Genomic DNA, 136,485 nt, shown 5'->3' with positions numbered 1-136,485 from the left:
GATACGAGTTTTGCTTACAAATACAATGAATACGTACCCGCAAGGGAGGTAACTGTCAAATGAAAATGGCTGTCGTGACGCTTTGCCAAATCGGTTCTAATTTTGGATCATATTTAGATGCACTCTGCACTCCAATAGGATGATTGTGTCTGAAGTATTATTTTAGAACGAACTCATTGATTATGGTATCTAAAGCCAACAAATAAGATCTTAATGTATATTATAACGTATTTACGATGTACGTAGTTAATCGCCTTGAACGTTGGTGTGTACTTTTGATCCTAACATTGCCAGAAACGTTTGTATCAAGTCGATCGAATGGCGCATTTTACTTGTTTCGGGGCGTTTTGAAGGGAACGAATTTACGGCCAAGATAAGCAAGATAAAAATTTTGATACTTGTATATATTTCACACAACAGGGAGACAACACAAGTGTTTGAGACTATCTGATGATTTATGTAAATTTAATGAGGATGGATCGGTGACAGACGGGGTCGAGACTAAAAGGCAACTCAAACTAGGATCTGATACAGTGGTATAGGTGTTGGTGCTTTGTAGATAGAAAATTGAAGCTAACTTTCTTTTTTAACCTCGTAGACAAAGTCGACTACAGATAGACTGTGTCAGCTTGGATATGAATTATAGAAAGAATAGTGCGTGTCATCTGTAAGGCAATGTGGCATATAGAGTGACATACTTTCGAACGAGTTCGCTACTTCTGGGATACGCGAGGGTTCCGATAGCAATTGTTGTCCGTCGTGGGTTAAGGTCAGTGGTAGAATGCCCCTCAGCCTTTGTCAAGTACTGGTCCATAGGTTTGATAAATGAAACTAGAAAGCCGTGTATCATGGTTTTAAGGACATCCTCGATAATCCAGTTGTAACTATCACTGTTGTTATATCCATTTAGGCAGTGAGAGTAGCCCATTCAATATCAGACAATGATGAACATCAATATTCTACCACCCAGACGAACACCAATATTCTACCATCCAGACGAACACCAATATTCTACCATCCAGACGAACACCAATATTCTACCACCTAGGCGATTGCAAATATTCTACAATCCCGATGAACACCAATATTCTACAATCCAGACGAACATCAATATTCTACCACCAAGACGAATATCAATATTCTACCACCCAGACGAACACCAATATTCTACCATCCAGACGAACACCAATATTCTACCATCCAGACGAACACCAATATTCTACCATCCAGACGAACACCAATATTCTACCATCCAGACGAACACCAATATTCTACCATCCAGACGAACACCAATATTCTATCACCTAGGCGATTGCAAATATTCTACAATCCCGATGAACACAAATATTCTACAATCCAGACGAACACCAATATTCTACCACCAAGACGAATATCAATATTCTACCACCCAGACGAACACCAATATTCTACCATCCAGACGAACACCAATATTCTACCATCCAGACGAACACCAATATTCTACCATCCAGACGAACACCAATATTCTACCATCCAGACGAACACCAATATTCTACCATCCAGACGAACACCAATATTCTATCACCTAGGCGATTGCAAATATTCTACAATCCAGACGAACACCAATATTCTACCACCCAGACGAACACCAATATTCTACCACCCAGACGAACACCAATATTCTACCACCCAGACGAACACCAATATTCTACCACCCAGACGAACACCAATATTCTACCACCCAGATGATTGCAAATATTCTACAATCCAGACGAACATCAATATTCTACCACCAAGACGAACACCAATATTCTACCACCCAGACGAACACCAATATTCTACCATCCAGACGAACACAAATATTCTACAATCCTGATGAACACCAATATTCTATCACCCAGACGAACATAAATATTCTACCATCCAGACGAACACTAATATTCTTCCATCCAGACGAACACCGATATTTTACCACCCAGACGAACACCAATATTCTACCACCCAGATGAACACCAATACTCTACCACCAAGACGAACACCAATATTCTACCATCCAGACGAACACCAATATTCTACCACCCAGACGAACACCAATATTCTACCACCCAGACGAACACCAATATTCTACCACCCAGATGAACACCAATATTCTATCAATGAGACGAACAACAAATATTCTTTTTCACAAACCATAGCCAATATACCAAATCCCGTACGAAAGCCAAATTCAGAAAATATTCCATCTTCTGGATCTTTCAAATCCAATATGATTTATTTATTATTAATAACCAACCGAAAGCCAATATTTTATCATGGAACTGCTGTTAACTAGTACCAGACAATAGTATGTTGATTCTGTGACATATGTTACCGGATCTGTCAGGATCTGAAAACAGTGTATACTACTCTCGGGTTAACTTCTTCAGGTTTGTCTGACATAATATTTACGTTACGTAATAACAATGGCACTGTGAACTGGCTGTGTAAATATTTAACATTGTGGTCCACGACAACAGGTCGCTGGTGTTTGTCATCATGTCAAACAGGTACTTGACACCGCAGACAGACAGACATTTTTCAGCCAAACAAAACAACTACATATGTATTTCCTGTTTCCTCCCGTTTCTGCTCTTGTTTCGATCACATGGTGTCGATTATTTGCACGAATTTCCAATCGTCTGGTTATCTCTTGCAATAGGTAAAAGCTTGATTTTACCTCTCAATAATTATTTATTTCGGTATTATACTATACATATATATATAGTGATCATAAATCAATTCGTGAACGCGATATTTTTATAGAATATCATTTGCCATTATATAAAAAGATCGTTTAAAATGCATTTGATTTTTTCTATGACGGATGGTGCGTGGACACCGGAACCCATCGTACAAACCAGGCTACGTTATTTACGCTCGTGGAAACGTTTTCTACGCTTTGGTGAAACACTCTGGTATTCTTGTATATTTTGATTCTTGGTCGTGAGTTTAACGCCGATCAAATATTTATCACGTTCGCTCCACCAGACGACATTTTTCTATGTAAGAAGCGATTCCACGAGCGTAAATAGCGTAGCCCGATGTGTACGATTAGCACCAGTGATTTATAACTGTTTGTTTTGCCTCCCCATACTGTAGAAATCAGGGTATTGGGTTTCCATAAGAATATATTTATGTAATGACATTGCCCGGTCTTTTACTTTTCACAATAAGAGGTGACAACTGAAGCCAAACTTCTCCTTCGATAAATAAGACAATTCCGTAATTGGAAACTGGAAGAAACTCCCACTTGAAAAAATTATAATGGCATAAAAACTATTACTATCTGTCGTGAAAGAAAAGAAGGAAGTGATTTTTTGTAATGTTTTCATTGGTATACAGTGTATGTAAATATTTGTGACGTTGTGTAGTATTTAAGTGACCAAATACACAGACAGTGACGAATAGCTGATAAAAACATGTGATGTCCTCACACTACTAACACAGGAAGTAGTATTGTGTTGTCGGGACACAACTAATTATCGACTCGCACATGGATCCGGTTCGAGTTTCAAAGCAGGCCGAAGTATCGGCGTGTAAACAGAGCATGGCTGGGTAGATCTGATAGCGCCCCGGACACTATGGAAGCTTGATTAATGTATTCCGTCCATGCAATATGCGCATTTGGATACAATAGGAAAGGGGTGTCCAATAACATCAAACAGGAGTCTAACGTTCCCAATGATCCGGGAAACAATAGGCACACACCGCACATGGATGACGGGTACAAAAAGGGTCTGACCCCAGATCTACTCGGCGTGATGTATGGGCTGACGTATACATATATCTTAACACTAATTGGGTGTGCCGCCAATTGTCTCAGGTTCAAATTCTGGTCTGTGCATACACAATGATCTAAGCTGGACGTCGTAAACTAAGGAATTCCACAAGGACAAACTGCATAAATGATTTCTCCCGGGGATTCTGTTTCGCTATTTTCTTTTCAAGTTTGCGGAATTCTATTTTCGCAGATTAATACATTTCAATCGAATGTGGAAGATATGATTCCCGAAATTAAACTTTCGAGTATTTTTTGTCATGGAATTTGGGCACACAAGTATGATATGCAATGATGTTTAAAAAAAGAAAACATCAGGAAATTTATATAACAGATGTTCTTACAACTGGCTATTGTCTTATTCAAAGGGACATTTATTGCAATATAGTTTAATAACTCTGCATAAGCTTTAATGTTGTACGGGTTTATAGGTCCGTGTGGAACATCTCATCAGTAATATTAACTCATAACCTACAATATCGACATTGTGTGCTAATAGTTATATATGATATCATAACTCGGTTTAAACATATGATCTTAGTTAATGATAAGGATTTCTCGTAGAATTAACTAAAATATACATTTCTGAGATACCCAGGGGTTATAAATCCCTCGAGAATTTGCAGAAAATTTACTGTCTTACCAGAGAAATTTAATATGAATCACCACGACCCGAGGTAAAGAGCTAACGACTTATTTTACATAAGAAAACATCTATAAAACTGAAAGGTCGACAAAACTTAATTACGGCCTGCCAAGTTAACATTTATTACCCAAAAACTTGGCCATAAATTTCACCAGTTCCCAGCCGTCCAGGAGAAAACACCTGAGCGTACACTAAGATATGATATCAAAACTAATCCCGTTATATTATTATTACCCACTTAATTCCACATGAAACATAAACTCGTCTACATAGTGTTGAGATCATAATCCCCGTAATTCCCAGTAACATGTGTGCATATTTGAGTGGATGATTTAGATTTGGCCTGGATTACAAGAGAACCTGTTTACTAACTCCCCTCTCCCAACAAACAGATTCTTCGTTATCTGAATAAAGGAACGCGCATTAAAATGAATTTAAAACGATGATTTTGCATATTTTCCAATTACTTATTCAAGGCTGCTAAAGGTCTTGATTTACAGACTAAATACCGACCTATTTTATCGATAGTTTCAATCTTCTTTGAGTTGGTTTTATAATACTTCACGTTCATAAAGGTCAAGGTTAAGTTAAGGTCATTAAGGACAACGTCTCGTGCATGCTGTTGGTTGCATTGTTTTCGTTTCTTTCTTTCTGGTTTTATTACTGCAATGCGTTCGCGCTGTGTCGCAATGTTAAAGTGATATATCTCTGAAACATATTTACACGGATACCAAACAGCACGGCGGTGACCGCCTTATGTGCCTACGGCCCAATAGTCCGAAAGCCCGTTAGTCCGAAGGCCCGATAGTCCGACAACAGATAATGTGACTTGAATTTATATGCGAACAGTACCCGAAATGAAAAAACAACATTATTATATTGTTCGATACAAAAGACCCTCTTTGTGACTCTTTATATTTGACACTGAAAATGATAATAAAGAACGAAATGCAGAGCAATCTTGATGTTAAAATATATACATATTTTATAGGTACACTACATTCCTGCTAACATTTCCCCTAACAAATATCACTATGCGAACAATATCCATCATTTAAGGGGAGAATAGGTCAAAGAAAAAGGAGAAGGAAATCGAAAGGTAAAATCGTTAAGTACATAGGTTCGGGAAGCTAGCACTTTTATTGTCCCCCTTGACACAACTATTTCCCTCGGCTTCGCCTCGGGAAATAGTTTATGTCTCGGGGGACAATAAAAGTGCTAGTTCCCTCATACCCATTCAATAACTGTATAATATTTACTGATTTTCGGACTAACGTACTTTCGGACTAACGGGCCTTCGGACTATCAAACCTTCGGACTATTGGGCCTAAGGACTATTGGACCTTGGACTAACCCTTCGGACTAACGGGCCTTCGGACTAACGGGCTGTAGGAATATAATGGTGTCAGCACACCCCACCCAGTCACACTTTACATACAAATCTGTTGTCACAATACTATAGAAAATGCAGAAACTCGTACCATTATCTGCAAACTACGATGTGCCGTTTCTTCCTAACTATTCTTTGACAACGCCTCGATTTTTTTGCACATATTTGCGAAATACATGGGTTTATAGTTCATATTAAGTATCTAATCCTTAGCACAGTTTACATTTGTCCGTTTCCATTGCCCCGTCTCCATGTTCAGACGGAGTTGTTCGGAAAAAACGACAAAAAAAACCATAAAGCCAAATTTAATCGCCTTTCACGATTTCAGCGATGCGACAAAATAAAAAACCTTTAGTTGAATTTTAAAATCGAGGATACATTTATGTGAAATATTGTTACCATATCGCCACTTTCTTCAATGACCACTCTCATCCGTAACAAATTCAACCACTTCCAACATCAATAACACATTTACAAACTCATCTTTATAGATTCTCCCTTAAACCTCCATATTCAGTTTTTGGGCGAGTTCCTGTATGTACTATACTGTAAAGTACTTATAAATCTTATCTATAACCGAAAATGCCTGTGTCGCCATCGTGTCGTGTACAGTTGGGGAGTACCATGGGTATGGACGGTACCACGTGGTTCGGGGTGTGGGATAGTCGAGTCGGCGTCGCCATATCGAATCACGTGATTATCAGATCGCGCGAGGTTACACAACATACGAGATTTCTAAGATTATGAGGATGCAAAAGACAAATTATTTTTCACGATCTTATCAAAATAAACACTGGTATCACAAGGTGTATTACAGTGATCCATCCGGAAGTGGGTTGGTACACATATATCTGGGGCGAGTCATCTCTAACATATACCTCCTAAATTCTTTAACATCGAAAAAAAATCCACGCTCAGTGCGGCACTGGAGGCGTGCATGTAACCAATCAGCACCGTTTCATATTTCATGTTAATTATTTGGTGGTAATTATCGGAAACAATTTAAAAAACTGGCTTTTGTTATAAGGTCAAGGCAAAAATTCTTCAAACTTCAAACTTTATTAGTCTCCTTACAAAATACATTGTGTAGAGAAACATATTTACAACAGTCAAGAACTTTAATATAGAAGGAGGACAAATTATATTACTTTTTTAAACATAACTTTGATAAATTTCTTTTTATTTGTATATTCTTTGAGTTCAGAAGCTGTGAAATTTTTTTAATATTTGGTCTGGTGTAATAATACTCATTAACATATAATTTCCTTTCTAAGGTCAACGGACACTTTGATAAATAATGGAATTCATCACCAATATCATTGGTATCACAATAAGTACAAATTCTATCTTGATAATTCATATTAATCCATCTACCAGACTCCACAACGAATTTATGATTACTTGTTCTAAATTTACACATTAAAATTCTTTCGTTATTATTAAATATATCAAAATATTTTTCAAAATTACATTCGTTTTTGTATATTCTATAGCAAATTGACTTTGACGAACAAAAAATGTCATTATTCCATTTTTGTAAAAATTGGTCACATAATATTTGATTAACCTGAGCTTTAACCCATTTTGGATTCAAATAGTGTTGGAACTGAGAGTGCCATATATACATCAGACCACATTCGTTTAAAATCTTTTGTACAAAAATTAAGTATGGAACTACTCTGTTTTCATTTACAAAAACATGATATAACATACTATACACTACAACATATAATTTATTTTCTTTAGATAGATTCATATTTGACCAATAATTAATCATCTTTATTTTAATGTCAATTATAAGTGGTCTAGTACACAGTTCGCCATATACCATGTAACTTGGTGTACTGTTTTCAAACCCAATCGCAGTTTACAAAATTTTAAATAAAAGCGTTTGTACATTTAAAAACCCAAGATTCTGACTCTTTGCATCATTAACTAAAGATGTCTTTGAAAATACTGTTCCTAAATAGTTGAATTTATTAACACATTCCATTACGTTATTATCAAATCTGAAAACATGTCTATTAACAAATCTTCCTTTTGAAAACACCATACATTTGTTTTTATCACTATTTACTCTTAATTTCAAGAGAATACTGTATTCACTAAATATATTTAGCTGATTTTGAAGATCAGTAAGACTATCAGAAAATAAAATTGTGTCATCTGCATACAATAGAGTAAAAAGCTTTATATACATACGAAGATCCATTTCAAATTTATTGCTTAGACATTCAATGTCTTTAATATTGTGTTTTGATAAAAAAATCATCTGTCATTAAAATAGGAACTAAATAAAAAGGGGGATAAATTTCCCCCTTGTCTCAATCCAATATCGTATGGGGAAAATCCTGATTGACGACCATTGAAGTTAATTTTAGATTTAATTCCTTGATACCTATTATATATGACCGTGCACATTTTACCATTCACATTATTAATTAAGTAAATTAATAATTTTAATAAATTAAATCATAAGTGTTACATATATAGGCCGAGTCTATAATAACGTATATACGCTTATTTCGGTTATTTCTCGGTTACCGATACTCGCTGGTCACTTCGGCCCGCTGGACCGAGTCAACAATAAACCAGATCTACATATAGTCTATATCTTAGATTCCTAAAGACCTTATAACATGAACATCTGAGAACAATCGCCCTTTTTTCACGATTGTTCCACTTAAAGAAGAAGATCCTATTACAGTATCGTTCAAGTGTCTGTACGTGCTTAAAGGCGAGATAATCAACTTTGGAATGTTAAGCAAAGATCTATTTTGCGTAAATTTTCGCTTATTTCATCCTAGATTGAGTTGAGATTTTTTGAGACGGAAGCTAAATTGTCATAAAGAAGGCGTTAAATTCAAAATATGATTTATATATATAAAAAAATCACTCTGAATCAGGGAACATCCAAAAAGTTATTTTTTTCTAAAGACTTATTTCAATTATTTGAATTAACCCTTTATTCAGACACTTGCGTGAATTTTTTGTATGTGCATGTTTCAGGTATCAATCCAATTTGCACGTTTTATGACATATTTGATAGAGAATGACAATGTTTGTCAAACTGATCGCGATAAACTTCAATAAGATTGACCATTCCACCCCCGTCCGGAACCGAGAGTGGCAATGACCGGGCACCCGACATGACTTTCTGTCAGAACGTCCCTAATACGGCACTTATCGCGCGCTAATCAACCCATTACTACGTAGTGATCAGGTAACTCGACACGATTACGAAATTCCCCTCTGGCCTTTTCCGTCTACATAATTGATATGTCACAGCTTCAAAAGAATTAATGTCAAATAGCTGGGATAATCAACGAGAAAGGGATAATCAAGAGGTGAATATAAAAATATAATAAAACGTCAAATGATCGGATATTATCGCATCATTATATCAATGTTGCTCTTTCTTTAAATAATTCATAAACTGTCTGTACCTTTCTTTATACAAGCAACATAATCATCGAATTGATAACTTGTCATTTTGCAGGTAAAAAAAAACTTGGATGTAAGGTTAACCCATGTTTTAGTTGTCCGTAAAATGGCTCGTAGTTGTTTGTAAAACTATGGTGGAATATAATAGCCACCTGGTATTGACGCTTTGGGGTATTCAGCAACAAGATGTCAGGAAGCCACAGCAACAGTATTCCAATACGCCAAAGGAAAAAACATCACACCTAAGCAGAACAAGAGGCCCAAAGGGCCTTAACGGTCATCTGAATACCTTGGCAATAGTAAAATTAATTACATGTATATATGGTGTCACTTTGTAAGGACCTTGTCAGGATCATTTTCAATTTCTTTCAACAAATTTTATTTCAAACAAGAGGCCCAAGGGCCTTAACATATAGAAAATTAATTAGATATAGTGTCGTGGTAGCCATCTTCGATTTAGGATCAACCAGAGATGTAACAATACTTTGTCGGGACCATGTCAGGATCATTTCATGCAAGTTTCAGCAAAATTGCACTGGTAAAACTTGCGAAGAAGTTCAAAATGTGTTTTCAAGATGGCGGCTGTGGCGGCCATTTTGGATTTCGGATCGACCCGAAAAATAACAACACTTTGTCGGGACCATGTCAGGATCATTTCATGCAAGTTTCAGCCAAAGCGCACCAGTAGAACTTGAGAAGAAGTTCAAAATGTGTTTTCAAGATGGCGGCTGTGGCGACCATCTTGGATTTCGGATCGACCCGAAAAATAACAACACTTTGTCGGGACCATGTCAGGATCATTTCATGCAAGTTTCAGCCAAATCGCACCGGTAGAACTTGAGAAGAAGTTCAAAATGTGTTTTCAAGATGGCGGCTGTGACGACCATCTTGGATTTTGGATCGACCCGAAAAATAACAACACTTTGTCTGGACCATGTCAGGATCATTTCATGCAAGTTTCAGACAAATTGCATCGGTAAAACTTGAGAAGAAGTTCAAAATGTGTTTTCAAGATGGCGGCTGTGGCGACCATCTTGGATTTCGGATCGACCCGAAAAATAACAAGACTTTGTCTGGACCATGTCAGGATCATTTCATGCAAGTTTCAGACAAATTGCACGGTAAAACTTGAGAAGAAGTTCAAAATGTGTTTTCAAGATGGCGGCTGTGGCGGCCATCTTGGATTTCGGATCGACCCGAAAAAACACAACACTTTGTCGGGACCATGTCAGGATCATTTCATGCAAGTTTCAGCCAAATCGCACGTCGGACGGCGGACGCCGCACGGCGTACGGCGGACGACGACGGACGAAACATGACGACTATAGGTCATCCTTCGGGTCAGATGACCTAAAAAAACTAAAAAGCAACAAAAGCTTCAACACACAAAAGTGACAAAACTATAACAAACCAAAGCATGATGTGTAATCGAAGTGACAATACGCCAACACATCAAAGTGACAATACGCCAACACATCAAAGTGACAATACGCCAACACATCAATGTGACAATACGCCAACACATCAAAGTGACAATACGCCAACACATCAAAGTGACAATACGCCAACACATCAAAGTGACAATACGCCAACACATCAATGTGACAATACGCCAACACATCAAAGTGACAATACGCCAACACATCAAAGTGACAATACGCCAACACATCAAAGTGACAATACGCCAACACATCAAAGTGACAATACGCCAACACATCAAAGTGACAATACGCCAACACATCAAAGTGACAATACGCCAACACATCAAAGTAGCAAAACGCCAACACATCAAAGTAGCAAAACGCCAACACATCAAAGTGACAATACGCCAACACATCAAAGTGACAATACGCCAACACATCAAAGTGACAATACGCCAACACATCAAAGTGACAATACGCCAACACATCAAAGTGACAATACGCCAACACATCAAAGTGACAATACGCCAACACATCAAAGTGACAATACGCCAACACATCAAAGTGACAATACGCCAACACATCAAAGTGACAATACGCCAACACATCAAAGTGACAATACGCCAACACATCAAAGTGACAATACGCCAACACATCAAAGTGACAATACGCCAACACATCAAAGTAGCAATACGCCAACACATCAAAGTGACAATACGCCAACACATCAAAGTGACAATACGCCAACACATCAAAGAGTGACAATACGCCAACACATCAAAGTGACAATACGCCAACACATCAAAGTGACAATACGCCAACACATCAAAGTGACAATACGCCAACACATCAAAGTGACAATACGCCAACACATCAAAGTGACAATACGCCAACACATCAAAGTGACAATACGCCAACACATCAAAGTGACAATACGCCAACACATCAAAGTGACAATACGCCAACACATCAAAGTGACAATACGCCAACACATCAAAGTGACAATACGCCAACACATCAAAGTGACAATACGCCAACACATCAAAGTGACAATACGCCAACACATCAAAGTGACAATACGCCAACACATCAAAGTGACAATACGCCAACACATCAATGTGACAATACGCCAACACATCAAAGTGACAATACGCCAACACATCAAAGAGACAATACGCCAACACATCAAAGTGACAATACGCCGACACATCAAAGTGACAATACGCCAACACATCAAAGTGACAATACGCCAACACATCAAAGTGACAATACGCCAACACATCAAAGTGACAATACGCCAACACATCAAAGTGACAATACGCCAACACATCAAAGTGACAATACGCCAACACATCAAAGTAGCAAAACGCCAACACATCAAAGTGACAATACGCCAACACATCAAAGTGACAATACGCCAACACATCAAAGTGACAATACGCCAACACATCAAAGTGACAATACGCCAACACATCAAAGTGACAATACGCCAACACATCAATGTGACAATACGCCAACACATCAAAGTGACAATACGCCAACACATCAAAGTGACAATACGCCAACACATCAAAGTGACAATACGCAACACATCAAAGTGACAATACGCCACGCCAACACATCAAAGTGACAATACGCCAACACATCAAAGTGACAATACGCCAACACATCAAAGTGACAATACGCCAACACATCAAAGTGACAATACGCCAACACATCAAAGTGACAATACGCCAACACATCAAAGTGACAATACGCCAACACATCAAAGTGACAATACGCCAACACATCAAAGTGACAATACGCCAACACATCAAAGTGACAATACGCCAACACATCAAAGTGACAATACGCCAACACATCAATGTGACAAACGCCAACACATCAAAGTAGCACAATACGCCAACACATCAAAGTGACAATACGCCAACACATCAATGTGACAATACGCCAACACATCAAAGTGACAATACGCCAACACATCACAAAGTGACAATACGCCAACACATCAAAGTGACAATACGCCAACACATCAAAGTGACAAACCCCACGCCAACACATCAAAACACATCAATGTGACAATACGCCAACACATCAAAGTGACAATACGCCAACACATCAATGTGACAATACGCCAACACATCAAAGTGACAATACGCCAACACATCAAAGTGACAATACGCCAACACATCAAAGTAGCAAAACGCCAACACATCAAAGTAGCAAAAAAACGCCAACACATCAAAGTGACAATACGCCAACACATCAAAGTGACAATACGCCAACACATCAAAGTGACAATACGCCAACACATCAATGTGACAATACGCCAACACATCAAAGTGACAATACGCCAACACATCAAAGTGACAATACGCCAACACATCAAAGTGACAATACGCCAACACATCAATGTGACAATACGCCAACACATCAATGTGACAATACGCCAACACATCAATGTGACAATACGCAACAATTCAATGTGACAATACGCCAACACATCAAAGTGACAAATACGCCAACACATCAAAGTGACAATACGCCAACACATCAATGTGACAATACGCCAACACATCAAAGTGACAATACGCCAACACATCAAAGTGACAATACGCCAACACATCAAAGTGACAATACGCCAACACATCAAAGTGACAATACGCCAACACATCAAAGTGACAATACGCCAACACATCAAAGTGACAATACGCCAACACATCAAAGTGACAATACGCCAACACATCAAAGTGACAATACGCCAACACATCAAAGTGACAATACGCCAACACATCAAAGTGACAATACGCCAACACATCAAAGTGACAATACGCCAACACATCAAAGTGACAATACGCCAACACATCAAAGTGACAATACGCCAACAATCAAGTGACAATACGCCAACACATCAAAGTAGACAATACGCCAACAATACAATACGCCAACACATCAAAGTGACAATACGCCAACACATCAATGTGACAATACGCCAACACATCAAAGTGACAATACGCCAACACATCAAAGTGACAATACGCCAACAACATCAAAGTGACAATACGCCAACACATCAAAGTGACAATACGCCAACACATCAATGTGACAATACGCCAACACATCAAAGTGACAATACGCCAACACATCAAAGTGACAATACGCCAACACATCAAAGTGACAATACGCCAACACATCAAAGTGACAATACGCCAACACATCAAAGTGACAATACGCCAACACATCAATGTGACAATACGCCAACACATCAAAGTGACAATACGCCAACACATCAAAGTGACAATACGCCAACACATCAAAGTGACAATACGCCAACACATCAAAGTGACAATACGCCAACACATCAATGTGACAATACGCCAACACATCAAAGTGACAATACGCCAACACATCAATGTGACAATACGCCAACACATCAAAGTGACAATACGCCAACACATCATCAATGTGACAATACGCCAACACATCAAAGTGACAATACGCCAACACATCAAAGTGACAATACGCCAACACATCAATGTGACAATACGCCAACACATCAAAGTGACAATACGCCAACACATCAATGTGACAATACGCCAACACATCAAAGTGACAATACGCCAACACATCAATGTGACAATACGCCAACACATCAAAGTGACAATACGCCAACACATCAAAGTGACAATACGCCAACACATCAAAGTGACAATACGCCAACACATCAAAGTGACAATACGCCAACACATCAAAGAGACAATACGCCAACACATCAAAGTGACAATACGCCAACACATCAATGTGACAATACGCCAACACATCAAAGTGACAATACGCCAACACATCAAAGTGACAATACGCCAACACATCAATGTAACAATACGCCAACACATCAATGTGACAATACGCCAACACATCAAAGTGACAATACGCCAACACATCAAAGTGACAATACGCCAACATCAAAGTGACAATACGCCAACACATCAAAGTGACAAACGCCAACACATCAAAGTGACAATACGCCAACACATCAAAGACAATACGCCAAACATCAAGTGACAAACGCCAACACATCAAAGTGACAATACGCCAACACATCAAAGTGACAATACCCAACATACAATGACAAACCCAACACATCAAAGTGACAATACGCCAACACATCAAAGTGACAATACGCCAACAATGCATCAACTCAAGTGACAATAGCCAACACATCAAGTGACAATACGCCAACACATCAAAGTGACAATACGCCAACACATCAAAGTGACAATACGCCAACACATCAAAGTGACAATACGCCAACATCAAACATCAAGTGACAATACGCCAACACATCAAAGTGACAATACGCCAACACATCAAAGTGACAATACGCCAACCACATCAAGTGACAATACGCCAACACATCAAAGTGACAATACGCCAACACATCAAAGTGACAATACGCCAACACATCAAAGTGACAATACCCAACACATCAAAGTGACAATACGCCAACACATCAAAGTGACAATACGCCAACACATCAAAGTGACAATACGCCAACACATCAAAGTGACAATACGCCAACACATCAAAGTGACAATACGCCAACACATCAAAGTGACAATACGCCAACACATCAAAGTGACAATACGCCAACACATCAAAGTAGCAAAACGCCAACACATCAAAGTGACAATACGCCAACACATCAAAGTGACAATACGCCAACACATCAAAGTGACAATACGCCAACACATCAAAGTGACAATACGCCAACACATCAGTGACAATACGCAACACATCAATGTGACAATACGCCAACACATCAAAGGGACAATACGCTTACATACCAAGTACCAGAAACATCAAGTTATCAAAACAGCAGAAATCCAACACGCCAAAGCAACACGACTACTCTTATATGACAACTTCCGGAAACATAGCACAATCTGTTAAATTCTTTTTTAAACAGTATATTGCAATTATTTGCACTCTGTCGAGTGTCGGAGTTATACAGGCCCTTTCGGCCTTTACACAACCAAGGTTACTTGGTGTACATATGACGGTCATTTCAAGGCAGATTCGGAATAAACAAGTATGCATGGTTTAGTTGTTTTCCGCCACATTTAGCAGGAATCGCCATTCACCGACTTTCCGGACGTGGTTCACCTTGCCCGATGTTTACAGTTTCTGCCAATTACTACGATTCCATCGCGTGTACCACTTATTCGGTTCGGACGTGGATTTGATGCATGGAGATAATAAAGTTGTTGTTTTATTTGGACGACCTTGGCCCTGGTTAAATGTGGGGCCAGAAAAACGGCACTTTGTGTAGAGACATATTGTAAACAAACAAAATACTGCCCCCGCCAATTGTGTTCAGGCGATACGAAAAATCATCCTGCATTCCAGATGGTGCTTTTACTATACATTTCCCTACGTCCTTTTGAAGTAGAAACTATTTGTTCATTAAACCATGAATATTGTCTGACAAACATGATGAAGTTAAGAAACAGGAGCTAAACCCTAATGAGATATGACTCCTATCTCCATTACAGAGTATGTTGAACACCCCGTCAACCATTCACCGTCCTGCTCGGATTTCCAGTATAAGTCCACACAGAGGCGTCGGGGAGAGGCGTTCACAATCTTGTTAACAAGTTGAAATCCTTTCAGAGAACTTTTGGATGTTTTTTTGTGTCTCCAGTCAGTCATCGGGCCATCTATATACGGCACAGTTACAACTAATTGACATTAAGATTAACGGCTAATTAGAGCTGAATTGTAATCCATTACATAATCGGATATCCTAGCTAACACCAAACATCGTACAACTTCGTCATGCTTATAATGCACATTGCAAATAATACAGACTTGGAGAGTACGATTACCAATACACAGTACAGACTTGGAGAGTACGATTACCAATACACAGTACAGACTTGGAGAGTACGATTACCAATACACAGTACAGACTTGGAGAGTACGATTACCAATACACAGTACAGACTTGGAGAGTACGATTACCAATACACAGTACAGACTTGGAGAGTACGATTACCAATACACAGTACAGACTTGGAGAGTACGATTACCAATACACAGTACAGACTTGGAGAGTACGATTACCAATACACAGTACAGACTTGGAGAGTACGATTACCAATACACAGTACAGACTTGGAGAGTACGATTACCAATACACAGTACAGACTTGGAGAGTACGATTACCAATACACAGTACAGACTTGGAGAGTACGATTACCAATACACAGTACAGACTTGGAGAGTACGATTACCAATACACAGTACAGACTTGGAGAGTACGATTACCAATACACAGTACAGACTTGGAGAGTACGATTACCAATACACAGTACAGACTTGGAGAGTACGATTACCAATACACAGTACAGACTTGGAGAGTACGATTACCAATACACAGTACAGACTTGGAGAGTACGATTACCAATACACAGTACAGACTTGGAGAGTACGATTACCAATACACAATACAGACTTGGAAAGTACGATTACCAATACACAGTTCAGACTTGGAGAGTACGATTACCAATACACAGTACAGACTTGGAGAGTACGATTACCAATACACAGTACAGACTTGGAGAGCACGATTACCAATACACAGTACAGACTTGGAGATTACACATTTAAACGTTATGATTTTATTCGTAATGGGTTCAAACAAAGACACAAATAGATTTCTCCCTCCCAAACTGAAATGCTGATTTTCCATACTACAGAGTTTCGTGCCAAAACAGGTATGCATGTATGATGATGTCATTATTTCGAGAGCAAATATGACGTTGTACTAAACACAACCCCGGTCTTTATATTTCAAAAGACAGATCGAGCCCCCCTGATGAAATAAGGAACAAATGGCTCATTCTGTCAACTAGCGTCAACCTTTTCAATGTTGATATAAACGTCGAAATTACAGATATTATGGTAAACTTATGTATTGAAGGAAGAGAAGAAAACTGGAGTCACTATCCCTCAGCCACTGATGATAGAACTTTTATGATAGTAAAGCTATATACACAGATAAGTTCACAACGTATGCCTTCGAATAAACATTATGGTGATAATTTTGTAGTTTGATTCCAATCATTGACCACTAATCCATGATAAGAAATAAACGAAAGCATTAAATGTGACCGAATGGGCTGTGTTTAGGTAAGTAGCACGTCAACACTGATGTGAAATACCACTTTTATACCGCAGTCTCCCGAATTTGATAACAGAACAAGCCGCCGAAGCTGTCTTTATAATGTCCAATAGTATATTTGTTTTCATCATCGCCAATGATGTAACTTTATTCAGGGGACTGATCGATTACAACTGCCTATAGTATCAATAACAATGCACCAGCTGCTCATACATAGCAACGGAAACTTGCACCATGATAGAACTTAGTTGGTATTTCCGTTTACTGACTTCCGGTTTGTTCTGATATAAGTAAACATCATACGTTACTTATATTTGTGCAGGTGACAACACTGCCGAATCACACTGAGTGAGACTTCCTCTCATACTGGGGTCCAGAATTGATCTGTTACCACCCTTCATTACAGTGACTAACCACAAATTCACACCTGACACATTGTACCAAAACCACAATAGCAAGAGCATTAAATACAACATTATGCATCAGACACCGATTATTTTCTTTCTCTAGTGTTTCCTAACAAGTCACAGGTAACTTCCTCGTCCCACCCCATCCCGTGACCTCAAATGACCTTGTGGTTAGACCCGTCATAATCAACATGGTATTCAACTGAACGCATTGATATACCCCATTGTACTTATACCGTATACTTTACTATCTTTTCGGAGTTTTGAGTTTCATGCAGTATAGAGAATTATTTTAAACATTAAGCGAAGACATTATTGGCTGTGTAAGTAACACGTGCACTTGCTGTCCCCGTAGTCACGAGAGCGACGAGAGCGCTTGTAAAGTCACGGGAGCGTTTGTATATTTACTTGAAGGGTATCTGATGTCAACAAAAATACTTCAAATTGAAACAACAAATCGTCTATTTAGTGAGTTAATTAAAAAATCGTACGCCGCAGTATTAATGTTTGTGTGTGTGGTATCGGTCACAAAGCAATCGGTGTTGTGTCAGATCGGCGATCCCCCACTAAGTGTACACCTGCCCCACACAACCAAGACTTTCGTGCACCCAGATTATTCATGGAGGTCTCACTAACTCTTTCATCTTACGTTGTTAGATCGCAATGAACGTAGGCGCCTTTGCACTATCGCGCCTGTCGGGGAAGATAGTACAGCCCTACTTCCGGTTCCGATTCACAGCCCTTCTTTGGAGTGGGGTTAGGAGCAATACGTCCCAAACAATCCAGTCACGCATCTCTCAGAACCTTACTGAAGAAGAACTTCTTAATTTATCTTTTTTGTCAAACGTTACTTCAATGCATCTAATTAGTTTGTCGGTGCGTTCATGGTCGCGCGCGTGCGCGCGACTGTGGCCGAACTCGTACGGAGCTATTTGACTGGTTACTTGATACAGAAAATAACAAATAAATATAAATAAAATTCAATCAGCTATGGTTGACTGCCTTCGATATTTTAAACACTGTAAGTCATACCCCAACAAATAGCATCGATCTACATCTCGAATCTGGACAAAACACACATAAGAATGCGATACATGTCCATGTCGTCGAGCAATGGAGCGATATATATGAAATGATTTTAAGATATTGTGGTCCGGAGTCGTGGACAACGTATACCAATCCTGTCACAAAAATGATGCCAGTTCTGCCTCGTGTAGCGTGTTTATTTCATTTGGTGATTATTGTATGATTCAAGTATCTTCCTGGTGGTTCTATTGAGAATAAATTTAAACAGGGTATTCGATATTTGGTATGGACTTTTGATTACTGAGAAGGCTTTTTTTCCAAATGCCTTTGTTACCTTGAGCATATGAAATGTAATTTATTACATCACAGCCCACTTCTCGCGTAAATCATGAAATTAAGTAACACGGAGAAATGAAATATTGAAGAATACTAAAGAATCAATTTGATTTTTTATGAAATTTCTGTTGGTGGTCAAGGCACTTAGTAATAGTTGCATTGTAGGCAGGTCACAAAAAGTCTATAAGATTATGACGCGACACGTGCAGTTTCCAGCTAGCGTGCGACGGACCTCGTCTTACTAATTACCCGATTGCATGCTGTATTTTGAATTTCCAGCGTCCCGACATCCCTACGTAGACGAAATCTGATCGACAGCGCCTTCACCCAATACCCCAGTAACCGATACCCCCCTACCCGTGTAAGCGAACAAACAGTATATACTTCATAGATGCTTATCTTTTCCCAAAATGTTCTGAAAACTAAAATATTGGATGGTGCACAGGTTCACGACGCGAAAAAAAAAAAAAAAAATGCTGAAAATATTTTTAGTATTTTTCTATTTTTTTTTTCGCGTCGTAAACATGTGGATGGTGGTTTGAAACTGGAAACAACGTTTGTTTACATACACGTATAACGTTTTACATCGAATGTGGGGGTGAGTCGCTAATATATATAAGACTGCAACTTCCTCGTCCGTTACACACGCCGACTCTCAAACTACGTATTCTTCAATTTCTCTAATATTCATGGCTCTGCTATCCCGTCAAGAATTCTGTTCTTCTAATTTTGGCTGTTTCTTTACATTGAGCTGTATACGTTCTTAATTGAGTTCTTCAGATTGTTTTTCTTGGCTTTCTTTCTTCCAAAGTCTCTGGCCTTCTTTTCACATCCATTATCATGTTCCGTTCATCAAGCCTTTGCCCTAACTTTGTTCTTCCTATACCCTTATCATTACTATCTGGACCCTGTCTTCACCATACATTTCCACACCTACTATAACCCGTCCTATTCGTATATGCACTATTCTTTCCATCCTTTCTAGGTCTTCCCAGACATTTCAAAACCAAGTTTGTTGTTATCCATTTCTCTGGTCCTGTTCATTTTAACCTCTTTACGACTTCCTTCTTACTCATTCTAAGATCGTCCCAATGCAGGAGTGACTTATACCTATTTACCAGTGTATAAGGAGCCAGTAAATGTGGTACATGTTTGGTGTTACACAGACTCAATAAATGTGGTACATGTTTGGTGTTACACAGACTCAGTAAATGTGGTACATGTTTGGTGTTACACAGACTCAGTAAATGTGGTACATGTTTGGTGTTACACAGACTCAGTAAATGTGGTACATGTTTGGTGTTAACAAACTCAGTAAATGTGGTACATGTTTGGTGTTACACAGACTCAGTAAATGTGGTACATGTTTGGTGTTACACAGACTCAGTAAATGTGGTACATGTTTGGTGTTACACAGACCAGTAAATGTGGTACATGTTTGGTGTTACACAGACTCAGTAAATGTGGTACATGTTTGGTGTTACACAGACTCAGTAAATGTGGTACATGTTTGGTGTTACACAGACTCAGTAAATGTGGTACATGTTTGGTGTTACACAGACTCAGTAATGTGTACATGTTTGGTGTTACAAGACTCAGTAAATGTGGTACATGTTTGGTGTTACACAGACTCAGTAAATGTGGTATATGTTTGGTGTTACACAGACTCAGTAAATGTGGTACATGTTTGGTGTTACACAGACTCAGTAAATGTGGTACATGTTTGGTGTTACACAGACTCAGTAAATGTGGTACATGTTGTGTTACAGACCAGTAAATGTTTGGTGTTACACAGACTCAGTAAATGTGGTACATGTTTGGTGTTACACAGACTCAGTAAATGTGGTACATGTTTGGTGTTACACAGACTCAGTAAATGTGGTACATGTTTGGTGTTACACAGACTCAGTAAATGTGGTACATGTTTGGTGTTACACAGACACAGTAAATGTGGTACATGTTTGGTGTTACACAGACTCAGTAAATGTGGTACATGTTTGGTGTTACACAGACTCAGTAAATGTGGTACATGTTTGGTGTTACACAGACTCAGTAAATGTGGTACATGTTTGGTGTTACACAGACTCAGTAAATGTGGTACATGTTTGGTGTTACACAGACTCAGTAAATGTGGTACATGTTTGGTGTTACACAGACTCAGTAAATGTGGTACATGTTTGGTGTTACACAGACTCAGTAAATGTGGTACATGTTTGGTGTTACACAGACTCAGTAAATGTGGTACATGTTTGGTGTTACACAGACTCAGTAAATGTGGTACATGTTTGGTGTTACACAGACTCAGTAAATGTGGTACATGTTTGGTGTTACACAGACTCAGTAAATGTGGTACATGTTTGGTGTTACACAGACACAGTAAATGTGGTACATGTTTGGTGTTACACAGACTCAGTAAATGTGGTACATGTTTGGTGTTACACAGACTCAGTAAATGTGGTACATGTTTGGTGTTACACAGACTCAGTAAATGTGGTACATGTTTAGTGTTACACAGACACAGTAAATGTGGTACATGTTTGGTGTTACACAGACTCAGTAAATGTGGTACATGTTTGGTGTTACACAGACTCAGTAAATGTGGTACATGTTTGGTGTTACACAGACTCAGTAAATGTGGTACATGTTTGGTGTTACACAGACTCAGTAAATGTGGTACATGTTTGGTGTTACACAGACTCAGTAAATGTGGTACATGTTTGGTGTTACACAGACTCAGTAAATGTGGTACATGTTTGGTGTTACACAGACTCAGTAAATGTGGTACATGTTTGGTGTTACACAGACTCAGTAAATGTGGTACATGTTTGGTGTTACACAGACCAGTAAATGTGGTACATGTTTGGTGTTACACAGACTCAGTAAATGTGGTACATGTTTGGTGTTACACAGACTCAGTAAATGTGGTACATGTTTGGTGTTACACAGACTCAGTAAATGTGGTACATGTTTGGTGTTACACAGACTCAGTAAATGTGGTACATGTTTGGTGTTACACAGACTCAGTAAATGTGGTACATGTTTGGTGTTACACAGACTCAGTAAATGTGGTACATGTTTGGTGTTACACAGACTCAGTAAATGTGGTACATGTTTGGTGTTACACAGACTCAGTAAATGTGGTACATGTTTGGTGTTACACAGACTCAGTAAATGTGGTACATGTTTGGTGTTACACAGACTCAGTAAATGTGGTACATGTTTAGTGTTACACAGACTCAGTAAATGTGGTACATGTTTGGTGTTACACAGACTCAGTAAATGTGGTACATGTTTGGTGTTACACAGACTCAGTAAATGTGGTACATGTTTGGTGTTACACAGACTCAGTAAATGTGGTACATGTTTGGTGTTACACAGACTCAGTAAATGTGGTACATGTTTGGTGTTACACAGACTCAGTAAATGTGGTACATGTTTGGTGTTACACAGACTCAGTAAATGTGGTACATGTTTGGTGTTACACAGACTCAGTAAATGTGGTACATGTTTGGTGTTACACAGACTCAGTAAATGTGGTACATGTTTGGTGTTACACAGACTCAGTAAATGTGGTACATGTTTGGTGTTACACAGACACAGTAAATGTGGTACATGTTTGGTGTTACACAGACTCATATGTTGTGACGACCATAATGTTTACATGTTTGGTGTTACACAGACTCAGTAAATGTGGTACATGTTTGGTGTTACACAGACTCAGTAAATGTGGTACATGTTTGGTGTTACACAGACACAGTAAATGTGGTACATGTTTGGTGTTACACAGACTCAGTAAATGTGGTACATGTTTGGTGTTACACAGACACAGTAAATGTGGTACATGTTTGGTGTTACACAGACTCAGTAAATGTGGTACATGTTTGGTGTTACACAGACTCAGTAAATGTGGTACATGTTTGGTGTTACACAGACACAGTAAATGTGGTACATGTTTGGTGTTACACAGACACAGTAAATGTGGTACATGTTTGGTGTTACACAGACTCAGTAAATGTGGTACATGTTTGGTGTTACACAGACTCAGTAAATGTGGTACATGTTTGGTGTTACACAGACTCAGTAAATGTGGTACATGTTTGGTGTTACACAGACACAGTAAATGTGGTACATGTTTGGTGTTACACAGACTCAGTAAATGTGGTACATGTTTGGTGTTACACAGACTCAGTAAATGTGGTACATATTTGGTGTTACACAGACTCAGTAAATGTGGTACATGTTTGGTGTTACACAGACTCAGTAAATGTGGTACATGTTTGGTGTTACACAGACTCAGTAAATGTGGTACATGTTTTGGTGTTACCACAGACTCAGTAAATGTGGTACATGTTTGGTGTTACACAGACACAGTAAATGTGGTACATGTTTGGTGTTACACAGACTCAGTAAATGTGGTACATGTTTGGTGTTACACAGACTCAGTAAATGTGGTACATGTTTGGTGTTACACAGACTCAGTAAATGTGGTACATGTTTGGTGTTACACAGACTCAGTAAATGTGGTACATGTTTGGTGTTACACAGACTCAGTAAATGTGGTACATGTTTGGTGTTACACAGACTCAGTAAATGTGGTACATGTTTGGTGTTACACAGACACAGTAAATGTGGTACATGTTTGGTGTTACACAGACACAGTAAATGTGGTACATGTTTGGTGTTACACAGACACAGTAAATGTGGTACATGTTTGGTGTTACACAGACACAGTAAATGTGGTACATGTTTGGTGTTACACAGACTCAGTAAATGTGGTACATGTTTGGTGTTACACAGACTCAGTAAATGTGGTACATGTTTGGTGTTACACAGACACAGTAAATGTGGTACATGTTTGGTGTTACACAGACTCAGTAAATGTGGTACATGTTTGGTGTTACACAGACTCAGTAAATGTGGTACATGTTTGGTGTTACACAGACTCAGTAAATGTGGTACATGTTTGGTGTTACACAGACTCAGTAAATGTGGTACATGTTTGGTGTTACACAGACTCAGTAAATGTGGTACATGTTTGGTGTTACACAGACTCAGTAAATGTGGTACATGTTTGGTGTTACACAGACTCAGTAAATGTGGTACATGTTTGGTGTTACACAGACTCAGTAAATGTGGTACATGTTTGGTGTTACACAGACACAGTAAATGTGGTACATGTTTGGTGTTACACAGACTCAGTAAATGTGGTACATGTTTGGTGTTACACAGACTCAGTAAATGTGGTACATGTTTGGTGTTACACAGACTCAGTAAATGTGGTACATGTTTGGTGTTACACAGACTCAGTAAATGTGGTACATGTTTGGTGTTACACAGACTCAGTAAATGTGGTACATGTTTGGTGTTACACAGACTCAGTAAATGTGGTATATGTTTGGTGTTACACAGACACAGTAAATGTGGTACATGTTTGGTGTTACACAGACTCAGTAAATGTGGTACATGTTTGGTGTTACACAGACTCAGTAAATGTGGTACATGTTTGGTGTTACACAGACTCAGTAAATGTGGTACATGTTTGGTGTTACACAGACTCAGTAAATGTGGTACATGTTTGGTGTTACACAGACACAGTAAATGTGGTACATGTTTGGTGTTACACAGACTCAGTAAATGTGGTACATGTTTGGTGTTACACAGACACAGTAAATGTGGTACATGTTTGGTGTTACACAGACTCAGTAAATGTGGTACATGTTTTGTGTTACACAGACTCAGTAAATGTGGTACATGTTTGGTGTTACACAGACTCAGTAAATGTGGTACATGTTTGGTGTTACACAGACACAGTAAATGTGGTACATGTTTGGTGTTACACAGACTCAGTAAATGTGGTACATGTTTAGTGTTACACAGACACAGTAAATGTGGTACATGTTTGGTGTTACACAGACACAGTAAATGTGGTACATGTTTGGTGTTACACAGACTCAGTAAATGTGGTACATGTTTGGTGTTACACAGACTCAGTAAATGTGGTACATGTTTGGTGTTACACAGACTCAGTAAATGTGGTACATGTTTGGTGTTACACAGACTCAGTAAATGTGGTACATGTTTGGTGTTACACAGACTCAGTAAATGTGGTACATGTTTTTGGTGTTACACAGACTCAGTAAATGTGGTACATGTTTGGTGTTACACAGACTCAGTAAATGTGGTACATGTTTGGTGTTACACAGACACAGTAAATGTGGTACATGTTTAGTGTTACACAGACTCAGTAAATGTGGTACATGTTTGGTGTTACACAGACTCAGTAAATGTGGTACATGTTTGGTGTTACACAGACTCAGTAAATGTGGTACATGTTTGGTGTTACACAGACACAGACTCAGTAAATGTGGTACATGTTTGGTGTTACACAGACTCAGTAAATGTGGTACATGTTTGGTGTTACACAGACACAGTAAATGTGGTACATGTTTGGTGTTACACAGACACAGTAAATGTGGTACATGTTTAGTGTTACACAGACTCAGTAAATGTGGTACATGTTTGGTGTTACACAGACACAGTAAATGTGGTACATGTTTGGTGTTACACAGACTCAGTAAATGTGGTACATGTTTGGTGTTACACAGACTCAGTAAATGTGGTACATGTTTGGTGTTACACAGACTCAGTAAATGTGGTACATGTTTGGTGTTACACAGACTCAGTAAATGTGGTACATGTTTGGTGTTACACAGACTCAGTAAATGTGGTACATGTTTGGTGTTACACAGACACAGTAAATGTGGTACATGTTTGTGTTACACAGACTCAGTAAATGTGGTACATGTTTGGTGTTACACAGACTCAGTAAATGTGGTACATGTTTGGTGTTACACAGACTCAGTAAATGTGGTACATGTTTGGTGTTACACAGACTCAGTAAATGTGGTACATGTTTGGTGTTACACAGACTCAGTAAATGTGGTACATGTTTGGTGTTACACAGACACAGTAAATGTGGTACATGTTTGGTGTTACACAGACTCAGTAAATGTGGTACATGTTTGGTGTTACACAGACACAGTAAATGTGGTACATGTTTGGTGTTACACAGACTCAGTAAATGTGGTACATGTTTGGTGTTACACAGACACAGTAAATGTGGTACATGTTTGGTGTTACACAGACTCAGTAAATGTGGTACATGTTTGGTGTTACACAGACTCAGATACACAGACACAGTAAATGTGGTACATGTTTGGTGTTACACAGACTCAGTAAATGTGGTACATGTTTGGTGTTACACAGACTCAGTAAATGTGGTACATGTTTGGTGTTACACAGACTCAGTAAATGTGGTACATGTTTAGTGTTACACAGACTCAGTAAATGTGGTACATGTTTGGTGTTACACAGACTCAGTAAATGTGGTACATGTTTGGTGTTACACAGACACAGTAAATGTGGTACATGTTTGGTGTTACACAGACTCAGTAAATGTGGTACATGTTTGGTGTTACACAGACACAGTAAATGTGGTACAGTAAATGTGGTACATGTTTGGTGTTACACAGACACAGTAAATGTGGTACATGTTTGGTGTTACACAGACACAGTAAATGTGGTACATGTTTGGTGTTACACAGACACAGTAAATGTGGTACATGTTTGGTGTTACACAGACTCAGTAAATGTGGTACATGTTTGGTGTTACACAGACTCAGTAAATGTGGTACATGTTTGGTGTTACACAGACTCAGTAAATGTGGTACATGTTTGGTGTTACACAGACACAGTAAATGTGGTACATGTTTGGTGTTACACAGACTCAGTAAATGTGGTACATGTTTGGTGTTACACAGACACAGTAAATGTGGTACATGTTTGGTGTTACACAGACACAGTAAATGTGGTACATGTTTGGTGTTTACACAGACACAGTAAATGTGGTACATGTTTAGGTGTTACACAGACTCAGTAAATGTGGTACATGTTTGGTGTTACACAGACTCAGTAAATGTGGTACATGTTTGGTGTTACACAGACTCAGTAAATGTGGTACATGTTTGGTGTTACACAGACTCAGTAAATGTGGTACATGTTTGGTGTTACACAGACTCAGTAAAATGTGTGGTACATGTTTTGGTGTTACACAGACTCAGTAAATGTGGTACATGTTTGGTGTTACACAGACTCAGTAAATGTGGTACATGTTTGGTGTTACACAGACACAGTAAATGTGGTACATGTTTGGTGTTACACAGACTCAGTAAATGTGGTACATGTTTGGTGTTACACAGACACAGTAAAATGTGGTACATGTTTGGTGTTACACAGACTCAGTAAATGTGGTACATGTTTGGTTACACAGACTCAGTAAATGTGGTACATGTTTGGTGTTACACAGACTCAGTAAATGTGGTACATGTTTGGTGTTACACAGACTCAGTAAATGTGGTACATGTTTGGTGTTACACAGACTCAGTAAATGTGGTACATGTTTGGTGTTACACAGACACAGTAAATGTGGTACATGTTTGGTGTTACACAGACTCAGTAAATGTGGTACATGTTTGGTGTTACACAGACTCAGTAAATGTGGTACATGTTTGGTGTTACACAGACTCAGTAAATGTGGTACATGTTTGGTGTTACACAGACACAGTAAATGTGGTACATGTTTGGTGTTACACAGACACAGTAAATGTGGTACATGTTTGGTGTTACACAGACTCAGTAAATGTGGTACATGTTTGGTGTTACACAGACACAGTAAATGTGGTACATGTTTGGTGTTACACAGACTCAGTAAATGTGGTACATGTTTGGTGTTACACAGACTCAGTAAATGTGGTACATGTTTGGTGTTACACAGACTCAGTAAATGTGGTACATGTTTGTGTTACACAGACTCAGTAAATGTGGTACATGTTTGGTGTTACACAGACTCAGTAAATGTGGTACATGTTTGGTGTTACACAGACACAGTAAATGTGGTACATGTTTGGTGTTACACAGACTCAGTAAATGTGGTACATGTTTGGTGTTACACAGACTCAGTAAATGTGGTACATGTTTGGTGTTACACAGACTCAGTAAATGTGGTACATGTTTGGTGTTACACAGACTCAGTAAATGTGGTACATGTTTGGTGTTACACAGACTCAGTAAATGTGGTACATGTTTGGTGTTACACAGACACAGTAAATGTGGTACATGTTTTGTGTTACACAGACTCAGTAAATGTGGTACATGTTTGGTGTTACACAGACTCAGTAAATGTGGTACATGTTTAGTGTTACACAGACTCAGTAAATGTGGTATATGTTTTTGGTGTTACACAGACTCAGTAAATGTGGTACATGTTTGGTGTTACACAGACACAGTAAATGTGGTACATGTTTGGTGTTACACAGACTCAGTAAATGTGGTACATGTTTGGTGTTACACAGACTCAGTAAATGTGGTACATGTTTGGTGTTACACAGACTCAGTAAATGTGGTACATGTTTGGTGTTACACAGACACAGTAAATGTGGTACATGTTTGGTGTTACACAGACTCAGTAAATGTGGTACATGTTTAGTGTTACACAGACTCAGTAAATGTGGTACATGTTTGGTGTTACACAGACTCAGTAAATGTGGTACATGTTTGGTGTTACACAGACACAGTAAATGTGGTACATGTTTGTGTTACACAGACTCAGTAAATGTGGTACATGTTTGGTGTTACACAGACTCAGTAAATGTGGTACATGTTTGGTGTTACACAGACTCAGTAAATGTGGTACATGTTTAGTGTTACACAGACACAGTAAATGTGGTACATGTTTGGTGTTACACAGACACAGTAAATGTGGTACATGTTTGGTGTTACACAGACTCAGTAAATGTGGTACATGTTTGGTGTTACACAGACTCAGTAAATGTGGTACATGTTTGGTGTTACACAGACTCAGTAAATGTGGTACATGTTTAGTGTTACACAGACTCAGTAAATGTGGTACATGTTTGGTGTTACACAGACTCAGTAAATGTGGTACATGTTTGGTGTTACACAGACTCAGTAAATGTGGTACATGTTTGGTGTTACACAGACTCAGTAAATGTGGTACATGTTTGGTGTTACACAGACTCAGTAAATGTGGTACATGTTTGGTGTTACACAGACTCAGTAAATGTGGTACATGTTTGGTGTTACACAGACTCAGTAAATGTGGTACATGTTTAGGTGTTACACAGACTCAGTAAATGTGGTACATGTTTGGTGTTACACAGACACAGTAAATGTGGTACATGTTTGGTGTTACACAGACACAGTAAATGTGGTACATGTTTGGTGTTACACAGACTCAGTAAATGTGGTACATGTTTGGTGTTACACAGACACAGTAAATGTGGTACATGTTTGGTGTTACACAGACTCAGTAAATGTGGTACATGTTTGGTGTTACACAGACTCAGTAAATGTGGTACATGTTTGGTGTTACACAGACTCAGTAAATGTGGTACATGTTTGGTGTTACACAGACTCAGTAAATGTGGTACATGTTTGGTGTTACACAGACACAGTAAATGTGGTACATGTTTGGTGTTACACAGACTCAGTAAATGTGGTACATGTTTGGTGTTACACAGACACAGTAAATGTGGTACATGTTTAGTGTTACACAGACTCAGTAAATGTGGTACATATTTGGTGTTACACAGACACAGTAAATGTGGTACATGTTTAGTGTTACACAGACTCAGTAAATGTGGTACATGTTTGGTGTTACACAGACTCAGTAAATGTGGTACATGTTTAGTGTTACACAGACACAGTAAATGTGGTACATGTTTAGTGTTACACAGACTCAGTAAATGTGGTACATGTTTGGTGTTACACAGACACAGTAAATGTGGTACATGTTTGGTGTTACACAGACTCAGTAAATGTGGTACATGTTTGGTGTTACACAGACACAGTAAATGTGGTACATGTTTGGTGTTACACAGACTCAGTAAATGTGGTACATGTTTGGTGTTACACAGACTCAGTAAATGTGGTACATGTTTGGTGTTACACAGACTCAGTAAATGTGGTACATGTTTGGTGTTACACAGACTCAGTAAATGTGGTACATGTTTGGTGTTACACAGACTCAGTAAATGTGGTACATGTTTGGTGTTACACAGACTCAGTAAATGTGGTACATGTTTGGTGTTACACAGACTCAGTAAATGTGGTACATGTTTGGTGTTACACAGACACAGTAAATGTGGTACATGTTTGGTGTTACACAGACTCAGTAAATGTGGTACATGTTTGGTGTTACACAGACACAGTAAATGTGGTACATGTTTGGTGTTACACAGACACAGTAAATGTGGTACATGTTTGGTGTTACACAGACTCAGTAAATGTGGTACATGTTTGGTGTTACACAGACACAGTAAATGTGGTACATGTTTGGTGTTACACACAGACTCAGTAAATGTGGTACATGTTTGGTGTTACACAGACTCAGTAAATGTGGTACATGTTTGGTGTTACACAGACTCAGTAAATGTGGTACATGTTTGGTGTTACACAGACTCAGTAAATGTGGTACATGTTTGGTGTTACACAGACTCAGTAAATGTGGTACATGTTTGGTGTTACACAGACTCAGTAAATGTGGTACATGTTTGGTGTTACACAGACTCAGTAAATGTGGTACATGTTTGATGTTACACAGACTCAGTAAATGTGGTACATGTTTGGTGTTACACAGACTCAGTAAATGTGGTACATGTTTGGTGTTACACAGACTCAGTAAATGTGGTACATGTTTGGTGTTACACAGACTCAGTAAATGTGGTACATGTTTGGTGTTACACAGACTCAGTAAATGTGGTACATGTTTGGTGTTACACAGACTCAGTAAATGTGGTACATGTTTGGTGTTACACAGACACAGTAAATGTGGTACATGTTTGGTGTTACACAGACTCAGTAAATGTGGTACATGTTTGGTGTTACACAGACTCAGTAAATGTGGTACATGTTTGGTGTTACACAGACTCAGTAAATGTGGTACATGTTTGGTGTTACACAGACACAGTAAATGTGGTACATGTTTGGTGTTACACAGACACAGTAAATGTGGTACATGTTTGGTGTTACACAGACTCAGTAAATGTGGTACATGTTTGGTGTTACACAGACTCAGTAAATGTGGTTACATGTTTGGTGTTACACAGACTCAGTAAATGTGGTACATGTTTGGTGTTACACAGACTCAGTAAATGTGGTACATGTTTGGTTGTTACACAGACTCAGTAAATGTGGTACATGTTTGGTGTTACACAGACTCAGTAAATGTGGTACATGTTTGGTGTTACACAGACTCAGTAAATGTGGTACATGTTTGGTGTTACACAGACTCAGTAAATGTGGTACATGTTTAGTGTTACACAGACTCAGTAAATGTGGTACATGTTTGGTGTTACACAGACTCAGTAAATGTGGTACATGTTTGGTGTTACACAGACACAGTAAATGTGGTACATGTTTGGTGTTACACAGACTCAGTAAATGTGGTACATATTTGGTGTTACACAGACTCAGTAAATGTGGTACATGTTTGGTGTTACACAGACTCAGTAAATGTGGTACATGTTTGGTGTTACACAGACTCAGTAAATGTGGTACATGTTTGGTGTTACACAGACTCAATAAATGTGGTACATGTTTAGTGTTACACAGACTCAGTAAATGTGGTACATGTTTGGTGTTACACAGACTCAGTAAATGTGGTACATGTTTGGTGTTACACAGACACAGTAAATGTGGTACATGTTTGGTGTTACACAGACTCAGTAAATGTGGTACATGTTTGGTGTTACACAAATTCAGTAAATCGCTTTGTCCTATTCAACAGTGAGTAACTTTGACAATAAATCTCTACTCTCACATTCAATATATCATTAGTTCATTTTTTTTATTTCTGATTTCAAACCATATTTTTTATTCTAATTGCTAGCGATATTATGTGATGCTTTTGGTGGTTCTCTCAATGCATTTACATGACAGATTGCAGCGTTTGCCTTTTAATGTGTTTAAGCACAGGTTTACCACGCGCAAAAAAAAAAAAGTACTAAAAAGTTTCTTTTTTGTGTGCGTCGTAAACCGGTGGTTTAAGTGTCTACCTTACCACCAAGCAATGTCATTTGTGATAGTACTGTCAATGTCATTAGTCGTATAACAAATCGTAATATATATAAAATAATAGAACTTTCAATTACCAAATATAGTTTTTTAAAAGACGAGCGTTCCGTTACACAATATTGCTCTTTTTGTTGTCATTGCTTCCGAACCTCCCATTGCAATGCGTTGTAATATGTTCTAGAGTAACCATTTCTAAGTTGTTGTTACATGAAATACATACCGATTATGGACCAGGAATCAAGTTTCTTAACACCACCAGTGTATCGTTGGAGCAAGGGGTTCGACATCCTCGATACTCCAGGGGTTCCGATCACTTACGATCTCTACAACCCCTGGACTATCTCGTAATAAAAAACTGGAGCAACATAATATAACAGTTAATTTAGTCCTTTGATGTACATCAAAAGATCCGTATAACGGTACACTGTGGTGGTTGAATGTGTGGCTTTGATGTTAAGTGTCGCTCTCTCTGTAGTCTTTCAAAGGAAAACTTTGCTAGCCTGTGATTGGTCAGATGTTTTCCGCTGAGTTACCTTCAATTTCACTATGAGATAGTCCAGGGGTGTAGAGATCGTAGTGATCGGAACCCCTGGAATATCGAGGATGGGGGTTCGAATGGGATGAACATTAACAGACAAGTTTTAGTCCATAACTATACTTATCAGTGTCATTTATGTCTCGACGGCTAGTTTTTTTGAAAACGTCATTTCCATCACGAATCATTGGTGTTTACTGAGTATCGACTGAAGAACATTAAGTGACCTTGACCGTGAAATCACCATCTAGGTCCTCTATCTGCCGTCTCTGTAGTTCAGTTTTATCGCTAAGACCGATATGGCTAGTTTTCGCCAACAGAACAATCAAAATGGCACACTAGCCAATAACGAATTGTATTTTGTCAGTAAATAGATGTAGAGAAGTATGGGAATGTGTGATCAAGACGATACATAAAATATGAGAGAGTAAAATTATTGGGAAATAATATCATGTAATCACACATGTATCATTAGTAAGGTGGAGATGTGTATAAAAAATAAATATAAAGTTTTTTTTTTTTTTTTTTTTTTTTACATTGATTGAGAAACAAGTTATACAACTTATATAAATCACTCTCGATGACTCGGATGTAAGCGCGCGAGGGGTCTTTGTGTGGGAGGAAACCGAAGAGTCCGGAGAAAACCCACGTGATTGGGCAGGTGACCCCTGACCTTTTCACGTACTTGCCGTGGATCGAACCCTGGCCGGCTAGGTGAAAGGCGAGCGGCTTATCCACTACACCACCCGATCACCCTTGTGTGTATTACTGTAACACATAAATTCATTTGCCTTTATAAGAAATTGGAATTCCACTCGACGGGATGGCATCGGCATGGCATTGATAACACCATATAAATACTCTTATTTGATTGCAAGACATAGGCATGACTTTTCTAACGCGTCGTCACGTCTCTGTAACGAGCTTTGGTGGAAGTGATAAGGTTAAAATAAAAAGCAATGCTAGTCACACACATTCAAGGAGGGATTGGTTCAATGCAATACATCGGATTATGTTATACGATCATTTAGAGAAGTGTGGGAGGGCTTTAGTCATCAACAAACTTTGGGATGGAATTGCTTACTGGCATTAAAATTGGTCTGCAAGGTTATTTTAGCACTTGGTAATCTACACAATATATATATATATATATAAAGCTATTAACACGTTCTATACAAAGTTTATATGTTTTAACAGCAAATCCATAGACGCCGCCGTCATATCTGACCCTGTCGCCGATCCACGTCGGAATTTGCACACGCGCGCACGCGCTCATTAACAATACATCATTTTTAATGAAGGATTCGGTGCAGATTACAATCTAAAAGTCATGCTTATGTGAAATAAATCATGGATGAAGAGCCGATTTTCTAAACGGATATGCAGATCAAACTTTGATGCGAAAATAACAAAAATGTACTTTATAATCACTGGGTACAGACCGATAAATCAAATTCCGCGTAATACCGTGGTCCATCTTTGATCAGGGATGATTTCTACACAAACGAAATTTCAAATATAGTAAATTTGCATTAAAGAACGACCAACAGAGGCGTTCCCCGACGCCTCGCGGGCAGATGTAGGTAGTTGATTAGATACGCCCCTCACGTGTAAACCGCAGGTACCTCCACAGGAATCTTAATTGAAATTGTCATAATTATATATATATATGTCTGCATCTATTAAATGTACTTAAGGTTGTTGAAATATATATGTTGTACGAATTAGAACATGTACTTCTTGGGAATAAGTACAGTTTGATATAGAACTGAACATGTTTGAAACAAACAAAAGCATTATTTGGGGCAATGCTGGGAAAGGTCAAGCACCTCCCTTAATATCAAAGAGTGAGCGTACATTTTAGCCCACGAACTCATGAACTTGAATATAGCAGAGTGAAGACAATGAAATACCCATCAGTTATGATTGATCAATATAAAGAAAAGATACGTTATTTTCAATTGTATGCGGTTCGTGCACCCACTTCGTTCTTGCCAGTATTTCTGAGACATTGCCCTATGACCTAGATAATTATTTGAAGTTAATTCTAAAGGAACATTCGCCACGTGTTCAGAAGGGCAGTTCGTGATAGAATCTTTTTCTCGCTGACCCCATATATGCTAGACGGTTTTTTTTTCTAGTGAGACGACTGGCCAATGATGGTGCTAAACTTTTTTCTTGGTGTACATCTGTCGTCGAAAATACAATGAAGAACACTTAATCTTGCTATTTTAACCCCAACACCACAAAATGCAATACGCAAAATTACATACACGCAATGCCTACCACTTTATCCAGGAAATTCGCAATGGAGGAAATCCCTATATTCTAAAGCTGTAAATAAATGTGTCCTTTAATTTGTAATGTTCTGATATTCGAGCAACAAAATTGATGGTAAACATGATATGTTGTCACCAACAGCGACCGCACAGCTAGAACTAGGAGCCCACCATTCATCTAAAGTCATCGCCATCATCTATCATCGGACAGTGTACATACGCCGGAGAGAAACTATGTACTAATTACCGGAAAGTCGAGAGAAAATATTTATGTTTGTCTGTTTTGTCACGATGTCAGATTTCTAAAGTTATTCTTACACTATAGGTACCCTGGTTCAGATAGAGATATCAATCTCGTTACCCTCTAACACCGTGTGTTATCGACACTTATCGTCTTACCGTCATCATCATCTATCATCGCACCCTCCACTACACTCGTTGACGATGAGTCGAGTTTAAATCGGTACGCGTCTGAGAAAACAACCGTACACCATTCTTTCCTTTGTTCTGGAGATAATAATACTCCAATGTCACAAAGGCATGCCTGAGAAAAAAACCAAACACCCAATCCTATGAATGTTTCGTGTGAAAATAGAAATATGTTCATGTGTAATTCATTCCGCGACTGTTTACCCCCTCGACATACTCTAAACGATTGGGTATAGTATGGTAGCATTGATATGTAATTTCATGTTAAATATACAGTAACAGGCCGTTCATGTGTCCATATGTCGTGTAATTTGCATCCCCTGCCTGCGCGCGAGCGCGTGCTTTGCCTGATACAGACAGGAGGATATGGGGTTACCAAGGGTCTGTGGTCGGAAAAATGGAGGATACATTTGTCGTAAGAACCGTGGTGTGTTTCTGGTTACACTAACGAGAAGTTGGTTCGGGTCGGGGATCAAACATTGGGTGTCTTCTAGGCGTGATAGACGAATTAACTATGGAAGAAATGGAGCAAATCGACGGAGTGATCCTAATATGTTTGACTTTCCAAATGTTAATCTCTTATTCATGAACATTTCACCAGAAAAAAACCCTATAAAAATACAGTTTTCGTAGATATCTTAATTTTCCGTTAAAGTCAAAATTCATGACATTTCTTTTAGCATTGGCAAATTGGTCAATCTGCAATAACGAATGAGACATCTTCCATAACGACTCTTATATAAATAATCTCGATCTTCAGGAAGACTCCTAGAAATAATCTCGATCAACTTTATAACAAAAGTTTGCATTTGCATATTTCTTCCCATTTTATTATTGTGCTTCAAGTATACGGTAGTTTTTATTACAAGATATTACGGCATTATATATACCGAACTGTGCAGTAGAACTCCAAGTATGTAATCTACGTATGTCCCCTTCTTGTTTCAAACGTTTTTTTCTTTTTCTGTACAGGGTTCGCAATCTCAAGAAAGGCAGTATCAGTTACAATTGAGACAAAGTTGATGTAATTGATTTCTGGCTGACATGATTGTCTATTTCTGATTGAAATAGGTTAACAATTACGAGGAAACATTATGATTTTAACGTGAACATTCGGATTCCTAGTGGAGTATGTCGTGTTCAGTGGTACCCCGGTAACGCCACGAATGTGTAGTCATTGATAAACCTCCTACAATTCCCTCCAAGAATGCCAAGACTGCATGGTATGACTGATCCCTAAAGCTTACAAAATATAAAGGGCATCGTATATGAAAAAAATCTACATTGAGCTGATATTTGTATGATAGCACAACATAATGCTTAATAGGTCAACTATATTTCAAGTAATGACATTTTGACCACACCGTTCTCTCCCAATGCATTATATGCATTAACAAACATTGTTGTACGCCATCTCGATTTAACCTTGCTATGGAACACAAACAATGTTGTCCTTTGCTCATTTTATCAATTTCTGAGATAGAAATTTGATTTTGTTTACACATTAGTATTTTTTTCCTTTTAAGTTTCTGACAAGGAAGTGTCGGGTTTGACAAAAAATACGACACCTTATAAAAATTGCAGTTTCTTCAAAAAAAGCTTGCGCGACTTCTGACAATGACGATCTAACGGATACACCAATATCAGCATACCGTACTCACGAGATTACGTTTGAAAGAGTCTAAGCTATGTGATATCTGTGCTGTATACGGCGATAAAATCATTCATATTTGAAGGTGATTCGAGGTTTCGATAAAGCTAAACTCTCAACAAACCATGCTTCAGAACTCACTGGAAAAGAGAACTATTCAAACAGGTTGGGAAGCAATTTTTGGGTGTTTGGTGTTCTTTGTTGATCACCAAAACTAGTGGTCATTGTAAATGTGTGTTATGGGACCCATTGCTCATTAGATAGACACCTGCCATGCGTTAAACATTTACCAATTAGTTTTGAAGCTTTCCTTAAATATATGTACTGGATACGACAGCGGAAGTTGAACAAGACTGAAAAGGATGCAGATACGCACAATGACCCTTTAGTAAAGGAACGAATAGTTACAGAAGACTGGTGTCAGTTGTGACTATCTATTTATCTCTATGTCCACAGATATGCACCTCATCATACGACACACCTGTCCAAATTGTCTGGTCAAGTGAGAGGAGGGTCAGACTGAGAGAGGCTGTCAGCAAGGTACGAAATGATGCACGCTATCTTTATCGGACCGACACGTGCATTGTGGGGGTTAAATTGGCGATAAAGATGTCGAGACGACAATCACGGTTGGTTAGCGGGAAGATGGCGTTGTATTGTGATCCAAGACTAGAGAGGATGTTTGAAGTCTTGTTATCGTCTGTGGGAGAGAGACATTTCCTATCTAGATGTGATGACCCTCTACTCACAGGAGCCTACCCCGTGTCCAATTCCGAGATACCACTGATAGTATTGACTCTTTATTTCCGCACGAAGGTGCAATTTATTGCACATATTCCAACAAAATGAGAGTCAAGTTTCTGAATTCTAACAGCTGTTAAAATGACATTTTTCAAATATACGCATTTACTCGAAAACGTATTTCGGATTATATTTGCGACACGTTTACGAGCGATACCACGACACCTGTGTCGCCTTTATGACATACATGGGGTAGATCCAGAAATTGTGCGAGAAAACGCTATTTACATCGCAAAATAATGACTGTATTTTAATTAAAGTAAATAATCAGTATGGAAAGATACCATTCAACAGATACCGATAGGTAATTAGAAGCGTTTGGAAGGAGCTGGTGCGAATACGCAATTAAATTTATGAAAGAAGAGCAAGAGTTGTTTGTGCACTCAGCACGTGTTGATCAAAAGACGCAGATAGGGTATTTAGCCTGTGACTTCTATTCGTGGGTGATACAAACACGATTTATCTGTCCACGCCACGGTCTCTAAGTAAAAACGAACATCTCCATATGGCGCATTTCCGTAACTGTTTACGGAATATCTTTCTTGGGGGCAGTGTTACAGATAGTGTTTACATAGTCGTATTTTTTATGTCCTGTTTTTGGCAAAAGCGCTAAACGACAGCGGAGACCATGGAGTAACGTACTGGTCGTTAGGTGTGTTTTAGGGACTGAATATAAAGAGCCAAGGAATCGTATGTTGTGTTTGTAGACTTAGTCTAAACAAAACCCAAATTCTACATGTACAGTATATCGGATAGGTACGGTAGAAAAGTTCATTCACTACGAAGCATTAGTACTTTTCCGATATTTAAGGTTGTTACAATCACTATTTTTTTTTCTAAACTCATCTAAATGTGGGTTCCATGCAGCCCATTTGCGCCCAACTTTTGCTATAAAACAAAATAAACAAATAATTACTTGTATTTTTTCAAATTATCATCAGCTTTGCTATAATATCGAGTTTGTAAAGTAACTTGCAACATTTGGTTTGATTTGACTAACAGCCAGAATCATTTAAGGACGAACTTCCAGATGTCTTGTGTTTTGGGAGGCTGTGGTACATACACATCAGTTAGTGGGTTGGTTAAGTTCAAGTGGGAATCATTCTGAGAAAGAGAGATATTTTTTATATTCTTGTACCTAGCTTCGAGTGACATGTACTCGATACATTTAGTATCAACGCAAAGTTCACAAAGTCATATCTCATATTTATATTTATAAACCAACTTCGGCTGACTTATCAATAGACGATGCCGTTGCTCTTCGCGTACAGGCGACTGTGCACATGTCACTGAGTTCAGTACATCTATTGATACCCATTGAGCCAGCTATAATATAACTTGTTTCCTGTACTTTTAAGATAAATAAACAATCACCAAGCACTAGAAAATCTTCGTTGCCTACCGTGAAACATTGGGATTGTATTGGGTAAACCGACCCTGATCAGTCAGCGAGGCTTGTAATTCAATTAGGTGATCATCGCCTGGAATCTCTTCTCTCCGATAAACTGTCCTTGGCCCCCGTAATTTGGCTGGTAATATTTGTAAGGATTGCAAAGCGTAATATCAATTTTGTTAATGACTGCAAACTTTTTAACAACGGATGTATACGACAACTATAATGCTATCTAGTTGAACAAATGCTTTGCATCATCTCTGACCTATTAAATTAATCCGGTATCGTTTGGTTTATCCCTGATATAAACATATTCTGTCAGTACTGGGGTAGAATCCATTAACAAATGTATATATTTACATTGCGCCATCTTCATCAAGGCTGTTGTTTCTCGACTAAACCGTTATCCTCCTTCGGCTATCGTAGATACATCTATAAATCCCTGTCGGATTAGCGGGGTAGGGGGTTTAGGGAAAAACGCGCGCGTGACCTTAGCTGGTGTGATCAGAACCACCTGTCACCCTGCACCGATCCGACCAATAGCAGATGGGTGGGCGGGGTCAAAGGTCGATTGTACTCTTGTTCAACCTGCTTTGATGATATCGTTCTTAATTTGTTTTCAATATATTTTAATTTTAGTAAAGCTTACAAGTACATTAACATCAAGTTGGGACCGACATCAAAAACGCACGTTCTTACAAAACACAGTCTGTGTTATCAACTATGAACAGGCTAAATTACGCAAAAATCAAAACAAGATGTGTGAATTGGTGTGAGAAAACGAAGATTCATTGAAATACATATGCTTGAATATTACATAAGACGGTAGCTCTTCTAATGATCCAGATTTTCTGATTCCAACGTGTACTTTACAAAGAACGGTAAGGTATGATGATAAGACAGCGATACCTTTGGTATCTGTGGCGTATCTGTGATGCTTATAACAGTCATTGACCTATATGATGTATTGAATTTCAAAAAACTCGGTCAGTTCTCTTATTTGCGTAAACTTACGAAATATCCATCTACCGGACTTCCATATTGACAGATTGCGGTGTTATTTCCGCAATAAACTGTGCAACGACAGCAACACGGGGTTAGCTTCTGTACGTGTATGAAGAAAAGTCTTAGAAAGACAAAACTACATTTTTCGTAGATAACCATGGTAATATGGCATTATATACTGAAAGACATTGAAATATATTGTTATATCCATATTACTATTTCAACGATAGCATTCGTGGCTGTTGTACCTGTCCAGGGGCCGCGGTAGCCGAGGGGTTAAGATGGCTCGACATATTACCACAAGCCGTCAACCTCTGGGATGCGTGTTCGAATCCCATGTGGGGCAGTTGCCAGGTACTGACTGCTGGTCGGTGGTTTTTCTTCGGGTACACCGGCTTTCCTTCACCAACAAACTTGGCATGTCCTTTCATGACCCTGGCTGTTAATATAAACTAATACCTGGTTAAAATGAAATGGCTGTCTTTTTGGTTTATATATAAAACCATATGACAAAGGTCAATGTGCTGGTACACACCTGTAGTGGACACCAAATTCACACATAGTGCACTCCGCGTCTACCCGTAGTCTAAATCTTGTGCACTCCGTGTCTACTTGTAGCTATTTAAACCTCGTGCACTTCGCATTCACTCGTAGTTCACACCCTGTGTACAATGTGTAATCTTTAGTCTACTACCAACTGTAACTACAGACCTAATTATGTAAGATAACTGAACACAATTGATAGCCTTTGATTCATTTCAGCATATTACAGATTTTATGCACTTTTATGCCATTTAGTTATGGACAAGAAATCAGATGTCTGATCCCCATGACTTTGAGATCACAGGTACAGTATTCAGTCTCTGAGCTCACACTTCGAACCCATGAAATGGCTCAGTTTTTTTGGCAGTTGAGCTTGAAATTGTTACAACACAGACAATCGTCACAGATTAACAGATGCATACATATACAATTCAATCAACACAAATAGTTTGAATACATTTTTATTTTTTAGCTTTAAAAGCAGCACCTTATGATGGTGTCAGACATGTTTATATGGTGTATAGTTACACTAACGATGAAGCACCTGTCACACTCCTTGTGTGGAGTATATAAACAGACAGACAGTGATATGTACTAATGTACACAGCTTAAACAAATCCCAATCATCCCTCATATTACACACACACTATCAACCTTAAAGGCCACTTTCTTTCCTCTCTTATTTCTCCTAGTTTAGTTTAAACTCACTTCACCACATCTCATTAACTCTTTCTATATCTTGAATAGCCCCCATTTCTCTACAAGAAGTCTCTCAAATCCTGTAATTGTACTGTCTTTATGTCCAGACAAAAAGTATCTCCCATTATTACTGTAACTCTCCCATTATTACTGTCACTTTCCCATTATTACTGTAACTCTCCCATTATTACTGTAACTCTCCCATTATTACTGTAACTCTCCCATTATTTCTTTAACTCGTCCATTATTACTGTCACTCTCCCATTTTTACTGTAATTCTCCGAAAATTACTGTAACTCTCCCATCAATAATGTAAACGTTCTTGGCTCAATCAAATTTCAGCGCAAAACTGATTTAGAACAAGATAAGGCAAAGATAAAGTGGTACATTAGCAATCAAAGACTTGTAAAATATGTAATTAGTACAATTATATTTTAGCGTAAAATTTCCTATGTTAAAATATGATTGTCACTAATATACGTACATTTACTGTTTTCTCTGTTCCCCTACACTGACTGGCTCTCGCTTACTGTCCTATAATAAACTGTATTGCCTTCTACAGGGAGTCCTTCACCCTGGTTCTTACTGAAATAGTGTTCATACTTCAATAAGATATATAGCTGACTTTCACTCACTACCCTGAAAAGTCTCATTCAACAAGTCTTTAGTCTTTCTTCTCAAGGTCTTTTTTCATTCCTCTGTATTAATAAAAGTCCCTATATATAGACCCTCTAGTTCACCTCTTATTACAATCTGTCAACTTTCCTCCCTATCATTCAACATTTCAAAACTTGTTAGCTTCAGGTTTTACCTCCTTTTTAGGATTTAACCTTTATTTTGACCATTAGTCAAGAGTAAATGTTATTGATATTCTTTACTTTCTCCAATGGGAGTATAAACTCCAGTTTAACACTTCAACTCTTTGCGTTTTATCAAGGTCTTTTGTCCCCATGAAGCATCAATCCTCCTGAGTTTCACCCTGCACCCATTTAGGTGCATTCAGCGTCTTTTTATCAAATTTGTTAGCAGTTGTTTTATCAACTTCCATTTGATTGTAGCGTTGCTGGACTTCCAACCATTTCTGTCGTCGATGTAGATCCCCGACTGCCTCCACTGACCCTTCCCCAGCACCGCCTGCTCCCAGACCCGCGGATTTGTTGGCACGAAACTTGACAGAGATCTGCAACGGAAATGCAACACATAAACACAAAGACACATGTCAAAGATTGCCTTTCTGTTCACTTTACTATCATTACTTATTATATAATAAAACTAAAGCATTACTAGGCAGTATTGGCAGCCATTCCTAGACTTGCCTTGTATTTAGTGATGTTACATCATCATTACAACTACCCAGACTAGTCATACTTAGGTGTTTATCTCTCATCTGATGTCATTACCCAGAATTACATACAAATTATACCAAACACATCAATACACACACATACATCTAATAATTGCCATTATGATTAAGTGTCAGGCCTCAGCTTCCTATGCTCTACATCTAATTTTCATAACCAATGAATCGAGATGTGGAGCACATTTATAGCAACCGTTATGTGTATGTGCCAGACAGAGAAAAGATGTCTCTGCCAAAATCTCAAACCTCAACATAACCTGCAGGTATCTGCAGCCAAAATCTATTATATATAGAGTACACGGCTGGGCATAGAATCAATGACAACCAAGTAGATAGAGCTGTAGCACATACTTGGGAATCAATCTTATAAACTACATACAGTTGTACATTATGTATATACATTATACCATATCTTATATTACTTCAATACAGATCTAACAATAACCAGCAACTGGACATGTTCAGATGTCCTTTGCATTAGCCAATCAAATTGCTGCTTACTTTTGAATATTGAACATCTGCATTTCCATCACATTATATCCGAATTACCATTTAAAACACATCTTCCAATGGGAAATCATCAGATATATCTCGAGCAAGACAATTTAAAGTGCAGCAATATGAGCAATACTTTTGTTTTTTTATGTGGATTAAAGGTAATAATGTAGGTCACGGTGATCTAATTTTTGTATGTCACATTGAACTACTTTGTCTAGATAACCATTGGCTCAAGTATAAAATTCCACAATGCTGTAGAGCTGTATCCAGGCAATAATAATTTGTAATAGATGGATAACAAAACTAAACTACATCGGCACCCATTATCCCCACCTCATCCAATCTTCTCCTTGGTTTGTCCAAGGTGAGGCTTATTGTAAACTACAAAGTTTTTCCAATCTTAACTGTGTTCCACCCTCATGAAAATATTGGCCATAAAGAGGAGAGAGAGTGTTGATGAATTTTGACCATTGCCCAATTCTCATTGTCTTTTAACATCTGTTTGTAAAATTTTGATATTGTATGTATGAGTGTGTGGGGAGGGAAGGAGGGGGTAATAACGACTGCAGTATATATTAAGGTCCAATATGAATAGTACATAATAATTGGAACATAAAGATTCATGCAAATAAGTCAATTTCAAATAAATGACAAGAATAGCATTAAGTACTTCAATGATCAAACAAAATATCACCATTCACCATACATTAATCATTACTAGCTGCCTTTTAACATGTTTAATTACAAAAAACAATCTACTACCTGTAAATTTTTATATGTGTGATCAATCATAGGTAATACATTGGTTCAGGTCTTGATCAGATTATAGACTGAATCATCACTGCCATCAAATCAATCACAAACTTATCAAATTCAATGTTTTGTTATCAAGAAAATAACATCTTAATGAGCAAAAATCATAAAATCATTCAAAGCATGAATTCATGAACTCATATATATCTTGGTCATTAAAATTTGAAATAAAATAAAACTATTCATTCACCCAAACACATATCCCTATCAGAGAAGAGAGAACAAGAGGAGATACCACATTGTCCTATACTTAATCACCCCAACACATATCCATATCAGAGAACAGAGAACAAGAGGAGATACCACATTGTCCTATACTCATTCACCCCAACACATATCCCTATAAGAGAAGAGAGAACAAGAGGAGATACCACATTGTCCTATACTCATTCACCCAAACACATATCCCTATCAGAGAACAGAGAACAAGAGGAGATACCACATTGTCCTATACTCATTCACCCAAACACATATCCATATCAGAGAACAGAGAACAAGAGGAGATACCACATTGTCCTATACTCATTCACCCAAACACATATCCATATAAGAGAAGAGAGAACAAGAGGAGATACCACATTGTCCTATACTCATTCACCCCAACACATATCCATATAAGAGAAGAGAGAACAAGAGGAGATACCACATTGTCCTATACTCATTCACCCAAACACATATCCATATAAGAGAAGAGAGAACAAGAGGAGATACCACATTGTCCTATACTCATTCACCCAAACACATATCCATATCAGAGAACAGAGAACAAGAGGAGATACCACATTGTCCTATACTCATTCACCCAACACATATCCATATCAGAGAAGAGAGAACAAGAGGAGATACCACATTGTCCTATACTCAGTCACCCAACACATATCCTATCAGAGAACAGAGAACAAGAGGAGATACCACATTGTCCTATACTCAGTCACCCAAACACATATCCCTATCAGAGAACAGAGAACAAGAGGAGATACCACATTGTCCTATACTCATTCACCCAAACACATATCCCTATCAGAGAACAGAGAACAAGAGGATACCACATTGTCCTATACTCATTCACCCAAACACATATCCCTATCAGAGAACAGAGAACAAGAGGAGATACCACATTGTCCTATACTCATTCACCCAAACACATATCCCTATCAGAGAACAGAGAACAAGAGGAGATACCACATTGTCCTATACTCATTCACCCAAACACATATCCCTATCAGAGAACAGAGAACAAGAGGAGATACCACATTGTCCTATACTCATTCACCCAAACACATATCCATATCAGAGAACAGAGAACAAGAGGAGATACCACATTGTCCTATACTCATTCACCCAAAACACATATCCCTATCAGAGAACAGAGAACAAGAGGAGATACCACATTGTCCTATACTCATTCACCCAAACACATATCCCTATCAGAGAAACGAGAACAAGAGGAGATACCACATTGTCCTATACTCATTCACCCCAACACATATCCCTATCAGAGAACAGAGAACAAGAGGAGATACCACATTGTCCTATACTCATTCACCCAAACACATATCCCTATCAGAGAACAGAGAACAAGAGGAGATACCACATTGTCCTATACTCATTCACCCAAACACATATCCCTATCAGAGAACAGAGAACAAGAGGAGATACCACATTGTCCTATACTCATTCACCCAAACACATATCCCTATCAGAGAACAGAGAACAAGAGGAGATACCACATTGTCCTATACTCATTCACCCAAACACATATCCCTATCAGAGAACAGAGAACAAGAGGAGATACCACATTGTCCTATACTCATTCACCCCAACACATATCCCTATCAGAGAACAGAGAACAAGAGGAGATACCACATTGTCCTATATTCATTCACCCAAACACATATATCCCTATCAGAGAACAGAGAACAAGAGGAGATACCACATTGTCCTATACTCATTCACCCAAACACATATCCCTATCAGAGAACAGAGAACAAGAGGAGATACCATATTGTCCTATACTCATTCACCCAAACACATATCCCTATCAGAGAACAGAGAACAAGAGGAGATACCACATTGTCCTATACTCATTCACCCAAACACATATCCCTATCAGAGAACAGAGAACAAGAGGAGATACCACATTGTCCTATACTTAATCACCCAAACACATATCCTATCAGAGAACAGAGAGACAAGAGGATATACCACATTGTCCCTATACAGAGAACATACACCCTAACTTCACCCATATATCCCTATCAGAGAACAGAGAACAAGAGGAGATACCACATTGTCCTATACTCATTCACCCCAACACATATCCCTATCAGAGAACAGAGAACAAGAGGAGATACCACATTGTCCTATACTCATTCACCCAAACACATATCCCTATCAGAGAACAGAGAACAAGAGGAGATACCACATTGTCCTATACTCATTCACCCCAACACATATCCCTATCAGAGAACAGAGAACAAGAGGAGATACCACATTGTCCTCCTATACTCATAATCACCCAAACACATATCCCTATCAGAGAACAGAGAACAAGAGGAGATACCACATTGTCCTATACTCATTCACCCAACCATATCCATACATATCCTATCAGAGAAAGAGAACAAGAGGAGATACCACATTGTCCTATACTCATTCACCCAAACACATATCCCTATCAGAGAACAGAGAACAAGAGGAGATACCACATTGTCCTATACTCATTCACCCAAACACATATCCCTATCAGAGAACAGAGAACAAGAGGAGATACCACATTGTCCTATACTCATTCACCCCAACACATATCCCTATCAGAGAACAGAGAACAAGAGGAGATACCACATTGTCCTATACTCAGTCACCCTAACACATATCCCTATCAGAGAACAGAGAACAAGAGGAGATACCACATTGTCCTATACTCATCACCCAACACATATCCCTATCAGAGAACAGAGAACAAGAGGAGATACCACATTGTCCTATACTCATTCACCCAAACACATATCCCTATCAGAGAACAGAGAACAAGAGGAGATACCACATTGTCCTATACTCATTCACCCCAACACATATCCCTATCAGAGAACAGAGAACAAGAGGAGATACCACATTGTCCTATACTCATTCACCCCAACACATATCCCTATCAGAGAACAGAGAACAAGAGGAGATACCACATTGTCCTATACTTAATCACCCCAACACATATCCCTATCAGAGAACAGAGAACAAGAGGAGATACCACATTGTCCTATACTCAGTCACCCTAACACATATCCCTATCAGAGAACAGAGAACAAGAGGAGATACCACATTGTCCTATACTCAGTCACCCAAACACATATCCCTATCAGAGAAGAGAGAACAAGAGGAGATACCACATTGTCCTATACTCATTCACCCTAACACATATCCCTATCAGAGAACAGAGAACAAGAGGAGATACCACATTGTCCTATACTCAATCACCCAAACACATATCCCTATCAGAGAACAGAGAACAAGAGGAGATACCACATTGTCCTATACTCATTCACCCCAACACATATCCCTATCAGAGAACAGAGAACAAGAGGAGATACCACATTGTCCTATACTCAGTCACCCTAACACATATCCCTATCAGAGAACAGAGAACAAGAGGAGATACCACATTGTCCTATACTCATTCACCCCAACACATATCCCTATCAGAGAACAGAGAACAAGAGGAGATACCACATTGTCCTATACTCAGTCACCCAAACACATATCCCTATCAGAGAACAGAGAACAAGAGGAGATACCACATTGTCCTATACTCATCACCCAACACATATCCCTATCAGAGAACAGAGAACAAGAGGAGATACCACATTGTCCTATACTCATCACCCAAACACATATCCACTATCAGAGAACAGAGAACAAGAGGAGATACCACATTGTCCTATACTCAGTCACCCAAACACATATCCCTATCAGAGAACAGAGAACAAGAGGAGATACCACATTGTCCTATACTCATCACCCAAACACATATCCCTATCAGAGAACAGAGAACAAGAGGAGATACCACATTGTCCTATACTCATCACCCAAACACATATCCCTATCAGAGAACAGAGAACAAGAGGAGATACCACATTGTCCTATACTTAATCACCTGAACACATATCCCTATCAGAGAAGAGAGAACAAGAGGAGATACCACATTGTCCTATACTCAGTCACCCTAACACATATCCCTATCAGAGAACAAGAGGAGATACCACAATGTCCTATACTCAGTCACCCTAACACATATCCCTATCAGAGAACAGTGAACAAGAGGAGATACCACATTGTCCTATACTCATCACCCAACACATATCCTATCAGAGAAAGAGAACAAGAGGAGATACCACAATGTCCTATACTCAGTCACCCTAACACATATCCCTATCAGAGAACAGAGAACAAGAGGAGATACCACATTGTCCTATACTCAGTCACCCAAACACATATCCATATCAGAGAAGAGAGAACAAGAGGAGATACCACATTGTCCTATACTCAGTCACCCAAACACATATCCCTATCAGAGAACAGAGAACAAGAGGAGATACCACAATGTCCTATACTCAGTCACCCAAACACATATCCCTATCAGAGAACAGAGAACAAGAGGAGATACCACATTGTCCTATACTTAATCACCCCAACACATATCCCTATCAGAGAACAGAGAACAAGAGGAGATACCACATTGTCCTATACTTAATCACCTGAAACACATATCCCTATCACAGAACAAGAGAAGATACCACATTGTCCTATACTTAATCACCCAACACATATCCCTATCAGAGAACAGAGAACAAGAGGAGATACCACATTGTCCTATACTTAATCACCTGAACACATATCCCTATCAGAGAACAGAGAACAAGAAGAGATACCACATGTCCTATACTCATCACCCAACACATATCCCTATCAGAGAAGAGAACAAGAGGAGATACCACATTGTCCTATACTCAGTCACCCTAACACATATCCCTATCAGAGAACAGAGAACAAGAGGAGATACCACATTGTCCTATACTTATCAGACACCCAACACATATCCCTATCAGAGAACAGAGAACAAGAGGAGATACCACAATGTCCTATACTCAGTCACCCTAACACAAGGCCACTAGGTTCTATCTCTATCAATAACTCACTTGATCTATGTGCCAATAAAACACACATTAATTATATCATTAAAGCATTATATGACAGAAACATCAATATTCATACCTACTGTCATTCTTTAGTACTGTATTAGATTGCCCTGACTTTTGTCGATACAATTTGTGAAGGTCCCTTGCCTTTCCTTAACGTTATAAACCAGCATATCTGATATATATATATCTACTCTACATAGCTACAGTAAATTCAATTTTCGATGAAGTGACATCTACTTCCTTGATTTTTATAAAACAAAATTTTTAAAGTGCATGAATTCATTAGATGTTGAGTTCATTGGTGAATTATGCAGTCAAAGAGATTTTGATCGCGTCGCTGTCTGGTAATTAAAGTGTAAATTTGATGATTACCTGCATTGTAAATACGGTTTTCCGATGAAACAACACCTATTAAGATGTGTTAAGTGCAAAAAGGTCATGTTTAATGCATTAACACATTTTTAAAATATATGATTAGTTGTTTTAAATCTTTTTATCAATTTTTAAGTACATTAGAACGTTAGCAAGGTTTTACCTTACACAATAACATGTTCAGTAACACCTCATTCTAACACATTATTAACATCTATTTCAGAAAGATGACCACACATGTATCAACTTCAAACCAGGAAACACAAAAACATATCAACATTTCAAGATATGAAATTAAATCTCTCGCTGAATTTTCTCTTTGATCACCCAATTCCTCAGACAAGTTTTTCTCTTCTCTTTTTTCTATATTATTTTTAAAAACTTTGATTTCAGAAGAACATTCTTGAGTCATATCACCACTACCAATTCAGTCAATATCTGTATAAAGCCAGTTTTTCTAAATTCCTTCTGTAGTTTTTCAATATTCTGATTCAACCCTGTCACCAATAGGGGTCAATGTCGAGCCTGGCAGATCCTTCCACTCATCGTGGGGAGGGTGAAAAGTCAGAAACTGACTTACAACAGTAAGCTTCTCACAAGATACTCAGTCAACACCTCGCATACCTCAGGTCAAACTTACACAATCTTAACCCTCCACCTCACACTCTCTCACAATCAACTTTCTATGGGGTAGGACGGTAGTTTTGTCCCCAAGTATTAGAGGATTGTGTGTCTGTTGTAATGACAGACATAGAGAAACTTCAAAGATATCAGGTGATAATGCTGCCTTTGTATACTAACCATTTCTGTCAATAACATATCGATTGTACACAGCTTAAAATAACTCCATAATTCTTTCAGTAAATCACTTTTTATTATCTTTTTGTTGTAGCACACTAGTTAATATTATAGCTTTCACAAAACAGGAACAGATAATTATTATCTTGGACCACATAACTATTGTTTAGCTTTAACAGTTTAAAACTTCAAGGGAATTTTTTTTACTTTTCTCCAATGTGAAAACAGATACATAAATGACAAATGGTTCATGAAAGGAGGAAAAAGATTCTTTTCGACTACAGGAAACTTCAATGTTATAGAGCCTATGTTATTCTGTCTTCCAATTTTGAAGAATTTCTATAATAATACTGAATTACAATGGTGATAGCACCTGTCTAGAATAATGAAATAATTAATATCTTTGATGCAATTTTAACTAATACATCTCTATAAGAGCTGATCTTCAAACTTTCCTCTCAGTATGTGTATGAATAATGTAAATGTAATAAATTAAAGATGTTCCACTGTCAACAGAGCATAAACGACTTTCATCATTCGAACAATAATTGGTGTTTACTCATGTAAATGTATATCTAATTAGCACAAAAAATTATATACAATAATTGACTTTGCTTTTACTGGATGCCCAATCAGTACTTCATTCCATATAAGGCAAAAGGCCATGGACTTTTTTTTTAAAAGTTATCATTTTTAATATATTTTTTCTTGAAGTAAAATAAAAAGCTCATACTAATACTTATCCATCTTCTCCTGTGTTAGATAGAGAAAAATACCATTCGCCAGCGCTGTAGCATCTTAAAGCTTTGAAAATGTCAACTGAAATAATTTTGCACTTGTAAATATTTAAGCTCATAATTTGCATGTCAAAATTTGAATTCTGAGAGACTTAATCAAAGGAGAACCAGTGGAAATTTCCATGCTGCAAACAATTCCACCTTTACATTACATTATGACTATCTTTTTTCTTACTTGTGATTTTGTTTACAGTTAATCATGTAGAAATATCATTGTAAATTATGCAAATTTACAATAAACAACCTATAACTAGCACGATTTAATACCATCTCAATATAATAGGACTATATAGAATGTGTATCGACTATTGTGCACTATGTGCACCTGGTCACCACAGAGGGAGTGATATTTACATCTAATAGTCACATCCAGACACCCCACCAAGACAAGTGCAGCTCTTCATGTTAAACCCTCAGTGCAGAAAGGTCACCATGTACTTATAAAACTCTTTAAGAATTTAATTAAACTGTTATGTGAAGATATGAAGTTCATAATCAATCTATCATTGGTGCAACATGATCAATACCGACATCTGATTGTCGTCGTAAACCTGTTAGGATTTCTCCTGGGGATGGTAACCAAATTGTTGGTCTGGCATGCATTACTCTAACCTTTGGGGATAGTACTGATAGTACTCTTATTAAACACAATCTAATTATACCCATTCATTGTATCTACATGTATTGGACATTAAATGATGTATCCCCATCGTCTCTAACACTACTAAATAAATTACTAACTGTCTTTTACAACATCTCCTCTTTAATGCTAAGTGATTTTATCGGGAATAAATAAAAGCTATTTTGAAGTGTTTCATATAAAACGAGTTGAGATACTGAGAAAAAAGGGATTGTCTCTAATAATTCAAAATTTTATCTTTTCAAGCTGGAACATAAACTAACTACAAATAAGCCTTGCATTACCTCCAACTGCTATGCCTATGTACCTGAAATTTGTTTTATAATAGTACAGTCAAAAATTACATTGGCCTAGCAGTTATAAATCATATTCCTTCATAAAAAGAAATCATTTAGATTTTGGCAAGATAAATGCACTGCAGAACACATTCTTTTTCGCTGATATACTCGCAAATAATTCATATTTAATAATGAATTGTTTCATTTTTGTCTGGTTTTTTTAATATGTAATGAAATCCCAACAAGTCTACTATACTGAGATTTACAACGCCGTAATACAGTTTCAGGATATGAAATTGTTTACAACAATTCATCATCATTAGGTAATTATAAAAGAACATCCCAGCCTTGCATGAGTTTTGTTTTCAATTTTTGAGTCAGATAAATTAAATTATTAAGACTTTTTTTTTCCTTTTCAATATTATTTTTCATTAGAGGACAAAATGGAAAAAAAAAACCCAAAAAATACCAACAAAAACCAAGGAGCCACAAAGCGTGGCACTATCCCCCACGCCACGCAGCTAGAATTAAAAAACCCAAATACATCAAAGTAACAATAATTCAAGTATAACTTCAAATGTATGCGAGTATTGTAAAACTGAAAAACAGAAAAATTCCAAAAATTGAAGGTCAGCAACAGCAAAAGACACAACTAGTGTACTTGTCTGATATACAGAGGAACTCGCTTAATACGAACTGGAAGGGACGTACAAGATAAAACTTTGAGTTATCCGAGTGTTCAAATAAAACATGTTCTCAAGTCTAGTGACGATCTCTAACTAAACTTGTTCTGTGTCGTAAAATGATGTGAGCAAGAACTATGGCAAAATTGTTGATGGTAGTTGCAAAATTACCGCAATAAAACCTATATATATCTTCATCAATTGCAGTCACAACAAATTTTTCATGCATATTTAATTAACAGTTATAACTTACATAACTGGGACATGTGTTTGTAGGAAGTGATACAGAAAGTAATTCTGCGCATGTCAACTCAAGGCTAGTGAAGAGCGTAAAGTCTATTTTGCCGAGTACAAAGTTCAGAGCACTAACATGTTCACACCTTAATAATTGTAATCCCTGTATAAAGACAGTGATCATGTAACACAGTACCTAGTGGCTAGAGATTAGTTCTGCTTAAGTGATAACACCATGCAAGTGACAGGTTGCCGATCCAAGAGCACCTGTTTTGTATCGATCATGTCGCCATGATGTTTATATAAGTAATGTACATGGTACTACAGCTTTACAACTGATGATCGCTGATGATTGTTGATAGAATGTAACTTAGGTTAATTACTAAACATTAAACAGTTTTCCACATGTTTTTGTACTTGGAAACGGCTTTTGAAATGCAGTTCTATGGGAGATTTATGAGAAAAAAAAGGTCTTTTCGGCGATCTCGTTGACCAAAAAATATCATTTCAAGTTATAAGAACATTATATGTGTGATTTTTGTCATTCAGACCAAAAATTTACTTTGTATTATCCAAGTTTTTCAAGTTTTCCAAATTTGAATTTTCCAGGTCTCTTAAACAAAGATAAAGAGGAAATTTGGCTGGGACCTACAAAGTACTTCTTATTAAGCCGTATTGTTGAATATAATCCGAGTTTGTATCAACCAAGTTTCACTGTATACAGAAAGTTTCATGGAGCTGCGTTGAATGCGTTTGGAGTTATAGTCCAGAAACAAAAAGAAACAGTAATTTGGTATTTTTGACTAAGTTTCGATGGTAACAGAAAAAACCACCTAACATGTAAGGTCAGCAATAGCAATATGCACAACTAGGGCATTGTCTGATGTATGCAGAAAGTTTCAAGGAGCTAGGTTGAACAGTTTTGGAGTTATAACAAGAGATCCCTGAGGGATCTTGGCACCCACCAAAGAATGATCTATGTCTAATAATGGAAAGAGGGATCTTTTCTCTGCTTTACAAACTTTTACTACATATAACTACACATGACATTTGAGAAAGATCCCTTCAGTACTTTCTGAGATATATAACACTAACAAAGTTCAATTATCAAAATCCAAGACAGCTACCTGTCGGTCACCTTGTTGATCGATCGGTTAATGCAATATGCACAAACTAAAGTCCTAGGGGAACTTACAAATAAAACTTGAGAAAGATCCCTTCAGCCCTTTCTGAGAGATAGCAATAACAAACTTCAATTAACAAAATCAAAGATGGTGGCCTGTCGGCCATCTTGTTAACCGGTCGGTCCCAAAATGTAATATGAAAACTAGGGCCCTAGGGCAACCTACACAATAAATTTGAGAGAGATCCCTTCAGTACTTTCTGAGAAATAGTGGTAACAAACTTTAACTATCAAAATCCAAGATGGTGGCCTGGCGGCCATCTTGTCAACGTATCGGTCCAAAAATGCAATATGCACAACTAGGGCCCTGGGGGAACCTACATATGAAATTTGAGAAAGATCCCTTCAGCCCTTTCTGAGAAAAAGCGGTAACAAACTTTAACTATCAAAATCCAAGATGGCAGCCTGGCGGCCATCTTGTCAACCGATTGGTCCCAAAATTTAAGATGCACAACTAGGGCCCTAGGGCAACCTATACAATACATTTGAGAGAGAGATCACTTCAGTACTTTCTGAGAAATAGCGGTAACAATCTTTAACTATCAAAATCCAAGATGGCCACCATCTTGTCAACGTATCGGTCCCAAAATGCAATATGCACAACTAAGGTTCTGGGGGAACCTATATATGAAATTTGAGAAAGATCCCTTCAGCCCTTTCTGAGAAATAGCTGTAACAAGAAATGTTAACGGACGGAAGGACGGACGGACCACAGACCACGGCCCACGGACGAAAAGCGATTTGAAAAGCCTACCATCTGATGATGGTAGGCTAAAAAACGGAAAGATGAGGAAACGGTAATTTATTTTTTTTTGAAATTTTTTCCCCATGGCAACAGAAAAAATTCCCAAAATGGAGTGTCAGCAATAGCAAAAGGCACAACTAGGGCATTTGTCTAATGTATACAGAAAGGTTCAAGGAGTCGTGTTGAACGTTTTTTGAGTTATAGCCCGCAAAAAGATCTCGGACGGATGGACGGACAGACGGACAGATGGGGCCTAAAACAATATCCCCCACAAACGTGTTTCTCGGAGGATATCTAAACAGTTGATCAACCAAAAGACTTGCATTCCCAACTCAAACAGTTTAGATTGCAAATGTTCCTGACTTCCAGATTATGTCTACTTTGTCAATAATGTTATTTGTTCCCAGACTTTTCTGTCCAGATTGTGTGTTTTCTGGACTATGGGTATTAAAATTAGTGAATGTCCACTGTAACAAGAGATCCCAGAGGGATCTTGGCGCCCACCAAAGAATGATCTATATCTGACAAAGGAAAGATGGATCTTTTCTCTACTTTTTAAACTTTTTCAAACATACTACATATAAAATTTGAGACAGATCGCTTCAGTAACTTCTGAGAAATAGCAGTAACAAACTTCAACTATCAAAATCCAAGATGACTCCTTGGCGGCCATCTAGTTGATCAATCGGTCCCAAATCAAAATATGCACATTAAGGGCCCTAGGGGAACCGACATATTAAATTTGAAAAAGATCCCTTCATCACTTTTTGAGAAATGGGGATATCAAACCTTAACTATCAAAATCCAAGATGGCCGCCTGGCGGCCATCTTGTTTTTCCTTTCAGCCTCAAAATCTGTATGGCACAACTAGGGACCAAGGGTAACCTCCATGTGAAGTTTGAACAAAATCCCTTCAGCAGTTCTCAAGAAATATCGATAACAAACTTCAATTGCCAAAATCAAAGATGGCTGCCTGGTGGCCATCTTGTTTTTCCGATCTGCCTCAAAATCTGTATGGCACAACTAGGGACCAAGGGTAACCTCCATGTGAAGTTTGAACAAAATCCCTTCAGTAGTTCTCAAGAAATATCGATAACAAACTTCAAATGCCAAAATCAAAGATGGCTGCCTGGCGGCCATCTTGTTTTTCCGATCAGCCTCAAAATCTGTATGGCACAACTAGGGACCAAGGGTAACCTCCATGTGAAGTTTGAACAAAATCCCTTCAGTAGTTCTCAAGAAATATCGATAACAAACTTCAACTGCCAAAATCAAAGATGGCTGCCTGGCGGCCATCTTGTTTTTCGATCAGCCTCAAAATCTGTATGGCACAACTAGGGACCAAGGGTAACCTCCATGTGAAGTTTGAACAAAATCCCTGCAGCAGTTTTTAAGAAATAGTGATAACAAGCATTGTTTACGGACGGACGACGGACCACGGACGCAGGGCGATTTGAATAGCCCACCATCTGATGATGGTGGTCTAAAAATATGTTTAAAAACTATATTACATTTTTGACATAATTGATAATATGATAGTTTTATAAGCATTTCTGTAAACAAAATTTTTACCATATCAAAAATATGTTGATATCGTTTTTTGTCTAATATCAATCTATTAACAAAGTAAGTATGACGTCAATGTATGACTGGATCACCTGACATCTGATACCAAGGCACAGATATATAACTTAATTAATTTGTATATGTGTATATGTAGTAATGGATATGTCCTGAAAATAATAGGTAAAGGAAATAGAAATTAAAAAGGTGTCAGCAATTAATTTAACTGAAAGTACAACATGAAGATATAGTTATATAATATATTTTTTGACAAGTTTCTATTCTTGAAACTAACAATTATAATTGACTGTCAAAGTTGAAAAATTGAAATAAGTGTGTGGGAGTCAATGAAGTATTTTCATTTTCAGACAGTTTGATTGTGTCTGTGACCATGATTTGGATTGATTGATTTATCATCTTATTAACAGCCAAGGTCATTAAAGGACATGCCAAGGTGAGGAAAACAGTTTCCAGAGAAACACAACTGACCAGTGGTCAGTACCTCAAGGTCATTAAAGGACATGCCAAGGTGAGGAAAACAGTTTCCAGAGAAACACAACTGACCAGTGGTCAGTACCTCAAGGTCATTAAAGGACATGCCAAGGTGAGGAAAACAGTTCCAGAGAAACACAACTGACCAGTGGTCAGTACCTCGAGGTCATTAAAGGACATGCCAAGGTTAGGAAAACTGTTTCCGGAGAAACACAACTGACCAGTGGTCAGTACCTCGAGGTCATTAAAGGACATGCCAAGGTAGGAAAACTGTTTCCGGAGAAACACAACTGACCAGTGGTCAGTACCTCGAGGTCATTAAAGGACATGCCAAGGTTAGGAAAACTGTTTCCGGAGAAACACAACTGACCAGTGGTCAGTACCTCGAGGTCATTAAAGGACATGCCAAGGTTAGGAAAACTGTTTCCGGAGAAACACAACTGACCAGTGGTCAGTACCTCTAGGTCATTAAAGGACATGCCAAGGTGAGGAAAACAGTTTCCGGAGAAAAACAACTGACCAGTGATCAGTACGTCGTAACCTGGTAACTGCCCCATATGTTATTCAAACTTGCAACCCAGAGGTGGAGGGCTTGTAGTATTGTTGTCACAGCTTAACCACTCAGCCACCGCCGTCAGAGACCATGAACCCAAAGTTGAAGTCACATTAGTGGCTATTACTATCAATATCCTATTCACACTCGAGATTCTATTATTCCAAAGGTATGTAAAATTTGAACATCATAATATTCATGAGTGTGATATTGATTACCAGGTACATTTTTTTTTATTATTCTAAAAGGAATGCACTATACATAGATAGTACAATGTTAGCCATACCATCTAAATGCATACCTATTCAAAGTAAGAGCAAACATGGTAGCATACCCAATACAAAACGCAAAGTCATATGCGGTTTGATTGACAACTGGCGAACCATCCATTCTACCACTAGCCCTCCATCATTGAGCTGAGAACACACATGGGATAGTACACACAATATTTTTCTCTGGATACTCACACTTCCTCAACCTTCATAACCTCTCACATCCTTAGATGACCCTTTATCTGACCCTGGCTGTTATGATAAAAGGATGTCAAATAAAATTAAACACTCTTCATTATTAATCTCTGACATTGAAAAGCTTACACAGGGAGAAAATGGTTTTATGTATTTGATGGATTATGATTCAGAAATCCCAGACTTCCATTCCTGCCAAATTATAATCGAACTATGATTTAGGCGTTGGAGTCCTGGTCATTATAATACCAGGGTTGTGGTAGAAGTGCCTATAAACACCTTTTTATGGCGTTTGGAAATCCAGTATCCTTAACAGTAACAACGCATGGCTTTGTACAAATACCGAGCAATGTAAGCAGTGTATGGAGAATAGAGACCCATCTATGTTAGTTTATGACATATTCCAATGATCCCTGTGGTGCATTCACACAATTTACAAATGCAAATTCTTTTTTAATTGCATAAAATGTATATCTAGATTTTCCTTAACAAAATAATTCAAATTGAATCAAAAGAACGGAAGTTGGGTACTGTGATGTATATAGGGGCTCTAAGACTCGTGGACGCGGCCTAATTGCCAATGCCTCATTTACCGTAAGTTGATGCTCTGTGGTTTGTACAGTGGCACAGTTTAATACAACACAACAACTTGCACCCCGTTTGTGCTCCAGTGAAGCTTCACAAGCCTAATCTGTTTAAAAATTCCCAAAGCCTCAACCTCTGTGGTCACATTGCTACATTTACAATGGTTTAATTCGCCATCTCCAACACATGTTAGAGCGAGAAAAACATTAAAGAACACCAAAGCTGTAACAATTATATATTATAACTTTACAGAAAAACACGAAGGCTATATATCATGATTCACAATTAGATGTAATGTGTAAGTTGGTGGTGAGATCCTCATAGATTACTGACATGATGATTTATGATCGTCTCTAACACCAATGGGGCGTGGCATCAACTGTAAAAACTACATTGTAACATTCCTTTAAATCTTCAACAGTTTAGATGATTTCAAGACAAATAGCAGCTACAACTATAATATTCCAGGCATGCAATATCTGCACCTAACTGACACTCCTTCCTCATACCAATGAAATCTTGCTGTACTAAAATTTAATGATTTGTTCACATGTCCATAATGACAGGAAATCATTCAAAATCTAACAAATTGTTTAAAAAAAAACCCATCCTCAACTCCTTTCCTTGTTCAGTAAATCAGAGTGTGGTTATAATTGTGGTCTCCTTTTAAATGTTTTATATCTTTAAACAGACCTTAATTATTATGTCCAAATATTCAATATGTTACAAGTACATGTTTAAATCAAAGAAAACATTATTTATAAAAAAGTGACTTTAAGGAAAACTAAACCCAATTAGTATAGCTACAACTGGAGCATTTCCTTTACAATAGCCCAGGATTCAAACTACCTGTGTATCTCAACTCCTTTCAAGATAATGCAATAGAAGATAAAAATTGTTTAAATATCAATAATTATTTTAACAAGTCATTATAGTCAAGATTCATTTATCATAAAAAAAAAGTTCTTCCGGCTTTAGCCTTAGAAGAAATGGACTATCAAATTCAACATTACAAAGTCTGCAGAAAATCTTATTTAAAAATTTAAATGTTATATGATATCAGATATTATTGTTAATAGCAGACAGAAATGACTTAATTTCTCACTTTCCTCTCTGTAATTTATTATTTGCGAACGAATTTTGCCCGTCGGTTAATATTTCTAAAGTAACAACCAAACATCAACAATGATATGCTTCAATTTAATGCCAATGACTTGTCTATACAAATCACTTTCAAATTTTAATGTTATTCAAGACTTTCAAATTTAGTTATATATATCTTTATCACATTAATGTATAATAAAATGTGGTATGATTTGTCTATAAAGTTTTATAGTACCTTGTACAGCACTTCCAAGAAGAAATTAATATTTTATGTAATTAAATAGGTAGTTTCACAAAATCGATCATTACAATAATTTTTTTTATTATATAGTAAAACATGGTTATAATAAACCCAGTTCTTACAACAATTCAAGGTTTAAATGAAGGTATTTTTAATTCCATTTTAATGTTCCTATAGTATGTTTGTTATGTGATATAGTGATTTTCTTGGTACCTATAGGTGATGTTGGTATAAACATTTTACTGTATACATGTATGATGTAAATCAGCCACAATTTCAGCAAAATTTCAAAACATTCTCTATTTTTTAAAATTTTCTATAAGAGGAAAGCAAATCAAGTACCCAAGCTCCTATAACTTCTGTTGTTTGGTTCAATGGACAATTTTAAGCTAAGGTGTTACATTAAGTAGGTCCCTGACATGAATATATACAGACATTATAGAGCACCTGTAAGATCTTCTGCTCTATATTTATTTATGTCTCAGAGAGTTGATTTGTACTTTTGACTTGTGCTAGTTTCTGTCGGTAAAAGGAATAGTGTCAAATAAAAAGTAAAGAAATTGAGGTTAATTATTTGAGTGTGGAAATGAAATCTGTCATTCCTTGATGACTGGTGATAGTATCAGTGAGGCCCTGATGACTGGGAGAGTATGCACAGGAATGTGGAGGAATGTGTAGGCTATGAGGAGTAGTCAGTCACATATCAATGTTATCTACACTGATCAGCTAATGACAGTCACTGCTACACAGGCTCCGCCCACTTACATAAATAATGTCAATCAAACAAGTCTTTTTCGTTAACACAATTTTTGTTCTCTAACACACTTATTTCTAAGTTCTCAAACAGTGACAAATACAAATATGACTTGTCATCGGTATTCTAAAATTCAACTCTTTTTATGTCTCAAACACAGCTAATCCTAATTATAAACTGTGGCTCTTCTTCTCAAACAAAACTGTTTAGAAATATGACACTTCCTGATTCTCGAACAATTCTCATGATAAATTTTAATGGAAATCAATTTAAAAAAAAATATTTTCAGAATAAATTCTACTAAAAATTTTAATAAATCAACAACATCTATTTGTAGAGTCAGAACAAGACTGTGAGAATTTAACAAGAAACCAATAAGTTATTTGAAGAACTAAGATTATCTTAACCCTTTGAACTCCTATGTTATTTGATAATATGTTTACATTGAAGAGGAAAAATATTCCATTTATTTTTTGCATTATCTCCTTCAAATTTGAATGTAGGTAAGACAATATCTGGTGTTTTTACCTCACTGAAATGCCATTCTACTTACTGAGGAGGTAATTAATTCAGTATAGATTACAAGATCAAGGGGGTGCCCAAATTAACCATAGACCAAAAATTGCATGATGTACATACATTTCCTGTTAAGTAGATAAAGGAATGATTTTAGCATCAACGAAGAGTATCTGTCCTAGATATCTATGAAAAATGACAGAAAAAAACACATCTTGTAATGACATACAATAGTCTGTGTAAATCTGAAATGTAAATTCTGCGTCACTGATAAAAACACTGATTATACTGTAATCATTATCATTTCAAACTTGATCTTTACATGATGTAATTTTGAACAATGCCAGTTCATCTGAAAGTTACGGCATATATAATAAGTTCATTTATAGGTGAGTCTATAAATAGCATGTATCTATTGCACGCATTTTTTCCCTGCGAATATTTAACCTACTGACGACATACTGAAGGTTGAATAAATAGTATTCCATTGTTGTATCAATAGAAAAGCATAAGAATTTCAGCAAACAGTGTCAAATGGAGCAAGTTTTTGTGAATCTCTACTTCTTACTTGTATCAAATTTATCTAAAAACAGTAAGAAATTATAGATTTTTTAAAAGACACCTCACAGAAGGGTCCAAAAGATTTAACATATAGTCTCTGTAGGTGGGTTCATACATGTATAAAACAGAATAGACATTTTTTGTACAAAATTACATGTCCTATAATCCAAATGATATTGAGACGTGATGAAACACATGTAATCATCATTATTTACTTCTACAGTGCAGTAAAAAGGGTACACCCTGTCACAACAAGAAGCCAAGTAGTGTAATCTACCATTAACATTTTACAGTGATTTTAGTCATTATTAAATAACTTCGATCTATATGTTTTCATCTAAACATACGGTACCTAAACAGTGATTTTTAAGTACATTTGTGGCCGAATAAAGGCCCCTTCCTCTAGAGAAATTTTAATGTTTTTTCCCATTTTTGTAAATATTTTCCCAATTATCGTAAAAAAGTCACTAAAATATAAATTTTCCAAGAAAGATCATATGTAGTGTTTTTCCAATTCAAAAGGTACAGGCTCCTGATATTATTGAGTAAGAAAATCACCAATAACAGATAAAATCAAGAAGGACACACTAAAGATAGGAGTAACAAAACATGCCTGTTTCCCACTACATCAACGTGTAAAGATAGGAGTAACAAAACATGCCTGTTTCCCACTACATCAACGTATAAAGATAGGAGTAACAAAACATGCCTGTTTCCCACTACATCAACGTATAAAGATAGGAGTAACAAAACATGCCTGTTTCCCACTACATCAACGTATAAAGATAGGAGTAACAAAACATGCCCGTTTCCCACTACATCAACGTATAAAGATAGGAGTAACAAAACATGCCTGTTTCCCACTACATCAACGTATAAAGATAGGAGTAACAAAACATGCCTGTTTCCCACTACATCAACGTATAAAGATAGGAGTAACAAAACATGCCTGTTTCCCACTACATCAACGTATAAAGATAGGAGTAACAAAACATGCCTGTTTCCCACTACATCAACGTATAAAGATAGGAGTAACAAAACATGCCCGTTTCCCACTACATCAACGTATAAAGATAGGAGTAACAAAACATGCCTGTTTCCCACTACATCAACGTATAAAGATAGGAGTAACAAAACATGCCTGTTTCCCACTACATCAACGTATAAAGATAGGAGTAACAAAACATGCCCGTTTCCCACTACATCAACGTATAAAGATAGGAGTAACAAAACATGCCTGTTTCCCACTACATCAACGTATAAAGATAGGAGTAACAAAACATGCCTGTTTCCCACTACATCAACGTATAAAGATAGGAGTAACAAAACATGCCTGTTTCCCACTACATCAACGTATAAAGATAGGAGTAACAAAACATGCCTGTTTCCCACTACATCAACGTATAAAGATAGGAGTAACAAAACATGCCTGTTTCCCACTACATCAACGTATAAAGATAGGAGTAACAAAACATGCCTGTTTCCCACTACATCAACGTATAAAGATAGGAGTAACAAAAAACATGCCTGTTTCCCACTACATCAACGTATAAAGATAGGAGTAACAAAACATGCCTGTTTCCCACTACATCAACGTATAAAGATAGGAGTAACAAAACATGCCTGTTTCCCACTACATCAACGTATAAAGATAGGAGTAACAAAACATGCCCGTTTCCCACTACATCAACATATAAGATAGGAGAGTAACAAAACATGCCTGTTTCCCACTACATCAACGTATAAAGATAGGAGTAACAAAACATGCCTGTTTCCCACTACATCAACGTATAAAGATAGGAGTAACAAAACATGCCTGTTTCCCACTACATCAACGTATAAAGATAGGAGTAACAAACATGCCTGTTTCCCACTACATCAACGTATAAAGATAGGAGTAACAAAACATGCCCTACATTTCCCACTACATCAACATATAAAGATAGAAGTAACAAAATCATGCCTGTTTCCCACTACATCAACGTATAAAGATAGGAGTAACAAAACATGCCCGTTTCCCACTACATCAACGTATAAAGATAGTAGTAACAAAACATGCCTGTTTCCCACTACATCAACGTATAAAGATAGGAGTAACAAAACATGCCCGTTTCCCACTACATCAAACGTATAAAGATAGGAGTAACAAAACATGCCCGTTTCCCACTACATCAACATATAAAGATAGAAGTAACAAAACATGCCTGTTTCCCACTACATCAACGTATAAAGATAGGAGTAAACAAAACATGCCCGTTTCCCACTACATTCAACGTATAAAGATAGGAGTAACAAAACATGCCCGTTTCCCACTACATCAACATATAAAGATAGGAGTAACAAAACATGCCCGTTTCCCACTACATCAACATATAAAGATAGAAGTAACAAAACATGCCTGTTTCCCACTACATCAACGTATAAAGATAGGAGTAACAAAACATGCCCGTTTCCCACTACATCAACGTATAAAGATAGGAGTAACAAAAACATGCCTGTTTCCCACTACATCAACGTATGAAAGATAGGAGTAACAAAACATGCCTGTTTCCCACTACATCAACGTATAAAGATAGGAGTAACAAAACATGCCCGTTTCCCACTACATCAACGTATAAAGATAGGAGTAACAAAACATGCCCTTTCCCACTACATCAACGTATAAAGATAGGAGTAACAAAACATGCCTGTTTCCCACTACATCAACGTATAAAGATAGGAGTAACAAAACATGCCCGTTTCCCACTACATCAACGTATAAAGATAGGAGTAACAAAACATGCCCGTTTCCCACTACATCAACATATAAGATAGTAGCCCGTTTCCCACTACAAAACATAAAGATAGCCATGCCTGTTTCCCACTACATCAACGTATAAAGATAGGAGTAACAAAACATGCCTGTTTCCCACTACATCAACGTATAAAGATAGGAGTAACAAACAATGCCCTGTTTCCCACTACATCAACGTATAAAGATAGGAGTAACAAAACATGCCTGTTTCCCACTACATCAACGTATAAAGATAGGAGTAACAAAACATGCCTGTTTCCCACTACAAAAACGTATAAAGATAGGAGTAACAAAACATGCCTGTTTCCCACTACATCAACGTATAAAGATAGGAGTAACAAAACATGCCCGTTTCCCACTACATCAACGTATAAAGATAGGAGTAACAAAACATGCCTGTTTCCCACTACATCAACGTATAAAGTAACAAAACTGGAGTACTACATCAACGTATAAAGATAGGAGTAACATGCCCGTTTCCCACTACATCAACCTAAGGGCATATGGTCAATATTTGGAATCCATGGCGTATGACGGAATCAACTAAAAAATATCTAATATCAAGCAAGGTGTAAGGCATTTTGAAATTATATGACAAAGGATTAGAACTACCATGATTAAATTATGCATTTCAACAGGTGTATCTGTGTACAGAAACTGCTCTTTTCTTTATTGTTAAAGTTACAAATGTAATGATTGATGCTTTTGATAAAGACACTGTAAAAGTGTAAAGTATTGGTGAAACTTGGCAAAAGATGCCTGAATCTTTGGTAGTATTTAGAGGGAGGTAACTCACTGAACAACTAGTAACTATTTATTTACCTAACATTTTTGTTTTATTAGTTTATCACCCTATTAACAGCCAGGGTCATTTAAGGACGTGCCAGGTTTGTTGGTGGAGGAAAGCCGGAGTACCCGCAGAAAAACGGGACATTTTAACTGTAACGTTTTTAACGGGTGTTACATAACCCCAGGTTCGCTCCTGTCCAGTATCATGGATTTATTAGATATAATTGACAAACACTTTGTAAAAGTTCTGGGTATGGTTGGTTATTGTAATAGTAAGAGATGCAGATAAATAATGACATCATACCTGTGTACAGAAGTCAGGGCCTCGTCAGGTTGGTAGGGGTTGTAATAGTAAGAGATGAGATAAATAATGACATCATACCTGTGTACAGAAGTCGGGGCCTCGTCAGGTTGGTAGGGGTTGTAATAGTAAGAGATGAGATAAATAATGACATCATACCTGTGTACAGAAGTCAGGGCCTCGTCAGGTTGGTAGGGGTTGTAATAGTAAGAGATGAGATAAATAATGACATCATACCTGTGTACAGAAGTCGGGGCCTCGTCAGGTTGGTAGGGGTTGTAATAGTAAGAGATGAGATAAATAATGACATCATACCTGTGTACAGAAGTCGGGGCCTCGTCAGGTTGGTAGGGGTTGTAATAGTAAGAGATGAGATCTTAAATAATGACATCATACCTGTGTACAGAAGCCGGGGCCTCGTCAGGTTGGTAGGGGTTGTAATAGTAAGAGATGAGATAAATAATGACATCATACCTGTGTACAGAAGTCGGGGCCTCGTCAGGTTGGTAGGGGTTGTAATAGTAAGAGATGAGATAAATAATGACATCATACCTGTGTACAGAAGTCGGGGCCTCGTCAGGTTGGTAGGGGTTGTAATAGTAAGAGATGAGATAAATAATGACATCATACCTGTGTACAGAAGTCGGGGCCTCGTCAGGTTGGTAGGGTTGTAATAGTAAGAGATGAGATAAATAATGACATCATACCTGTGTACAGAAGTCGGGGCCTCGTCAGGTTGGTAGGGGTTGTAATAGTAAGAGATGAGATAAATAATGACATCATACCTGTGTACAGAAGTCGGGGCCTCGTCAGGTTGGTAGGGGTTGTAATAGTAAGAGATGAGATAAATAATGACATCATACCTGTGTACAGAAGTCGGGGCCTCGTCAGGTTGGTAGGGGTTGTAATAGTAAGAGATGAGATAAATAATGACATCATACCTGTGTACAGAAGTCGGGGCCTCGTCAGGTTGGTAGGGGTTGTAATAGTAAGAGATGAGATAAATAATGACATCATACCTGTGTACAGAAGTCGGGGCCTCGTCAGGTTGGTAGGGGGTGTAATAGTAAGAGATGAGATAAATAATGACATCATACCTGTGTACAGAAGTCAGGGCCTCGTCAGGTTGGTAGGGGTTGTAATAGTAAGAGATGAGATAAATAATGACATCATTACTGATAACATAGGAGTCAGGGCCTCGTCCGGTTGGTAGGGGTTGTAATAGTAAGAGATGAGATAAATAATGACATCATACCTGTGTACAGAAGTCGGGGCCTCGTCAGGTTGGTAGGGGTTGTAATAGTAAGAGATGAGATAAATAATGACATCATACCTGTGTACAGAAGTCGGGGCCTCGTCAGGTTGGTAGGGGTTGTAATAGTAAGAGATGAGATAAATAATGACATCATACCTGTGTACAGAAGTCAGGGCCTCGTCAGGTTGGTAGGGGTTGTAATAGTAAGAGATGAGATAAATAATGACATCATACCTGTGTACAGAAGTCAGGGCCTCGTCAGGTTGGTAGGGTTGTAATAGTAAGAAGGACATCATACCTGTACAGAAGAGTTGAGAATAGAATAGATGACATCATACCTGTGTACAGAAGTCAGGGCCTCGTCAGGTTGGTAGGGGTTGTAATAGTAAGAGATGAGATAAATAATGACATCATACCTGTGTACAGAAGTCAGGGCCTCGTCAGGTTGGTAGGGGTTGTAATAGTAAGAGATGAGATAAATAATGACATCATACCTGTGTACAGAAGTCAGGGCCTCGTCAGGTTGGTAGGGGTTGTAATAGTAAGAGATGAGATAAATAATGACATCATACCTGTGTACAGAAGTCGGGGCCTCGTCAGGTTGGTAGGGGTTGTAATAGTAAGAGATGAGATAAATAATGACATCATACCTGTGTACAGAAGTCAGGGCCTCGTCAGGTTGGTAGGGGTTGTAATAGTAAGAGATGAGATAAATAATGACATCATACCTGTGTACAGAAGTCGGGGCCTCGTCAGGTTGGTAGGGTTGTAATAGTAAGAGATGAGATAAATAATGACATCATACCTGTGTACAGAAGTCGGGCCTCGTCAGGTTGGTAGGGTTGTAATAGTAAGATGACATCATACCTGTGTACAGAAGTCGGGCCTCGTCAGGTTGGTAGGGGTTGTAATAGTAAGAGATGAGATAAATAATGACATCATACCTGTGTACAGAAGTCGGGGCCTCGTCAGGTTGGTAGGGGTTGTAATAGTAAGAGATGAGATAAATAATGACATCATACCTGTGTACAGAAGTCGGGGCCTCGTCAGGTTGGTAGGGGTTGTAATAGTAAGAGATGAGATAAATAATGACATCATACCTGTGTACAGAAGTCAGGGCCTCGTCAGGTTGGTAGGGGTTGTAATAGTAAGAGATGAGATAAATAATGACATCATACCTGTGTACAGAAGTCGGGGCCTCGTCAGGTTGGTAGGGGTTGTAATAGTAAGAGATGAGATAAATAATGACATCATACCTGTGTACAGAAGTCAGGGCCTCGTCAGGTTGGTAGGGGTTGTAATAGTAAGAGATGAGATAAATAATGACATCATACCTGTGTACAGAAGTCGGGGCCTCGTCAGGTTGGTAGGGGTTGTAATAGTAAGAGATGAGATAAATAATGACATCATACCTGTGTACAGAAGTCGGGGCCTCGTCAGGTTGGTAGGGGTTGTAATAGTAAGAGATGAGATAAATAATGACATCATACCTGTGTACAGAAGTCGGGGCCTCGTCAGGTTGGTAGGGGTTGTAATAGTAAGAGATGAGATAAATAATGACATCATACCTGTGTACAGAAGTCGGGGCCTCGTCAGGTTGGTAGGGGTTGTAATAGTAAGAGATGAGATAAATAATGACATCATACCTGTGTACAGAAGCCGGGGCCTCGTCAGGTTGGTAGGGGTTGTAATAGTAAGAGATGAGATAAATAATGACATCATACCTGTGTACAGAAGTCGGGGCCTCGTCAGGTTGGTAGGGGTTGTAATAGTAAGAGATGAGATAAATAATGACATCATACCTGTGTACAGAAGTCGGGGCCTCGTCAGGTTGGTAGGGGTTGTAATAGTAAGAGATGAGATAAATAATGACATCATACCTGTGTACAGAAGTCGGGCCTCGTCAGGTTGGTAGGGGTTGTAATAGTAAGAGATGAGATAAATAATGACATCATACCTGTGTACAGAAGTCGGGGCCTCGTCAGGTTGGTAGGGGTTGTAATAGTAAGAGATGAGATAAATAATGACATCATACCTGTGTACAGAAGTCAGGGCCTCGTCAGGTTGGTAGGGGTTGTAATAGTAAGAGATGAGATAAATAATGACATCATACCTGTGTACAGAAGTCAGGGCCTCGTCAGGTTGGTAGGGGTTGTAATAGTAAGAGATGAGATAAATAATGACATCATACCTGTGTACAGAAGTCGGGGCCTCGTCAGGTTGGTAGGGGTTGTAATAGTAAGAGATGAGATAAAATAATGACATCATACCTGTGTACAGAAGTCGGGGCCTCGTCAGGTTGGTAGGGGTTGTAATAGTAAGAGATGAGATAAATAATGACATCATACCTGTGTACAGAAGTCGGGGCCTCGTCAGGTTGGTAGGGGTTGTAATAGTAAGAGATGAGATAAATAATGACATCATACCTGTGTACAGAAGTCGGGGCCTCGTCCGGTTAGTAGGGGTTGTAATAGTAAGAGATGAGATAAATAATGACATCATACCTGTGTACAGAAGTCGGGGCCTCGTCAGGTTGGTAGGGGTTGTAATAGTAAGAGATGAGATAAATAATGACATCATACCTGTGTACAGAAGTCGGGGCCTCGTCAGGTTGGTAGGGGTTGTAATAGTAAGAGATGAGATAAATAATGACATCATACCTGTGTACAGAAGTCGGGGCCTCGTCAGGTTGGTAGGGGTTGTAATAGTAAGAGATGAGATAAATAATGACATCATACCTGTGTACAGAAGTCGGGGCCTCGTCAGGTTGGTAGGGGTTGTAATAGTAAGAGATGAGATAAATAATGACATCATACCTGTGTACAGAAGTCGGGGCCTCGTCAGGTTGGTAGGGGTTGTAATAGTAAGAGATGAGATAAATAATGACATCATACCTGTGTACAGAAGCCGGGGCCTCGTCAGGTTGGTAGGGGTTGTAATAGTAAGAGATGAGATAAATAATGACATCATACCTGTGTACAGAAGTCAGGGCCTCGTCAGGTTGGTAGGGGTTGTAATAGTAAGAGATGAGATAAATAATGACATCATACCTGTGTACAGAAGTCGGGGCCTCGTCAGGTTGGTAGGGGTTGTAATAGTAAGAGATGAGATAAATAATGACATCATACCTGTGTACAGAAGTCAGGGCCTCGTAGGTTGGTCAGTAATAGGTGAGGGTACAGGGTTGTAATAGTAAGAGATGAGATAAATAATGACATCATACCTGTGTACAGAAGTCGGGGCCTCGTCAGGTTGGTAGGGGTTGTAATAGTAAGAGATGAGATAAATAATGACATCATACCTGTGTACAGAAGTCGGGGCCTCGTCAGGTTGGTAGGGGTTGTAATAGTAAGAGATGAGATAAATAATGACATCATACCTGTGTACAGAAGTCGGGGCCTCGTCAGGTTGGTAGGGGTTGTAATAGTAAGAGATGAGATAAATAATGACATCATACCTGTGTACAGAAGTCGGGGCCTCGTCAGGTTGGTAGGGGTTGTAATAGTAAGAGATGAGATAAATAATGACATCATACCTGTGTACAGAAGTCGGGGCCTCGTCAGGTTGGTAGGGGTTGTAATAGTAAGAGATGAGATAAATAATGACATCATACCTGTGTACAGAAGTCGGGGCCTCGTCAGGTTGGTAGGGGTTGTAATAGTAAGAGATGAGATAAATAATGACATCATACCTGTGTACAGAAGTCAGGGCCTCGTCAGGTTGGTAGGGGTTGTAATAGTAAGAGATGAGATAAATAATGACATCATACCTGTGTACAGAAGTCGGGGCCTCGTCAGGTTGGTAGGGGTTGTAATAGTAAGAGATGAGATAAATAATGACATCATACCTGTGTACAGAAGGCAGGGCCTCATCAGGTTGGTAGGGGTTGTAATAGTAAGAGATGAGATAAATAATGACATCATACCTGTGTACAGAAGCTGGGGCCTCGTCAGGTTGGTAGGGGTTGTAATAGTAAGAGATGAGATAAATAATGACATCATACCTGTGTACAGAAGTCAGGGCCTCGTCAGGTTGGTAGGGGTTGTAATAGTAAGAGATGAGATAAATAATGACATCATACCTGTGTACAGAAGTCGGGGCCTCGTCAGGTTGGTAGGGGTTGTAATAGTAAGAGATGAGATAAATAATGACATCATACCTGTGTACAGAAGTCGGGGCCTCGTCAGGTTGGTAGGGGTTGTAATAGTAAGAGATGAGATAAATAATGACATCATACCTGTGTACAGAAGTCAGGGGCCTCGTCAGGTTGGTAGGGGTTGTAATAGTAAGAGATGAGATAAATAATGACATCATACCTGTGTACAGAAGTCAGGGCCTCGTCAGGTTGGTAGGGGTTGTAATAGTAAGAGATGAGATAAATAATGACATCATACCTGTGTACAGAAGTCAGGGCCTCGTCAGGTTGGTAGGGGTTGTAATAGTAAGAGATGAGATAAATAATGACATCATACCTGTGTACAGAAGTCGGGGCCTCGTCAGGTTGGTAGGGGTTGTAATAGTAAGAGATGAGATAAATAATGACATCATACCTGTGTACAGAAGTCGGGGCCTCGTCAGGTTGGTAGGGGTTGTAATAGTAAGAGATGAGATAAATAATGACATCATACCTGTGTACAGAAGTCGGGGCCTCGTCAGGTTGGTAGGGGTTGTAATAGTAAGAGATGAGATAAATAATGACATCATACCTGTGTACAGAAGTCGGGGCCTCGTCAGGTTGGTAGGGGTTGTAATAGTAAGAGATGAGATAAATAATGACATCATACCTGTGTACAGAAGTCGGGGCCTCGTCAGGTTGGTAGGGGTTGTAATAGTAAGAGATGAGATAAATAATGACATCATACCTGTGTACAGAAGTCGGGGCCTCGTCAGGTTGGTAGGGGTTGTAATAGTAAGAGATGAGATAAATAATGACATCATACCTGTGTACAGAAGTCGGGGCCTCGTCAGGTTGGTAGGGGTTGTAATAGTAAGAGATGAGATAAATAATGACATCATACCTGTGTACAGAAGTCGGGGCCTCGTCAGGTTGGTAGGGGTTGTAATAGTAAGAGATGAGATAAATAATGACATCATACCTGTGTACAGAAGTCGGGGCCTCGTCAGGTTGGTAGGGGTTGTAATAGTAAGAGATGAGATAAATAATGACATCATACCTGTGTACAGAAGTCAGGGCCTCGTCAGGTTGGTAGGGGTTGTAATAGTAAGAGATGAGATAAATAATGACATCATACCTGTGTACAGAAGTCGGGGCCTCGTCAGGTTGGTAGGGGTTGTAATAGTAAGAGATGAGATAAATAATGACATCATACCTGTGTACAGAAGTCGGGGCCTCGTCAGGTTGGTAGGGGTTGTAATAGTAAGAGATGAGATAAATAATGACATCATACCTGTGTACAGAAGTCGGGGCCTCGTCAGGTTGGTAGGGGTTGTAATAGTAAGAGATGAGATAAATAATGACATCATACCTGTGTACAGAAGTCGGGGCCTCGTCAGGTTGGTAGGGGTTGTAATAGTAAGAGATGAGATAAATAATGACATCATACCTGTGTACAGAAGTCGGGGCCTCGTCAGGTTGGTAGGGGTTGTAATAGTAAGAGATGAGATAAATAATGACATCATACCTGTGTACAGAAGTCGGGGCCTCGTCAGGTTGGTAGGGGTTGTAATAGTAAGAGATGAGATAAATAATGACATCATACCTGTGTACAGAAGTCGGGGCCTCGTCAGGTTGGTAGGGGTTGTAATAGTAAGAGATGAGATAAATAATGACATCATACCTGTGTACAGAAGTCGGGGCCTCGTCAGGTTGGTAGGGGTTGTAATAGTAAGAGATGAGATAAATAATGACATCATACCTGTGTACAGAAGTCGGGGCCTCGTCAGGTTGGTAGGGGTTGTAATAGTAAGAGATGAGATAAATAATGACATCATACCTGTGTACAGAAGTCGGGGCCTCGTCAGGTTGGTAGGGGTTGTAATAGTAAGAGATGAGATAAATAATGACATCATACCTGTGTACAGAAGTCGGGGCCTCGTCAGGTTGGTAGGGGTTGTAATAGTAAGAGATGAGATAAATAATGACATAATGACATCATACCTGTGTACAGAAGTCGGGGCCTCGTCAGGTTGGTAGGGGTTGTAATAGTAAGAGATGAGATAAATAATGACATCATACCTGTGTACAGAAGTCGGGGCCTCGTCAGGTTGGTAGGGGTTGTAATAGTAAGAGATGAGATAAATAATGACATCATACCTGTGTACAGAAGTCAGGGCCTCGTCGGTTGGTAGGGGTTGTAATAGTAAGAGATGAGATAAATAATGACATCATACCTGTGTACAGAAGTCGGGGCCTCGTCAGGTTGGTAGGGGTTGTAATAGTAAGAGATGAGATAAATAATGACATCATACCTGTGTACAGAAGTCGGGGCCTCGTCAGGTTGGTAGGGGTTGTAATAGTAAGAGATGAGATAAATAATGACATCATACCTGTGTACAGAAGTCGGGGCCTCGTCAGGTTGGTAGGGGTTGTAATAGTAAGAGATGAGATAAATAATGACATCATACCTGTGTACAGAAGTCGGGGCCTCGTCAGGTTGGTAGGGGTTGTAATAGTAAGAGATGAGATAAATAATGACATCATACCTGTGTACAGAAGTCGGGCCTCGTCAGGTTGGTAGGGGTTGTAATAGTAAGAGATGAGATAAATAATGACATCATACCTGTGTACAGAAGTCGGGGCCTCGTCAGGTTGGTAGGGGTTGTAATAGTAAGAGATGAGATAAATAATGACATCATACCTGTGTACAGAAGTCGGGGCCTCGTCAGGTTGGTAGGGGTTGTAATAGTAAGAGATGAGATAAATAATGACATCATACCTGTGTACAGAAGTCGGGGCCTCGTCAGGTTGGTAGGGGTTGTAATAGTAAGAGATGAGATAAATAATGACATCATACCTGTGTACAGAAGTCGGGGCCTCGTCAGGTTGGTAGGGGTTGTAATAGTAAGAGATGAGATAAATAATGACATCATACCTGTGTACAGAAGTCGGGGCCTCGTCAGGTTGGTAGGGGTTGTAATAGTAAGAGATGAGATAAATAATGACATCATACCTGTGTACAGAAGTCGGGGCCTCGTCAGGTTGGTAGGGGTTGTAATAGTAAGAGATGAGATAAATAATGACATCATACCTGTGTACAGAAGTCGGGGCCTCGTCAGGTTGGTAGGGGTTGTAATAGTAAGAGATGAGATAAATAATGACATCATACCTGTGTACAGAAGTCGGGGCCTCGTCAGGTTGGTAGGGGTTGTAATAGTAAGAGATGAGATAAATAATGACATCATACCTGTGTACAGAAGCCGGGGCCTCGTCAGGTTGGTAGGGGTTGTAATAGTAAGAGATGAGATAAATAATGACATCATACCTGTGTACAGAAGTCGGGGCCTCGTCAGGTTGGTAGGGGTTGTAATAGTAAGAGATGAGATAAATAATGACATCATACCTGTGTACAGAAGTCGGGGCCTCGTTAGGTTGGTAGGGGTTGTAATAGTAAGAGATGAGATAAATAATGACATCATACCTGTGTACAGAAGTCGGGGCCTTGTCAGGTTGGTAGGGGTTGTAATAGTAAGAGATGAGATAAATAATGACATCATACCTGTGTACAGAAGTCGGGGCCTCGTCAGGTTGGTAGGGGTTGTAATAGTAAGAGATGAGATAAATAATGACATCATACCTGTGTACAGAAGCCGGGGCCTCGTCAGGTTGGTAGGGGTTGTAATAGTAAGAGATGAGATAAATAATGACATCATACCTGTGTACAGAAGTCAAGGCCTCGTCAGGTTGGTAGGGGTTGTAATAGTAAGATATGAGATAAATAATGACATCATACCTGTGTACAGAAGTCGGGGCCTCGTCAGGTTGGTAGGGGTTGTAATAGTAAGAGATGAGATAAATAATGACATCATACCTGTGTACAGAAGTCGGGGCCTCGTCAGGTTGGTAGGGGTTGTAATAGTAAGAGATGAGATAAATAATGACATCATACCTGTGTACAGAAGTCGGGGCCTCGTCAGGTTGGTAGGGTTGTAATAGTAAGAGATGAGATAAATGATAACATCATACCTGTGTACAGAAGTCAGGGCCTCGTCAGGTTGGTAGGAGTTGTAATAGTAAGAGATGAGATAAATAATGACATCATACCTGTGTACAGAAGTCGGGGCCTCGTCAGGTTGGTAGGGGTTGTAATAGTAAGAGATGAGATAAATAATGACATTATACCTGTGTACAGAAGCCGGGGCCTCGTCAGGTTGGTAGGGGTTGTAATAGTAAGAGATGAGATAAATAATTACATTATACCTGTGTACAGAAGTCGGGGCCTCGTCAGGTTGGTAGGGGTTGTAATAGTAAGAGAGGAGATAAATAATGACATCATACCTGTGTACAGAAGTCAGGGCCTCGTTAGGTAGGTAGGGGTTGTAATAGTAAGAGATGAGATAAATAATGACATCATACCTGTGTACAGAAGTCAGGGCCTCGTCAGGTTGGTAGGAGTTGTAATAGTAAGAGATGAGATAAATAATGACATCATACACTGTGTACAGAAGTCGGGGCCTCGTCAGGTTGGTAGGGGTTGTAATAGTAAGAGATGAGATAAATAATGACATCATACCTGTGTACAGAAGCTGGGGCCTTGTCAGGTTGGTAGGGGTTGTAATAGTAAGAGATGAGATAAATAATGACATCATACCTGTGTACAGAAGTCGGGGCCTCGTCAGGTTGGTAGGGGTTGTAATAGTAAGAGATGAGATAAATAATGACATCATACCTGTGTACAGAAGCCGGGGCCTCGTCAGGTTGGTAGGGGTTGTAATAGTAAGAGATGAGATAAATAATGACATCATACCTGTGTACAGAAGCCGGGGCCTCGTCAGGTTGGTAGGGGTTGTAATAGTAAGAGATGTTGTAATAGTAAGAGATGAGATAAATAATGACATCATACCTGTGTACAGAAGCCGGGGCCTCGTCCGGTTGGTAGGGGTTGTAATAGTAAGAGATGAGATAAATAATGACATCATACCTGTGTACAGAAGCCGGCGCCTCGTCAGGTTGGTAGGGGTTGTCACTGCCTACGGTCTTTCTCCTCTCCTCAGCCTTATCAGTATAACTGGGGTTGTTAATAGCTGACATATTGTCCTCATATGCAGAGTTCTAGTCAACAGAAAAAAGTTTTCTGGTCAATTTATATATAGCAGATTGAATTTTGTTAAATAGTATCTAGCTATAGTAATCATAGTATCACTGAACTTGTCTATATGAAGCAGATTATCACCATCATTGTTATCATGTTGAAGAAATTTTACATAAAAGATTTTCGTTATGGAGCTTTATATTATTCAATTTTAATATCTTTCTGAAAAAAAATTATGGCAAAAGGATGGCTCTAAATGCAAAAAGCAATTTTTTTTTTTTTTTTAACATTTTAGAGCACCATAAAACATGGTATCAGAGAATGTTTGGCTGGGACCAACCAAAAATAGGAATTAAGACAGATTCTTTGAATTGTGTTTAATAAATTCATGAAGTACCTTTAATCCGTACTTCTTCTTTATCTTTTTCAGCTGTTGTTTCTGTTGTCTCAGTTTCTCCTCTTTACTTAGGATGACTATTTCTAAATCAACAAAAATCATTATTTTCACATAAAAAAAATTACACTTAGAATTATGTGTGATGATAAAATCAAATCACCAGTCATACACTAAAAATATTTAACCTTGGTGAGCTACAATGAGGGAAGCTACTGCTTGGTCAAAAGTCTAGATAACCTTTTCTCCATCTCGCTACTTATAATTGGCAGGCGAAAAATTCTCACTAAGTACACATTCTCGGCATCACATGTGTACTTGTGCATAAAATCATCTTCTAATAGAAGACGCTTCCATGAAGGTTTTTTAAGACTCTTCCAAGGTGTAAGAGAGCTTTAATAAATACATGCAGACCTTGATCTTGGGAGCTGAAAAGCAATTCCAAGCAAGCCCCTTTGGCAATGATGTACATAAAATTGATTTTTATAATCTTATATGGCAAAATAGTGATACCTACATGTCGTTTGTTTTTCTGTTTTGGAAACAACATAACAATACCTCATTTGCAGCTGCTGCCATATTTTTCACCAAAATTAAAAGAGATTACCACTTTCCCAGATAAAATAAACAAGGATTCATGACATGATAGCCATTGCCATTGCTAGAAATGAAGTAATATTTCACCTTTAGGTTGTTGATTCTGAGCCTGTAACTGTGCCTGCACTTGTCCCGGCTCACACTCGTCACACGTGTCCATACCCTCGTGGATGTGTAGTAGTAGACGTGTACAACCAAACTGTAGAGTATCGCCATGTCCTAAGGCTTTAGGTTTACTCTTTACTTTAGGCTACAAACCAAAATCATATATCCAACAGTGTAAAACGGATCAATCTTACATTAAATCACTGCATTTTCTATTATATCTGTACATCTAATTTAAATCACATATATATATCCAACAGTGTAAAACAGATCAATCTTACATTAAATCACTGCATTTTCTATTATATCTGCACATCTAATTTAATTTTTAAGTTCTGATATAATTTCACAAAACTAAATTCACAAAGAAAATTGAATACAAGTTTATACAGGTAACTGAACAGTGTTATATTTACCTCTGAGATACGTTCCTCATTAAGGAAGGTACCATTCTGGCTGGCCAGGTCTGTCAGGAAATATTGGTACTCTGCCTCATCAAAATGGATTTCTGCATGAGCCTGAAAGTATCAATCAGAGATCATTTATCACAAGACTTTCTCCTAAACAGAAGTAAGGTTCCAGTGGCCATCTTAGATTTTAGTCCGAATGTTTCCGACTATCTATCCGCTTTTTATATACTGACGTGGGCGGATGATAGTCAGAAGTCCGTGCTCTTTCAAAACGCCAAAAGTCAGCGACCCTCACCAGGGTCGCTAGTTTTTCAATGTTTTCTCTTTTCAGGTTTCATGTGATTTTTTTGACAATTGCATAGTTCGACAGAAAAAATTATTTTTACACTACCTTCCATATCAATTATATGTGTAAACGACTGTTAACAAATGCATTTCCTCCAGTTTCTTCGGACTTCGTCAATTTCAGCAATTTGTTTGTATATGGCTGCCAAAACCAATCTCGCGAGAATTTGAGTGACGTCAGAAAATGAAGGTTAAAAATGCGTTGATGAAAAGGATATCCCTTGACTTCCGGCGAGATTTTAATCATGTGATAACTTCAACCAATATGGACGATCTAGCCGGGAAATTTGAGAAGTCTCAAATAAATACCACAAGTTGCACGCTGAGAGATATAATTTACTTTTTTCAACATGTCAAGGTAGTGTAAAAATAATTTTTCTATCGAACTATGCAATTGTCAAAAAATCACATGAAACCTGAAAAGAGAAAACATTGAAAAACTAGTGACCCTGATGAGGGTCCCTGACTTTTGGCGTTTTGAAAGAGCACAGACTTCTGACTATCATCCGCCCACGTCAGTATATAAAAAGCGGATAGATAGTCAGAATCATTCGGACTACTTAGATTTCTCAGTAAATATTCTAAATTCTTATCATACATGCCATAGAATATTAACCTTGATAGTTTACGAGAAAATCTCGAGAAAGAAATTATTGATCCTGACTCCCGCAGCAGAGATGATGAGCCCTAATAAGAATATTTTTAGACAAGTACTTACTTTACTGATATTAATATCTGGGATGAGAATAGTGTGACCCATTTCCTTCTCTCTTCCAACTGTTGCTCCGGTACACGTAACAATAAATAGTGTCCCTGGGTCGATAATGTCCGAGTCTGTTACAATCATACGAATACATGGCGGCCATTTACTCACCATTTCTGTAAATAACAACAGTACAGGTAAATATTTCATTTCAGTTTCAGGTATGCGAGATCTAATAGAATATTGCTCAATTGAAATATTTTACTCTGGCAAAGATCATATTTCAACATAGGGTTTGAAATAGCAAAATGAAGCTGCTGGAGTAAGGTTACTGGTGGTAGATCTCATATCTGTGATTGAGATATCACAACAAATGTGATGTCACAATCACTGGAAGATGGAACTAAAATAACGCCACTTTAATTTACTGTCTAGAAACGCTGTCGTAGAAAACTCTTTGGATTCTGATAAAATACAAATTAAAATATATTGCCATGCAATGATACAGAACTATTATTTTTTTTAATAACAAGTTATCTCAAATTAAGGAAAAATCACAAATGAGCGAACATCCATTAAATTGTGTAGAATAGCGATTACTCCCCACATACTCCCCACGATTTCCCTGCATACTGTCTACATTCAGTGTTATAGTTGAACCTTGATTATGTATTGATATAGTTAAATGATGATTAATGTATACCTTCGTCAGCCATTATGACATCATTTGTGTGACCTTCACCATATAGTTCTGGGACATCCTCTATATCTTGGACATCATCGTCACAAAGCATAGCAACAGGTTCCTCCCTAGTGACCTCCTCGTCGGAGCTGCTGGTGATCTCCCCCGATTCCAGCTCAGATTCCCCTGTACACACACTATTACTACTGTCACTTTCATTGTCTGATGAGGACGGACTTGATTTACGATAGGATCTTGATTTTGCTTTTCTGGAACTTTCAGATCTACTAGCTGAATAGGTTCTGTCTTCTTTCCCTGATTTGGAGTGAGGTTTTTCTGGTGTTTTACTGAAGTCATTATTTGGATTTCTAGAATCTCTGTATTTATCATAGTATTTAGAGCTTTTAGAATTACTACCGCTAGATTGATTATCTTTGTCTGATGTTTCTGTCCTACTTTTCTTAGTCCGATGTTTGTCAGAAGTAGACACAATATCTTTGTGAAGAATTTTATGTTTATCTTTTACATTGTGGTGCGACTTTCCACGTGCAGTCTTTATTTTCTTGTTGGTTTTGGAAGAGCTTTCCCTAGTATTTAATTTCTCTTTAGAATACTCTGCTTTTTCACAGTTTGTACTGGTATTTACATTATCTGCATTTGAAGACAACTCCATGTCAGAGATATCATCCTCACTGCTTTTATGATCAGAAGACTTCACATCATTCTTAGATGAATCATTGTCTCCAGACTCACATTTTTGGACATTATCATCACCTAAATCTTCGTATAAATCATCTAATGTAGATGCTTCCTCTGATGTCACATCATTACTGTTATCATCAAAACTTTCATACAGCTCATCCATATATGATCTAGAATCACCTACTAAATCATAATTAGTAAGATCCTCATCTTCTGTTTTATCATCGTCATCTTCCTTGATCTTGTCATCCTTTTCACTACTATCCTCTGACAAAACTTCACCTTCCTCAGATTTTTTCCTTTTCCTTAAGCTTTTTTCCTTCTTTTTATCTGAACACTTTTCATCACCTTTTCTTTCTTGGGATTTATCTCTCCTTTTCTCTTTGGAAGATTTTCTCTTCTTTTTCTTTTTGTCTTTATCTTTCTTTTTTTTCTTTCGTTTGCGATATTCCTGAAATATACATGTGATTGTTATGTAAATATTTACCTAGAGCAGTTTCCTTGGCTGTTTTGATTTTAAGACCTTCTAGGGCTGTTAAAACTTCTTCATAATCTTCCTTATCCTAATGAAAAAGGTAAAACAAAATTTAGCACTCATGTCAGAGCAAATATGAAATTAGTTTATTTGCTTTTACATTAATTTTGTACAAAAATAAATGTTGTGCTATTTCTTTATTCTCCTTTTTTCTGTTTTTGTCATCCTTTTTTTAATTAATAACTACTACATTCTAGCAAGTTGAAAAAAAAAGTTATTATGGAATTTTTGATAATGGCATTTAATTACTAACTAAGCAAGGTATTACACTGTGTAGGTTGGTCAAAGGGAAATAACTCACTTGAAGTATCCTATTGCAAATATGTTACACGGTAATTAATATGAAAATATTACACCCTTGAACCTATTTTTGTAAATTAAAACTCTCTCTTTGAAACAATACATCATAATAAATGTTCAAACCAACTCAACAGCCTGCCTATGGTGTGCTTGATTTATTTTTCATTTAAAGTTATATGTGCTGTAACTGGCCGAAAATTTTGACATGTTATTTTTTCTTCAATTATCTGTTTAAAACCATACGTTTTAATGAATAAATCTGTGAAAATCGTTTAAATGGACAGACAAACATATATGATGCCTTATAAACGTTAGTTAGAACACATAGGTTATGCACTGTGAAATTCTTGTTTTTTAAGCCTTATACATGTTTTGATGAAAATATACCTTCTGAAATCACTTTACAATTACTAATAATACTGTACAAATGTGAAATGAAATTGTAGACAACAATATGGCTTCATGGTCTGACCGTATGTACTCATTTCATTACACTGAAAATGTTAATATAATGATTTTTGGCAGTACTGCCAAAAATCATATTCAGTTCTTATTTGTACATGTAAATTAAAACCTGTGGATTGAAAGTATTGTAATTCTCAAAATGTGGGTAACTGTTGGTGTTGAATAACATATTAAAAGTTTGTCTTTATTCATGAGTATGAAAAATATGGCACATATAACTTTAACCTTAATCAACAAAAAAGGATGAGTTACATGAAAATGCAACAGTTCATAATTTTTGAAAATTCTATTATAGAAATTCTAAATTTCTAAAAATGAAATATTTCTTTGGTATGAAAAATTCATGAATACATATATTAATTAACATACCATTTCCTCTGCCTGTAGTCGTTTTGACTTTTTCTTTTTATCACTGTCCCTCCTATCACTGCGGTGGGATGTATGATGGTCTACATATGATTTACTAGAGGACCTCGGTGTATCTCTGTCTCTCCGTGGTAACACACGGTGATGTTGGTCGTAACCTGAGTCTCTATGACTACTGTAATAGTCTTTCCGCGGTGGTGTGTCATAGTTACCTCCCCTTGGATAGTGGTCTCGGTATTGACTGTAGTTATAGTTATATCCCTGAGTCGTACTGTACTGTGAAACATCAACTTGGGAGTGGAACTCATACTTTGCACTCTCAGCATTATAGTAAAAATAAGTCCCTGTGTTTGGGTCATAATACAATGCCTTTTCCTGAAATTAATACAAGTTTATTACTGATCACAAGTTTATTACTGAATTATGCAGAACTAGGTCCAAGAGGAACCTTACATATGGAAATTTGGAGAACAATCCCTTCAATGAGAAATAGCAATGGCCACCGGTTATGCACAACTGGGGTCTATTAAAGCGGTTAAACTTTCAAAATCCAAGATGGCGGCTGGTCTGTAAAGTCCCAAAATCAATATGCAACAACTAGGGTCCTACGGGCTTTTGATTTAAGAAAAAATTAACTATCAATTTCAATAAAACTTAAGATTTCTAGAGTTTTCCCCTGAGAATTAGCCGTAACAAACTTTAACTATCAAAATCAACAGATGGCGGCTGGTCGGCCATCTGTTGATAAAGTAAATTTGATCCCTTCAGTAGAACTTCATATGACACTTTCACTGATGTTAACTATCAAAATCCAAGATGGCTGCCTGGTGGCGTAAAATGGCTTCCCAAAATGAACTAAAATATATATCTGACTTAAATGTAAGATACAAATATTGTAATTTTTCTTTATTATTTTTCTGTAAATCTCATCTTTGAGAAATAAAAAAAATTAACTGATTTTGGTAATTTTCAATTTGTTTATTTTTTTCAAACACAAATAGATTAGTTTAGACAGTATAGACTCACTGCATTGTAGTAATATCCACTGTTGTAATCGTAGTAAAGTCCAGAGTTCTCATCATACACATAGCCAGTCTGTTGCACTACTGCCTCAGCTGTAGCTCGTAGTTCATCTGCCAATGACACACTGTTACCTTCCTCTGGTTTGTCCTCTTTCTCCTTTTTATCATCAGATTCCATTTTAATATCAATGTCCTTGGATTTCTCATGACTTTCCACTGTAGACCTCCCCTCTGTTGTAGCATCCACATCTGTCTCCTTGTTCCCATGTGTTTCAGCACTCTCAGTGTCGCCACTCTCAGTCAACTTGGTATCCGGATCAACTGTTTGATGTTCATGTCCCTGAAATTTCAAAGAAAAAACGAGAGAATTCCTTATATTCTTGAAGACAATTGAAATTTCTATGGTACATTGTATACACAAAATAAGCAGATAACCTTGTACTTATGATTATTGAAATATTTTTCCTGTATTTCAACATTAGCCAGAGTGCTCTACCAATTGAGCTACTTGACCTGATCCAAAACTATTAAAATATATGCATAGCATTATTTTTTATATGATCACAGCAAGGGTTCAATTCAACAGTTTAAAAAAACAAACTTTGTTTTATCAACATATTAATTTGTCCTTTTAATATCAGATTTAAGATAAACTTTTAGAATCATTTCAAGGACATCCCTCTTCTGATTTGATTTACGAACCTCATCAACTGGATCATTTATCATAATGGCTTGATATTTTGATAATCCATCCAAGTATTTGAAACCATCTGGATATAAGAAAACAGAGAATTAAATTTACCTCATTTAAAATTATCACCCTGTAATAAAATACTCATTACGACACGGCGGACATAACCTTATTTAGTTGTGATGCATTTTTTTCATTTTTAGATACATAAGTGTATATTGTCGTATAATTAATGCTAATTATGATTTATTCAGCAAATACTTCACTTCAAGTTCAACTGCAAAGACATTATATCTTTTGTAGCAAATAATGTGTACAGGTGTATACATGTATATAGTGAAGCCTACTTTAACGGCCACCAAGGGTCCCCGATGATTATTTATACACAATTTCCACATTATCCTTGTCCCTAATTTGGTGGTCTTTATAAACAGGTTTGACTATATATATCCAACTATATGTAACAGAAAACTTCATAGAATGGGCCTGGAACTTACAAAATGTACAAGATAGTAAAAATTCTTATGGCTGTGGTAATTTAATATAGGAATATAATGCTAGTTTCTGTTTTGATTTTATCATTATTGATATCACCTTGCAACAGTAAAGCATCAGTCTGGCTCTCTGCATCAGATTTGTCTGTTGTGGTATTCTTTAATCTATGTAGCTCTGTATTCAACCCTTCCAGTTCATCACGCAATTCTCTATTACACTTGTTGCTTTTCTCAAGTTCACTCTCAGTCTTCCTCAATTTTTCTTTCGCTGTCTGTAGTTCATGTTGACATTGTTCTAACAGTTCACCATGAAGTTTTGTCTTGTCAGTGTCAGGGCTTTTTTCCATCCCTTTAAGTTGGGGACTTTCTTCATAACAGTATTGGACCGGTATTTGGCCCTTTTCAGTTTTAATCTCTACTTTGTTCGACACCCCGTCTGCCATGTTAGTAGGCATATATCTAAACAACTACAGTAAATACGAGCGTCGAGACATCTGTCGATTCACACCACATGGCCATCACATATCTCGAAAACAATATATAACGTTACATTGTTTCTGTTTGTTAACGGTTCGCCATTACTGAGAATTCAGTTAGACTTAAAAATAAAATGCTAAAATAACAAGCTGCCATATAGTTTGGACAGTGCAGTTACTAAGATTTGTCTAAAAGAAAACGGCATCTTCGGTCAAAAATTCGTCTGCATTGCTAGTCCACCATCTTTGATTTTGAAGGTGGCGCTACGACCGGGGAGCAGTCCCTGTACAATAAAAATAAAGTTAAAAATATTTTAAAATCTATGAACAAAATAATTATAAATTTGTATTGTTTGTTTTTTATTATTACAAAGCATTTCAACGCTGAGCTTTTGAATATAAAAACTAGTAATAAAGAAGTCAAATAATATATTTAAAAGTAATTAGTTCTCCCTTACACAAAGTCATGTGATCTAAAAATGGCGACAGAACGAACTATGCTGTGAAGAAAAAAACCAAAACATGGAAAAGACCAGTTCTCAGAACCTGCGCTGTTACATCTACAAATTTCAAAGACTATTAGATTTTACCAATATCCAACAACTTTATGCGCATCTCAGATATCGTTATATTGCCATCCACTTTAAAAATGGAAACCTAGATTTTTTGAAAATTTCACACACGAAAAAGAAAGATCAAAAGGACTCGACACTTTGCAATATCAAAGAGTAAGTACGATCATTTGACATGTGAGTATCGATTTTTAAATTATGTTTCAATATCTGTGTCCTACAATTTGTAAGTGTTTATAGATTGATGTAAGATCTTGATAAGATATATGTACGTTAGGCAAATAATTACAGACCTATATAGCTATGCTTAGTGTAATTATTTTTTAGTTCACATGAGGAGAAGGCTCCTTTAAGCTATTGCTAATGGGGAGTATAAATGTCCGTCGTGCATTGCCCGTCGTCCATCATACATTATAACTTTTCTCAACAGAGAGGTTGAAGTTGAGGGATGGATAATCCTCAAGTCAGTCAGAAGAAGGTGATATCTTTTCCGCTACAACAGTAGTGAGATAATCCTTTGAATGACTATAACAGGGGACCCAATATACCAATGAGAGTATGTTTTTGACTTTCAAAAATTAGACTAAAGTAAATAAAACCCTTGGGTTTGAATCACATGGCTATTTGTCATATGTTTTGACTTTTCAGATTTCTAAGAAATGGATATTTGACTTCTGAAACTGCTAATTAGATATACTGGATGCCCTAGAGGCCTGTAACAAATGTACCTGAAAACTTTCACACAAGTTTCACTTACACTTTAATCCACATTATTGAATATTTTTGCTTCTACCAATTGATTTATTAATGATGCTTTTTAGATTAGGCCATATACTGGTACACAAATGCATATATATACACACAATAAATTCATACAGTATAAGATATTAGTACCTATAAAGAAAACCATACTACTATATATGATAGCTGTGGCATATACATGTACATTGAATTGAATATAAATCCTTTTTATTTAGCTTAAATCAATGTTTCCTATATGCATTTTTCAGATTCCAGTGGCTATACGAAGGAAAATCAACAAAAATAAAGGATCAAGGAGTTGCTAGATTTGTTGCACTTTCTGAAAATGGAGAAATCTTATCTGGCAGAGTGAATGGTGAAACATGGACCACAGATGTACAACAACTATTGTCAGATGTTCTCAAAGACAAGGGTATCTATCTATTAATTGAGCATGATTATTAAGTATTGAGTTTTAATGTTCCAAGAGTAAAGAAAAAATGGAAGGTACACAAAAATGTCTAAGAAAATCTCTTAAATGATGTGACTATTTTTATGAATTAACTGAAGGTATTTTTTTCAATTACCTGGTAGCAGTGTACTGAACTCTGAAGTATTATTAATTCGTTTTACTTTATTTGTATGCATTGCCAATACAAAATATCTATGATTATAAGAAAAACAAATAATTTAGTAAATTGAAGAATTTTACTACATGTAAAATTTGTATGATATCAAATTCAATATTTACATTTAACGTATTCTTTGAAGGATATGGTGACAATTTTTATGCCAATAATGATTGTGATTAAATTCATAATTAATTTCAATAGAATTAATATGCTATCGAGTCAGATATTTTGATACACAAGTATGATTATCACTAGGCTAGGAACAAATAGATAATATTATATGTGTATATATTTGTGTTGAGCAGGCGTATCTCCCGATGACTGCAATGACATACAGCTGATAGGTGGAGAGGGAGAACATGTAGTGTTGGCCACATCCTCACAGCTGGTTTGTCTCCAGTTGAAGGACACACAGAGTTTTCTGGCTGTTAGCGCTATACCACTACCATCAACTCCAAGCCAAGGACTACAAAGTTACCAAGTCCTCAACACCATTGCTGTAATATTTAACAAGGAGAAAAACACACTCAGTATCCTTAAACACCATATATTAATTAGACTTATTATAATTTTCTTCAGTTGGAAATATAGTTACCGATATGTTATGATATTAATACGCAACCAGTGAATATGTAGTGCATATATGATAATTTGATACCATTTATCTCATAAGTATCATTTCAGTCATGAATTTTGAAATAACATTTTACCTACTGATAATCTATTCTGTATGCAGGTACTTGCTGTCCCTATTTTCAGATCATAGTCCAAACAGATTTGAGCATAAATTACAATGTAATGAAAATTGTCTTTTAATGTTACGTTTACTGTTCTTCAAGCATACATAGATTAATTACAGTGGTAAGATATTTGTAATCAAAGTTAAAGCTTATATTTTCTGTTCATAAAAAATACTACTTATAACTACTATTAATAGTAAATGTATTGTCTGCTATATTTCTCATTCTCACAGCTATTCATAGTTAGAAGATGTCATTAAGTTAAAGCGTGAACTGTCAAATATTTGTTTTTCCTGACACCTTATTAGATTTCTATGAAATTGTAACTGGAAGATTATTTTGCCAAGTAGATCTTCACCGGACAAATCTAGAGTCAGATCGTCTAATAGAATGGCGGGTATCACATGACCTACAGACATTGATGTTGGTGGAGAATACATTATCACTGACTGTGGTGGACCTAGAAAAATACACACATGAAAATCCTAGCTGTGTGGACACGTGTACATCTACAGACCCCACAGGACAAGCCAGTGTCTGTCTAACATGTGATGTTGGGGATGTCGTGTGGAGGGAGAAGTTGTTTTCTCTTTATAGTCAATATAGTGAAATAACAAGCACTCCCTGGTATCAAGGAAGACAAAACATAAAAGGGAAGCCAGTTGTTACAAAAAAGCGTTGGAAAGTTTCTGGATTTTTGAGGAAACCTAGTTCACAGGAAAAAAAGACAAATTCGTTTTTGATAGGGAAAGTGTTTCTACCACCATCTTTACAGAACCTGTCTATTACAGATGCGACCCTTGGTAAATCTGCAGTATCACTGGTGTTCCACTCAGACAAGGAAAACTTCCTGTGTCTATGTGATACTAAGTCTGCCACAGTTACAACAGAAAGGTGAGATATAAACACAACCCTTGGTAAATCTATAGTATCACTGGTGTTCCACTCAGATAAGGAAAACTTCCTGTGCCTATGTGATACTAAGTCTGCCACGGTTACAACAGAAAGGTGAGATAGTATCACTGGTGTTCCACTCAGACAAGGAAAACTTCCTGTGTCTATGTGATACTAAGTCTGCCACAGTTACAACAGAAAGGTGAGATAGTATCACTGGTGTTCCACTCAGACAAGGAAAACTTCCTGTGTCTATGTGATACTAAGTCTGCCACGGTTACAACAGAAAGGTGAGATATAAACACAACCTTTGATAAATCTGTAGTATCACTGGTGTTCCACTCAGACAAGGACCACTCAGACAAGGAAAACTTTCTGTGTCTATGTGATACTAAGTCTGCCACGGTTACAACAGAAAGGTGAGATATAAACACAACCCTTGATAAATCTGTAGTATCACTGGTGTTCCACTCAGACAAGGAAAACTTCCTGTGTCTATGTGATACTAAGTCTGCCACGGTTACAACAGAAAGGTGAGATAGTATCACTGGTGTTCCATTCAGACAAGGAAAACTTCCTGTGTCTATGTGATACTAAGTCTGCCACGGTTACAACAGAAAGGTGAGATAGTATCACTGGTGTTCCATTCAGACAAGGAAAACTTCCTGTGTCTATGTGATACTAAGTCTGCCACGGTTACAACAGAAAGGTGAGATAGTATCACTGGTGTTCCACTCAGACAAGGAAAACTTCCTGTGTCTATGTGATACTAAGTCTGCCACAGTTACAACAGAAAGGTGAGATATAAACACAACCCTTGATAAATCTGTAGTATCACTGGTGTTCCACTCAGACAAGGAAAACTTTCTGTGTCTATGTGATACTAAGTCTGCCACAGTTACAACAGAGAGGTCAGACATTTCTCATTACACTGATTTTACAATGAAAATTCATTACAGTCAAGTAAAACCTAATTTCATACAGTGTATTTATATGTATGTATTCATTTGATTTCAAGATGGTTTCTGTTTGTTCAGATTTATTGTATGTGTTGTATTTTATTGTATTGTGCAGTTTTTGTGCCCAGAGTCGAGTGATACTGTCCCGAGACCCAAACTTTCCCCACTTCATTGCCACACCTACTCACCTGATGTGTGTTGCCATGGACCAATCAGTAGGACAGGAAGATTTAGTTACCAAGGTAACACATTATTATTTTCAGTCAAAATTATTCAACAAGTATTCTTTAAAGACAGAGACAATTTATAAAGTGATGATAGAAATGTGAATTATTCTTAACATATTTTAATATATATATTCATTCATTGATGCTTCATTCATTTCTGATCAATGTAAATGGGTTATCTCCCGTTCTAGATGATGGTTTATGCTGGAGCCAGTGTAGCAGACACTCTTTGCCATATCAATAAGTGGGGACGCTGCTCAATCCCTTTACATACACTGGAGATTGGACTGAAGCAGCGGCAATTGGACACTGTTGTCTTCTTCCTTAAAAGCAAAGAAAATTGTATGATAATTACGAACAATTTTAATTTCTTGATGGCTTTTTGATGGCTTTTAAATATATGTATATAATTGTCTGAAATCAGCTATTTAAGATGTCATCAAATTCCTACCAGATATATATTAATGTAATATCTACCTTGAACTTATATACTCTTTACTTTGACAAGTTTAACTTCCAAAATCATGTAAGGAATTTATGCAATAGCATTAAAAAGTTGATTCCAAAGATCTGTGAGCTTGTTAAAGAATCTTAATTCAATTATTCCTTTGTTTTAGTCTTTTCAAGCACCAAACTATCTACACCAACCTCTCCTGGAGTGACCTCCCCTACCTGGTCTGTGACCTCAAATCACCATGACAACCTGATGCAGCTGGAGCCAGCTCTACAGTTACTAATAGACACAGTCAAACTTAACCTCACAGACAAGGGATCTGAACGATTCTCAAAAAAACTGGCAGAAATCTTACTTGACTTCCTGTATGAACTTCTTCACGATGGGTTAAACTTACTGGATGTGGTAAAGGAGTCGTATGGCCATGATGAGGAAGTTAAGACTCTAACTGTAGCTATAGAGAAACTACTGGACCTCATTGGAGAGGTGAGGGGATGTATAGGGCAACAGATACAGCAGAAATCTTCAGAGTCAACGACAGAGACAACAGTACGTGTGCCAGATGTTGGTACGCCAGCTAGTGAATGGTACGGTATGGCAGATGAGGTATGTATAGTATATAACTGAGTGTGTTTTAGCAGTTTTATCTTTTTTACCATGCTCTTTAGGGAAAACTGATCAAGTTTTTATTAAAGTTTTTGTATAGTAAATAATGTAACATTCTAAGTATTAACTGTATAATTATTTAATCTTGCAGTGAAAAAGTGAAAAAAAAAATCGTGATTTCCTCTTACCCCTGCAAAGAAGTTAATTAAGGGGGTATATTTGAATCGGGTTACCCATCTGTCCGTCTGTCTGTAGACACAACTCTGTCTGGCGAACTCGTCCTAAACTACTTGACAGATAAAATTTGGTACAGAGGGAGTTGAGTCAATTATATAGGGTTCTACAATGTCCCCTATAAATGGAGTTATCACATAAAGTTCACTGATATGAACTTAACCATAAATATAGCAAAATTAAAACCCCCATCTATAAAAGCAATTATACAGTAGTAAGTAACGGAGATAAATTAATTATCTAATATCTTAGCATGAAGACATTATTAAAGTTTTATTTTTATGTTTGTACATTTGTGTGTTATTTTAGGCGGTGATAGAAAGCGGTGTTACTGAGAATCGTATCCCTGCCCTACAGACTTACCTGTACGGCCAAGGACATCAGGCGGACCTGACGTGTATAATCAGAGCCAGTCTAAACAAAACTATCCAGTACTTGTCTCGGAAACAGATCAAACCAGCCCTTCTCATCCTCGCAAACCTAGTACGGTTAACAGCCTTATAAAATATATTTATCAACTCTGTTTGTTTGCTGTTTCTCAGACATATTGCTGTATCTTTAAAAACGCAAATAAGTTGAACATAACCATCATACCTGGCTTTAAAAACGCGTGGCAATTTTTCGAGATAAAAAGATAAAATCAGTCAAATTAAGTTGGGACCTAATTAAACTTTGAAAAAAAGGACCCATCTTTAATACCATCCTAATGCTGAAAAACCTTTATTGTGTATTATTATATAAATTTTTTAATTATATATCAATTATAGATAGTAAGGAAATAGAAATGCTTAATTTTCATTCAAGAGTTTTATGTTAAGTACCATTATTTGAGGTAAGACATTTGTATTAAAGATAGATTTACTTATCTTATTTAATGTTTTACATCCACAGGGCCTCAACGTTGACTCTACATTATGGGAGATAGCGCTGATATCAGTGAACAAATCTACTAGAGATATTATCATCCAGGAGTTACAATCCCGAGCAGCGCTCACAAAAGAACAGGATGACCTTGTGACCTTTTGTGACTCACTCTATGAACAGTATCCATGTCAGTCTTACAGGGCTGCCATAGCCAATCTACAACAAAAGGGAGGGTCAGAAATGTATGTGTCTATAGTTACTTCCAAACTCATTTATCCGTTTAGGGGTAAAATATTAGAAATGAATCGTCTAAACCTCTTGCTTTTGATGTAAAGTTAATCTTATAGATGAAGAGTAATTCATTGTTTAATTTCAAAGCATTCTTTGATATTTTACATTTATTATAAGGGGATACAGTACATGTATCAGTATATATATATAATCTGTATTTCCATATTACAGAGGTATTTGCCCTATGCTTGCTGGTTGGTATTGATTATGACGTCATGTGTTTGCAAACATAACATGATACTTTTCAGAGAAAAGGCTTTGCTCACAAAATAAAGAAGTCATAATGGATACTAAAATGCCAGGGAGGTAACTTTGTAATAGACAGAATACAATATATTATGCAGACAAGATACCTATGCTTTTAAAGCCAAAGTATGATCAGCATATATGCATCAAATTGGTACATGCAGATTTTGAAGAAATTAAGACGAATTCTCTTCCCTAGATGTTCTACCTCGAGATCTTTGTCCTGGGTTAGAGTCTGAGGTATAGTTGCCAGGCACTGTTCAAAGTCTGTCATTAATCATATATATATGGCATAACATGTCAGAAATGTTCATTGTGTAGAAGATTTTTGTTTTCATGCTTCCTGGAGAACAGAAACATGAGCATAAAAACAACAAAATTAAAATTTTCTTTTATATTTATAAGATTTTTTAGCATTTCCTGTTCATATACAGTAGTTGTGATGGATTTTTTGTAGGCCACCTTTAACACCTGGCATTCCTGTAGCTGAGAAGAGACATGACTTAACTGAAGAGTGTGGTGAGATTGATACTGTATCAACAAAAGATATAGTAGACCAATCAGGAGGCTCAGAAGGGGAACCAGACGTCCAATCAGGGCCCTACTCTCATGTGCTTCTGGACTGGCTACAGTGGTGGAGCTCGGATGCCCAACAACTGGTCCTACTCGACACAAAGATAGGAGACAAGGAATGGAGAGGTAGGGGTGGTCATGGCTATCGGACAATAGGATAAAGATAAAGATAGATTTCTAGTTCAACTTTAGGTTACCAAGTTTGTTTAGTATTAATATTTGTTAAGATATTGTGTACTTAGCACCATTGTTTTTACTGAGTTATAAGATAAAGGCTATAAAAGTTCTCTAAGGAATCTTGAATCTTTTAAATGTCAGCAATATGACAAGTGTTTAATCTTAAGCTGAGGAAATGTTTGACTCCTGCATTTGAAAAAGTGATGTCATCTTCAAATTTTTATTAGTGGTGAGATTATATATCATTAGTATTCCGGGCTATAACTCGAAAACCGTTCAACTTGGCTACACAAAACTTTCTGTACATGTTAGGCTAGTGCTCTAGTTGTGCCTTTTTTTAATGGGAACCTTCCATTTTCAATACTTTTCTCTGTTACCATGGAAACTTATTAAAAAATACCATATTATTAAAGTTTCCTTTCTATTCCGGGCTATAACTCGAAAACCGTTCAACTTGGCTACACGAAACTTTCTGTACATGTTAGGCTAGTGCTCTAGTTGTGCCTTTTGCTAATGGGAACCTTTCATTTTCGATACTTTTTCTGTTACCATGGAAACTTATTCAAAAATACCATATTATTAAAGTTTCCTTTCTATTCCGGGCTATAACTCGAAAAACCGTTCAATTTGGCTACACGAAACTTTCTGTACATGTTAGGCTAGTGTTCTAGTTGTGCCTTTTTCTAATGGGAACCTTCCATTTTCAATACTTTTTCTGTTACCATGGAAATTTATTAAAAAATACAACTGGGCGCGGGGGGATAATGCCAAGCTTTGCGGCTCCTTGTTTAGTATTAATATTTGTTAAGATATTGTGTACTAAGCACCACTGTTTTTACTGAGTTATAAGATAAAGGCTATAAAAGTTCTCTAAGGAATCTTGAATCTTTTAAATGTCAGCAATATGACAAGTGTTTAATCTTAAGCTGAGGAAATGTTTGACTCCTGCATTTGAAAAAGTGATGTCATCTTCAAATTTTTAGCCCACCATCAACAGATGGTGGGCTATTCAAATCGCTTTTTGTCCGTGGTCAGTGGTCCATCCTTCCGTCCGTCCGTCCTTCCCTCCGTTAACAATTCTTGTTACCGCTATTTTTTCAGAAAGTACTGAAGGGATGTTTATCAAATTTCATGTGTAGGTTCCCCTAGGGCCCTAGTTGTGCATATTGTATTTTGGGACCAATCGGTCAACAAAATGGCCGCCAGGCAGCCATCTTGGATTTTGATATTTAAAGTTTGTTACCACTATTTCTCAGAATGCACTGAAGGGATCTTTCTCAAATTTCACATGTAAGTTCCCCCTAGGGGCCTAGTTGTGCATATTGCATTTTGGGACCAATCGGTTAAAAGATGGCCGACAGGCCGCCATCTTGGATTTTGACAATTGAAATTTGTTACCGCTATTTCTCAGAAAGTACTGAAGGGATCTGTCTCAAATTGCATGTGCAGGTTCCCCTAGGGGCCTAGTTGTGTATATTGCATTTTGGGACCGATCGATGAATAAGATGGCAGACAGGCTGCCATCTTGGATTTTGACAATTGAACTTTGTTACAGCTATTTCTCAGAAAGTACTGAAGGGATCTGTCTCAAATTGCATGTGCAGATTCCCCTAGGGGTCTAGTTGTGCATATTGCATTTTGGGACTGATTGATTAACAAGATGGCCGACAGGCCGCCATCTTGGATTTTGATAGTTAAAGCTTTGTTACCACTATTTCTCAGAAAGTACTCCAAGGATCTGTATCAAATTGAATGTGCAGGTTCCCCTAGGGGTCTAGTTGTGCATATTGCATTTTCGGACCCATCGGTGAACAAGATGGCCGACAGGCCGCCATCTTGGATTTTGATAATTGACGCTTGTTACCACTATTTCTTAGAAAGCACTGAAGGGATCTGCCTCAAATTTCATGTGCAGGTTCCCCTAGGTCCCTGGTTATGCATATTGCATTTTGGTACCGATCAGTGAACAAGATGGTCGACAGAGCGCCATCTTGGATTTTGACAATTGAAGTTTTTTTCCGCTATGTCTAAGAATGTGCTGAAGGGATCTGTCTCAAATTGTATGTGCAGGTTCTTCTAGGGGTCTAGTTGAGCATATTGCATTTTAGAATCGATCGGTGATCAAGATGGCCGACAGGTAGCCATCAAGGATTTTGATAATTGAAGTTTGTTACCGTTATATATCTCAGAAAGCAGTCAAAGGATCTTTCTCAAATTTCATGTGTAGTAATATGTAGTAAAAGCTTGAAAAGCAGAGAAAAGATCCCTCTTTCCTTTGTCAGACAAAGATCGTTCTTAGGTGGGCGCCAAGATCCCTCTGGAATCTCTTGTTATTAGTGGTGAGATTATATATTATTGTGTTACAGAGAATTGTCGCATTGATTTAGTCGTGGATTACCTGGCACGACATAACAAACTGGACCTACTGAAGGAGCTAGTGGACGATGCTGACCAGTCAGGTGACCACACTGTCCTACAGGAAATCTACAGTCAGGCCAGTAAGATGACCGCCTTCACTTTCCTTCAGATCACCTACTATTGTGTCCAGTAAGTACAACTGATCAAATAGTAGAAACATGGAGCTGCCCACTCCCCAGTGTCATAAATGCTTGAGTTGAAAATATCTGTCACCTGCTTACGTTTGACAATGAATATCAAGTGAATAAAGATGATGACAATATTTCAATTCACTTTAATCAGTTTGCCAATTTAAATCTATTAGCAAGATTAGAATTTTAACGCAATGACCCCAATGTTAAGTTTATTTCATGAATGTTATTGACAACTTTTGTTTGTTAAACAGAGGTTACACAATAAGTGGTTTTTGAATATTGAATTTATTCTGCACGAGTGAGTTAATTTTTTTAAAGTTTTGAAAGACACGAGCTTTAACAAGTGTCTTTTGTAACTTTAAAAAATAACTTACGAGTGTGGAATATATTCAGTATTGAACAACCACGAGTAGTGTGACCTGTTTCTGCCACAATCACATTCGTTTTTAGCTGATAGAAATACGGCGGGGATACGGTAACATGTATTTACCAAAATATGCAAATAAGGTGTAGTAATATTTTTATCAGCAAAAAGTCATCATTTGAGAAAAAATCCATCCATATCAAATTCTTCTAATTGGGAACATATTTTTGGTTAAAAAATACTTATTCAATGTCTTATTGAGTTCAAATCTTCATAGTTGTTTCCAGAAAATAAAACTCAATGTCGGACTACATGTATACATGTAAAAGCATTCGCACGACATGGCATCGTCTATTTCCTGCCAGATAATCATCAAGTCATTACCATCAAGATCAAGTTCGTTTCATGCACGTTAGATCTTTCATTTCATGCACGTTAAATCTATGAAACTCATCAGTGAAATTCTTGTAAGTCAGGATATATATATTAATAGTACTTAAGGTCAATTTAACATGTATGAAAAAGTCACGTATTTTGACACAATGACCTTGACGCATACGCTTTCCAAGAGCAGTTTTTGATGTCAAGCGGCGATCGCAACATGGAATGATGTCATTTGATTATTGATGACCTTGACAATGTTGAAGTGACACTGAGAAATAAGTAGTTCGGTCAAAGTTCACTGCGTCAGCCAATCAGAATGCATACAGAGTTTATACCACGTGTGGTATAAACAAATTGTTTATCAACAGCTGCATTATTTCTTTAATGTCCTGGGAGTTGAATAACACTGCCTTTTGTGGTAGAAATGTCATTAATGACCTTGTGATCTTTGTTATGTCCAGAAAAAGGTTATACCTGGACCGGTCAGACTTCCCGTTGTTACTGAAGCAGATGAGTTACGTTGGAGGACCGCTTGTGGTGCCACACCCCCTCGCCACCTACCCCGCCCACGTCCAGGAGCGGTTCCATCAGAACTTTACCCTGTACTGTGTCAACAACAACCTGCCTAGTCTCTTGTGGCAGTACTGCTTCCTACATGGGTAAACATAATTCAGTTATACACACCCCAGAGTATAGTACTGCATCCTACATGGGTAAACATAATTCAGTTATACACACCCCAGAGTATAGTATTGCATCCTACATGGGTAAAACATAATTCAGTTATACACACCCCAGAGTATAGTACTGCATCCTACATGGGTAAACATAATTCAGTTATACACACCCCAGAGTATAGTACTGCATCCTACATGGGTAAACATAATTCAGTTATACACACCCCAGAGTATAGTACTGCATCCTACATGGGTAAACATAATTCAGTTATACACACCCCAGAGTATAGTACTGCATCCTACATGGGTAAACATAATTCAGTTATACACACCCCAGAGTATAGTATTGCATCCTACATGGGTAAACATAATTCAGTTATACAACCCCAGAGTATAGTACATCCTACATGGGTAAACATAATTCAGTTATACACACCCCAGGGTAGTATACACACCCCAGTAGTATAGTATGCATCCCACATGGGTAAACATAATTCAGTTATACACACCCCAGAGTATAGTACTGCATCCTACATAATTCAGGAGTAAGTACTGCATCCTACATGGGTAAACATAATTCAGTTATACACACCCCAGAGTATAGTACTGCATCCTACATGGGTAAACATAATTCAGTTATACACACCCCAGAGTATAGTACTGCATCCTACATGGGTAAACATAATTCAGTTATACACACCCCAGAGTATAGTACTGCATCCTACATGGGTAAACATAATTCAGTTATACACACCCCAGAGTATAGTATTGCATCCTACATGGGTAAACATAATTCAGTTATACACACCCCAGAGTATAGTACTGCATCCTACATGGGTAAACATAATTCAGTTATACACACCCCAGAGTATAGTACTGCATCCTACATGGGTAAACATAATTCAGTTATACACACCCCAGAGTATAGTATTGCATCCTACATGGGTAAACATAATTCAGTTATACACACCCCAGAGTATAGTACTGCATCCTACATGGGTAAACATAATTCAGTTATACACACCCCAGAGTATAGTATTGCATCCTACATGGGTAAACATAATTCAGTTATACACACCCCAGAGTATAGTACTTGCATCCTACATGGGTAAACATAATTCAGTTATACACACCCCAGAGTATAGTATTGCATCCTACATGGGTAAACATAATTCAGTTATACACACCCCAGAGTATAGTACTGCATCCTACATGGGTAAACATAATTCAGTTATACACACCCCAGAGTATAGTACTGCATCCTACATGGGTAAACATAATTCAGTTATACACACCCCCAGAGTATAGTATTGCATCCTACATGGGTAAACATAATTCAGTTATACACACCCCAGAGTATAGTATTGCATCCTACATGGGTAAACATAATTCAGTTATACACACCCCAGAGTATAGTACTTGCATCCTACATGGGTAAACATAATTCAGTTATACACACCCCAGAGTATAGTATTGCATCCTACATGGGTAAACATAATTCAGTTATACACACCCCAGAGTATAGTACTGCATCCTACATGGGTAAACATAATTCAGTTATACACACCCCAGAGTATAGTATTGCATCCTACATGGGTAAACATAATTCAGTTATACACACCCCAGAGTATAGTATTGCATCCTACATGGGTAAACATAATTCAGTTATACACACCCCAGAGTATAGTACTGCATCCTACATGGGTAAACATAATTCAGTTATACACACCCCAGAGTATAGTACTGCATCCTACATGGGTAAACATAATTCAGTTATACACACCCCAGAGTATAGTACTGCATCCTACATGGGTAAACATAATTCAGTTATACACACCCCAGAGTATAGTATTGCATCCTACATGGGTAAACATAATTCAGTTATACACACCCCAGAGTATAGTATTGCATCCTACATGGGTAAACATAATTCAGTTATACACACCCCAGAGTATAGTACTGCATCCTACATGGGTAAACATAATTCAGTTATACACACCCCAGAGTATAGTACTGCATCCTACATGGGTAAACATAATTCAGTTATACACACCCCAGAGTATAGTACTGCATCCTACATGGGTAAACATAATTCAGTTATACACACCCCAGAGTATAGTACTGCATCCTACATGGGTAAACATAATTCAGTTATACACACCCCAGAGTATAGTACTGCATCCTACTACATGGGTAAACATAATTCAGTTATACACACCCCAGAGTATAGTATTGCATCCTACATGGGTAAACATAATTCAGTTATACACACCCCAGAGTATAGTATTGCATCCTACATGGGTAAACATAATTCAGTTATACACACCCCAGAGTATAGTACTGCATCCTACATGGGTAAACATAATTCAGTTATACACATCCCAGAGTATAGTACTGCATCCTACATGGGTAAACATAATTCAGTTATACACACCCCAGAGTATAGTACTGCATCCTACATGGGTAAACATAATTCAGTTATACACACCCCAGAGTATAGTATTGCATCCTACATGGGTAAACATAATTCAGTTATACACACCCCAGAGTATAGTATTGCATCCTACATGGGTAAACATAATTCAGTTATACACACCCCAGAGTATAGTACTGCATCCTACATGGGTAAACATAATTCAGTTATACACACCCCAGAGTATAGTACTGCATCCTACATGGGTAAACATAATTCAGTTATACACACCCCAGAGTATAGTACTGCATCCTACATGGGTAAACATAATTCAGTTATACACACACCCAGAGTATAGTACTGCATCCTACATGGGTAAACATAATTCAGTTATACACACCCCAGAGTATAGTACTGCATCCTACATGGGTAAACATAATTCAGTTATACACACCCCAGAGTATAGTACTGCATCCTACATGGGTAAACATAATTCAGTTATACACACCCCAGAGTATAGTACTGCATCCTACATGGGTAAACATAATTCAGTTATACACACCCCAGAGTATAGTATTGCATCCTACATGGGTAAACATAATTCAGTTATACACACCCCAGAGTATAGTACTTGCATCCTACATGGGTAAACATAATTCAGTTATACACACCCCAGAGTATAGTATTGCATCCTACATGGGTAAACATAATTCAGTTATACACACCCCAGAGTATAGTACTGCATCCTACATGGGTAAACATAATTCAGTTATACACACCCAGAGTATAGTACTGCATCCTACATGGGTAAACATAATTCAGTTATACACACACTGCATCCTACATGGGTAAACATAATTCAGTTATACACACCCCAGAGTATAGTATTGCATCCTACATGGGTAAACATAATTCAGTTATACACACCCCAGAGTATAGTACTGCATCCTACATGGGTAAACATAATTCAGTTATACACACCCCAGAGTATAGTACTTGCATCCTACATGGGTAAACATAATTCAGTTATACACACCCCAGAGTATAGTACTGCATCCTACATGGGTAAACATAATTCAGTTATACACACCCCAGAGTATAGTACTGCATCCTACATGGGTAAACATAATTCAGTTATACACACCCCAGAGTATAGTACTCTGCATCCTACATGGGTAAACATAATTTCAGTTATACACACCCCAGAGTATAGTACTGCATCCTACATGGGTAAACATAATTCAGTTATACACACCCCAGAGTATAGTACTGCATCCTACATGGGTAAACATAATTCAGTTATACACACCCCAGAGTATAGTACTGCATCCTACATGGGTAAACATAATTCAGTTATACACACCCCAGAGTATAGTACTGCATCCTACATGGGTAAACATAATTCAGTTATACACACCCCAGAGTATAGTACTGCATCCTACATGGGTAAACATAATTCAGTTATACACACCCCAGAGTATAGTACTGCATCCTACATGGGTAAACATAATTCAGTTATACACACCCCAGAGTATAGTATTGCATCCTACATGGGTAAACATAATTCAGTTATACACACCCAGAGTATAGTATTGCATCCTACATGGGTAAACATAATTCAGTTATACACACCCCAGAGTATAGTACTGCATCCTACATGGGTAAACATAATTCAGTTATACACACCCCAGAGTATAGTATTGCATCACTACATGGGTAAACATAATTCAGTTATACACACCCCAGAGTATAGTACTGCATCCTACATGGGTAAACATAATTCAGTTATACACACCCCAGAGTATAGTACTGCATCCTACATGGGTAAACATAATTCAGTTATACACACCCCAGAGTATAGTACTGCATCCTACATGGGTAAACATAATTCAGTTATACACACCCCAGAGTATAGTATTACATCCTACATGGGTAAACATAATTCAGTTATACACACCCCAGAGTATAGTATTGCATCCTACATGGGTAAACATAATTCAGTTATACACACCCCAGAGTATAGTATTGCATCCTACATGGGTAAACATAATTCAGTTATACACACCCCAGAGTATAGTACTGCATCCTACATGGGTAAACATAATTCAGTTATACACACCCCAGAGTATAGTATTGCATCCTACATGGGTAAACATAATTCAGTTATACACACCCCAGAGTATAGTATTGCATCCTACATGGGTAAACATAATTCAGTTATACACACCCCAGAGTATATAGTACTGCATCCTACATGGGTAAACATAATTCAGTTATACACACCCAGAGTATAGTACTGCATCCTACATGGGTAAACATAATTCAGTTATACACACCCCAGAGTATAGTACTGCATCCTACATGGGTAAACATAATTCAGTTATACACACCCCAGAGTATAGTATTGCATCCTACATGGGTAAACATAATTCAGTTATACACACCCCAGAGTATAGTATTGCATCCTACATGGGTAAACATAATTCAGTTATACACACCCCAGAGTATAGTATTGCATCCTACATGGGTAAACATAATTCAGTTATACACACCCCAGAGTATAGTACTGCATCCTACATGGGTAAACATAATTCAGTTATACACACCCCAGAGTATAGTACTGCATCCTACATGGGTAAACATAATTCAGTTATACACACCCCAGAGTATAGTACTGCATCCTACATGGGTAAACATAATTCAGTTATACACACCCCAGAGTATAGTACTGCATCCTACATGGGTAAACATAATTCAGTTATACACACCCCAGAGTATAGTACTGCATCCTACATGGGTAAACATAATTCAGTTATACACACCCCAGAGTATAGTACTGCATCCTACATGGGTAAACATAATTCAGTTATACACACCCCAGAGTATAGTACTGCATCCTACATGGGTAAACATAATTCAGTTATACACACCCCAGAGTATAGTACTGCATCCTACATGGGTAAACATAATTCAGTTATACACACCCCAGAGTATAGTATTGCATCCTACATGGGTAAACATAATTCAGTTATACACACCCCAGAGTATAGTATTGCATCCTACATGGGTAAACATAATTCAGTTATACACACCCCAGAGTATAGTACTGCATCCTACATGGGTAAACATAATTCAGTTATACACACCCCAGAGTATAGTATTGCATCCTACATGGGTAAACATAATTCAGTTATACACACCCCAGAGTATAGTACTGCATCCTACATGGGTAAACATAATTCAGTTATACACACACCCAGAGTATAGTATTGCATCCTACATGGGTAAACGTAATTCAGTTATACACACCCAGAGTATAGTACTGCATCCTACATGGGTAAACATAATTCAGTTATACACACCCCAGAGTATAGTATTGCATCCTACATGGGTAAACATAATTCAGTTATACACACCCCAGAGTATAGTACTGCATCCTACATGGGTAAACATAATTCAGTTATACACACCCCAGAGTATAGTACTGCATCCTACATGGGTAAACATAATTCAGTTATACACACCCAGAGTATAGTACTGCATCACATAATTCAGTTATACACACCCAGAGTATAGTACTACATCCTGTACATGGGTAAAACATAATTCAGTTATACACCCCAGAGTATAGTACTGCATCCTACATGGGTAAACATAATTCAGTTATACACACCCCAGAGTATAGTATTGCATCCTACATGGGTAAACATAATTCAGTTATACACACTATGCCCAGAGTATAGTACTGCATCCTACATGGGTAAACATAATTCAGTTATACACACCCCAGCAGTATAGTTACTGCATCCTACATGGGTAAATATAATTTCAGTTATTACACACTCCAGGTATAGTATTGCATCCTACATTGGGTAAACATAATTCAGTTATCCACACCCCAGAGAATAGTATTTGATCCTACATGGGGTAAACATTAATTCAGTTATACACACCCCAGAGTATAGTATTGCATCCTACATGGGGTAAACATAATTCAGTTTATACACACCCCAGAGTATAGTACTGCATCCTACATGGGTAAACATAATTCAGTTATTACACACCCCAGAGTATGAGTTATATACTACATGGGTAAAAAACATAATTCAGTTAAGTACACACCCCCAGAGTACCATCCTACATGGTAAAACATAATTCAGTTATACACATACCCCATGAGTATAGTATTTACATCCAACAATGGGTAAACAGTAATTCCAGTTATACACACCCCAGAGTATAGTAATTGCATCCTACATGGGTAAACATATATTCAGTTATACACACTCCAGAGTATAGTACTACATCCTACAATGGGTAAACATAATTCAGGTTATACACACCCCAGAGTATAGTAAATTACATCCTACATGGGTAAAACATAATTCAGTTATACACACCCCAGAGTATAGTATTGCATCCTACATGGGTAAACATAAATTCAGTTATACACATCCCAGAGTATAGTACTGCATCCTACATGGGTAAACATAATTCAGTTATACACACCCCAGAGTATATAGTTACATGGCTATCAATGGGTAAATCATTAATTCAGTTATACACAATCCAGAGTTATAGTACTGCATCCAACATATTTATCCCTGCTCTGATTGGTCAAGGAGAAGTTCTCACAGCCCTAGCAACACTAGTGTACTCACCACATTCCCTACAACAGGTATGTTATCCCTGTTCTGATTGGTCAAGGAGAAGTCTTCTCAGTCCTATACAATATTGGAATTGTTGTTACAAAGATGAATAAAAGATATCTCTCTCCTTAAAAAGAATTTGAAAGTTCCAAATCACAACAGAAGAAATTCAAAGTACGAACAAATATTTCATGTAATATATTATGTACGTGTATTTCACAAAAATTTCTCACCCTGCAACATCTCTATTTTAGATAACCCCCAGTACAGACATGACTGCTATGTTTGGTGGTATGAGTACAGATGCACTAGAACAGGCCTTACAGCCCTACCCTAAACTACACATGGCTCTGTTCCCAACATCTACCATAGACAAACCCCACAATGATGTTACCATTTACCAGCTACTCAAGGTATGTTCTGATATATTTAAGGTGGCTGGATAGTCTATAATTATAGAGTCATCTGTGGGTTTTCCACCTTCATTAAGGTCTCCTCCAATGTTAAAACTCCTCATGTCCTTCTGTCTGAGCTTGACTAGTGTGGTATACATGTTGTTTCATGATTACCGGGTAATTTGGAGTAAATAAAGTTAATGTCAAACATTTAGATTTTGTTAAACTTTTTAATCAATCTGTGTATTATATCCTTTCATCAGAGACAGTTATAAGATGTATTTTGTTTTCAGGACAATGCTCCGTTTAGTCCGAGTCGACTTTTTGGCTGGCAGACAACGAACCGAACAATAGGAGAAGGTCTGTACATTGGGTCTTATGTAAATATATACAATTCATTGTTCTCATTCATACTGTGGATACCATAATATTTTCAGTTGTTTATATTTAGGGAACACCATTACATAAAAAATGAACTCAGACTTTTATATAAATTAAAGTTAATCCTGGTGTTAACGAAACACTAACAGAAATCTCTCTGAATTGAGTGTCTAGGTTATATATAGTGTGTAACCATCTGCTAAGAGAAAAATCTTCTTATCCAATGTGAAATTGAATTGTTTATTTAACTATCTATTCCTATACATACATATATCCTCACAGAATCCCTGAGACACCCTTCCACACTTCTCCATGTCGGAGCTGGTGAACCGCTATGCTTACACAGAGAGGATAAGATATACCTATTACTTACGGCAAGGAAGGCCATCCTTCGCCTTCGCATCATTTCTGGCTGAACAAGTCGACACAGACCCTACAACACTGTCAAGTAAAAGGTGATATATCTACTCCTTCATGATGTCTTTAGGGTACATATGTTCTCCAGTTTTTCTCCCACCTAAACTTGGCTCTTCCGTTTTAAAAGACTTTAAAGTAAAACCTAATTAAATTGAAATCTGACATATTTTATGCATACATATGATTATAGCTCATGTTTGAAATAATACGTTTGAGAAGAATGAAAAATAAGGATAAACACGCAGGAATTAATCTATAGATGGATATTCATCTCTTTGAAATAATGATAACTGTAAATGGTAACATGTAGGTAACTGTAGAATGTAGTATTTAAGATATTTCAATATGCCTGTAATAACTTGCTTAAACTTTAATTTTTCTAAAGTAATAAATAAATTTGTTACATTCTGTGTGACTGTTTCAGCATCCTGGCCGCCTGTGGAACAGCTCTGTGGATTGGGATAAAGAACTTCCACAATCCACAGATTGCGTGTGCTTGTGTCGTGTTTACAGAGATGCTCGGACAGAACAGTATCCTTATAAGGACATACCTACAGGTCGGACAGGAGATACTGTTACATCTTAACAGCTGTATAACAGGCAATATCGACCGTCGTAAGGAGCAGGCGCGCCACAATGAGACAGAGATAGGTACACAACCATGTTTAGTAACAGTTAAGTAGCAGTTGTATAGAGTGGTAAACTTATGAGAAGTTTTAATCGCACCATACTTAGGCATCAACACTAAGTGGTCTATTTATTCGGCAAACTACATTTAGTAAACATAAAAGGCTTCATCAGATTTTTTTTTTTTTTTGACAATTTAGAAACAGGAAGTATAATGTAACCACTTGTAATCTGTTGTAATTACACTTTTCCATGTATAACATGAAAACTATTCTTTCCATGAGTCAAGACCTTGAGAAAAATAAAATAATAAATGTTCATCTTTAAATAGCTTTGCCATTACCTGAGCAAATAGTTCCTTTGAGTTGTTACTACAATTCTTGCTCCATCAATGATGTGTAATTTCCAGCGTCCTGGTTGTGTGCCTGTGTAATACATCAGAGAAAACAAGCAACATTCCTTTTAGACAAGTTAGAGGAGGCTATTAGTGCTAGTCTTGATAAGGACAACATACCAAGGTAATGTATTCACTCTTTAAATCATTACATACCTGCAGGTAATATTTCCTGTCCAATGTATTACTTAGGTATAGACTTCTTACAGTTACATACCTGCAGGTAATATTTCCTGTCCAATGTATTACTTAGGTATAGACTTCTTACAGTTACATACCTGCAGGTAATATTTCCTGTCCAATGTATTACTTAGGTATAGACTTCTTACAGTTACATACCTGCAGGTAATATTTCCTGTCCAATGTATTACTTAGGTATAGACTTCTTACAGTTGCATACCTGCAGGTAATATTTCCTGTCTAATGTATTACTTAGGTATAGACTTCTTACAGTTACATACCTGCAGGTAATATTTCCTGTCCAATGTATTACTTAGGTATAGACTTCTTACAGTTACATACCTGCAGGTAATATTTCCTGTCCAATGTATTACTTAGGTATAGACTTCTTACAGTTACATACCTGCAGGTAATATTTCCTGTCTAATGTATTACTTAGGTATAGACTTCTTACAGTTACATACCTGCAGGTAATATTTCCTGTCCAATGTATTACTTAGGTATAGACTTCTTACAGTTACATACCTGCAGGTAATATTTCCTGTCCAATGTATTACTTAGGTATAGACTTCTTACAGTTACATACCTGCAGGTAATATTTCCTGTCCAATGTATTACTTAGGTATAGACTTCTTACAGTTACATACCTCGGTAATATTTCCTGCCAATGTAACTAGGTAAGACTTCTTACATTACATACCTGTAATATTTCCTGTCCAATGTATAACTTAGGTATAGACTTCTTACAGTTACATACCTGCAGGTAATATTTCCTGTCCAATGTATTACTTAGGTATAGACTTCTTACAGTTACATACCTGCAGGTAATAGCCAGGTAATATTTCCTGTCCAATGTATTACTTAGGTATAGACTTCTTACAGTTACATACCTGCAGGTTATATTTCCTGTCTAATGTATTACTAAGGTATAGACTTCTTACAGTTACATACCTGCAGGTAATATTTCCTGTCCAATGTATTACTTAGGTATATACTTCTTACAGTTACATACCTGCAGGTAATATTTCCTGTCCAATGTATTACTTAGGTATAGACTTCTTACAGTTACATACCTGCAGGTAATATTTCTGTGTAAATATTTCCTGTCCAATGTATTACTTAGGTATAGACGTCTTACAGTTACATACCTGCAGGTAATATTTCCTGTCCAATGTATTACTTAGGTATAGACGTCTTACAGTTACATACCTGCAGGTAATATAGACGTCTTACAGTTACATACCTGCAGGTAATATTTCCTGTCCAATGTATTACTAAGGTATAGACTTCTTACGCCTGCTAAATAACAATCTTACTCATAAGGATACATAACAAAGAGTAAATTGAAAAGATTTTAAACAGGCATATTTTTGTGCAATGGAATTTTAGCCAAAAATTCATCTTAAATAAGTTAGCAACATAAAGAATTAGCACAGCCATTATGAGACTAATTCATGTACCACATGATACCCGAAAAACGTATGTGCGGGACTAGTATCACATGATACCTGAAAACATTTGTGCGGGACTAGTATCACATGATACCCGAAAACATTTGTGCGGGACTAGTATCACATGATACCCGAAAACATTTGTGCGGGACTAGTAACTCCAGTTGTGTTGGAATGTAACTATTTGTAATCTTCCAGCTGAAATGACGTTAGCACGGGAAATCATCTTTGGACGTCATTCCATCACCAATATTAGAAAGAATAGTCCCGCACAAACGTTATCGGGTGTCACGTGGTACATTAATTATTCCCATTGTTGCGGTACCAAAGACATCTGGTAAATTCTATAATCAAACTGATGTTTTAGACTTTTGGATTTTGACTTGAATTCTTGGATATACTTAAATAAAATTGCCTGTAAATATTATGTTTGAAATCTTTGTAGCACGAGTTTTGAGGCTGGACAGAAGTGGACGATAGCCGTACTGTTCTGTCAGGTTTTACACCTACAACTGACCACTAAGTTCCTGGAGCAGTGCTGTCAGTCAGATAAATGGCTGCCATTCCTCTGGTTTGCCCAGACTCACCAGTATCCTAAAGTACAGGTCAGTGTCAGATCCTCGGGGTATACTGCTGATTTTGGTTTATATTTGGGTAAAAGAAAGAAGGATATGTGACCAAACAATGCCATGATATCTCGAAAAAATCAATATTCCAACTTGAGACAAACTGAAGTCTGACTTCTCTATGATTTTTTCAAGAAATTGAGGTCAGGACTTGATTTATGACCTTGGTTTTTTTTAAAGTGAAAAATGGACATAAAGATAAATTATATAAAATGGTTTTGACTTCAGTCAATGTTTTTGTTTGATTTGAAAAATTGGAACCAGTTGTTTGAGCCATTTCAATTATCATTAAACTTTCACTGTATAATCATACACTCTTGATCGTTTGTATGTTTTACAGCTACAGAGCCTGTTGTACAAGTTCAGAAGTGTTCATTTACAACAGCACCTACACTATGTCATAGAAAATGCTGAAACAAAGGCTAATGACCTTGGACAGGTTCAACCAGAAGGTCAAGGTCAGGCTAAGGGCAAGGATGTACGCTCCTCACTCTATGTCAAAATTGGACTTAAGAAAGATGCTGACTCAAGTAAGTGATGACATTGAAAATATTTTGATTGTTTACTTACATGTTGGTTGTATATCCTGAAGTATTGGTTTTAATGATGAAAAGTTGATATTGTGGATTATTGATAAATCCTGATCTATTTCCAGTGGAGCTGAGTAGTGATGAAGAGGATAATCTTACTACTGTACCACTAGCAGACGACACCGATGATGGGGGTGAGTACACTTTACTGCTTTTTGTGGAGATGATATTTTCATAATTTTGCATGACATTGGTGTGGTTTCAAACATTTGATCCACAAAAAATATAAGTGATTGATAAATTTTATACACTCTTAATGCAGCCTCGTCACGAAATTTTAATTTGCTAATGTGAAAATAGCAAAATATTTGACCAGGAAAATAACAGTCTATATGGTATTACCTGTTCCATCCTATTCTTCTTTGACAAACTACTTATACTTTGGCTCTTTTCATCAAATTTAGCATAAATATTTGGAAATAAGCATCCAAACTGAATTGTGAATAGCAATCAAAGATAGTTCTGAGTAGGAAATGATTGGAAACCATATTAGTTAATCATGATATTTTAAATAGACTAATAAAAATATTGGCCTTTTGTTATGATGCTGGTTGTTGTAGACCTAGCTAGTCTCTAATACTGTGTTGTAATTTACAGTGTTGATGGTGGATATTGACTCGGCACCTGACGATGTGTTCCGTGTCGTATTTGTGACACAGTCATCTAAAAGTCAGTGGCGATCACTACTTCAGTACTCCATTGTTCTACGTAACCCACTGTTCTCGGAACTGGCTGCTTGTATTCCGGTAAGGAATTCGAAAGCTTTGTGTGATAATAAATATCAAATGAAGTTTGCACAGCTAAAGGCTCAATAAAAAAGTTAAAGAAGATAATGAAGCTGAGTGAAAATGGTCTGTTTAATTATTTCATTTCATTTTTGTTGTGTTCCAGGAGGCGTCTGGGTTACCATGTCTGTGTGGCTGGCTTGTTGCTATGTTAGATGTCAAGGAACATGAGAAATTCCTGAAAAACTTTGGAAAATCAGCAGGAAAATGGAACATGCGTCACCTTAGTAGCATTATTGATATATATCTCCAGAACAACTGGGTGTCTACACTTGCCAACGGTTTCCATATCTTCCAACCGGTAACTATACTATAATTGATATAGAATTTCCTCTCGCTACGAAGACATTTAGCCTGGGGCCAGGTGGTTAAGGTGTCAGATATCCTACTACTAGGCTCCTACTCTTGAGTAAGTAGTGTGTAACATATAATCTTGAATGTCAATAAAATGGAAAAACAAATCACTAAGGTTTAATAAACCCTTAAAACTTTGATAGCGATAAAACAACATGTTTCTTGTAAACTTGATTTCTTCGTCACAAGACTTAATGTGTAGCATTATTCTGACCCTATGGTGGTGGAAAGGTAAAGCCATCTATCACAATACCATGGTCAGTAATTAGTTTTTCTCTTACAGGACAGTCCAATAATTCCATTCTTCAAGTTCTCCGCCGAGTTTTCAGAGAGGAAAAATTTCAGCCAATGTAAAACTCTATTGGGAGATTTCAAGGAATCATTCCATTTAGTATGTATACAATGTATTATAATCCAAATCCTGAAGTGTTTAACATTTCCACTGACAGGTTTCTATTGCATTGGACTTTTTAAAGCTCCGATTTGTTTGTGTATTTCAGATTCTATAAATTCAATGTCATTGATTGTTTTTTGTATTGTGATATTAATTCAGATAACGTATGGTATTCATGCAGTATATTTCAATATAGAATATTTATCAAATACATTATCTGAACATTGCACAATAAAGAGTTACTTCCTTCATATGATGGTACAATCATCCATGGTGATATCATTTTGTGACAGAAATTTATGTAATTTTCTTTGAAAAGTATGACGTTATGCTCATAACACATGACATCACAATCAGTACCTACTTGTAAGGGCAGATAACTCTGTTATATGTAAAAACATCTGTTAGCTATCTGTAGTAGCTTTTTCAAGTCGATCTCAAGGTGTTCCCTTGATGTTACTTTGGTACTTCTTATGATATGCTTGTCACAATGTGTCTCTGCTGTTTCTGTAGTACTGCCATGAAATCACCCAAGAAGAGCGGGCTGCCATCTTTGGTGACACAGACTGGTTCCAGCAGTTGATATTTAGAGTACTCCAGCATCACTTCACACACATCCAGAGTCTGTACGACATACTACAGCTTCTACGGCTCCTTGACAGCGAGAGTATCGTCCTCGTCTTTAAGTTTGAGGGTAAAGTTTCAATTTCTTAGTAATCAAAATCAACTACAGACAAATCCGAATGCAAAAAAATGCAAAATGAACTTGTTATAACAGTTTAAATTATTTTATGTTTTCCCGATATCAGTGCCAGACTTTGCTAGACTGGCCCGCATGCTACAGATGGTGGTCAATATACCAATCCTAGATGTAAAGTTTGCTCAACTGGTGTCTTCTGAGAAGTCCGAGGTAGATGGAGAGTGTCAGAGAATTGTGGAAATCATGGTGTCCAAGCAACTGTTCCAGCAGGCTAGAGAGTTTGCCCGCGAGTCAGGGCTGTCACAGGATCATATCACCATGGCCGAGGTAACACAAAGAACTACAACATATTGACATATTTTTGTGTACACCTGTTAGTACTAGGTACAATCTACCACTTGCCTATAAATTTTCTGTAACATAGCATGGCACTGAATTAAAGAGTAAAGAATGGAAAAAAAACTAACTTTTTATATAAGTCTTATTTAAGCGTGCATATTTGGGTAAAGTAATTCTAATTACTTCAAAAGTCAATACATTTTGGTCTTAAAGACTATTTCTATCTTGTTTGTTAAGTAATTCAAAATATCTCTCACCAGGTGAAGGATGAAAAATCCAAACTGGAGTTAACTCCCCTTTGGCAGTCTGCTATCGTTCGTCAGAGGTTCTGGAAGCAATGTGCCAACTCTTTTTTACAGAATAAACTGTCGGTGGAGCAAGCAGCAAACTTTTTTCAGGTAGAGTTATATTAATATTGGTGGACCAATGTTAATACAAATTTGAGAACAAGTAGATAAAAATTTTAGGATATTTAAAATTTTGCAATGACGGCAGAAATACATCAGTAGTGCATTAAAATTATCTGCCAGATAAGATGAAGATAAGATCAATGTATTGCTTCCACTCAGGAAAATACTGATCTTAGTCGGTGAGACAAGGTCTAGTAACAGGCAGAGGAATGTAGGCGATAAATCATAACTAACTAAATATTTATTAAGGAAAGCAAGTATGACTAATACAAGTTGATCTGAGATTTATTTCTCAGTTATTATAAGATATGTTAAAACGTTTATTGATGAATTGTTGACAAAAAGAGTTACTGAGAGTAAAGTTATGTAATATAATTAATGTCTGACTTTCACAGACTGAGGCTATGTCAGTGGAGAGCTACAGGGAAAAGGCCTTCCTGTACCAGCTGTGTGTCCAGCACATGGAGGCCCTGGCCAGGACGGACACTCTCCATCTCATTGATCAGACGTACCACACTCTGAGTATATACAGAATCAGGGCCAAGATGGAGCAGATGCAGGTAGGCCCTGATCATTTGTAGTTCATAATTTACAGTCAAATTTCATTAACTCAAAGTCAACAGAACAATAGTAAAATCTTGTCTGAGGATTCAAGCATGCTTGATTTTATGTAGTTTACAGACATGTTAACTTTTGGTGACCAAAAAGAGAGAAGATTTTGAACTCCAAAGCAGTAGTTTAGTATGGTCTAGAACTTGATAAAGAAAATACTTTGAATGATACATGTACATGGATCAAACTATACTTGTTTGAATATCATAACAGATTTCCATCCCTATAAGATTGTATAAACATATTCCACTGTTATTAGCAATCATGCAAAACTTTCATTTGAACCACAATAAGATAGATTTAAATTACACATGTGATCTGAAGGATTGATATGTTTACTAATGCTATTGTCTCTAACCAGCAAGGAGATGACAGCGATGATTTTATGGAGGACATTTTTGAAGATGATAACAGTCAGTTGCCAAGCGATATCCACGATCGCAAGAAGGAGCTACTCAACTACGGGAAAATGCCCCACGAAGACGAAGTTTCAAAGGAGCTGACTGAGAAGGTGATTTTCTATAATTAATTACATGTCCTATTAATGAAAAAATATTTATTCAGCATTAATAAACATGGCCCTGTAGGGTTCATTGAATTAATACCTTTGTTTTGTTGACATTCATCAACTCATAATGTATGTTTAGTAAGATATTATAAATACATGTAGGATTCATTTTGAAGCCAACTGAAAGGAGTTCAATATTTGAATGAAGCTATGTACAGTCAAACATTTTTAATGCTTAGCCAACAGAACCTTGGTAACTCTTTGAATAATACAAATATTTAAATTAATCGTATTTGAAAAGAAATGGATTGTCTGAATGGATCTAGCAGTGAATATTGTCTTGTAGTCATAAGAGTTTGAGTGAATGAAATTCAATTGTATACTGTATAGGAGAGGAAGGCTCTGGACCTGCTCATACAGGAACTACTGGACAATGGTCAAGTGATAGAGAGCTGTAGACTGGCCACCGACTTCCACTTCTACTCCAGGGACCTTGTCATTATACTGGTCAGTGAACATGTTTCTATTTCAGGTAAAATGTGTTAGTGAGATATAATTAACATGTGTAGGATTGTTTTTAAATGTATTTTTATGTGAAGAAACTTATTTTACTGCAAAGCTCCAAAAACAAGTCATGATTGCAGAAAAAACCCAAAAACAAAACAAAAAAAGACACTCATTGACAAGATACTGTTGTAATTGTTACATATAGAAATACAAGATTAGTACCTAATCACAGTATTCTGTTGTCATGGAAACTGGGTTAAAAAAATAGAGTGTTGTGTCTCTACATGTGTCCACACACAATCAAACTCTGATTTTAATTGTCTAAAGTGAAGAGAAATATCCTCTATTGTGTAGCTGGGAGACTTACCACTTTTAACGTAAAATGTATACCATTTTACACTAAAACTTACCATGCATGTTAAGGGTATTCAGTGTTCATTAATTATACATTGTTTTTGACAGACCTGTATCCGACTTGCTTTGGGAGCGGTCACTGTCGGGGAATCTATGGACATGACAATGGTCAGTCTGTTAGCTGAGAGTACTGCTGGACATCGTAGATTGTCCATGGCAACCACTCCAAACATTGGCCGAATGTCAAAAAGGGCATCTAGTAAGTACCAATATGGCTTCTCAATAAAGTCTTGTTGGTGTAAGGTAAATCTAGAAACTATATAGATTTATCCTTACTATACTTGTATAGCTTTTGTGATTCAAATAATGACTTTAATTATTTTGAACAAAACTGCAAAACAAGCTACTAAGGGTCGTGAGAGTTTAAACTGTGAAGAGTATCAAGGGGGTGGAAAACCTATGTGTACTAATAACAGCTTTAATATTTCCTAGTGATCAGTCTAGCATCTGTGGCGTCCAGTACATGGGAGTTCCTACCTGTCGACCAAGAGAAAACAGTTGTTACTATGGAGTCACTACTGAACAACTGTCACCATGGAAACCAGTGTTGTAAACAAGTCCTCAACTGTTACGTCATAGCAACAGTAAGTTAATCTGTAAACCACATTCAAGGGACATTTTTTGATTATCTACCTTACCAATGATGTACTTAATCATAAATGAAATGTCATGGCAGAGTAGTATTTGCAGGTTTAAAACCATAAAGCTTGTTTAGAACATTCATGTGCTAGATTCATATTGGCATTCAAAATATTTAAGTTTAATAAGTCATTTCAATCCTATACATGCCTCCATTCTCTTCCATTATACTTTTTTTCTCTCTACTTTATCTTCTACAGGTCCTGGAGAAAGGCTATGAGGACATAGTTTTAGACAAGGAGTTTGATATCCTGAAGGAACTTCTCAAAACAAGCCTTCCCCAGCGGTTCTGGCTGGCGTCAGAGTTCCTTAGCAGCAGTTCTCTTACAAGTACAGAGGTACATTCAATCTAAATCTGATGCAATAGTCAAAGTATTTTGTTGGTAAAAACCAAACCATTAAGTGTATTTCATGTACATGTGTCAAAATTCTGTCACCTCTAGCACTCAGATAACTCCATAACTAATTGTGACAGTATTTGAATACTTATGGTTTCACGTTATTTCCTGTAGGTAGCAGGATTTCTCTGTGACTTGATAGTTCAGGCTTACAAGTATGCCTACGGTAGTGAGGATCTGACTCAGACAGACCCTGCCCAGCCTCAGGGGGATCTGTTGTTTAACCCTGCGGAGGACAGAGATGTAGCCGGGGAGTTTGTGACCTTGTGTCCAGACCCATCCATCCTGGGGGACAGACTGCTGGACGTGGTGACCAGTATGGCAGAGGAACAACATATCTCCACAGAATGTAAGTTTATTGCAAAAAATCTATGTTTTAGTATTTCATCTGTGCATATTTGCAGAGTTAACTGGAGTTGTCTGTCTATCCTGTAACATGTGTTGTCTCTCCTGTTACATATACTGTTTTTCCTGGTACATGTTTTGTCTCTTCTGTAACATGTATTGTCTCTTCTGGTACATGTTTTGTCTCTTCTGTAACATGTATTGTCTCGTCTGGTACATGTTTTGTCTCTCCTGTTACAATATTGTCTCTCCTATAACATGTATTATCTCTCCTGTTACATGTATTGTCTATCCTGTTACAGTCAGTGATGTTTGTCTCTCTTGTTACAATGTTGTCTCTCCTTTTACAATATTGTCTCTCCTGTTACATGTATTTTCTCTCCTGTAACATGTATTGTTTCTCCTGTTACAGTCAGTGATGTTTGTCCCTCTTGTTACAATATTGTCTCTCCTGTTACATGTATGTTTATCTCTCTTGTTACAATGTTGTCTCTCCTTTTACAATATTGTCTCTCCTGTTACATGTATTTTCTCTCCTGTAACATGTATTGTTTCTCCTGTTACATGTATTGTTTATCCTGTTACAGTCAGTGATGTTTGTCCCTCTTGTTACAGTGTTGTCTGTCCAGACAGAACTTTTGATTCTGTCCCACACCTGCCACACCACAGCATGTAACATGGAGGGAATCTCCCATGTCCTGAGATCCGCCCGAACCATCACTGTTAGTCTGGCTAATACACAGAACTTCTCACTCATGGTATGTACATCTCATTAAAGACTGCTTTAATAAACTACAGGTGGAATACAAATGTATTCACACTTGATCTAAATTAATATGGTGTAAAACAATGATACTAAAAATTCTAAATAATCACTGATAAAATCTATGAGTTATAAATGAGAAATGCCATAATCTTCCGATCTTGATTTAATAATTCATAAAGAATTCTTGTATCATATAAGAGCAAGTGCCCTATTATTTTCTTTGTCCGCTTGAATACAAAAATCTGATGTTTTATATAGAAATGTTATTCTTTATTGATATCTTTTACATAATTTTTAATATCCCCTTCTCTAGGTATGCCTACTGACAGGTGTGGGCCGATTCAGTGAGATGACCTACATATTTGACAGCCTCAAGAGCAATGAACATTTTGAGCTTCTGCTGAAAAAGGGTATAGAAAAGGTGAGAGAAAAACATTGGATAATTATGCTGGGTGTAAAGATGTGCTATAAAAACTTTGAAATGTCTGGTACCTTTTATGTACTATAATGTTAGCATTTATATCAAATTATACTTGTTAATATCTTTACTCAATTTGTATTGATAACTGTAATACAATACCTTTTGCATTATCATAATGTATTTTGATTTTATTATAGTGAATCTTCTATATCAGGGTCAATGATAATTGTCATACATCTGTGATAAAAGTTCAGGTAAAGGGACATAACTCAAATGGAAAAGCGTCTGTCTAGAGTTCCGAGTGTGACCTGGGTTCAAATGAAATCAAATTATGATCTCATGATAATGTTTTCTGCCCCTGCTATCCCTGTCATGATAATTATGATTTTGATGTAACTGTTATTGTTTGTAGGAGAATAGTTTGAAGATCGCCCTGCTGGATTACCTAAAACGTTACCACCCGTCGGACATAGACACTTACGATATGGTGGCTCACAACTTCCTAATGCATCGGGAGATCGCCCAGATGCTTGAGTCTCGAGCTCGCAGGGGTCTACATAAGTACAAGGAGAAGCTACTAGGTAGGTAAAGATGTCATAAGAAAATGAGACACCTAAAGATTACTTACCAGCAACCCAAGTGTTTGTGGAACCAATTATACTCTCACCAATAAGGATGTAATTTCGAAATAGCAAAGTCACTCATTAAGTGCTCATTGCACTTTACATTTCATATTATTGATAGTACAAACTATTTTGTATGAAAAACAATATAAAAGTGTCATATTTAACAAAATCAAATTAATCTTTGTAACACAATTTACAACAGCAATGATTATTTCATTGTTTCAAAAGTGTTGTGGATGAATAAAAAATAACATATCATTCATTATTGACATGGATGTTTGAAAGATTTGATGTTCAAGTAGTTGAAGTTTAGCAGGAATTACTATAGTACTTGCTTTCTTCGACTTTCATAAAATTAGTGTACTATCATGTTATGTTATGTTCTTTTATATTATTAGAAAACACAACAGAAATAAAAACAGACCTACAAAACATTGTGCAGGATTTCACAGAGGCTGCTGAGAGCTACCACAAAGTGAGTTTCATAGCTTAAGATTCATCACATAGAGTAGACCCTTGCCAGCTACTTTTGGCTCTTAGAAATATTACTTGGGCCCTGTAATTCAAAGGATTTATCTATGAATGACATGTTTTTCTCATTCCGATATCTTGAAAATTGTGATTTAACTTCTGAAATCGCTAAAAATTTAAGGGACTGGATGACCTGAGTTAGGAACAAATAGGAAAATTCTATTTAGTTGCATCAATTCATAAATCTTTAAGACACAGTTTCTATATAATACTGCGATTTTTGTCCCCAGGAGAGTTGCCTGCGACACGCACAGACCTGTTTACGTCATGCTCGACTGGTTGCTCTCCAGCTCCAGCATCTCTCCCCTGTTCTCTCAGTCCTTCATCTCTCACCAGGTGGCGCTGATAAATTCATAGCCTCACACCCAAAGTTCCTTGAGGTATGTAAATTGCTCTCATCTGTAATAATGACATCATTAAACAGTTTTTAGCTGTTGTTGAAGAATTAGGTTACTACAAAAACAATAAAGGGAAAAAAGTCAAAGACTTTTTTAAAATGTGCATGATGCAGAATATATTTAGATTAGGAATGTGCCTTTACGTTTAGACCTTTTGTTTTATTTCAGGCTTTGATCGTGAGTGAGACCTACGCTAAGAAGGGAAGTTGGCCTGATGCGTTATGTCACAATGTCCTTCGAGGTGGAGACTTCCGCTATTTACAGGACTTCAAGTCTCACATCAAACTGACAACCGCTCTCGTGTCAGAAACTATAGAAAAGTAAGCAGAGAAAATTCTTAATTCATTATTGCTGAAACTAAGAGCATTGTCTTGTAATTTTGAGGTTCAATGATTTGTTTTAAATGTTTTACTCAAAAACTAATTTTCCTTCATCATTCATCATTTATTCATTCTTTTTACAGATTCCAACTAGAACAAAATCCTTCTACTCAGACAGTAAACAATCTGAAGAAGTTCCTGGAGACCCACTGTAGGGACATCAAGTTAAAGTATAAAGTGGCACAGGAGTTTGGCTTCAGAGATCTACTGAACAGCATGGAGAAGGGAGACAATAGCAATTATATACAAGATCTTGTGTTCATGGCCTCATAAACTCATTGAAAGAAAAGAAAAATAACATCAACCATATACAAGATCCGGTGTTCATTGCCTCATGAAGTCATTATGGACGATTTTAGGATAGAAATTCAGTGTTTTACATGTATCTATGTATACAAGTACTGGAGTAGAAGTGAAATGTCTTGAGTATCACATTTCTGATTGTTCCAAGCAGAGTAGCTTTGTACCGCCAATATAGCAGTTTGAGGACTTACAAGAGAAAGTTAACGGTATGATTCCATGGATTAAATTATATGATTATTATTTATCTGCCAATTGTCTTTCATATCTGGCTTTAAGTGCAATACAAGTTGATGACCAGTACATTTTTTATCTATATTTACTTTTCAGTTCAGGAAATGTTTATTTAACCATCATTGCTATGTTTGTAGATTATGAGTTTTTGTATTAATCATATTTTACATTATGATCACTGTGTAAGCATATCAGACATTATTCCTTCAATGTGTTTCATCACCTTCTATGAAGGACTTCTCTTAGAGTGACATTGGTTTAGAAAATCAAAGACAGAATTCAGGCAAAAGTTTTTAAAATTATTGCTTCCTTTTTCAAAATACTGAGGTACATGTCGCTTTCAGTCTCACTTTACACCTAAGCGGACCACTGGTTATGTATCTGATCAAGATGAAAAAGGGAGATAACTTCACCGCAAAGTCTGTTCATATACATACCAATACTTATACCTACAAAGCACAAACACAATCAATGGTCTATATTACAATATCTTTTCCATGGTTACATGTCCCTCATATTAATCTTGTCAGAGATCAATCAAATGTCAAACACCGGATACAACTAATGTCATTATTATAAATTCTGTCCTTGATTATGATGAGAATAGCTTACCAAAGTGTTGCCATTTCCATTTTTGAGCTTCCTTATTATTTTGAATTATAGCAACACTGTTAAGCATTAAAGGTCCGTTACCTTTCCGAAGCAAACTGTAAACATTTCTTAAAAAAAACATTAATAACACCAGAAAATGCATACCGATGATCTAAAATAAGGTTACGACACCAAACATATGCAAGATTGCCTGCGTAATATATGAAAACAGTGGAGAGTCAATTCGCTGTTTTGCCGTCTGGCGCAGTGATAGTTAACTACCGCGCGGTATTTAGGACGACGACGGGAAACATAATACGACCCGCGTTATGAAAATAAATATTTTATTTATTTTAATCAAATCGTTCAGAAGGTGATGATAAATGTAGTATTAACGGTAAGTTAATAATTTTTGCGACTCTACAAAATTATCAATCTTGTTTTACATTCCCATTTTAAAAATTAAAAGCCGTTTCGGAAAGGTAGTGGGCCTTTAAAGTTTTGTAATGTTGTAAATGTTATTTGATTGTTATTTATAAGGATACCGACAACAAGTTGGAGAAATAAATTGTGCTTATAAAGTCATCAGAGTGCTGTTTTTATAAAAGCTCCAGGGTTACAACGATTTGTCCACCGACTCACAAATTGGTTTGATTTAATAAGTCCTATTAACAGCCTTGGTCATTTAAAGACAGGAAATGTTTTGGAGGTAGATGAAAGCCAGAATTCCTAGAGAAAAACCATCGATCAATTGTACCTTCATCAGCCACTGCTGACCACTGTGGCCCCCACATCAGCCATTGACCATCAAGACCCCCACATCAGCCACTGACCATCAAGACCTCCACATCAGCAACTGACTACCGCGGCCCCCACACACAGTCACTGACTACTGCAGCCCCACATCAGTCGCTGACCACCAGGACCTCGATATCAGTCACTGACTACTGTGACCCCCACATCAGTCACTGACTACTGTGACCCCCATATCAGCCACTGACCACCGGGACTCCCCATATAAGCAACTGACCACCGGAACCCCCATATCAGCCACTGACCACCACAACCCCCATATCAGCAATTGACCAAACACGCCCCCACACCCAGCCGCTGACCACCGCGGTGCCCACATCAGACACTGACCACCACAGCCTCAACATCAGCCACTGACCACCACAGCCTCCACATCAGCCACTGACCACCGCGACTTCCACATCAGCCACTGACCACCGCAGCCTTTCAACTCACAACTTATGAGTAAGTATTGTCAAATAAATTAATTATAATCTGATCAATAAAAACAAATATATGAACAAATCAAAGATTTGCGCATGCAGAATGTCTTGTTAAAAAATCTAGAAGGTAAAGCTGTTTAGGTTACATGCTCAAATATTGTCTGATGTGGTCCATGGACTATCAAGGTCATAAATAATGTACATTTTCAATTTCTATTCAAGCAACACATATCTGATATTTGGTTTTTATCATACTTGCATGATAGGGTACCATTTTTGTTTACATCAATGACCGTGACCTTCACTCATGATGTCAATCTCCAAAATTTACCGAATGGCCCTGGTCTTGACATATGGCCTGTGGTATTTTTGGGTGGAAAATTACTTCACTTGTTTGAATAAACGACGTTTGAATTCATTAAAACTAACGTCTCCCAAAGTGTTGATATATTTGAACAGATTTTTCTACACCACCAAGATATGCCCGGTTATTGTTCAATTGGATTGTTGTCCTGTATAAACAAACATTTTAGTAATTTTAATACACAAAGAAGGTGACATGTTCTTGTAAAATGAACGCGACTTGGCTTACATGAGTTGAAACAACGAACATCCTATCCTGATATCTCAAAACCAATAGCCTTACACTGAATTATCAGTCAATATACCAACCATTGTAAACAATATTGCATACAATAGTTATACAGTAGAGCTATACACAATATAAAGGAACCATTTTGCCTTTCTCTTGCATTTATTAACAAAATACGTCATTTAATAACAAGGTTTTATCTTATTTCTGATATTCTAACTTTTAATATGTAAATTTATTGAATTTGAGATAGTTTAGTATTTTTCCAATGCTAGCTTTTTCTGACTTGTAACGCGGCCTCATTTTGGATCTGCTTTAAATTTGCTGAGCTGCAGCGGTCGCTGACCACCAGGCCTTTAGTTTATTTAAATCGCAATCAATCTTCATTATAACCATATCATCGAGTTGATAACGGACAGACGATGATAAAACTAGGACTAGAAATTTATTATCCCAAACCACCGAACCCGAGGAAAATTGTTAACGGACATCGTAAATATGAATACATCTCAAGAGTAAGATTTGGAATTGCAGCAGAAACAATTGATGAGTATATCGTCAATACGTGATGTACAGTTACGATTTAAGACTTTGTATGGTACGATTTTCAAACAAATAAAACTGCAACTTTTAGTGTTAAATTTCAATCAGAGAGAGAAAAGTGCCATAAATAAGAGATAATTTGATACTTCAGATATGCTCATAAAATTAATGTCCTACTAGATTTACAGTTATGATCAAAGTCTGCCTTTGCAATGTTATTCGAGTACAACATTTAATGAGATTTCACTTAGTAAAATCAAGGACGAGATATGTTTGTTTTTAAGCTGATAGAAAGAGTAATGGCAGTGCTTTAATAAAGAAAGTCTAAGCTTATAATTATGTACTTTGTTTTAAGTGTTACGTCCCATCGACAGTTAACGTCATTTAGGGTCGAACTATTACCCCTAAAATCTATAACGAGGCAGACATTAAATAAAGAAACTTAGGACACTAGTATTATGTTGCTACTCACGTGTAAAGCCTGCTTCAAATGTCACCAGAATCACAGGAATCTGAGAAATAGCTACAGTTATATCAATATGATAAAAGATCGGTAAAATGTAACGTTAAAATTCGTATTCTACATGTACTAAATATGTAGAATACGAATTTTACTGATTTTGGTCTAAGTCAATAGGCACACTGGTTGGTTCAACGAGTGATTATTTCATTTTAGATGCGAAATCCCCATGATATTTCAACATAAAATTGTTGCCAAATGTAAATATAAGCATTGAACGCCTTTCAGTTGGCAGTCATAGCCAGTATGAATGCCAACTGAAAAACGTTCAATGCTTAAATGAACTCAGATCCTTGTGACCAGACTGACCCTTGACTGGATTTCACGAGTAAGATTAACGCAAACTAAAGAGACGGTCTCGTAGACTCGTTGTCTGGAGAAGTTAAAATTTTAAAACTAATTTAGACGTATCCCACATTATGCTCTAATTTATTCTTTAATTACAATTTCCATACTCGTGCAACAAGGAGAATGTCCTTGTTCTGTTATTGTTTCGTTTAAAGATGCTCCACCGCTGACAAATGGTATTTTTCACTATCAAAAACAGGAACAGACGATTTAGTATTTTTCTTCAGTTACAAAAGTTACTTACTTTTTTTGAAAGTGACTTCTTATTACTTAAGTTAAAAATATGAAAAATAATTAATTGCATCCCGAAAAAATTCCGTGGCACTATATCCTATATGGAATGAAGTAATGATTGCGCATGCACCAAAGGCGAACTAAATTATTTTATGTTATTTTTTGTGCTAATTAGGCATATATATACACGATTAAACGCCAATTATTGTTCAAATGATGAATATCATTTATGCTCTGTCGGCGGTGGAGCATCTTTAAGTACAAACCACATTCTGATATTACTAGATATCGTTTTCAGTATGATCACCCGACATGTATAGGACCTCAAACACAGGGATGGTAATGGTAAGTACAGCATTTCTCAATACTTGTTTGTTTGAGTTTTACGGCCCATCGACAACTAAGGTCAGTTTAATACAAGTCAAATGCTCGTTTGTTTTCAATAATTCTCACCAATTGCCCGTTTTCTTTAGATGATGTCACATTTCTGTCTTCAGTCCATTTGCCGTATCTGAAAGGAAACCCGACGACGAAAATAACAAATGCATTGGTAACAACCGAACCATAACACCACTGGCAACCCATGAGAAAAAAAGGCAAAGAGTAAAAGTTCAACATCAGGAATGCTTTGAAAAATGGTCAAATTATTTGTGAATTGCAGTTTTAAAACAAAGCTTCTATCGAAACTAGAACGATGTTATAGTATATAGTAACTCTAACGATACATCAAACATGAAAGAAATAGAAAATATCACAGACTGTCGTTCATGATGACAGGCACAAATTCCTTTGTTGGGTTTCTGGCAATTGTGATTGGAGAGGGTGGAATGCCAATTACGATAATTTCTGTACGAGTTGCCTTCCTCCAGAAAAAACGTTAGATACACCTCGGGTGGATACATTTACGACATTTATATACAAATGAGCTGTACCTCTGCCATGCAGCACATTTTATTTTGTATAAAAGTAATAACACGACAGATATTTCGGTACATTTCTTTACAAATACGTGACCGAAAATCTCAAATGTTGTCCTTCATTGTCCTTTAGTATATATATATTTATCATCCTGTCAGGCCGTGCAAAAAGTTGTATTCTTGTATTCAATCTTGGAATTACACGCGTAGAGAAAAAACCCCACCGAAAATCACCCTGTGATGGCAAATATAAAATTGTAAAAATTGCTAAGATTTCTGGTAATTGTGATTTTGTAAATCTTTTCAATTAAAAAAAACAATACTGCAAAAACGACAACATTACAGTACTAATTGATCTTAGCTCATAAACCCTATTTCACTTGAGTACGAGTTTCCTTCTTCCTGAAAACGTTAGATAAACCTCGGGTGGATGTAATTACGACATTTATATGCAAATGAACTGTACCTCTGTTCTGCAGCACATTGTTTTTGTATAAACTAATAACATAATAGGTCGGGAGGGTGGGATGTCAACTACACGTCAGCCAAGACTAACTTCACCCTGATAATCCACTGTACATATTAAGTACTGTTAGAATCAGTGCTTTGTTACTAGAAAACCCTAGAGTTTCCAACAGTAAGTAGTGTCCTATGGCTCGCCAAAGTGGCCGAGGGATCCCCGATCGTTTTTGCAGCTTGTTAATTTCGGTACATTTGTATTCTAATATTAAATCTTGGAATTCAGACTAATGTATTCGTTATCCGAAATTTATTTTGTATAACGATTAAAACTAGACTCGTAATATCAAAGCCTATTTGCAATTTTCAAATAATGTCTGTTTTGAAATAAGAAGAGCGTAAAAATCGATCAAAAAGCCATGTTTTTTTACGAGAAAATAATCAAATAACGTTTAGATACTCGCTGTCGTTTAATCAATGTAAGTTTGGAAAGTATGCTATTGAAATAAAACTATGGCATACTTTTCACATACATTTTACCGGAAATATTCTAGTTAAGATCTTAGAGTTATATGTGCCATAACTGGGCAAAAATTTGACTGATGTTTTTTTTTCCAAAGATACTATTGAAAACCATAATGTTTGATGACTAACGCTGTGGAAATCAATCAAATGGACAGACAAACATTTAGGATGCCTTATAAACATTGGCCATGGCACAGAATATATGCATTGTAAAAGTTCTTGTTTTCATGCCTTATGCATGTAAAGTGACTTCTGCAGGTATGTTTTAATCTGAACAATTACTAATTATAGTGTAAAATATGCAACTTCTATTAATGATTTAACCATGTATTTATTTCATCGCATTATAGACGTAAATATAACGATTTTTTCAGTACTGCCAAAATTTATTTTGAGCTCTAGTTTGCACGTGTAAAATTAAAACCTGTGCATTGTGTGTATTCTCAAAATGTTGGTAACTTTTGGTGGTAAATGAAATATTAAAAGCTGGTCTTGATTCGTGAGTATTAACACTATGGCACATATGTGTAGAAAACTCCTGGATTATTAAAGATGCTCCACCGCTGACAAATGGTATTTGTTTACTATCAAAAACAGAAGCAGACAATTTAGTATTTTTCTTTAGTTTCAAAAGTTACTTACTTTACACCATTACCACCATTGAACAGTTTGAGCTTCTAATTTTACTTAAAGTTAAAAATATAAAAAATAATTAATTGCATCCCGAAAAAATTCCGTGGCACTATATCCTATATTGAATGAAGTACTGATTGCGCATGCACCAAAGGCAAAATAAATTATTTGATATTATTTTCTATGTTAATTAGACATATATGTACACGATTAAACACCGACTATTGTTCAAATGATGAATATCATTTATGCTCTGTCGGCGGTGGAGCATCTTTAAATAAATATAATTAAATTATAAAGAGAATGACACACCACTTTAATGGTCCATAGTTCCGTAGCAATCGAGAAAACAATAAATGTTTATAATACACCACAGGAATTGATTTTAACCAATGGCCGAGGTAATAAGTTAATATTTATAGATGGATCTTTGGTTAAAACGCATGTATCCTGTAATTTCTAAATGTTGTTTTCCCTTTTAATTAGTATTACCCTGATTTATCTGGCATAAAGCATTCGTCTTTGAAGTTAAATTTATGACAGGTGATTCTATTCAATACGACAATAGCTTTGTAAAATATCGTGTTAATTGGGTGTAATGTTAACAGATACTGGGAATCAAACGCTAATCCAATAGTTTGACAAAAAACATGTCGATACGTTAATTCCTCGGATGAAATCAATGCGAGATTGGTCGGAATTCGCCATGTCATCATCTATAAGAATGTCCAGGAATAGACCCGTTGTTTCAACAACCCATGCCATGTAATTAAGCATTTCGTTTGATCCCTTGTTGAGCAGGTTTCCGCATACAGATTTCATTCAACTGAGGTAATTTAACACTTTTTCACAAATAACTGATGACTATTTTATCGCCCGAAGCTGAAATAAACTTGTGTAATAGTGTAATGTGAGTCGTGTTGTATACAATTCATATCCCTTTTGTTGAGTAATATTTTACCAGGCTCGATACATAATAATAGTCCACATTCCACGTTCCAACGTTACGTATTAAGGAGCATCAAAAGCCAATTACAGTCATTACTAATTGTTCTATCAATACCTGGTAACAATTCTACCTGTGTAGTATCATCAACATCAACTGTCACAAGGGCTTTACACAATCACTGCCGTATCGACATATTTCGTTTCATATAAATCTTATGACCTTAGAAATTAAAATAATTCTCTTGTACAACTAATGAAGTGAAATCATGTTGAATGAGCAATCTAAGATAAAAATCGGCCTTTCGTCCATTTTTTCCGGATATTCTGATTAATCCATTTGTCATTTAGGCCAACGCTACCAAACACAATACAACGGTACTGTATCGGATTTCATAGAGTCATCATTGAAATTACATTTAATGTCGGCTTTTAAATGTATGTGGCTTTGATACTAATACAAATGTCGGACATAGATAGCGCGGGCATTAATGTCCAGGGAGATTCATTGATTGGTTTTAACTATTAATTGTTATTCTTTACACCGTGCTTGTTATCAAAAGGCCACAATAATTAACGCACTAGATCGGCAGCTAGGGAGCGGACACTTATACAATGAGCTGTGCTAGTTGTTTAATTTACTGTAAATATAATTTGTTGTTCATTTTATATGTCAGATTTAGATCTATTTTATTCTTCGGCCCATACAACCTATAATTGGCCGTGTGTTTTGTCTGTGTTATTTCCTAATAATTGTGTTTTTATCGAGGTACATTGAGAACCAGAGGACATTGTTGGTGGTGGACGATCCTGTACACTAACACTTTTGGTGTTTCAATTGGTCCTCCCAGCATTTAAAGGTCCGTCTAACTAATGACATGATTAATGACAGCGGTTTTGAAAATTCTATAGAAAAAAAGTTTTCTTGTGATTGTTATCCGACAGTAACCAATTTTGAATAGTAAAAGTGCGGTTGGGATGGTTTCTAGAATAATTGAGATACAATTATTAATAAAAACAACAACATGTTTTTTTATGAATAGTTATTTTGTACCAAGGATGTTATTCAAGTCCCTGTATATCCTGGTATATTATTCCTAGTATAAACAGTAGATATGTATTGTAGGAGTTTAGACACAAAAAACACAGGAGTAACATTTAAGAAAATATAAGGGAAAGTACAAAGAAAATAACTTAAGGATTCCGATACAGAAACTAAAATTACAAGAAAGACCAAATACAGTTTGTGTTTTGACAAGAACAACGAAAAAACACACAGAGAGAGAAACAAAAGTGACTTAATAAACGACACTGTTTTAAGTGTCAAAACAGAGAACATCCCGTCATAGCTTTCAGTAATAACAACGAGAGAAGTAACTGAAGAAACAAAACTCATCCTGAGTAACATGGAGAAGTCAAACGAGAAATACAGACACTATATACTCTTTAAAGAATGAAAGGAAACAAACAGCGAAGAACACCAGCAATTCCTAGAATTAAATAAGTATTGCATCTTCCATCTCATAATTTGGCTGTTCTGTTGTATTTGTTTTGTAAGTACAAGTATGTACTTCTAATTATCAAAAAAACTGTTCTCGGTACCATTGAAATACAGGTATTATTTTGAGTGCCGTTGTCGAGAGACGGTTACTGGGTTCTCTCGAGTTGTTTCCCCTCCACTGTTTCTCTGTAACATTATTTTTGCTGGCTGGTGTAAGGTTGTCCAGATATAACTTTGATTGGTTTAATTTTGTCTTCCTGCAGGGATAAGTAATTAGAATAAATAAAACAAACGTTCAATTGATACATGCGTCCTGTAGTGTTCTATGATTATATTGTTATTTTTTCTTGACTAAATCCTCTTTGAGAAAATTGATTAACACAATAATTTTTATTTATATTTCACATACAATTTACAGAAAAGACAACTGAACACTTTCTTTTCGCTATATCTGAATAGTCATAACAAGGAATTATTATATATCCAAGAATAATATCAAAGTATAAAAATGATGTCAACTTCAACAAATGATAAGACCTGTTTTAGCATTGTAATTGTATGGTACTTTCAATGCACGTATCATTCAAGCTATAACACTTAATTTTATATTTTGTTTTCGGTTAATGGTAAACTAATATATGCATGGTAGATATAAATTGAATGTATGTAGATTATCACCAAAATGCATACTAATTAACTATTTTTGTGTGTGCGTGTGTTTCAAGGCAATTACACAATGAAACATGTTTATATAACTTAAAGTGAATAGTCGGGCAAAGAAAACCAGTCTAAATGCGTTCATTGGCCTTCCAAAAGTTCTCACATATTAACCATTGAAATAAAGAAAGTTGAAAGCATTGAAAGCGAGACTGCGTGGAAATGTAACCACGGACATAGTCAGCCGGGAGGACGTTTTAGGATTGCTATAGTTTAAATAAATTTCTTTGTTCGCAGACAGATTTTGACGAGAGATTTTATTTCCTATTTCATAAGAAATTATACTGGATACATTCACACCATTTTTACCGACTTTAGCCATCCTTGCCCGACTGTTCACTTTAATTTATTGATGTACTTCGAGACAATACTATAATATATATATTAAAGCTATAATATGAACTGCCATCGAAATGGTATAATGTAATTATGACCACAGAAACGTGATGCTACGTATTTTGGAAATTAACATGGATTATGAAAGAATACAATATTAGAGATTTCACTAGTTTTTAATTACACTTGGTAAATGATCAATCGTGATTTTATCGGTATAAAGTTTTCATCTTTGTGTTGAAGATTGTAGTGATAAGACATGTTAACCTCTCAAATTTACATATACATTTTTTCTACCTTTAAATCCATATTTTGAAATTTTGTTTTCATATATGTATCTTTTTCGAACTGTGACTGTCACGTATTATACAGGTTAAGATTATTATTAAATGGTTTGCGCTTTTTTTTACAACTAGTGACATTTGATTTCATGTTGAATTTTGGATATTTTGTGAAAAACAAGGGTATCTCAATTATTATAGGTGGATGTCAAACTTGTGACCATAACTCTGGTGGCTAGTGGTAGACCCAAAGGTAAAGAGTTGATGTAAGGACACCTACTTCGACGTCATGACATCCTGAATGATTTAAAGCATACACCAGCTACATTTACATAACACAATACAATTATAGTTCACTCACAAAAATGTCTGTCATTATAGTAGTAATTAAACCCAAAATACTACTGACAAAGGCATATCAGCTATCTTTGTTTTAATTATCTTTGTTACATTGAAGTAAATGCATATTTTATGCAATTTTAGTATTGTCGTAGTCTATATTAAGTCTGTACAGGAAATTGGAAGCATTATATATACAGGGATGCTTAGATGATGTCTAGCAAAAACCTACAGTATAATAGAATATATATAAGAATTTTATGTTTCTGTGTGTTAATTATGTTATCATTGATTCTGAAATATAATTTATTAGTTGTATAATGAGAATACCATTTTTATAATTAAAATGAAAGTTTGTACAGGAATATTGTTCAAACAGGGAGTTGTATAATAATATGATGTCTAGAGAAGAATATTATTGTTATTATTGACATATCCTGAAAACACAATTTTACCAAATGAGTGATTTTTATTGTCCTATGTTACCTGTAGCCTACCTGTAATAGGTGACCAATCAGCGAGCATTAACTATTGTATAAACACCATGTGTTAATTGATTGTGTGGGGCATCTCAACACTCTAGCACGGAGCCTATATGTTCAGCCACTTGGATGAAGATCACAGCGTTGTGATTTGTGACTAATCCTTTTATCTTGTCCACCACAGGTGAAAACCACCCCAGGTGTAAACTAGGTACCTCTGTTACTTACCGTCATCACGCATTACAAAATATTGTATTGTTCATTGTAATATTACTTTTCTTATTGGCAGGGAGAATAATATTGTTCTGAAACATATCTATAAACAATGACTGAAAACAATGCACCCGATGAAACTGACTGCTTACTGCTATAACTATTAAATATGAAATTGAAACTTGATATATGATGCAAGTAAAATTGAATATTTATGTCACAAACAAAAATGTTATCAGGTAAATTCAGGTCAAATATATAAAAAGAGCAAAGCAGTCAATTCATATAAAAAGAGCAAAGCAGTCAATTCATATGAAGAATGAGGTAAATTTTACGCGAAATTCACATGAGGATGACCCAAACCTGACCTGAATTTTACCTGATGAAAATTTTGATCAAATTCAAGTGAAATTCGCTTAAAATGATATTAGATGAACAATTTCAGGTCAAATACGCTTATACGTCGCCTTAAGTGTGTAATCAAATATATTTTATTTTCTATTTTTTTTCTTATTATCCACATTTTCTCACTATTTCATATCAATGTAATATAATAAAATGAGACTTAATTATTAGACATTTGAATTTAAAATAAGTATTGTCTATTAACAAAATCCTATTATTATGTCATTGACCGTAACTGTTAAACTTGTATACATATCTGAAATCTTTGTCTGTGGTTTTGCAAACTGTTTATGTACAAAGCCAATATTATAGTATGATAAACATAATATTACATGAGTTGTGTAACAATGCCAGGTGATACTAGTAAATAGCATTTCAAACATACATAAGGGAGACAACAAGTAACTTTGAATAATATATCGATAAACACATTATGAACTATATAGATTATATAGAATAGATAATACTAATAACTTGTCGATTATTTCCTCAGATGTATAGACGCAACTCTTGTATCTCAAAATCTTAATATTAAAGTTTATTTATAATGTACATAAATAAAAAAATATTTATTTAAATGCACGAAACAACATTGAGACGACAAAACACGGAATAAGATGTTGATAATATTTGGTATCGTCTTAATTTAAAAATAATATTTCTAGTTACACTTAAAATGGTAATAAAAATGTCATTACCTATATATACGATATACTGCTCCATATGCCCTGACCTATAAGACCATACAATGATACTAAGGGCCATAGATATTGGTGACGGAAAATACATTAAATCACATCATTAGGTACAAAAATAATAACTATATATAAAATCGAGTAAATAATATCCATGCGAAAGTGTTACAGTTATGTTTTACATAAGAAAGCTGTACATAGTGTTAACATTTTATTAACAAAAAAAGAAGAAAACACCAGAAAAAAACATGGTTCTGAATTAGTATTGGGAAACCGTATTTTCTTTATTTTTTAGGATTAATTGCAATTTAATATTACGCAACAAGAGGTAAATTTCATTTCTACGTTTCATTTTCAGTAGTAAATTACAATGCGCTTTGATTCATTATCAATTGAAAACAAAATTCTTTCGTAAATAAACCAATTAATTCGTGCATATTAATTTGCTCTGTCTAATCATAATGTCCCTTGTACTGCCACTCTGTCTAAACATACGAAATCAAAAGCGCTGTTGTACATTATCTATACATTTCTTTGGGCAAGGATATGATATGTCTTCTTCCTTTATTCTGAACTGTATTTGTTTGCATGCTTGGATGAAAAAAATCATCCCTTTCTTAACCCTATTAAGAACTGTCTGATAGTCATGACATTATTTGTCAATAATTGATGACAATTAGCTGCCCTGATATCAGTCGGAGTCACAAATTGTTTGTTTAAAAGAGGTGTCAGAAGAATATCGAGATTAATTCAAACGATGTGAGATTTATTCTTTTCATATTGAAACACACATTCGTTTTTGTTTGTTGATTAATGTTTGATCCCTGCTTATTCTTTTATCTAACCAATAAACGAGTTTGCTTGCGTCTTTTGTATCCATCACATTGCCAATGGATATTGTTGAAAAAAAGTAAAATATTTCATGATGATATAACTTAATGGATTTGAGAGAGAGAAAATAAACAAATAAATCTATAAGGAATATATTTCAATATTTTAACGATGAATTGTTAAAAGATGTCGAATGCGCGTTGCGTTATTCTTCGTTTGTTTGAGTTTTGCGGCCCATCGATCGTTATTCAATCGATGATGTAAGAAACAAATTAATTGTGTAACATTTCTATAAAAAATAGTATAAAATATTGGGTAACGAGTTTTTTAACATTCTAATCTAAACTCAATACATGTATTGAAGTGTCGATGACGCTGACTCTTCTGAACCCTCTGGCTCTCTTATTGTGCCAAATAAGGGATATCCATCCATATCATTGTTTGTTAATTTAAAGATTGAACAATGCGAAATTCTTGATTGTCTTTATTGGTTATTATATATCTATAGTTATGTTTTCAACATCAGCAAGACAGAATGAATTTTAATACGCACAATATGCTCCGCAATTAAAAGTACATTTTTCGCGGCTTTTTTTCCCCATCAACTTTTTCACAACGATTCGATTTCGCGTTTTCAAGTAAAAAATCCCCTATTTCGCGGTAATCAGTTATCGCAAATTTTAAATGTCAATTTATCAAAGCAATCAGGTATCTTGGCTTAAATTTAAATGTTGTGATATATCTAACCTTGACCAGAGAGAAAGTTTTTTTAAGTCATGAAGGGCCGGCCCCTATAAACTGTTAAGACGGGAAATGCAAATGAAGCGGTTTTTTTACAATACGGTTGGATAAATTGAAAACAGCTATGGAATAGAGAAACCTTGCAGTCCACCACCCAAAGTGTTTATACACCAGATAGGCCCCCGGCATTTTGTAAAAGTCTTTCGATGAGTTCATGTCTTATTGTGTCATTTTGTAATTTTAGTCATTTCCTATCTTATTTTAACATTTTCGACACCAATACCTTTCCAATAATTGATTGTAATTTGTGTCAGAAGGTTTTATTTATTTATTCCAATCCTTTTATTCCTACGGACATCGTGACTTTCGTAGAAATGTTTTATTCATCAGAATATCGTTTCAACGCCTCTGAATTTAGTTATTTTAGTTATGCTATTTTCATTGTAAGATAATTTACATTATTTTTGTGTCACAAACGATATACCTCTGAATGTTTTAGTAGATGTCTGACCTTTCGTACCCAATGAAACCCTCCTTATGGGATATGTGACCAAATATATTAATGTACTATGGTACATATATAAAAATTATATCCATGGTTGGCGTTTCGATCACTATTAGATAGCGTCTAGCAGTTACAATTGGGAATATCTCGGAGACGAAATGCTGCTCCTTCAAAGAGCTAATGTTATATTTATAAATAAGTAACTCTTGACAAACCTATAAAGTAATATTTGATTATTATGCATTGGTATTGTAGTGATCCGTAAAATATTACCCGATACGCTTTAAATAATCTATATCCTCAAAACCTAGATCCTTTCTGATTGGCAGCATGAAATATTCATGGCTTAAAAGCCAGCAAAGTTTCCTAACCTGCTTGATAATTCAGGCTGAAATCGAGTTAGATCTTAGTACTAATTAGCGATGTCGGTCTTTGTCCCTTGGTGGTTTCGAGAGACTCCGAGGAAGGATACGCTTTGGCGATGAATATTAGATGTGATTATAAAGTCAATTCGGATCTGTCGTGTAATGTCGGTAATGCCTGCGCTGATCAGGACGTTACTGAAACAATCAACAGCTTTCACGCACTGTTTTTGTCCATTTACATCATGAGGCTATTCAAACTCTGACTGCTATGAGGCTATACAAAGATTTTAAATGGTTGTAAGATTAATAGAGGCTAATGGTAGCCAGCAGACCCTACAATCATTTGACCTTACAAAGCAACATTGCACTACGATACAATAGAATCCATACAATCGAATATAAAGGTATAGGTTTTACATCATAATTAATGGCAATTACAAGCTTTAAAACATTCCAAAGAAGTCGATGACGAAGCTCTAAAGCTCTACATTCCCACCTCTCGGTCAAGACGCCGGAGTCCTATATTCTGCAACTAGCCTCCACCTCTAGGTCACGGTGGTCGAGGTCCGACATTCTACTACTAGTTCTACATCTGGGTCAGGAGGCCGAGGTTTGACTTTCTACCACAAGCCCTCCAGGTCTGGGTCAGAATGGCAAAGTCCCGACATCCTACTACCGTAATTCCATGCGTTTTTCCAGCGGACTATACGAGTTTTTTTCTTGGAAGATGCCTAATGCGGGCTACCTGCCGATGCGGGTTATCTGTGGCCAGTTGCCTCCACCTCTGGGTCGCGGTGGCCGAGGTCCGACTATTCTACCACTAGCCTCCACCTCTGGGTCGCGGTGGCCGAGGTCACCAGTCTTGCTACTAGCCCTTCATTTCAGGACAGATAATGCATTAGGACCAGATTTTTTTCTCTAGAAATCTTTTCATTTCTTCCTTAATAACTTTTTCCTAACGTATCCATTGATACTGCATCATTTTAGTCATCATAGTTGATTGGTTTGATTATGTTTATCCTAACGTCCAATTTACAGTCAATGCCATAAGATACTCCACCGCTGACAAATGGTATGTTCTCACTATCTAAAACAGGAGCAGACGATTTAGTATTTTCTTCGGTTACAAAAAAAAACTTACTTTAAACTATTATCGCAAGGTGAAACGCTCAACTCAAGGCCGGATGTAAAGTGGTGTTAAGGGAGACGTTAGGGACAATAATAGAAAAATGAAATGATCCCAAAGGCGCATTTATCGATCATTTAATGATTGGAAAAGGGACACTTCTGACTCTACCTGTATAACAATATATTGAAAATTTGCGAGTAAAATGTACTGCTCTGTGACTTTGACGATACGCAGCAGTTCTACAACATAATAAGATAGGCAAGAATTTTACTATACCAAACATACAGCAGTCTTCCAATGCATATACACATTAACCAATAATGGGCATATGTATTTTCAAATCAAACAGTAAGTCGCCGATTTTCTCCAAAATACTCCAGTTTTTCTCCACCATTATAACATGAAACGCTCTAAATGACCTTATCTGTAATTTATGACGTTAAACAAATAGAAGCAATGGTCGTCTTAATGCATCAGTTAAAATGTATAGTGTGTTTAACGTTTCTCCCTCATCCCATAGATTTGACTTAGAATGATTATATTTACATTTACTTACGTTATTTTTCAATTTGGTGATGTTTGTTTCTAAATAGATGTCATATATTGATAAGTATCCTTAAAACCTTTCAATGTGTTTTGCAACTTGAATATAGGTCTTTGTTTTTTGCCTGCTTTACATACATATCTCCAGTCTGCTAGTCTTTTCTTTAGGCATAATTAGCTAATGTGAGTAGGTAGGTGCTTTTACTCTTTTGTTTGCGAGAGTTAGGTTATGAATTTGTGCGTTAATGACATGGTTTTTTTCATGAATTGCAAAACAAAAAAACTT

At 37.0% G+C, this 136,485-nt stretch overlaps 2 protein-coding genes across 2 annotated transcripts; one reads left to right on the top strand and one right to left on the bottom strand.

The window, feature by feature from the left end:
• Positions 1-67,965: 67,965 nt before the first annotated feature.
• Positions 67,966-85,461, bottom strand: LOC138332606 (angiogenic factor with G patch and FHA domains 1-like). Its single transcript, XM_069280605.1, has 11 exons — positions 84,828-85,461; positions 84,245-84,312; positions 83,547-83,882; positions 82,524-82,895; positions 80,174-81,305; positions 79,486-79,646; positions 78,429-78,530; positions 77,995-78,157; positions 77,314-77,396; positions 76,806-76,936; positions 67,966-68,005 (listed from the first exon to the last, which is right to left on the bottom strand). Exons 1-11 carry the CDS (start codon positions 85,180-85,182, stop codon positions 67,966-67,968), a joined length of 2,943 nt encoding a protein of 980 aa, XP_069136706.1. The 5' UTR covers positions 85,183-85,461.
• A 197-nt stretch (positions 85,462-85,658) lies between these two features.
• Positions 85,659-120,658, top strand: LOC138332605 (spatacsin-like). The gene is given in 45 exon segments (XM_069280604.1): positions 85,659-85,931; positions 86,786-86,949; positions 87,454-87,678; positions 88,197-88,782; positions 88,874-88,984; positions 89,198-89,201; positions 89,413-89,579; positions 89,857-89,983; positions 90,160-90,310; positions 90,586-91,028; positions 91,572-91,745; positions 92,154-92,368; positions 93,121-93,362; positions 95,780-95,960; positions 97,175-97,372; positions 104,379-104,481; positions 104,707-104,865; positions 105,141-105,207; positions 105,511-105,524; positions 105,526-105,683; positions 106,070-106,296; positions 106,682-106,790; positions 108,743-108,902; positions 109,264-109,453; positions 109,579-109,647; positions 110,111-110,259; positions 110,405-110,599; positions 110,936-111,043; positions 111,560-111,740; positions 111,856-112,073; positions 112,346-112,483; positions 112,891-113,055; positions 113,469-113,618; positions 114,006-114,122; positions 114,585-114,735; positions 114,969-115,120; positions 115,376-115,513; positions 115,688-115,922; positions 116,534-116,676; positions 116,998-117,105; positions 117,518-117,686; positions 118,130-118,206; positions 118,493-118,642; positions 118,829-118,980; positions 119,124-120,658. Coding segments are annotated over 45 exon segments (7,536 nt in total). The 5' UTR covers positions 85,659-85,725; the 3' UTR covers positions 119,314-120,658.
• Positions 120,659-136,485: the final 15,827 nt, after the last annotated feature.

Source organism: Argopecten irradians, chromosome 10 (genome assembly GCF_041381155.1).
Source record: "Argopecten irradians isolate NY chromosome 10, Ai_NY, whole genome shotgun sequence".
Taxonomy (NCBI): domain Eukaryota; kingdom Metazoa; phylum Mollusca; class Bivalvia; order Pectinida; family Pectinidae; genus Argopecten; species Argopecten irradians.
Note: the sequence above shows the minus strand (reverse complement) of the source record. Positions and strands in the feature narration are given on the sequence as shown.

Coding starts and splice junctions, on each gene's coding strand:
- LOC138332606 (XM_069280605.1), bottom strand. CDS start 85,182: ATGCCTACTAACATGGCAGACGGGGTGTCGAACAAAGTAGAGATTAAA. Junction 84,313..84,827: donor TGATGCTTTACTGTTGCAAG/GTGATATCAATA, acceptor TCTTATATCCAG/ATGGTTTCAAATACTTGGAT. Junction 82,896..83,546: donor GTGGATATTACTACAATGCA/GTGAGTCTATAC, acceptor TATTAATTTCAG/GAAAAGGCATTGTATTATGA.